General features: G+C 40.1%; 2 protein-coding genes across 6 annotated transcripts; one reads left to right on the top strand and one right to left on the bottom strand.

Annotated features, from left to right (window-relative positions):
- Positions 1–3,542: 3,542 nt before the first annotated feature.
- On the bottom strand, positions 3,543–11,036 carry LOC124280319 (C-type lectin lectoxin-Lio3-like). Its single transcript, XM_046716217.1, has 3 exons — positions 10,730–11,036; positions 5,106–5,282; positions 3,543–3,996 (listed from the first exon to the last, which is right to left on the bottom strand). Exons 1-3 carry the CDS (start codon positions 10,959–10,961, stop codon positions 3,740–3,742), a joined length of 666 nt encoding a protein of 221 aa, XP_046572173.1. The 5' UTR covers positions 10,962–11,036; the 3' UTR covers positions 3,543–3,739.
- A 25,617-nt stretch (positions 11,037–36,653) lies between these two features.
- On the top strand, positions 36,654–118,771 carry LOC124280353 (trichohyalin-like). 5 transcript variants are annotated; one of them, XR_006899661.1, is made up of 14 exons: positions 48,145–48,315; positions 95,170–95,232; positions 96,107–96,245; positions 96,539–96,632; positions 98,136–98,292; positions 99,660–99,756; positions 104,682–104,799; positions 105,826–105,861; positions 106,332–106,484; positions 107,898–108,355; positions 109,386–109,564; positions 112,350–112,436; positions 115,794–118,183; positions 118,333–118,771. XR_006899661.1 is itself a non-coding variant. In XM_046716260.1 (13 exons), exons 1-13 carry the CDS (start codon positions 36,691–36,693, stop codon positions 115,985–115,987), a joined length of 1,815 nt encoding a protein of 604 aa, XP_046572216.1. In that variant the 5' UTR covers positions 36,654–36,690; the 3' UTR covers positions 115,988–118,269. The 5 variants fall into 5 exon arrangements, 4 of the variants coding, with proteins under 4 accessions (XP_046572216.1, XP_046572215.1, XP_046572214.1 ...); XM_046716260.1 differs by lacking the exons at positions 48,145–48,315; positions 118,333–118,771 and adding an exon at positions 36,654–36,730 and having other exon boundaries at positions 115,794–118,269; XM_046716259.1 differs by lacking the exon at positions 118,333–118,771 and having other exon boundaries at positions 99,660–99,744; positions 115,794–118,269.
- Positions 118,772–144,179: the final 25,408 nt, after the last annotated feature.

Here is a 144,179-nt window from a genome sequence, read left to right as displayed (position 1 = left end):
GACATGTAACTGTGTAGGGTAGGGGTAGGAGACATGTGACTGTGTAGGGTGGCGGTGGGAGACATGTGACTGTGTAGGATGGGGTGGTAGACATGTGACTTTGTAGTGTGTTGGTGGGAGACATGTGATTGTGTAGGGTGGGGGTGGGAGACATGTGACTGTTTAGGGTAGGGGCAGGAGACATGTGACTGTGAAGTGTGGGGGTGGGAAACATGTGATTGTGAAGAGTGGTGGTGGGAGACATCTAACTGTGTAGGGTGGGGTGGGAGACATGTGACTGTGTAGGGTGGAGGTGGGAGACATGTGACTGTGTAGGGTGGGGTGGTAGACATGTAACTGTGTTGGGTGGGGGTGGGAAACATGTGACTGTGTAGGGTCGGGGTGGGAAACATGTGACTGTGTAGGGTGGGGGTGAGATACATGTGACATGGAGGTAGAAGATGTGTTATCTTTAACAGTTATATCTTCGGAAGTCAATTTATTCTATGTATCATAACTACCCGACAAAAAGCACAAAGGCAAGAATTTATGGCTGTCAGCTTCTGTATTTTGCTAAATAAATAAACAAGTTGCCTTTGTGTGAATCAATTCTGAATGCCTTTCAAAGATTCCATTACTAAAGGACTCGAAAGTTTCTGCTTGTAAGATATCATAATGATGATCATTTGCTAAAATATATATTAACGTAATTATTAGCAGTCGTTCACCAAACAATAATAAATGTATATTTCTCTTTAACAATCGCAAACAGGATATTATTTTCATGAAAAGGCACTTAAAATAATATTTTATTTCAACTGTTAAAAGTCCCAAAATAGACACACACAAATAATCTGAAACTGAAGAATTCGAGGAGAATGCAAACATGATTTCGTGTACCGGATATCTTCCATTTCTTGCTGCCATTAACCTGGTGAAATTTAAAATGAATACGCATTAATAAAGTATAAAGAAAGATAAAGTTTAATTTCAACTGTACAGTGAAATAATCGAAGCACGGTGTTTAAAATTAAAGTTTATTAGGTTGTTTTTTTAACATATTGTTTTGAAACTCGCAGCTCCTTATAATATTATCTTAAAATGTCGGAAAGCGCCCGTAAAAACTCGAAACCATGCCCGCAAGATCCTTAGAGAAAACACTCAGTTGGAAACGAGAGCCGTTATGTTAACACGTGTCATTGAATTTTTCACCGTACATGGCCCTATTCGTATTAAAAAATTAAATTGGGCAACACAATGAATGTTCGTTATCATATCAAAATGACGATAATATGTATTGACGATCTTTTAAAGAATCCCAAAAAGCCATAGCAAGTACTTGGCGTCCGTCACTGCGAGATAATGTTAATTCATTATTTAACTGTTGGGTTGTTGTTTAACGCCGCACTCAACAATATTCCAGCCGTATGGCGGCAGTCATGAGTATCGATCTACGCAATTGGGATACTATGACATGTGTCAACCAAGTCAGCAAGCCTGACCACCCGATCCCTTAATTAGTAAGCCTCTTATGACATGTATGCCTTGCTGAAGATCAACCCGGATCTTCCTGGGCAGATCAATGGTAAATATGAAGGGGTCGTTACCACACGTAAGGAGACAGCTGTTTGCATAAGGCAGCAAAGGCAACTACGCTAGCAATAACTATTGGGTGCAGGGGTAGCCTAGTGGTTAAAGCGTTCGCTCGCCACGCCTAAGCCCTAAGTTCGATTCACCAAACGGGTACGATGTGTGAAGCCCGTTTCTGGTGTCCGTGATACTGTGATATTGCTGGAATATTGTAAAAGCGGTGTAAAACCATACTCACTCACCCCCTGCAATACCTATACAATTTGGACGTTTGGATGGACATCGACAGATATGTAGTCAATTTATATTCAAACATGGCCCTGAACGCTGAGGAGGTAAACAATCGAGTGGTACTGGTTTGAAGCCCAACTGAAAATTTTCATTTTCGCTCAGATTCTGTATAGCGTCACCAGGGAAGAACTGAGTCACAGTTGGTCTTCAGCAACCCATGCTTGTCGTAAGAGGCGATCATGTTTGTAGATCGATGCTCATGATGTTGATCACAGAATTGCTGGGCCATTTTATAATACAATAGAAGCCATGTGTAACACTCAGTATAACTACAATGACCTTGGAATAGTTTCTGAACAATGTCTTCAAAGTAACTTAATAGGTTCAACAAGTGAAATGACAAGTCAGATGCTCTAGCTGGATGAATCGGCGAATAACACTCAAGAAAAAATGTTAAATTTTGTTTTATTCAAACACAAGAGAATAAGTGCAATATACTGGAAAACACAGGATGCGTTGGGCATCATTAGTTACACACAGTTGCTGAAATGAAGTAACCGAAAATGTACAGTGGGCTATTCTGCAACCTATCGATTCCAAGATGGAGCTGACAAAAAGTCATAGCCTTGGTACCAATACAAGGAAAGAGGTTCATTTCTTGGATTAAGGAGTGCCGACGGTCTAGGTAATTGTCAGCAAGTTGCTTTAAGGGAAGCTGACAAAATAATTGCCCGATTGTACTTCGAAATTCGTAGTGGAGCTGTTGGAATTTTGAGAGTTCACTCGTGGAAGGTTGAAGTCGTGGAAAGTAGGTCCGGAACAACAATGAACTCCATTACAACGAACACGATTATAACAAACTGACGGATATAACGAACTGTTTTCTTTGGAGTTTTTGTCTATTCAAGTCGAAATCTTGTTCTGTATACTTCGTTATAACTGTAGTTCAGTGTAAGAAACCTTAGGTGTTTCACATCTCTCCTTAATTTCTAGTTCATCCGGGTAAAAGAAGGATTTTGGTTGTTTGATGACTATTGAACAGATCATTAAGACATCTGAAGTTTCAAATCCCTTGTTTTGCCAAACCAAGAAGAAATTCCTCTTCAAATGCTCACTTCGTGTCCATGCTTATGCCTACGTCTTGCCATAATGTCATATCCCCAAACTCTACATCAGAGTTGTATCGGAAGAATTTCAACTGCAGATGACTTCCATATGACATTGTCCTGAACCTCTGGAGATGGATATGTAAAGCTATGTTCACGACGTTGCCGCCCACAGAAAATGAAGTATACTGTTCGGGGTAGCGGTGTACAAAGTCGAAACTCTTTCTAAAAATAACTTGTTTTCCTGAGGTTGCAAAACGTAGTAGTTTTTATTTGAGTATCCACGAGGCATAATTAACTTTTCTCAAATACGTTTTCTTGACAGAATCGATAATATTTTTTTCAGAAGATACGTATTTCATCTTTTCAATTTTTATCACCTTGTTGCGTATCTAGTGGACTGAGGGACACACAGACAGGAATATACTGTAATATGTATTACAACATCACTCGAGTGAGTGAGTGAGTTTAGTTTTACGCTACACTCAGCAATATTCCAGCTATATGGCGGTGGTCTGTAAATAATCGAGTCTGGACCAGACAATTCAGTGATGAGCATGAGCATCGATCTGCGCAATTGGGAACCGATGACATGTGTCAACCAAGTCAGCGAGCCTGACCACCCGATGCCGTCAGTCGTCTCTTACGACAAGCATGGGTTACTGAATATCCATATTCTAACCCGGACCTTCACGGGTAACAACATCACTCGCGCACAGTTTGCTCACAATAATTAAAATGAAACAATAAGACTGCTCCTTCAGAGGAAGGTGGCACACAAACATGAACGTAAACATGAAGTAGAGATACATCCTTGATAGAGTATGTGTGTTTCAGCACATACCAATCTGAATCACCTCCTTCAGATTAACCTGACACACGAACATGGGAACAGCGTTATCATAGTGACAGAAGTAATCGTGCCATCCATTTACGTTATCCGCACCCGCACGTACCAGAATACACTGTTGAACAGGGCCTGAATCTGGTTGAGTCACGTCCCAGTAGGTTGTGTTGATGAGAGTTCCATCTGACCATGTCCACTTTCCAGTAACACTGTCTTCCAAACCATTTACCCATACGAAAGCAGCTGTGAACACAAACGCAGTAAGTATTTAATTAACTTAACAAGGGGTGACCATGAGTGACACATTAAACATTTTATATATATACATAAAATATGAGTCCAGGTATTTCTTCTTGTCAAATCTCCTTTATATCTGCACAAGATCTTTCGCAGTTCTACGGCTCTTCAGGTGTGCAATGATGAAAACAGCTATATCAACAACTCAAGGCTTTATTGTATACATACTGTGGAGGTAAAATCAACCACAGTAGAATACTTTTATAACGAACACGGATATAACGAACTGACGGCTATAGCGAACTGTTTTAAAAGTCCCGATAAACCTTATATTATCATATAAAAAAGTCAATAGCGAACTACGGACATAACGAACTAATTTCAGTGGTCCCTTGGAGTTCGTTATGCTCTATTTTCCAAGATTTTAAAGAGCATCAAAAGACTCATGCTCAGAAGTTGTTCCATCCAGGTTACAACATTCAAATCCTCAGTAGTGTTTTCAAAAAGTTTTATAGTAGACACGTGGAGGACAGTCCAAAATTTGATGCATCAGTGACAAAAATTATGTCTGATGCAACTCCCTAGTTTGACTTGTACTTGATTTACCGCTGTTACATTGCTGAGTGTTTTGTTTGTTTGTTTGTTTGTTTGTTTGTTTGTTTGTTTGTTTTTGTTTGTTTGTTTGACGCCAAACTCATCAATATTCCAGCTATATGGGGTCAGTCTGTAAATACTCGAGTCTGGACCAGACAATCCAGTCATCAACAGCATGAGCATGGATCTAAGCAATTTTGTTTGGAAGTAGAGAACCAAATCCCTGATTTATTCAGTTCATCTACACGCACTACAAATATTTGCCTTTAACAGTATTGTTTTTAAAAGACAAGAGTTATACAGGTAGAATATTGCTGAATGTGGCGTCAAACAACAAACAAACAAACACAATAAGGTGTTAATAGTAAAGTAATTGCATTGATGTTTCAAATATACGTCTTTCTGTTTCAAGTAAGTTGACATACTACACATGCATATCCGTACAGGTCTTTACAAACTTCAAATATCAGGTTAGAATTATACTTTTAAGAGGGTAATTCTATTGCCCAGTAGCAACCTACAATAAGAATCGGAAATCTTGTTCATAAATGCATTGATGCCAAGACTGTCCACTTTGATGAGATATCCGCCGTCTTGATTGCATGTATGGTTGGCTTGGAACCAGGATTTTGTTGAGGTGTAGATCTTGTAGCAGAGACCTAGGCTTCGGTACCACGTGTAGCCCTTGTCGCAGTCATCTGAGGGAAAAATATGCTCTCATGGTCATATAAATAAAGTCATCGGAGGAAGAACAATAGGTTGTCATGGTAATATAAATAAAGTCATCTGAGGAAGAACAATAGGTTGTTATGGTAATATAAATAAAGTCATCGGAGGAAGGACAATAGGTTGTTATGGTAATATAAATAAAGTCATCTGAGGAAGAACAATAGGTTGTTATGGTAATATAAATAAAGTCATCGGAGGAAGGACAATAGGTTGTCATGGTAATATAAATAAAGTCATCGGAGGGAACAATAGGTTGTCGTGGTAATATAAATAAAGTCATCTGAGGAAGAACAATAGGTTGTTATGGTAATATAGATAAAGTCATCGGAGGAAGGACAATAGGTTGTCATGGTAATATAGATAAAGTCATCGGAGGAAGGACAATAGGTTGTCATGTAAACATACAAACAAACGAGGTCAACAGATCTGTGTTATAAAGAAATCACGCATCAAGTGAGGTGATGTGTAACTTCACAATCTCTTGACTGAGTATACTAGATGAAAGCCACCCTAAGACGTGCCAATCATGTTTATACTAATTATTTGCATCAAAGAATTGTATTGGCTTTCATCAGGATGGTGAACCCTTTCTGCCACGAGTGTAGGAGTGTAGGAGCTTTAGAATGTTGCAGTTAGATGTTCTATTATTCGATTTTACACCTGGTTATAGTTGGGGTCTCTCATTTCCACTTCATGTTCATCATTGACATACACTGAGACTGGCTTATGTTGGTTTGTAAACAATGGTTTTACAATTTATTGATCATTTAGGTAAGCCTATTCTGATTCAGACAATGTATGGTAAGCCATGTTGTCTTACCATAAACTTGATATCATTTGCCTTGTTTTAAGACAGGGAATCAGTTTCAACTTCAGCATAATCAAAAGCGGCATCTTAAGCTTTGGAAACAAAGGTCCCCATAACCATATAGCACTTTTTGCTTAGAGATTCTCACTTTCAATGTGAGTGAATGATTGCGAACATAAAACATACTACCTCTAATATACCTTCTTATTTCATATTCAATTCTACCCATCGTCCCTCATCTAATATCTAACATCTGATATCATTGTCTGACCGATACTCCTTTGTAAGTTCCACATACATCATCCACTGCCTGCCTATGGGATACTAGTATCCACTTTCATCATTTATCTTTGCGATCCCTGAGCCCCACCTAGAAGGAAACACCTCCAAAATACACCCACAAGCTCTCTGCCAGTTCCGCAAGGTAGATGACACTTTTGTCATCCAATTTTTTTATATCCTAAGTACCAACATTTAAAGCATCTAAAGCCATGGGAAAACTGCCATCAACCTGGAACCAAATGCACCATTAAGGCCACGGGAAAACTACCACCAACCTGGAACCAAAGGCACCATTAAAGCCACGGGAAAACCATCATCAACCTGGAAGAAAAGGCACCATTAAAGCCACGGGAAAACCACCATCAGCCTGGAAGAAAAGGCACCATTAAAGCCACGGGAAAACCACCATCAGCCTGGAAGAAAAGGCACCATTAAAGCCACGGAAAACCACCATCAGCCTGGAAGAAAAGGCACCATTAAAGCCACGGGAAAACCACCATCAGCCTGGAAGAAAAGGCACCATTAAAGCCACGGGAAAACCACCATCAGCCTGGAAGAAAAGGCACCATTAAAGCCACGGGAAAACCACCATCAGCCTGGAACCAAAGGCACCATTAAAGCCACGGGAAAACCACCATCAGCCTGGAAGAAAAGGCACCATTAAAGCCACGGGAAAACCACCATCAGCCTGGAATCAAAGGCACCATTAAAGCCACGGGAAAACTACCACCAACCTGGAATCAAAGGCACCATTAAAGCCACGGGAAAACCACCATCAGCCTGGAAGAAAAGGCACCATTAAAGCCACGGAAAACCACCATCAACCTGGAATCAAAGGCACCATTAAAGCCACGGGAAAACCACCATCAACCTGGAAGAAAAGGCACCATTAAAGCCACGGGAAAACCACCATCAACCTGGAAACCAAAGGCACCATTAAAGCCACGGAAAACCACCATCAACCTGGAATCAAAGGCACCATTAAAGCCACGGGAAAACCACCATCAACCTGGAAGAAAAGGCACCATTAAAGCCACGGGAAAACCACCATCAACCTGGAATCAAAGGCACCATTAAAGCCACGGGAAAACCACCATCAGCCTGGAAGAAAAGGCACCATTAAAGCCATGGGAAAGCCATCATCAGCCTGGAAGAAAAGGCACCATTAAAGCCACGGGAAAACCACCATCAGCCTGGAAGAAAAGGCACCATTAAAGCCATGGGAAAACCACCATCAGCCTGGAAGAAAAGGCACCATTAAAGCCACGGGAAAACCATCATCAACCTGCAACCAAAGGCACCATTAAAGCCACGGGAAAACCACCATCAACCTGGAACCAAAGGCACCATTAAAGCCACGGGAAAACCACCATCAACCTGGAACCAAAGGCACCATTAAAGCCACGCGAAAACCACCATCAGCCTGGAACCAAAGGCACCATTAAAGCCACGGAAAACCACCATCAACCTGGAACCAAAGGCACCATTAAAGCCACGGGAAAACCACCATCAACCTGGAACCAAAGGCACCATTAAAGCCACGGAAAACTACCATCAGCCTGGAACCAAAGGCACTATTAAAGCCACGGGAAAACCACCATCAACCTGGAACCAAAGGCACCATTAAAGCCACGGGAAAACCACCATCAACCTGGACGCAAAGGGACAAGTATGCCACAATCATCCAAATCACGCAGCCTGACTACACACATCCTCGATAATCTCCAGGATAGACGTTCCGATAAATCTCCACTGGTCACTCGTTCTAACTCAACATGCACATTTACCCTATTGCGTTGTCGCATGGTTGTAATTGCAAATATATTGTACTTCTTCAAATACGTTAGTGGGTATTCTGTGTTACTGTACCATTACAATTTCCATAATACATAAAAAATATATTCTTACGGTATGTATAACATCCCATTATATACTACCCATCAAAAGTTTAGACTCACTAGTGTAAATGTAGCCACTTACTTCAGTCAACTGTACTAAACTACATTTTGCAAAATATTCCATTCTCTTTAAAGGTACTGTTTACACATGAACTGATGTATTGTAAAACAAATTCGTAACGTTGAAAAGATTATTGTCATGAGTTCAAGAAATGATGAAAATCAGTGATAATTGGCAAATTCTTAACAAAACTTTACACCAAAACGCAGCTGTTCACATGCAGGATATTTGCACGTGCTTTTTAGCAATGTGATGCATGATCCTCCTGCAGTTCATCAGCATAAAGTTTGCAGTTGGTTTCCCCAAGTTTGTTGAGAAATTTATTTTCGATGTAACCATATATATATACATAACAGATAGTGTGTGCTTTAAGTGAGGCTAAACTTTTGATGGGCAGTATAGTTAAACGTTGCATATCGCCAGCGACGGCGTATATATTTGTTGCATCAAAAATAACACTAGTGATATCTTTTCATGCATCACGTGGAAGATATCATGCTGAATTTTTTGTGAGGTAGTCATTTAACTTAATATTTCAGGGTATTGGTCAGATTTTAATGAAATTCCACTATCGCCAATTCTTTTGTATTTAACGTTATGCTCCAAAAGAAAGAAAACAACATCAAAAGAGAAAAAATACACCCAGTAACTTTACGAAAAAATCGTTCATGAAAGACACTGAACATCAAATTCATTTGTTGTAATAATGTTAAACTATTAATTTGTTAAACTATTAAAAGACAATGTTGGTAAGATACAAAATGTACCAGAAGATGAGTACATGTGTTAATATATATGCAGCGGTAAGAACTACTAGATACCAGGGTCTATTTTACGTATACGACGTTATAAGACCTCTATACATAACCTGTAGCCTTTTGTACATCTATATGATCATCTGGTAAGGAATATGCAGTACCTAAGTGTCCTTTTCCCGACGTCTCCTATATTCGCACTGTATCATTTGTAAGTAACTTGCGTTTCCCCGTCTCATATTAATGACTAATGTATTTTACGTTACGCATTCTACGTTACGATATTTTACGTTACAGTTACGTTATATAGCTATTTAACATCACATAATCTGCATACGCCACTAACAAATTGTTGACGCCATGAAAACATGTTGCGTCCTTCATGCTGATGTCAATGTGCGTGCTGCTCATGATCTGAAGCTCTGACGGGTTAAATCATCGGTATGTAAGTACTGAACTTTTAACCTTATGATTCTTGTATATGTGTTCAAGTCAAACTATTAAACGTCTAGCAATGCATGTAATCAAGATATTCTAATGAGATGTATCATGTATATTCATGCTCTGTAATGAAAATCATACTAAAATTACCATACATACCATCCCATGGCATTCGTAACGTAAAATACAGTTGCTGTAACGTAAAATACATTTAGATTGTGCAGGCTTTAAACGAACATAGATGCCTAAGTATATAATCCAACGTTTGTTGCCAAAGGTTTGTTAAAGATATGTAATTAATTTATTTGTATTTGCAGCGTTCTGATAGTGAGAAAAAAATGCAGCTGTTATGTTTCACAGTATATTACGTTACAGCTGTATTAGATGTTTATTACCTTACAGTGATACATTTAATAACCGCTATGGAACAAATAGATATATTTCCGCATAACGTCGCATACCTCATACGTTGTGTATAAATATAGAAATGCCCTCGTAAGGCATTCAATATTACTTTAGATGAACTAGAGAATCTATTTGGAAATTCTTGTTTGAAGTTTCACCAATTGTCAATTTTATGGACAAATTCTATATAACACCTCATTAATCTTTTGATTTATTTGTGTTGAAATTAACTTTAGTTTGTTAAAGGATTTTAGCAACAATTAAAACATGTTGTACTATAGTTTTACATATATCTAACATAATATTATTTTGTGTGACGTAAAACACACTAGAAAATACCCCCACTGAAAGTAATTGCCCTTTTTTAACAAACCATAAGACATTGTATCCTATGATTCTGTACATAGGTCAAGTAATTAATACTTGTCGCTGTCATATCGAATATATTGTGTTCAGATGAAAAGAAATTCCGATTTCCATGATGACAAATGTGCACGCTCACAGAGAATGAGTGTGGATACCCTGGATGCATTTACAGCTCAGCCCGATAATATTATTACTTCCCTTTGATGTTTTTTATCCAAGCAAGTACCAACTCACAAAGCTTCTATCATAACCAACATTTTACTTATTTTATCTAACCGATTAAACATCGTAACACAATTGTTGCAGAGGTATAATGAATTCTGGCAGATGCCTCATACTATAAATATATAGAAAGGGTTTCGTCGCTTATATTTACATTCAAAAAGAGTCGTTAACACACCTTCTTTCCATTCAAGATACTGCATGTTGGTGTGTGTGCTCGTCAAGTCACGTTCTAGGAACACCTCGGCAGACAGCTGGCACTTCTTGGTGCTACCATCATAGAAGACAGAGGAACAGTTCCCTTGATGATAACATCTTGACACACAGTCTACCCTTGACGAGACAGGGACACCGGGTGGCAGGGAGGCCAGATACATCCCTTGGAGTACAACGACCATCGTTAAACCCATTATCGAAGTGTCTTTCTTCACGACTGAAAGCAATGTGCAGATCCATTTGGTGTAGACATCATCTGTATGAGCATTCTTAAAGATTCAAACAACGTATCCACTTTGTTACGAAAGTACCATGTGACCACGTTTCACACTAAACATAAAGAGTGAAAGACTCACCCACGCATAAATAATTTGCCACAATCAAAAGAACTTTTCTACGTCACAGCGCACAGTTTGTAATGCTTAATTGGTTTTAATTGTCCTCGTATAATTGATTTTCGGACGCTTCAGAACATCGCTTGCTCTGTAGATTACCGCATGAACAATTGTAAACCGTGTCACTAACTTATTCAAGACGTTTTCTTAACCAAATCCAATCATCGAAGTATTTGCAGGGATTGTGTGACGCTAATCGCACCTTTATCGCCTCTAAATATGTAACGGTGGGGATGAGAAACGTGTAAGTGTGAAGTGGTGGGGATGAGAGACGTCTAAATATGTAGTAGGTGGGGATGAGAGACGTCTAAATATGTGGTAGGTGGGGAGAAGAGACGTCTAAATATGTAGTAGGTGTGATGAGAGACGTCTAAATATGTGGTAGGTGGGGATGAGAGACGTCTAAATATGTAGTAGGTGAGAATGAGAGACGTCTGAATATGTAGTGGGTGGGGATGAGTGACGTCTAAATATGTAGTAGGTGAGGATGAGTGACGTCTAAATATGTAGTAGCGTGGGGATGACTGACGTCTAAATATGTAGTAGCGTGGGATGAGTGACGTCTAAATATGTAGAGGTGGGGATAAAAGACGACTAAATATGTACTAGGTGGGGATGAGTGACGTCTAAATATGTAGAAGGTGGGGATGAGTGACGTCTGAATATGTAGTAAGTGGGGATGAGAGACGTTTAAATATGTAGTAGGTGGGGATGAGAGACGCCTAAATATGTAGTAGGTGGGGATCAGTGACGTCTAAATGTGTAGTGGTGGGGATAAGAGACGACTAAATATGTAGAAGGTGGGGATGAGTGACGTCTAAATATGTGGTAGGTGAGGATGAGAGACGTCTAAATATGTAGTAGGTGGGGATGAGCGACGTCTATATATGTAGTAGGTGGGGATGAGAGACGTCTCAATATGTAGTAGGTGGGGATAAGAGACGCCTAAATATGTAGTAACGTGGGGATGAATGACGTCTAAATATGTAGTAAGTGAGGATGAGAGACGTCTAAATATGTGGAAAGTGGGGATGAGTGACGTCTAAATATGTAGTAGGTGGGGATGAGAGACGTCTAAATATGTAGTAGCGTGGGGATGAGTGACGTCTAAATATGTAGTTGGTGGGGATGAGAGACGTCTAAATATGTGGTAGGTGGGGATGAGAGACGTATAAATATGTAGTACGTGGGGATGAGAGACGTCTAAATATGTAGTAGCGTGGGGATGAGAGACGTATAAATATGTAGTAGGTGGGGATGAGTGACGTCTAAATATGTAGTAAGTGAGTATGGGAGACGTATACATATGTGGTAGGTGGGGATGAGTGAGGTCTAAATATGTAGTATTTGAGGATCAGTGACGTCTAAATATGTGGTAGTTTGGGATGAGCGACGTGTAAATAAGTAGTTTTGGGGATGAGAGACGTCTAAATATGTGGTAGGTGGGGATAAGTGACGCCTAAATATGTAGTGGTGGGGATGAGAGACGACTAAATATGTAGTAGCTGGGGATAAGAGACGACTAAATATGTAGTAACATGGGGATGAATGACGTCTAAATATGTAGTAAGTGAGGATGAGTGACGTCTAAATATGTGGTAAGTGGGGATGAGTGACGTCTAAATATGTAGTAGGTGGGGATGAGAGACGTCTAAATATGTAGTAGGTGGGGATGAGAGACGTCTAAATATGTAGTAGCTGGGGATGAGCGACGTCTATATATGTAGTAGGTGGGGATGAGAGACGTCTAAATATGTAGTAGCTGGGGATAAGAGACGACTAAATATGTAGTAACATGGGGATGAATGACGTCTAAATATGTAGTAAGTGAGGATGAGTGACGTCTAAATATGTGGTAAGTGGGGATGAGTGACGTCTAAATATGTAGTGATGGGGATGAGAGACGTCTAAATATGTAGTAAGTGGGGATGAGTGACGTCTAAATATGTAGTAGGTGGGGATGAGCGACGTCTATATATGTAGTAGGTGGGGATGAGAGACGTCTAAATATGTAGTAACGTGGGGATGAATGACGTCTAAATATGTAGTAAGTGAGGATGAGTGACGTCTAAATATGTGGTAAGTGGGGATGAGTGACGTCTAAATATGTGGTAAGTGGGGATGAGTGACGTCTAAATATGTAGTAGGTGGGGATGAGAGACGTCTAAATATGTAGTAGCGTGGGGATTAGTGACGTCTAAATATGTAGTTGGTGGGGATGAGTGACGTCTAAATATGTAGTAGGTGAGAATGAGTGACGTCTGAATATGTAGTGGGTGGGGATGAGTGACGTCTAAATATGTAGTAGGTGGGGATGAGAGACGTCTAAATATGTGGTAGGTGGGGATGAGAGACGTCTATATACGTGGTAGGTGGGAATGAGTCACGTCTAAATATGTAGCAAGTGAGGATGAGTAACGTCTAAATATGTAGTGGTGGGGATAAGAGACGACTAGATATGTAGTAGGTGGGGATTAGTGACGACTAAATATGTAGTGGTGGGGATGAGAGACGACTAAATATGTAGTGGTGGGGATGAGTGACGTCTAAATATGTAGTGGTGGGGATGAGAGACGTCTAAATATGTAGTGGTGGGGATGAGAGACGTCTAAATATGTAGTGGTGGGGATGAGAGACGTCTAAATATGTAGTGGTGGGGATGAGTGACGTCTAAATATGTGGTAGGTGGGGATGAGTGACGTCTAAATATGTGGTAGGTGGGGATGAGTGACGTCTAAATATGTGGTAGGTGAGGATGAGAGACGTCTAAATATGTGGTAGGTGGGGATAAGTGACGTCTAAATATGTAGTGGTGGGGATGAGAGACGTCTAAATATGTAGTATTGGGGATGAGTGACGTCTAAATATGTAGTAGTGTGGGATGAGTGACGTCTAAATATGTAGTGGTGGGGATAAGAGACGACTAAATATGTAGTAGGTGGGGATGAGTGACGTCTAAATATGTAGTGGTGGGGATGAGAGACGTCTAAATATGTAGTAGGTGGGGATGAGTGACGTCTAAATATGTGGTGGGTGGGGATGAGTGACGTCTAAATATGTAGTAGGTGAGGATGAGAGACGTCTAAATATGTGGTAAGTGGGGATGAGTGACGTCTAAATATGTAGTGGTGGGGATAAGAGACGTCTAAATATGTAGTAGGTGGGGATGAGAGACGTCTAAATATGTAGTGGTGGGGATGAGGGACGTCTAAATATGTAGTGGTGGGGATGAGGGACGTCTAAATATGTAGTAGGTGGGGATGAGTGACGTCTAAATATGTGGTAGGTGGGGATGAGAGACGTCTAAATATGTAGTAGGTGGGGATGAGTGACGTCTAAATATGTAGTGGGTGGGGATGAGAGACGTCTAAATATGTAGTTGGTGGGGATGAGAGACGTCTAAATATGTAGTGGTGGGGATAAGTGACGTCTAAATATGTAGTGGTGGGGATGAGAGACGTCTAAATGTGTAGTGGTGGGGATAAGAGACGTCTAAATATGTAGTGGTGGGGATGAGTGACGTCTAAATGTGTAGTAGGTGGGGATGAGAGACGTCTAAATATGTGGTATTGGGGATGAGTGACGTCTAAATATGTAGTAGCGTGGGATGAGTGACGTCTAAATATGTAGTGGTGCTGATAAGATACGACTAAATATGTAGTAGGTGGGGATGAGTGACGTCTAAATATGTAGTAGGTGGGGATGAGTGACGTCTAAATATGTAGTAGGTGGGGATGAGTGACGTCTAAATATGTGGTGGGTGGGGATGAGTGACGTCTAAATATGTAGTAGGTGGGGATGAGAGACGTCTAAATATGTAGTAGTGGGGATGAGTGACGTCTAAATATGTAGTGGTGGGGATGAGAGACGTCTAAATATGTAGTGGTGGGGATGAGTGACGTCTAAATATGTAGTGGTGGGGATGAGAGACGTCTAAATATGTAGTGGTGGGGATGAGAGACGTCTAAATGTGTAGTGGTGGGGATGAGAGACGTCTAAATATGTAGTGGTGGGATGAGAGACGTCTAAATATGTAGTGGTGGGATGAGTGACGTCTAAATATGTGGTGGGTGGGATGAGTGACGTCTAAATATGTAGTAGGTGAGGATGAGAGACGTCTAAATATGTGGTAAGTGGGGATGAGTGACGTCTAAATATGTAGTGGTGGGGATAAGAGACGACTAGATATGTAGTAGGTGGGGATTAGTGACGACTAAATATGTAGTGGTGGGGAAAGGTGACGACTAAATATGTGGTAGGTGGGGATGAGTGACGTCTAAATATGTGGTAGGTGGGGATGAGTGACGTCTAAATATGTGGTAGGTGGGGATGAGAGACGTCTAAATATGTGGTAGGTGGGGATGAGTGACGTCTAAATATGTGGTGGGTGGGGATGAGTGACGTCTAAAGATGTAGTTGGTGAGGATGAGAGACGTCTAAATATGTGGTAGGTGGGGATAAGTGACGTCTAAATATGTAGTGGTGGGGATGAGAGACGTCTAAATATGTGGTAGGTGGGGATTAGTGACGTCTAAATATGTAGTAGGTGAGGATGAGTGACGTTTAAATGTGTAGTAGGTGGGGATGAGAGACGTCTAAATATGTGGTAGGTGGGGATAAGTGACGTCTAAATATGTAGTGGTGGGGATGAGAGACGTCTAAATATGTGGTAGGTGGGGATTAGTGACGTCTAAATAAGTAGTAGGTGAGGATGAGTGACGTTTAAATGTGTAGTAGGTGGGGATGAGAGACGTCTAAATATGTGGTAGGTGGGGATAAGTGACGTCTAAATATGTAGTGATGGGGATGACGTCTAAATATGTAGTAGGTGAGGATGAGAGACGTCTAAATATGTAGAAGGTGGGGATGAGTGACGTCTAAATATGTAGTAGGTGGGGATGAGAGACGTCTAAATATGTAGTAGGTGGGGATGAGTGACGTCTAAATATGTAGTAGCGTGGGATGAGTGACGTCTAAATATGTAGTGGTGCTGATAAGAGACGACTAAATATGTAGTAGGTGGGGATGGGAGACGACTAAATATGTAGTAGCGTGGGATGAGTGACGTCTAAATATGTAGTGGTGCTGATAAGAGACGACTAAATATGTAGTGGTGGGGATAAGAGACGACTAAATATGTAGTAGGTGGGGATAAGTGACGTCTAAATATGTAGTAGGTGGGGATGAGTGACGTCTAAATATGTAGTAGGTGAGGATTAGTGACGTTTAAATATGTTGTGGTGGGGATAAGAGACGACTAAATATGTAGTAGGTGGGGATGAGTGACGTCTAAATATGTAGTAGGTGAGGATAAGGGACGTCTAAATATGTAGTGGTGGGGATAAGAGACGCCTAAAATATGTAGAAGGTGGGGGTAAGTGACTTCTAAATATGTAGTAAGTGAGGATAAGAGACGTCTAAATATGTAGTAGGTGGGGATGAGTGACGTCTAAAAATGTAGTAGGTGAGGATCAGTGACGTCTTAATATGTAGTAGGTGGGGATGAGTGACGTAACAATATGTAGTAGGAGAGGGTTTGTGATGTCTAAATATGTAGTGGTGGGGATAAGAGACGCCTAAATATGCAGAAGGTGGGGATGAGTGACGTCTCAGTGTGCAGTAGTGTGGGTTGAGTGACGTCTAAATATGTAGTGGTGCTGATAAGAGACGTCTAAATATGTAGTAGGTGGGGATAAGAGACGACTAAATATGTAGTAGCGTGGGATGAGTGACGTCTAAATATGTAGTGGTGCTGATAAGAGACGACTAAATATGTAGTGGTGGGGATAAGAGACGACTAAATATGTAGTAGGTGGGGATTAGTGACGTCTAAATATGTAGTAGGTGGGGATGAGTGACGTCTGAATATGTAGTAGGTGAGGATTAGTGACGTTTAAATATGTTGTGGTGGGGATGAGTGACGTCTAAATATGTAGTAGGTGGGGATGAGTGACGTCTAAATATGTAGTAGGTGAGGATTAGTGACGTTTAAATATGTTGTGGTGGGGATAAGAGACGCCTAAATATGTAGAAGGTGGGGGTGAGTGACTTCTAAATATGTAGTAAGTGAGGATAAGAGACGTCTAAATATGTAGTAGGTGGGGATGAGTGACGTCTAAAAATGTAGTAGGTGAGGATCAGTGACGTCTAAATATGTAGTAGGTGGGGATGAGTGACGTAAAAATATGTAGTAGGAGAGGGTTTGTGATGTCTAAATATGTAGTGGTGGGGATAAGAGACGCCTAAATATGCAGAAGGTGGGGATGAGTGACGTCTCAGTGTGTAGTAGTGTGGGTTGAGTAACGTCTAAATATGTAGTGGTGGGGATAAGAGACGCCTAAATATGTAGTAGGTGAGGATAAGAGACGTCTAAATATGTAGTGGTGGGGATAAGAGACTCCTAAATATGTAGAAGGTGGGGATGAGTGACGTCTCAGTATGTAGTAGTGTGGGTTGAGTGACGTCTAAATATGTAGTAGGTGGGGATGAGAGACGTCTAAATATGTAGTAGGTGAGGATTAGTGACCTCTAAATATGTAGTAGGTGAGGATAAGAGACGTCTAAATATGTAGTGGTGGGGATAAGAGACTCCTAAATATGTAGAAGATGGGGATGAGTGACGTCTCAATATGTAGTAGTGTGGGTTGAGTGACGTCTAAATATGTAGTAGGTAGGGATGAGAGACGTCTAAATATGTATTAGCGCAGGATGATTGATGTCTAAATATGTAGAAGCGTGGGGATGAGTGACGTCTAAATATATAGTAGTGTGGGATAAGTGACGTCTAAATATGTAGTGGTGGGGATAAGAGATGTCTAAATATGTAGAGGTGGGGATGAGTGACGTCTAAATATGTAGTAGTGTGGGATAAGTGACGTCTAAATATGTAGTAGTGGGGATAAGAGACGCCTAAATATGTAGTAGGTGGGGATGAGTGACGTCTTAATATGTAGTAGTGTGGGATAAGTGACGTCTAAATATGTAGAGGTGGGGATGAGAGACGTCCAAATATGTAGTGGTGGGGATGAGTGACGTCTAAATATATAGTAGTGTTGGATGAGTGACGTCTAAATAAGTAGTAGGTTGGGATAAGAGACGTCTAAATATGTAATGGTGGGGATAAGAGACGTCTAAATATGTAGTAGCTGTGGATAAGAAACGTCTAAATATGTAGCGGTGGGGGTGAGAGACATCATAATATGTAGTAGTGTGAGATGAGTGACGTCTAACTAGGTAGTGGGAAGGAATGTTAAGAGGACATAAATCTGGTAAAAACGATTGTAGTTAAGAGTTTTATGTTTACGACCAGTATGAAATTCATTATCTGAATACAAGTACCTGTACAAGTATTCTGCATACCCAGAATAAAATGTAAACACAGTTTTAAAATTAAAGATGTGTACAGAACTCCGTCATGCCAAAATTCACTCACCTTGACTATGTACCGAAAGCCCCTGGTCTCATCAGAGCCGGGGCGGTGGGGTAGCTGAGTGGTTAAAGCGTTGGCTCGTCACGCCGAAGACCCGGGTTCGATTCCCCACATGGGTACAATGTGTTAAGCCCATTTCTGGTGTCCCCCGCCGTGATATTGCTGGAATATTGCTAAAAGCGGCGTAAAACTAAACTCAGTCAGTCAGTCAGTCTCATCAGAGCCACGAATAAAGATCGTATGATCGTCAAAGATTACACGTAATGATATGTATGTGTGAAAACGTTCGGACATCTGTTTAAGATTTTGTTCGTAACGATCTATGCAAATCGTCAGCCCTTCAGATTATAGATTATGTATTACAGAAATACAGAAGCTCTTTCATTCTTACTTCTTGCATGAACTAAGCAATTTGAACAGGCGATTGATCAAACGTTGCACGTTCTGTATTTCTCCACATTCTAAACACACATTTTTTACCTTTGGGAGGTCATGTTGATAAATTCCCTTCTGTGTATTCCCGCACATCTACACTACTGAATCATTGATACTGAAGCAGCGGGTGCCTGCCACACCAATTATGCACCAGAATCGGTTAAGTGGTACGAATCCTATTTTACCATGTGGCCGCCACACTGGAAATGACCCCAATATCCACCTGTCAAGGCTTACAGTTTGGTTTATCTTTTCAATTTTCAAATTTAGAGTGAGTGTGAGAGATGGGTTCTACGCCGCTTTTAGCAATATTCCAGCAATATCACGGCGGGGGACACCAGAAATGGGCTTCACACATTGTACCCATGTGGGGAATCGAACCCGGGTCTTCCAGGTGACGAGCGAACATTTAACCACCAGGCTACCCCACCGCCCCTTTTAAAGATAAGATATCTAAAGGAACAGATTAGATACATTTTCGAAACTGTCAAAGGTCAAATGGTCAAAGCTACGATACATGGTCATGTATGTATTTATCCCCTCTTCATGTTCCATTTATGCTTGACAACGGTACAAGAATCTGTATCGAAACGTCGCACTCACGAATAAAAGAAGTTTTTTATCCATAAAGTTTGTTCTATATCAATCACTCTTATCCTTAAATGTAGGTTGCTGAGTTTGATCAAAGCTGACATCACGTACATCGGCTACATGACCACACTATAAAGAACGCACAGAAATGTCTCCAATGCACTTTGTATTTCTAGTTCATAAATACTTCATCTGGTCTGTCTTTCTTCCAACGTATGCATGGTCTATCCCGAAATGCAACTTTAGAACACAGCTTGCTAACCCTTTTCGCGAACACAGTGGGTCGTAACTGACTTATAGCGATCCATTCAACTGATTTAAACATCTATTGTGCCCTTTACATCAAAAGAAATTTGTCTCTGAGGATAATCAATCTTGGGTTTTCTATTTACTAACGTTTTACATTTCTAACGCTTTTCATGTTCTAGGTAAAACAACAGAATTGATCAAAGCGTGAGAAATAACCAAACTGATGAATTGCCTTAAACGAATAGCCCCTTGAGACGTCCTTAAAGTCTGTGACATTGGCTGATTGAGTCAATACAGTCAATAATAGTCCGACTGAATAACACTACAAATACAGGTATTGCTTTCAAATGGCAGAGGTAATCTTTTCCACGCGGGACACGTCTTGCAATGTTGTAATGACTATTTCATCACTTCTTCTTCAAGGGGTTTCACGGTTGTGTATTTCCGTCGTTTAGAGCACATGCAACTAAGTTGAAGAAGTCGCTGGCTTTTCACATTAATATATAGTGTCAACCTCTCTCAGTACGGTTGATCAACTGTTTAGTAAATTCGCTAACTGCCTATTACTGTAAGAACCGGAGATCACAAAAAGACTATTGATCCAAAATATCCATTACATCAATGCATCATGTGGCACTTGCAAGTTCGTACACCATTATACATCCAGGATGCATAAAAAGACTATTGATCCAAATGTCATTGCATCCTGTGGGAACATGTTTATGCACCACTATTCATCCAGATGCCATAAAAAGGCAACTGATCCAAAAATTCCAGTGGGCACAATGTCATTGCATCCATTGGGACTTACATGTTTATACCATTATACATATGTACATAATTATTACCTGAAAGTGGAATATTTTGTTAACCAATGTTGTAATTGTTTTACATTGCGGCTGTTAAAATAAGGTTGAAATGGACCAATGTTGTTGCAATTTTACCATAATAAAATATCATACTACTATTCTGAGTGGGGCGGTGGGATAGTCTAGTGGTTGAAGCTTTTGCTCGTCACGCCGAAAACACAGGTTCCCATTTCTGGTGTTTCCTGCCGTGATATTGCTGGAATATTGCTAAACGCGGCTTAAAACTAAATTCACTCACTATTCTAGGTGTACTGCCATTCATTTTGAACTGAGACTTCTGTTCTGCCACTTCAATTACTTTGTACTGTAGATATTGATATCTAGTTAATTGTATGATACACTTCTAAAGTGTACAACACTTGTGTTGGTTCACAGAATTATTTGGCATCAAGGGCCGGTGGGGTAGCCTAGTGGTTAAAACGTTCGCTCGTAAGGTCGAAGACCCGGGTTCGATTCCCCAAATGGGTACAATGTGTGAAGGCCATTTCTGGTGTCTCCCGTCGTGATATTGCTGGGATATTGCTAAAAGTGGCGTAAAACCGTACTAACTCAGTCACTCACTATTTTGCATCTAGATTTCTGGTTTAAGAAATGGTCTTAGCTGGAAACTCGACACAAACAATCTTCACTCACAGTGTGTGTTTTAAACATTTACGTTCTAGAGCAGAAAAGGAACATAGCACCCACTTTGACTTCAAAGGTCTGGTTTCTTTCTGAATGATAGGAGTGTGGAGTGTGGGATGTGGTGTGTTGGAAACAGGTGACTTGGTGTAACAGCCTGTAACACCCACAAGCTCAGTGATACCATACCTCTTCTCTGTTGAAGATAATATATGTTGCATTGTGAGCTCTTCCAGTCACGGTTCACTTGCTCAAACAGGTAAGACATTATGGTGCTGGCATCATGGAAAAGGAAACACATTCGCCTCTACCAACATTTGACTTGGCGCTAGAACCGGAAGACATGTTGATTCCTCCTTTGTACTTGTTGGGTTCTTGGGAGGAGTGTTATAAGGTAGAAGTAGAATTCCTAAAACATTAGAGTGAGTGAATGAGTTTAGTTTTACGCCGCTTTTAGCAATATTCCAGCAATATCATGGCAGGCACACCAGAATTGGGCTTCACACATTGTACCCATATGGGGAATCGAACCTTCGGCGTCACGGGCGAACGCTTTAACCACTGGGCTACCCCAGCTTCTTTGCAACTAGTCCGGCCGTATCTATTTGGGAACCAAAAGACTTTAAAATAAGGTACTTGTTGGTCCCTGCCTGGCGCTCGGCATTAATGGGTACACCAAAGAACGGTGGGCTCGGCTTGTACAAGCAGCCTCACTTACACACACATGCACGTAAAAATATTCTTAAGTGCGACGTTAAACCCAATTTCACCTCACCTCACCTCACCTCACCTCACCTCACCTCGCCTCACCTTATTTGGGAACCTCTGCGTGTTACATAACTGTACGGGATCAGGCTTACCTACAGATACCCGCATTTACCTATTATTGCAGTTACAGAAATTACAGTACTGGATTCAAAAGTCCACAATAAAAAGCCCACGAGAGAGATATGGCTTGTTCCTGCAAATGTACCAGAAACTTAAATCCAAGATCAGACATATTCCTTAATAATTCATTCCATGATCCATCGGTCATAGGGTACAGGAGTACATCAATTTCCGAAATCGACGTCGAATATTTAGTAAACAGATCACTTCGCGAGTGTATGCAGGGGTTCAAAAATCCCATCGCCCGACGCCCGGACAAGTCAGTTTTCATTTCGGGCAATCAAATAATGGTATCTTACTTGTCCGTGGGCGACTAGATAATTTCCACTTATGGTTTCAAACTGCAAATAAACTTTGATTTAATTTCGTATCTGCTCAAAACGTAGCTATTAGATTTCACAATGATAATAAAGTAGAGTTATCTTTCTTTGCTATTTATCACTTTTCAATAAATAGTCCAGTAAACATTAACATCAAATACGATGTTGATTTCTTCTTTCATAATCATAATTATGTCATAAAATCAGGGCAAGTGGATAATTAGTCAGGACAAGTTACTTTCTTAAAGTCACTTGCCCTGTGGCAAATGGCTTTATAAAAAAAACTTGAACCCCTGGTATGGTATGGGTGCAATGGGTCCTGGGCGTGGCAGATCAGTCAGTGAGTGTAATTTTACGCCCCTTTTAGCAATACCCCTTCCATATCACATGTTGAGCTTACAAGCTTGTATTTCAATTAAATGTTGATCGAAGAATCATGACTTCATCATGAAACTTTAATACGCATAAAAAACTCCCTTTTCTATGTCAGTAATAACAACAGCAAGAATATTTGCTGAACAAGAACATCACATTGATTAGACGAGTTTGATGTAGTCTTCATAATTCATCAATGTCTGCACACTTGTCTGACAATGTTTGAAGGTTAATGTATGGCTTCGACTGGGATCCGATCAAGGGAGATCACCCACTGTATGTCTCATAAAAGAAGTGAATCTGTGAATATTTGATGTCACGTCAGCAATACTTCAGTCATATCGTGATGACTGATGACAAGGAACAAATGCTGGTGAGTGAGTTTAGTTTTGCGCCACTTTTAGCAATATTCCAGCAATATCACGTCAGGGAACGCCAGAAATGGGCTTCACACATTGTACCCATATGGGGAATCGAATGTGACGAGCGAACGCTTTAACCACTAGGCTACCCCACCACCCCCATATAGTGATGTGGATGAGGTTGAGGCGCTATAAAAGTACTCTGATTATATTATTATTATTAATGTGCCGTCATGGTCATAAAGCTCATACACACAGATGTCTGTGGATTCCTAGAGGGAAGATTGACGCGTTGTTGCATTTCAACATATTTCTGACGCATTTGGATGCGACAAGGGGACATAATGTGACTTTCATAATTTGAAACGTTGTTGAAACGATTGAATGAATATGTCAGCGTGGCCGCAGTCCTGGGAGATCCAGACATATGAAAAATCACTGTAAAATAGCAATATTCTAACCCTTGACCCACCCCACCCCACCCCCTTCTTTTTTCCACTATCATCATAGACCTTAAGCATTACATACCATGCCCTAGGGCATCTACTAGATTCCAAGCGTTTTATCGACACCAGTATTTGATACAGCGAGTAAAATGTCTGGCGCATATTGGTCATATGCCTGTCTCACTGAGTGTTCTACTTATACCTATATATCTCTTCAAGACATTTCCCTGTACTTTCCCTATTACCTTCCTTGGCATGAAGCCCCACCCACACTCCAATATTAGAACAATTCTTTAGTCAAAAATCTTTGTTCCAATATTAAACTGAATAGCTGGGTATTTTCTCAAAAGTTGCTGAATTGGGAAAAGGCCTTTGTTTGCAGGCTTTAGACCAACATAGTCTTAGTGAAAATATAATTCTAAGATATTTATAATAAGTTACTATACTTACTGCAGTTCAGATGCCCTATAATACCATTTTCGGATGGTTTCAGGCGCCCCCCATTTCTAAACACAATAATAAATTCACCTCATTTTCTACAATAGTTGTGAAGGGCATCAAGTTTTATCTGTAAACCAACGGTACTTGAGTCAGTTAATGATACATCATCAGCGAACTTTAATCTGATGATTTATCCAATACTTTCTGTTACAAATATACCTCGTAATTCGAATTGTTTGAATTCAGACAGCTCATTTTTTGAAAAAGATAAACAGTGCAGGACTAAGCATGCGTCTTTGTCGTACACAGAAGATGTGTCAAACACAGATGATCTCCTGTTCCCTGCTCTGACGCAGGCTTTCACCTGGCCATACATGCATTTGAATGTATCAAAGAATTTACCATGCACATCCCGTGTGTGCAATATATACTCAACAACAAAAGAAACGTCGCTTTGTAAAACCAAATGCAAAATTTTGTTCTTGAAAGGTGGTGTTTTTATTATGCTTGTACCGTTTTCTTAACATGTTTTTTTTTCAATCCAAATTGACAGTTATTACCAACATCAATTTGTTTTCTGATGAAAACGCATATCGTCCAAACGCACCGAAAAAGGCAGGCATGGTAAAAGGTTCCGTATGACATTCGTGAAAATGAAAATGCATGTGTATGTCGTGACAACCCTACCAATGAAAACGGGTCCCAAGCTCGCAAGAAACAATTTTGTTTTGACACAACCACAATGCCACGTCTTACGAGAGATCAGAGGAACCAAGTCGTGGGACGATTGCAAGTTGTCCAGACTGCACGGAGGGTAGCCATTCATTTTAGTGTTCATGTTAGGACAGCAGGAGTGGTATTAAGTCACTAAGGGCATTCAAGACCTTCAGTAACATCACAACGTCACGAATGACAAGCTGTGCGCAACCATCTGCAGGATCGCTTTCCCAGAGCGACGGAAACAGCACGCCACACCATTTCTGACTCAAAACAGACCCATCAGTGCCGATACAGTGCGCCGACGTTTGCGCGGAAGAAACCTCTGCTGTCACAGATCATATCGTAGTGCTGTCCTCACCGCTCATCACCGCCAAAACCGACCACAATGGGCGACTCAGGATCGAGGTTATGGACAATGGAGAACTGTGCTGTTATGTCATGAAAGCCGATATTGTGTTTCTACAGTCGATGGCAGAGTGAGGGTATGGCGTGGGCGTGGTGAAATGTTTTCCAATGAGTGTATTGTTGAAAGAGACTCGTGGGGTGGTCCAACCATCATAGTGTGGAGTGCAATCGGTCTGAACAATTAGTTGACACCGTGGTGTTCCAGAATCTTGGTCCAGGATGGGGAAATGACATGACAGCTGCTCGCTATATTGATTAAATCATAAGACCCCGCGTTGTACCACATTTCGGACGTTACAGAAATCACATCTTCCAGCAAGACAACGGTCGTGCCCACACTGACAGAGCAACATTGGACTTCCTAAGACAACATGGCATCCAAACCCTACAATACCATGCCCTCAGTCCGAATTTAAGTCCAGTAGAACACCTTTGGGACGAGATTCAAAGAAGACTGAATGGCCTCCAACAAAGGCCGACAACTGCAGCTGGACTCGATCAGGCATTTCGCAGAGTATGGACCCAGGTGCGTATGACCTTCATCGACCGGCTAATTCATTCCATGTACAGACGATGCAATGATTTCATCGATGTCCATAGAGGCCACACACAATACTGACTTTGGGGTATCTTAATGGTACCAGTTTTTGGTGATTTGTTTGTGTGAACTCTAAATGTGATTCCCGAAAATGTGTTAACCGTAATTGTCAAGTTTTAACCCAGTCCTCCTATTTGATTGTTAATTAGAATGAATTAAAGTGTGTGCTTTAAGAAACCCTTATCAGTGCGACCTTTCCTTTGTGGTTCAGTATATATACTAGGCGCCATTAATAAAGGGTTAAAGTCAAAGGTTACAGAGGTACATATAGTATGTACAGGAAGCCACAGAGTTGTTTTTACAAACTATACATACTATATATACCTCTGTAACTATTGACTGTCATTCACCTGATGAAGGGGCAAGAATTAGAATAGAAACACCGTGTGTAAATAATAAAGAAGTTGCACATCCATATCAAGTGTGTTGTATTACCCTACCAACTTCTAAATGCCTATCAAACACCTCCCTTACGGTAGTATCAAATTTAGTATTGTCATTGGTAATGTTTGGGTTCAATAAGTTGAATTCCAAGGTGATGTGACAGGAGGGGCTACTATTATGTGATGTGACAGGAGGGGCTACTATTATGTGACAGTCTGTTCATCCCATTCCAAAATGTTTTACAATCCCTGTCGGTTTTGGCACCATTTATATCCTGCTTTATTTATGGTGGGAGTGGGAGACATGTGACTGTGTTGGGTGGAGTGGGAGACTTGTGACTGTGTTGAGTGGGGGTGAGAGACTTGTGACTGTATAGGGTGGGGTGGGAGACATGTGACTGTGTTGAGTGGGGTGTGAGACACATGTGACTGTGTGGGGGTGGGAGACATATGGTGAGGGTGTGGGAGACATGTGACTGTGTATGAGTGGGGATGAGAGACATGTGTCTGTATTGGGTGAGACATGTGACTGTGTATGGTGGGGATGGGAGACATGTGACTGTGTAGGGTTGGAGTGGGTTTGTGACTGTGTGTAGGGTGGGAGTGGGAGACATGTGACTGTGTAGGGTGGGGATGGGAGACATGTGACTGTGGGGATGGGGTGAGACTGTATTGGGTGAGACATGTGACTGTGTATGGTGGGGATGGGAGACATGTGACTGTGTAGGGTGGGAGTGGGAGAAAGATAGTACAAATGCATGATCACCGTCTCCCGAAAATTTCCTACAATATGCTTCTACATCTAGACACTAACGGCAAAGAAACTTGGGCTTCCCATATAAGGAACCTTCTTTGTTCTAAAGGTTTTGGTATCGTCTGGTTAAACCAAGGCGTAGGTAATGTCAATGTTTTCCTGAACCAGTTTAGAGATCGCTGTATATGTATTTTTCAACAAGAATGGCACTCGAGGTTAGAAGAAAGCTCCCGTTTTGATTGTTACAGACAGTTTAAGTCCCTTTTAGAACCAGAAATATATTTATCCCTCGTGACTACAAAGAATCTGAGACTGCTACTTGTAAAATTTAGATTGGGGCTATTAGATTTAAAAGTAAATGAAGGAAGAAGACTGTCCATTGATAGAAATTATAGATCATGTCCATTTTGTAAAAAAGGCATTGAAGACGAATGACATTTTCTTGTAGAATGTCCAGCCTATGATAAAATCCGTTCTGATTTTCTCTCAACTGTATTACAATCAGAAGTAATAATGCAGCATTTTACAAAATTGTTTCCTCATGCGATGTATCCATTTTAAAAAGATTATCACTGTATATCCATCATGCTATTATGTTAAGAAAACAATTGTTATCCTCCTAAATAAGAACTTTCTTTGTAACCGATGTATACGGGCCGGTGGCCTTACATACAAATAAACATATTTTGACTTTTTTGACTTTGACATGTGACTGTGTAGAATGGGGGTGAGAGACATGTGACTGTGTAGGGTGGGAGTGGGAGACATGTGACTGTGTTGGGTGGAGTGGGAGACATGTGACTGTGTAGGGTGGGGGTGGGAGACATGTGACTGTGTAGGGTGGGGTGGGAGACATATGACTGTGTAGGGTGGGAGTGGGAGACATGTGACTGTGTAGGGTGGGAGTGGGAGACATGTGACTGTGTAGAATGGGGCGTGAGAGACATGTGACTGTGTAGGGTGGGAGTGGGAGACATGTGACTGTGTAGGGTGGGAGTGGGAGACATGTGACTGTGTAGGGTGGGAGTGGGAGACATGTGACTGTGTAGGGTGGGGATGGGAGACATGTGTCTGTGTGTAGGGTGGGGGTGAGAGACATGTGACTGTGTATGGGGGGGAGGTGAGACATGTGACTGTGTAGGGTGGGGGTGGGAGACATGTGACTGTGTAGGGTGGGGATGGGAGACATGTGACTGTGTAGGGTGGGGATGGGAGACATGTGACTGTGTAGGGTGGGGATGGGAGACATGTGACTGTGTAGGGTGGGGATGGGAGAGACATGTGACTGTGTAGGGTGGGATTGGGAGACATGTGTCTGTGTAGGGTGGGAGTGGGAGACATGTGACTGTGTAGGGTGGGGAGTGGGAGACATGTGACTGTGTAGGGTGGGAGTGGGAGACATGTGACTGTGTAGGGTGGGAGTGGGAGACGTGACTGTGACTGTGTAGGGTAGGGGTGAGAGACATGTTACTGTGTAGGGTGGGAGTGGGAGACATGTGTCTGTGTAGGGTGGGGATGGGAGACATGTGACTGTGTAGGGTGGGAGTGGGAGACATGTGACTGTGTAGGGTTGGAGTGGGAGACATGTGACTGTGTAGGGTGGGAGTGGGAGACATGTGTCTGTGTAGGGTGGGGGAGGGAGACATGTGACTGTGTAGGGTGGGAGTGGGAGACACGTGACTTCGTAGGGTGGGAGTGGGAGACATGTGACTGTGTAGGGTGAGGGTAGAAGATGTGTTAGCTGTCTTAGGTGATCATTTTTCATCTATACATGTCTTTCTATCTTTAACGGTTATATCTACGGAAGTCAATTTATTCCATTTATCCTAACTACCCGGAAAAAAACATAAAGGCAAGAATTCATGACTGTCAATTTATGTATTTTGCTAAATAAATAAAGAAGTTGCCGTTATGTATATCACTTCTAAATGCCTTTCAAAGACTCCATTACAAAAGGAATCGAAAGTTTCTACTTGTTAAACATTATACCTTTTAAAACAATTATAATGATGATGATTTGTTAAAAACATATTTTAACGTAATATTTAGCAGCTGTTGTATATTTCTATTTAACAATCGCAAACAGGATATTGTTTTCATGAATAGGCAATTAAAATAATATTTTAATTCAGCTGTTATAAGTCCCAAAATAGATACACAAAAATAATCTGAAACTGAAGAATTCGAGGAGAATGCAAACATGATTTTATTCCTGGACATGCCGAATAGTGATTCGAGCCCCTCTGGAATGATTTCTCATTGGCTTGTGAACATCAGAACTAGCGTATAAGTTTGGGAGTGTGGGTTCGAAACCCGGATGGGACTCAATCCAACAAAAAACAGAATCTGTACTTTACTGAGAACGTGTAATCCCAAATATATCATGTGATACATTTGACTGACATTGCGCATTCATATTTCTGTGTAATTTCAACAGTAATAAACAATACTGAAACACTCGAAAATGGCTGCATTTAAAATACTTTAACCTGTTTTTAACGATACTGATAATGATGACGATTTCTGGAAAACATGTGCTAACGTAATTATTACCACCTGTTCACCTTATATTTCCAAATGAATATTTTTAAAGAATTGCAATGGAATTGTTTTCCTGAAAAGGCCATGAAAATAACTTTTTCAGCTGTAATAAGTTCTAAAATAAAGACACAAGCTTGACTTTAAAATACATCTGAAACAAAAAATTCGCGGAGAGCCCTGTCATGATTTAGTGTACAGGATGTCTCCCAGTTGTCTGAACTTACAATAGTCCAAGAGATAAGGTCCATTTATTTACCCCGAGAGGTCCAAAATGTTTGAACATTGGTTCCTGTCTGAATTTTAAAAATATGTAAGTCTTACAGTCAAAACTTGTCCATTTTTTGCTAGAGGGCGCTGAAGTCATGACTCGGCATTTTTTTCATCCAATACCCCACTACTGGAAATGTTGATTTCTTTTACATGAAATACAAAGAAAGGGTGACATATTATATATCATATGAAAGCCAACACATTTGGCTTTATCAAATTCATAATATTAAGTACATCTTTGTACTCACTACTGTGTCAGTTCATGTATACAGAAAAGAAAAAAAATACATAAAAAATGGTAAACCCCACATCTTTCGTTTTTCACTACATATACAAATAAAACACTGAAGAGTATGTTTTTCTCATATTGGATTGACAAATATACAGCCACTCATTTGAAAAAAGAATTATAACTATCTATCAATTTTTAATGGATCTACACCATGTTTTGTGAGGTAGGTGTCAAATTTGAATTCGAAAAGGGAGATAACTCTTGTCTATTTCATTCTGAGATCCCACTGATTTTTTCCCTTAACACATAGCTGGGGCAAACGTTTCATTCAATTGTACTTCTACTACTTCTACTACTTAAAGTAATAGTTGGCAAACAACATTTAACACTAATAAAGATGTTACACAAGTGATTGCAACCAGTTAGAATGATATTTACATAGTTGCTTCATGTCAGCCATGCTTCACGTGAGCACACATGTAATGTTGTATAGTCATGGTCACTTGTCTCATGGAAAGCATTACCTACTAGTAAGAGGATTCATCACTGCTCGAATCACTATCAGATCCAAAATCTGAGAAGTCTGAATCATCATCTTCGCCAACAGTTGATGTGGTAATACAGGAATCCATTTGGAATGATGTAGGCATTTGATTTCCGGTGAACCGACATGACACCAGATATTCGCCATTGACCAACATCCCACCATGTTTCTCGGGGCTGGATGAAACAGGATTGGAGATGTTAGCATTTCTCCAAATTGCTGATACATAATTCACTCTGGATAGTCTTCTCAAAAGGACATCTTTGGAAGGAGGAAAAGCACTTGGATCAAACCCTTTTATCTTGTCAAGTGAGCAGTTTTGGGGGGGATATTTATCTTTGAAGACACTGTACCGAGCTTCTTCACATCAGGGATAGCATCTTTCTCATACATTGTACAGACAATGTGTTCAAATCTAAAAAAACAGTTTCTTCTGTAACAACAAGTAACCTAGCCTGGTTCCCGGAGTCTGCTGCGCAGGCGCTTCACACTGAACATTCGTGACCAACTAGTGTTATTCCGGGACAAGTCTTCTTGGAGTTTACGGAAAGGGGCGAGTGGTGACGAATGCACAATGAATTATACATTCGTCACCACCCGCCCCTTTCCGTAAACTCCAAGAGGACTTGTCCCGGAAAACATGATAATAAGTCATAAATGGCGTCAATGATGTTGCTTCTGCAATTTGTGCTGGAAGGTTTAAATCACTTTACATTTGTTTGGAGAACTTCAGTTATAATGCGATATAGATTATAAGCTCATTAATATTTCTCCGCGATCACATGCTATATTCCCGTTCATAAACAAATAAACATCATAATGGACAGGAATAAACCCAAGCTATCTTAACTGGTACAACATCATAATCTGGGAATTTTTCTTTTCTCTTGGATTTTCGTTTGTTTGTTGTTTAACGCCGCACTCAACAATATTCCAGCTACATGGCGGCGATCTGTATATAATCAAGTCTGGACCAGACAATCCAGTGATGAACATCATGAACCTCGACCAAGTCAGCTAGCCTTAGAGGCCTGTTACGACAAGCATGGGTTACTGAAGACCAAGTCTAACCTGGACCTTCACGTGCATTTCTCTTGGTTGAACATGAATACGAAATTCATTCAGGTTTATTTATGGACGTATTCATTAACACAATAATATGTAGCTGAGGTTATTTGGGTTGGGACTACCGTCCGGTTCAAGCTAGTGCCACGTATATTTAACGTGCACACGCGTGTATGTGCGTGATTGTGTGTTATGTGCGTTGACTACTTACGGTATTGTAGTGCTTGCAACCAACGATACCGTGAAACAAATGAATGGGTCGCGGTAAAATAGTGACAACCCACATATCATGGTTTTTCCAGATAATTATGTTTAGTGGTTTCCAAGGTCCAGTATTACTATGTGAGCATGAGTTATCTCCCCTAACTTGGCAAGGTACAGAGTTGCATCATGCCTATATTTAGGATAAGGCACATGCATGTGGTGCCCTTTTGGCAAGACCATGACAAGCCACAAAATCATGGCAGGTCACATACCTGTCAACTCTCACGCATTTGGCGTGAGTCTCACGCTTTATTGACAAATATCACGCTCTCACGCCTCCAAATAATAATCTCACGCATATCTGGTAGCCAAAAATAATTTCAAAATTAATACGCATTTTCGTTCGTTTTTGCGTAAAGTTGAACATTGAAAGAACGCCTGAATGAACGAAGTACTAAAACGATGTTTATGCGAATGATTCGGTTTATTATTATTTATTAGCATGCATCTTTTAGTGTCAAAATAATGCCACCAGAAGGCTCCAAATGCTCCTGAAAATCACTAAACTTCATTTTCGGGGGCGGGGGGCTTCGCCACCCAGAGACCCCACCACCACCACCACCAGGGCGTCGCCCTCGACATGACCCCGGCTGGACCCCGGCTTACTTTTTCAGTCTCACTCCAAACCATCTTTAGGGGTTATCTGATGAAGATGTTTTGAGAGAATTCTCCGACCAGAGCGAAGATGATGACTGAACCCATGTTCCCAACAATGAAGAAACTTCTCAGGGATCTGATTCTGACATTACTTGACATTTAAGTGTTAAAAAATATTACTTTTTCGCTCTTTTATTATTTCGTGTGGGTTATCATGTACTTGCCAAACTGATCATTTCATGAATTTGATATTCCACTATCCACCCAATTTGGAAAGCCTTTCATATAAAGTCTTCTATTATGACTAAAAAGATGATATGCACTTAGAAACACATGACTTAAAGTTTGTATGCTCTGGATAGCACCAAAGCTGAGATACACAACAAAAGATGGGTTATCACATTTTTGGTACAAATACAATTCGACATTTTGAGGGATGTCATTTTAAACCCACATCCATCTGTGAAGTGATCTCAGTCTTTTTGATTATTTTATTTTTCTTTTTGATTACAAAACTAACTAACCCGCAATAAACATGTAGCAAGCACTTTGTAGGATATTTGATCTCACGCATCGAGTGTGGCATGTGCACTTTGTGCACAATGAACGTTTTCACTTTTTGCATGCTTCTAGACACCTGGTGTTGAAAATTGGAGATTGGTTGATTATTCTCTAGCCTCTGAATGTTGAGGAAACATGTTAATTTTAACCTAACTTGCGTCTATACGCCGTGGCCGTGGCTATGAGACTGGAATGGCCCAAAATGTCGTGGCCAGACATTTTGATGTCCATCGAAACACGATCTCATCTCTATGGAACGTTTTCAACATAATGGGAACATGGGAGGAACGGTGTGAAATAACGTCAGCAAGACAACCACATTCGCCTGACCCATCTAAGGAATCGATTCCAGACTGCCAGTTTGACTGCTCGGACCATTCCTGCCGTACGTCCAATCAGTTCCTATCCGGAACCAACTGAGGAAGCACAACACTCTGCCCCGACAGCCTGCAATACGTCCAGTTTTTCTCAAACGTCACCGACAGACACGTCTTGCCCGGTGCAGAGAGCATCTACGGTACAGCAGACAAGATTGAGATGGTGTTTTGTTCACTAACGAGTCGAGATTTCATCTGGGCAGCTCAGAGGTCAGTGCAAGGGTGTACAGACGGCGAGGTGAATGGTATGCTGACTCGTGCGTTGTTCAACGTCGGCAGTTTGGTTGCGAAAGCGTTATGGTATGGGAAGACATCACATCTCATGCTCGGACACAATTTGACTGACTGACTGACTGACTGAGTTTAGTTTTACGCCGCTTTTAGCAATATTCCATCAACATCACGGCGGGGGACACCAGAAATGGGCTTCACACATTGTACCCATATGGGGATTCGAACCCGGGTCTTCGGCGTGACGAGCGAACGCTTTAACCACTAGGCTACCCCACCGCCCCCACAATTTGACATTGTCAATGGCAATCTGACAGGTCTGCGATACAGGGATTAGATCATTAGGCCCCCTAATGTGCTGCCGTTCATTCAAGGACAGAAATGTAACTTCACGCTTCAGCAAAATAATGCCCGTCCACACATGTCGCTCGTGTTCTGACATATTTCCTGAGACAGCAGAACATTCCGCTACTTCTCTGGCCAGCTGTTTCTCCGGACCTGTCCCCTATCGAGGAATGAAATGGAGCGACGTTTACGTCAAGCCCAGAATCAGCCATTAATGTAAGGTGAATTGGCACAAGCGTTGGTTCAGACATGGAACATTCCCCAAGCTTTCTTCAATCGCTTAGTGTCGTCTGCCAGCCTGCATCAACGCCAATGGTAGACACCCACGATACCGAATTTGTGAACTAACTTTTGTTTGACACCACATCTCTTCAAGGGCGTGTCATTATGCCTAGTGCCAAATCATACAGATTTCGGTCTTATCCTGTCATCAGTTAAACAGTAATTAAGGAAAACACCACAAATCATGTTATTATCCTTGTGCATTAAAAACATCAAATAATGCACAGTTACTTACTTCCACTAGTATATATATATATATAAACATACATATATATTTTCCTTTAGAATGACAGAGTCGTCCATTTCCTTATTAGTGTAAATCTGATGTGGGTTAACACAAATACAAATATCGATCTTTGAGCAAGAGTATGACAAACTCGTTTTGGCATGAAAGTGGTAACCAACATAAAATGTTTACAGTAGGTATCTTCAAGCACATAAAAACACATTTTCCTGTAAACAAACCAAACTGTGTCTTTTTGGCTTGCTGCCAGAAATATAAATGATTACAAAATAGTTTCATTTTATTTCAAAAGTAACACAAATATATTTTCATGAATGACCAAACTTTCAAAAGCGATTATCTCGAAAGTAGCTATAGGTTTGTGTGGTTTATCACTATCTTCTCTCGACCCATTCAAATATACCCAATATAGCCCATGAAAGTCTAGAATATGTGGTAAGCCTAGATTTCTACAGCTTGAAGAAAGTCTCTGGGCTCTGGGGTCCGTTTTTATCAAATTTTATGAATATTTAGGAACTGTTTTTTTTTCTTCTTTATGTTCATTTCAGTGACATTATCTACGTAACTTGGATACCCACTAGTGTTGGGAATTGGTTAAAATCTCATAATTGATGATTTGTTCATTACCACCGATCAATCATCGAATTAATTGGCTAGCATCATTTATGAAATTTGTTAATGCACAAAAAAAATAAGGAAAAAAACATGTAGTTATTTTTGGGTGTTTTGGCTAAATTTCACATCTTTAAAGGATGACTAGTATGTTAGGAACATAAATTTCTTGGTGTGTTAAAGATAAATTAATCATGACTTGGAACGAGCTTGTAATGCTTATGAAATGTAACAGACAAAACCAACCATGTGAACAATATTGTTGATGAAAACAAGTGTTCCTGAATTGTTTGTGTTCTCTTATGAAAAAACATGATCGATTGCTTGGTCGTTTAGTCACTGCGACCAATCTTCGATTATTTCAATTAATCGGACCACCACTGATACCCACCCAGATACCGTGCACTGGCTGCTAGTCTACCAGTCCTTTTCTTAACCCTTTAATGCCGAACTACAGGGAGGGAAACAACAACTAGACTAGAACTACGAACCTTACGGCCTCACGCTCCATCCGCTAATTCAGAGAATAGTCTTGGTCGATGAAGTGTGAGTGAGTGGCTTTACTTTACACCGCTTTCAGCATTATTTCAGCAATATTACGACGCGGTCGCCAGAAATGGGCTTCACACATCGTAACCATGTGGGGAATCGAACCCGGGTGACGAGCAAACGCTTTAACCACTAGGCTTACCCTTCATGTATGTGGAAACAGAACCGTATTCCATATAGATATAAGGGAGACAACTCGTCAAGTACTGGCAACCCCATTCGTCACCACTCGTCCCTTTCCGAACTGTTCGGCTTGTCCTGGAATAACGCGAGTGTGTCACGAATGTGGTAACCTAAGGGCCCGAAAAGGCTTTTCAAAGCCCTAAATGTTTTGATGTTAAGTAAAGTTAAAAGAAATTGATTTCAGTCAGGGGCGTATCTGAGCCAATTATTATATGTAGGCAAAACATTAAGAATGCAATTATTATACGTACATATTCATGCTTTCAGCATGTTGAAATAAATTCACCTGTAACATTTTTCTTTCAAATTTATCATTTCCTTTTTTTAACATTGTATTTTACAATATTATGTGTAGGCAATTGCCTCTTTGCCTATATGGCAGCTACGCCCCTGTCAGTTGATACCGCATGTCACACTGAACTTTAAATGCATCAGTGTCATTTTATGTCAAGTGGTAAGTAGCAGACTCTGAGTGCGACGCACCCATATGTCGGTGTGAGAAAAGTATTAATTCCAAGTAATACTTTCGTTCGTGTGCTTTTGTGCTTCTTCGTCAACAGTCCTCACAAGCCGTGATAGGTTAGGGTCGGGGACGTTGTTTTATTGTGACGTCACTATATCGGTTGCCCTGTGCTGTTTGATAAGGCTCGTGATAAAACAGGCACGGCCTTTTACGACCCGCGTCATGTGACAACAGATTGTCCAAGGTCAGTCGGGCTGGATACTGTGTTTCCGTGTATTGGATATGACAGATTGCCATGACGATGGGTCTCAAACAGGAAAAGGTTGGTCATATTATTGTAGTGTATACTGCTGGACAGATTCTCGCTGTTCTTTTCTTGTCCAATACTGACGAAGGAATGATGTTTTTAACAGAAAAAAAAATTCAATCGTGTATTTAGGGTAAGTGCTGAACTCTTTTGCAACATGTGATTTTGTAACATGTGAATATGCACTTACTACAACCAGGGAGAATAGAAGACGATTAGATTGCATTGGCGGATCCAGAGGGGGGTTCAGGGGGTCCGAACCCACCCACGGCGGATCCAGAGGGGGGTTCAGGGGTTCGAACCCACCCACCCCCTTTTGAAAATGACACAAGACCACATTGAATATTTATTTTTTTTGCGTTGGCGGAGCCAATAGGGGGTTCGAAACCCCTGACACCCCCCCACCCCACCCCCAATTCCTGGATCCGCCCATGGATTGTAAATTATCCCCACTACAACCAATAGGCTCTTCGCGAAATTCGTCACAGACAAAGATTATTTTATACAAAAATGTAAAAAAAAAAATATATTTATTTGCAAAACAAATCCAAATGGAACAGAGAACATTTCATTTCTTGAGCTGAGGCAATCTAGACTTGAGTAGGACTCGTATTTAATTTATTCTCTTGGTCTGGGAGTCAGACAACCTCTCTGCATTCACACAGCGACGCTTGTGCTGCTCGGTTAGGCCTATTGTATATAAGTCTATGTCTGCATGTGTCTGTCAGTATAGCAGTATCGATTTATGTGGATGGGTCTTAGCTTACACTACAGATTCAGTGATTTGGCTATCAACGTTAGGTTGTTTGGGGTAAGGTCCGGTAAAATGGGGTCGCGTTCAAGACCATTGCACCGCATTGTGTCTGTGTGCGTGTGCGTGCGTGTGTGTGCGTGTGCTTGTCATGGCTAATGCAGGTTTAATAATACTGTCCACTGAGATACCATGCCCCAGTTAAAAATGATAACCGATGAAGGGGCGGTTGGGTAGCCTCCTGGTTAAAGCTTTCGCTCGTCACGCCGAAGACCCGGGTTCGATTCCCCCAATTGATACAATGTGTGAAGCCGATATCCGGTTTCCCCCGCTGTGAAATTGCTGGAATATTGCTAAAAGCGGCGTATAACTAAACTCACTCATTACGATTACATCAGCTCACCAACCCATGGTCTATGTCCGTACTGCTGAGCTCAAGGCATAGTGACAACAAGTACTAGTAAACAATGTTCCCTACTTACGTTCCAAGCTATGCTAATACCGTATCTGAATCCGTGGAATGTCCCGAAATGGTAAATGTCTGAGTGATTGGGTGGTCAGGCTCGGTGACATGGTTGACACATTTCATCGGATTGTCTGGTTCATACCCGCCATATACCTGGAATATTGCTGAGTTCGGCGTAAAACTAAACTCACTCAGTCACTCTGGTCCGTACGCGTTTACTTCCAGACCGCCGCCATATTGCTGGAATATTGCTGGGTTCGCTGTTAAACAAACAAACAAACCGAAGGCTCGGGTTCGATTTCGCACATTGGTACAATTTCTGGTGTCTCTCGTCATGATATTGCTGGGGGCGGTGGGGTAGCCTAGTGGTTAAAGCGTTGGCTCGTCACGCCGAAGACCCGGGTTCGAATCCCCACATGGGTACAATGTGTGAAGCCCATTTCTGGTGTCCCCCGCCGTGATGTTGCTGGAATATAGCTAAAAGCGGCGTAAACCATAACTCACTCACTCAGAAGTTATCATGTCGCTCAAACAACGTATAATACGTAGTTAAACTCAAACAAAATACAATACAAAAACGCCCACCCCATCAATTCGGTTCACTTTCCACATCCAGCTGACTCACCTTGAGATAACTGAAAGCACACCCATTCATTCAATGCGGCTTTAAACCCAAATCACTCACTCACTTGGCGCCGAATTATTCGAAAGTAAGAATAGGTCCACATGGAGACAGTAGGCCCGATAGCGTCGCTGAAAGGAGCGCAGCTTCGACGCATGCCTTTCTGTAAACACGTATTTCTTGCATTGGGCAGCGCACGTAAAACCCGGGCCAAACTGCAATCCGACACGCACGTAACACAATAAACAATGTTCATGCACGAAGTTCCTGAGCATCTGTAGTTCTGATTCTCGAAGAGATTTTGCTGGACTGGTTCTCGAGTAATTTCAAAAGATGTATGTGTAATACGTGAGTGAGTTTTACGCCGCTTTTAGCAATGTCACGGCGGGGGACACCAGAATTAGGCTTCACACATTGTACCCACGTGGGGAATCGAACCTGGGTCTTCGGTGTGACGAGCAACCGCTTTAACCACTTGGCTACCCCACCGCCCCTTTTATGGAATTCCATCTAATATCTAATTGCAAATTATTGAAGTTAAAACATAGCTTTCAGTTTAATATTGTATTCTGTCTCGATTAATTATTGTTTGAACCCGAAGCACTTTGCAAACATGGTTATTGAATGACAATACCTTTCATATAAAACTAGTATATGTTTAGGGACTTTAGTATTTGATTAAGTGCTCATTTAAACATTTGTTTGAATTTGACCGTTCTTCAACATTTGGCTTTCGGTGATTTTTGTGATTATTTTAATGTTGCATAAAGATGTATGGCAAAGTAACCATCAATACTCCTTAGCCAAGCTTGTGTGCAAGTTTACCAGCTGTATACGAGCAAGCGAATGATTGAAGCGAACATAAAATATATATAAACCATTGTTGACTTATTGCCTACATGAACTCACTGTGATTTTGCAATGAGAGAGACACGTGCACACGTTCGAGCGCGCACGCACGCACACGCACACACACACACACTGGATGCTCAAACTCAACTGTCTTTCCCTTCACTAACAGTCATTCAGGAACTGTAAATGCCGTGTTGGCATGTTTACAGATCGGGTGTTCAGACTTGATCGCAGTAACAGGTCATCGTAACCCGATGTGATCATTGCTGCTAGCTTAATATTAATCACTGGTTTGTCTGGTCCACACTCGATTATCTGCCGGATATTGTCTTACATTCCGGTTCCTGTACATCTTTGATAGTCGTAGGAAAACCTTATCCCGATGGTTCTCATGCTGTCAACCACAGGTTTGTTTAGCCCAAATGCGACCGTCTAAAGATTTTCTAACATCGCTAGAAGCTTAATAATACTCCAAACTGTGAAGAAAACAAATTCTTATTATAGGTAGTGCATTTTGCATGCATTCTGATATGTAACACTCATCATTTTGGTGTAACCCACATAGGCGGATCCAGAGGGGGGTGCAGGGGTGCGCGCACCCCCCACCCCACCCCCTGTGCCCTGAAAGTTTATTAAATGACCATTGAAACTCGGTTGAAAATGAAGTGTGCACCCCTCCTTTTCTCAAAAGTGTGTAGTGCTAAAAGGCTTTGAAACCTGGTCGGAGAGAACTGCGTCACACTGAAAATCCGAGTTCGATTCCCCACATGGGTGCAATGTGTGAAGCCCATTTCTGGTGTCCCCTTTCGTGATATTGGTGAAATAATGCTAAATGCGGCGTGAAACCATACTCACTCACTAATTCACACAGAGAGAACTAGGTTTCAAACCAAGCCATGCGTGTCTAAGGAACACAACTCTGCTAAGGAGTATTGTCTAAGGAACACAACTCTGCTAAGGAGTATTGTCTAAGGAACTCAACCCTGCTAAGGAGTATTGTCTAAGGAACACAACTCTGCTAAGGAGTATTGTCTAAGGAACACAACTCTGCTAAGGAGTATTGTCTAAGGAACACAACCCTGCTAAGGAGTATTGTCTAAGGAACACAACCCTGCTAAGGAGTATTGTCTAAGGAACACAACTCTGCTAAGTAGTATTGTCTAAGGAACACAACCCTGCTAAGGAGTATTGTCTAAGGAACACAACTCTGCTAAGGAGTATTGTCGGAACACAACCCTGCTAAGGAGTATTGTCTAAGGAACACAACCCTGCTAAGGAGTATTGTCTAAGGAACACAACCCCTGCTAAGGAGTATTGTCTAAGGAACACAACCCTGCTAAGTAGTATTGTCTAAGGAACACAACCCTGCTAAGGAGTATTGTCTAAGGAACACAACTCTGCTAAGGAGTATTGTCTAAGGAACACAACTCTGCTAAGGAGTATTGTCTAAGGAACACAACCCTGCTAAGGAGTATTGTCTAAGGAACACAACTCTGCTAAGGAGTATTGTCTAAGGAACACAACTCTGCTAAGGAGTATTGTCTAAGGAACACAACTCTGCTAAGGAGTATTGTCTAAGGAACACAACTCTGCTAAGGAGTATTGTCTAAGGAACACAACTCTGCTAAGGAGTATTGTCTAAGGAACACAACCCTGCTAAGGAGTATTGTCTAAGGAACACAACCCTGCTAAGGAGTATTGTCTAAGGAACACAACCCTGCTAAGGAGTATTGTCTAAGGAACACAACCCTGCTAAGGAGTATTGTCTAAGGAACACAACTCTGCTAAGGAGTATTGTCTAAGGAACACAACTCTGCTAAGGAGTATTGTCTAAGGAACACAACTCTGCTAAGGAGTATTGTCTAAGGAACACAACTCTGCATCGCGAATGGCAGTGCCTTAGACTACTTTGCCATTTCTTCAAATATGTCTTGTCATCTTATCCGAAATGCGTACATCGATGCTCATGCTGTTCATCACTGGGTTGTCTGGTCAAGACTCGATTATTTACAGACCACCACCACATAAATAGAGGAACGCCTAGAATATTGCCGAGTGCGGCGTTAAACTAAACTCACTCTACAATAACCTACGATTGTTTGACTCGAAATTACACCTTGTATCCATGACCTTTTTGTAACATACAATTTCTTTCAAACAACATTTTAAAAGCATTATTTTCCCCCAGCATTTTCTCAGGTTATTCAGAATATGAATAGGTCTGCCCTTTACATAATAACCACAGTTTATACATTTCTTTGTTATTTCTATAGTAGACTATTTCAGATCCAAATAGACCCAGCAGTGAATGTGCATTAGCCCACGGGGGAAGTATAGCTCATTTCCACCGGACAAAGTGTGGGTATACTGGTTGATACGGTTGGCTGAACACGTATGACACATGGATAAATATAGATTACCTCGTCACGCATCCTGTATATTCTTAGATGTGTCACCCCGATATATATACTCCAACAAAGACTCCATTAAAAACACACTTCAACACCGCTATGTGTGTCAGATGACTTGCACTCTTTTTCCCTGTTATATCAGGACGTCCTATTTATCAAATAAATGTTTTCGTGATCCGAACTTCATTACTTTTTTATTTGTTTGAGTCGCATTCTAGACGTTGGTGGTATAGAGATGACAAAACTTTATGGATGAAGTATAAAAAGCATGAAAACGGTATAAGAATCTATACCGAAACGTTTCCATTGAAAAAATAAAGAAGTTGATTATCCATAAAGTTTTGTCATCTCTTCATTATTATTTATCAATTCGAAATAATGAATTGTATCAAATAAATCGTGCCATTCATATTTCTTGTGAAGGTAATTATGTTTTGCAATGGTTTATTTTCTAAATTTGTACAGAAGGGAAATAGATATATTTCTAAGATATAAATCCAACGGTACTTTTATCTAGTCCAAAGAAAATGAAAAGAAATATTTTATTTGTGTCGTTTATTTATTATTTCTTTTATAGTTTAGATCAGCGATTAGAAAATAATTAAAACCGGTTCAAGAATATATTTATTTTCCTCTGAAGCTTTCCTTGTTCTCACTAGGACGGAAATAAGTGCAATCTTATTAGGATTCTGTGTCAAGAAACAATATCCGTCGTGTTGACTAAAATTTCTCACAGTTACATTCACACTGAGTCAGGGGGCTACACCGCTCTAATTTGGAACTTCCACATAGAGGAAATCAAGCTCTGTGCAAATCCACAGTGTATTTGTGCTACTATCCTAACAACGTATTACAGAAGAGGACTCTGTAAAGAGACTGCTGTTGAAATACACTTTTTGTGAGGAGGCATGTGTTATGTGGGTTCGTCTTTACAATAATACCTCTACATTTGACAAGCCAAGCATCGAACGGCAACGGAAGCCTTAGTTTAGTTGGCAGTTAGTTTAGTTTAGTTCAGCTCTAAACTGTGATTTTTTTTCAGTCAACCACCTGGTGTTACCGCGTCTTTGTTACTCGGTCTGTATGGACCCAACACAAGGTTGTTGAAATGGAATTAGAATATTTGTTCCTTGAAAACTTCAGCGATATCTCACATGTCGCTTTTAATTGCGTAATAACGTATTTGAGTTTTGGATAATTACATGCAGCTTCAGAAGGATACTATACATTACATAATTACATTTTGCCAGTGGTCATTATTATTTCAATGATATATAGTAAATGACCGCGAATAGCTCCAAAATTGTTGGCAATATTCACACACTCACTATGATAAATGCTAAAACGAAAACAACACAATGTTGAAATATATTATTCCTGATATAATAATGGTTTCTGGTACAATTTATTCCAGACACTGCATCAAAAGTACTCGTTTTATATTATTGCGTATTTATTATATTCTTAAGGATGAAATACAGTAAATATTGGAGATAATACTGTATTTTCACTGAGTATAATAACATGTTATTTCACTGAGTTGAATATCACTTTTGCCTGAAACTACAACTGGGTTGCGTAATAAAATGCAGACTTACTCGATGTCTCGATTATTTATAAACGATGATCAAAATATAATAAATAGAATATTTTGTTAATGTCAAATAATATTTCATTTAGTGATATCTGACAAAGTTGATATGTTATCTGACAACATTAACAAAATATCCTCTATATCTTAACTGAATCAACGATAAAATGAGCAAAAACGCGTACAGCTGACAGTTATTTCCGGCTGTGTTTACCAGAACATTCACACGTAGTCCTAATCCTTTCCTACAAAATCAATACCAAAGTAGACCGGAAATACATTTTAATATCGCGACTAGTAATATCTCTTTTTAATATTCCCCGTTGGTTCAAATAAATTCGGTGAATAGATACAGTGTTATATTTAATAATGCGCATAATACTCGGGTAATCTTATGCAATATGTAACATTTGATGTTTCCGCCTCTCAACTAACGGTTGAGAAAATGCATGTGTACCTATAAGCGAGGTTTGCCTGTATATACGAGGGGCGATTCAAACGTTCTCAGCCGAGATGTGAGGGACTACTTTGATAGACTGCTGTGATGAGTTGATTGCTGGTTATATTGACATGATCCCCAACGGCGTCGTCACTGTCAACGATGCTGGAGTGCCTGGATCCCTTTGGCGTAGAAGTATTCCTTCGCAAGCCCGCATGTATGTCTGAGACGCCGCTTTCAGGCACTTGGGTGAGGGCGTTTATTTTACGCCGCTTTTGGTAGCATTCCAGCAACATCGCGACAGGGAATGGTCTTCACATGTTGTGCCTGTATCCAGACTCGAACCGAAGCCTCGGAGGGAACGCTATAACCACTGGGCTACTGCACAGACCCTTCATGTAAGTGAGTGAGTGAGTTTAGTTTTAACGCCGCACTCAGCAATATCCCAGCTATATGGCGGCGGTCTGTAAATAATCGAGTCTGGACCAGACAATCCAGTGATCAACAGCATGAGCATCGATCTGCGCAATTGGGAACCGATGACATGTGTCAACCAAGTCAGCGAAACTGACCACCCGATCCCGTTAGTCGCCTCTTACGACAAGCATAGTCGCCTTTTATGGCAAGCACATGAGTTGCTGAAGACCTATTCTACCCGGATCTTTACGGGTAGACCCTTCATGTAGGTGGTGACAGGGCGGTAGATGATAAAACAGTTTTGACCTTGAAGTTAAACTGTAACAGGAAAATACTTGAAATTCACTGAATCTGATTAAAGGGACTGTTTCCCCGTGATGAGGATATACAACATGACCCTCCTGTTAAGATCATCACTGCGACGAACGCAGCGTCAGTTGGCTGCTAAGAACTACGGATTAATTACCGGATTCAAAATCAACACTTGTCTTTATCCAGCTATTTGTGTAAGTCGACATATATTAAGTATTTATATTGTCTGTTTTATTTACGTATTGATAATGTTGAATGTGAAAGTGTTTCTGTCGTAGTGGAGTACTACACTTCATAATATGTGAAGGCGACTTCTTGTAACTGATATTCTCTGTTAACAAACCTCCTCGTCTATTAGTTTAAGTTGTTTTTGTTTATTTAATGTCACATTCAGCAATATTCTAGCTACGCGACGGCGATCAGTAAATAATCGAATCTGTAGCAGACAATCCAGTGATTAACATCCCAAGCATCGGTCTACACTGTTTGGATTCAATTACATGCTTCAACCAAGTCAACAAACCCATCCGACAGATATCGTTTGTCTCTAACGACAAGAATGGGTTGTTGATGACTCTACGTCCAAGGTTTGAACCCGTGAAGGTCCGGGTTAGAATATTGATCTTCAGTAACCCATGCTTGTCGTAAGAGGAGACTAACGGGATCGGGTGGACAGGGTCGCTGACTTGGTTGACACCTGTCATCGTATCCCAATTGCGCAGATCAATGCTCCTGCTGTTGATCACTGGATTGTCTGGTCAAGACTCGATTATTTACAGACCGCCGCCCTATAGCTGGAATATTGCTGAGTGATATGTTTAACTAAACTCACTCACTCACTCACTCCAAGGTTTGAGGGTGTGAGTGAGTATGGTTTTGCGCCGCTTTTAGCGAAGGACAACAGAAATGGACTTCACACATTGCACCCATCTGGTGAATGGAACCCGGGTCTTCAAGCAAACACATTAACCAATAGCTACCCTAACGTATTAGGTATTTTAGTATAGGGTATTAGATGCAAGTGATTAACCGGTGATGATATAAGAATACGTCTTAGCACAGAATGGTCGGCCCTTTAACACTTACTTGTGCGTGGTGTGGTTGTGATGATGAGGATAGGTTTCACGTGACACGCAGAGGTGTATCTAGTTGTATGATATATATTTATTCAGTATTTCGGCCTTATAGCTTAGAACACATGCCACGTGGTGAACAATACAGCAATATTTCTATTTACATTTCAACAGAAATACATTTTTAAGAAAAATGACGAGTGCTCGTAAATTATCCTCATTATTTGTATTTAACATATGACACAACAGTTTCACTGAATATATTAGATAGGCTTGGGAGATATTTTAATCTCAGGTCATGATACTTTTTACAAATAAACAGGACGTGGAACTCGTCCTCTATAACGTTAAGATCACATTGCAAACAGAGTGATTTATATACATGTTTACTTTTGTTTCTACGTAGGTGATTAATATTAAAATCATGAAGAGATATTCTAAATTTACATAAGGTTCTTAGCAAAGGCCTATCCGAGGGACATCCACACTTTGTGATACCAAACGTGGATAAAACCTGTGTAAAATAGCAAATTTCTTAGATTTGACACCCGGTTTTGCTCTCCAGCATCATCTAATTTTTTTAGCATTATATAGCATTGGTATGGATATCCAAAAACATATAATATGAAGTATTTTAATCCAGTATTATATAACCCTTATCTGTGTTGAAACAAACATCATGTGGCGCCCTGTTTCGCCAAGTATAGCCTTATTGGATGCGAATTTGCCAACCTGTAAGAAACGTTTTAGATACTGTGTGTGAACGTTTCTATAACTTCAAAGTATCTTGTCCCCCCATATTTCAGACCCATACAGTAAAATTGGTGAAACTTTGCTATCAAATATTTTACAAGCCGCTAGAAAGGATATGCAACTATTTTTTCGAAATAATGTGAACAGAGGCATTATTATATTGCACGTGAAGCTTGAGCTGCTAGCGTTTGGCATGCTTTTGCCCAATTTAACGTTGATGAAAATAGAATACCTAGATACTTATAATATGGTATAATTTTTAGATTTATGTTGTTTAAAAACAAGCTTTCACGTTTAGCAACAATGCCTCCATTTCTGAATACAATAACATTGGCTTTATCTTAATTGATTTGAAATCCCCATCTTTCACAGAAAGATTGGATCACATTTAATTGCTTTTGTAACCCAAAAACAGTATAAGAGAACATTGTAACATTATCGGCAAACAAAAGTAGCATTATATTATAAATATTTTGTGTAACAAATATACCGTGATCACATTTATCATACATTTCAGTCACAAGCTCCTTTATGAAAAAGGTGAAAAGTATAGGACTAAGAACACATCCTTGTCGAACTTCTGCTGATGTGGTAAAGTTACTCGTTCTTTTTTAGTTTGGTCTCACACATGATTTAACTGAAGAATACATATTCTGAAGTATATTTAACATTTTCTCATGACAACCCTTTAGTGCCAATTTAAATAGTAACTTGTTTCTGTCTACATAGTCAAAGGCCTTCTTAAAGTCAATAAATACACAGTAAAACCGACCACGTTGTTTGCACAACTTGTAGATTGAATATATTGTCGGTGGTAGAGTAACTAGATCTAAAGCCAGCTTGGGCTTCGGATATTAAGTCGTTCAGTTCTATCCAAGCCCTCAAACGTTTTTCTAAGACTGTTGTAAATATTTTTCCCATAACGTTCAATATAGAAATCCCTCGGTAATTATTAGGGTCTGACTTATCTCCTGACTTATGGAGTGTAACAATCATACCTATATTCCAAGCTGTAGGGAAGTTTCCAGATTCAAATATCTTATTAAATAAAACATGAACATAATATATGAGCACGTCACTGGAACACTTCAGGTAGTCCATCTTCTCCTGGAGCTTTTCCGCTCTTTAGGTAATTTATAGCACCATCTATTTCTGCAATCGTAATTTCCCTGAAAGAAGCTCTTCAGTTTCAGGAAAATCTGAACAGGTGTCACTTGTATGAGGATTAATAAAGTCTTTCGGGTTCGAATCCAGTTTCACCCCGATTTTATCATTGCTCGTATGTTTCGAGTGGTAATCTTCTAAGACTTTCTTCACTTAGGGCTTTCCTCCATTAAGCCGACACGTCATGATATAACTGGAATACTGTTGTCAGCAGAGTTATTCACTCACTCACTCACTAGCTGTGAAGTACCTGGGATATTGAGTCGTTTTGTTCAACATTCATAAGATGTGTTTCACGTACCAAATCACACCAAGTTTTGTAGATTGACTGCCTTTCCTCATCGCGGCTCTCAGTTGCTTCGTTGCTTTGTATTAATGTCCTTGTTGCCAATGTTGGTCACTCGTTCATAAGATGCAAAACCAAAATTCAGAAACTAAAGTGACTTTTCGGCAGACAAAGCAAATGTACCACAATGACCAATAGTTATTACAACAGTTTCAACAGACGTTCGTCTACGCTGCGATTATGAATGACCGTCGTTAGGGAAGTAGCATTCCAGTCACTTCCTGTATTTTGCGCGAGATGGAAAGGCTGGATATACGATGACAACATGTTGATTCAATGGTGAACAAAATGATCGCAAACGGAGAGTGGATTTACTTGCTGATGAACTGACGACAGCCTGTTAACATGGCTGAGGCAAGACAGGGGTCGGACACGCTCCCTGAAAGGGGAAAAGTACAACAAGGTGAGATAGAAACCTCAACGGGCACCTGCCCTGGCCAAGGGGGTCTTTGTTTGTGTGTAGGCTGTCAGTGTCAACTGTAGTCCTTGGGGATTTAATAAAATCTTGAAATGTCAGTTCGTGTTAACGTTGTGTCATGAAATTTATCATGACCTTTTGGTGTAATGGTGAGTCGCCTGTGAACCGTATCACGGTAATCTGTTGTGTAAGCGGAGCAGGTGAACTGTGGATTTGCATCAGTGATTTTGGCAGTGGTCGCAGTAGTATCCGAACAACTGTCACATAGGTCATTCTCCTGTACATTTTTATACACCAGACAATGCTTTGTGACAGTTTAATACACAAGAATTTCAATTATATCAACCATGGACACATGTGCAATTAGTATTTGTGAGAAAGAACGTGGTTTTCAGGCTGTTATCATGTGATTATGTAATGACACTGGCACGTTCAGTTTTACAGTTATGTTTGTCAGCCACGTGTTAAATATGATCGGTATTATGGCACTTTAGGGCGTGATACCAGCAGGGACATTGTCTTCATGTCTAATGTAAAGTCAGTGATATCTGAAGTTTTTCATACCATGGGAAGAAAATCTCTTCTATTATTTCTTTGTGTTACATTATTACTCCTTTATGACAGGAAATAGTTCAAACATTTGGATAGATTCTGTAATTGTCAAGGGAATCAATATTGGATATAATATAACCAATGTAAACAAAAGTGCATAGTTTTACATTCTGTTCCAAATGTTTTGGTCTACTTGCCTGAAATGGTGCCTTGACATAATTGCCAGTGCTTTTCACTGTTCAGTGATAATAATATGGTCTTTGAAGGGCATTTAGAAGTGATACACTTAAAGGGAAGAATTCTTGCCGATAATAATAGGGACTATTTTTTATCAATATTTGCCACTGTTTCATGAAACTCAGGCTTCCTAGTGGCATTAGTTGAGTTGCAGGAAACTAACAAAAATTGTTCATATTTTTCACGCCAAGAAAGAACCAAGATTATTAATGGTCATCCAACTGTCCACAACAACACAAGCGCTCTATGAACAGCACACCCATGCAAATCGTATGTAATGGAAGATAGCTACAGTGCCATTATGTTATCATGCTAATCAATAGGCCAATTAGCAGGACTGGCGCTGTGTTGAAAGTTAATAAGATCAATTACAGTAAGTGGGGTTGGGGATTGTCATCTGATACCCACCAATTCACAAGTAGAGTTTATTACACAACTTGATTCTCCTGCTAGCTGGTTCCTGCTCATGAAGTGTTCATATATAAGCAGTCTGTGTTTTTCCCTTGCTCAGCAGTATTTATAGCCATTATATGGCAGTGTCCGCTTCATTACAAAATACAACAGCAGGTGAATGTCTCAGTGCTGGGAAATCTCTTCCTTATGTCTGCATCCTGGTGGTACTCTTCGCCCCACTGAAAATATAGGTTTCCGTTTTTCCCAGCCGATTCAAATCTTGAGTCACTGCACTGAAGCAATTATTTAAAGGTTTTTATATTGTTTCATCATATGATTTATCCCCATCCATATTTGTTTCATGTTAAATGCCACTTTTGAGTGAGTGAGTGAGTGAGTGAGTTAGAGTTTGTCACCAACAAACTCATGCTGTTGTTAGAGTGAGATTGTGCATTGTTAGAGTGCTTTTAGCAATATTCCAGCAATATCACGGCGGGGGACACCAGAAATGGGTTCACACATTGTACCCATGTAGGGAATCGAACCCGGGCCTTCGGCGTGACAAGCGAACGCTTTACCACCAGGCTACCCCACCACCCCTGCTGTTGTTGGAAGCGACCATGCAATGTCGAGAGGCGACTGATGGGATCTGATAGTAGTGGCAAGTACTTGTTTTGCCAAATAAGAAAACTTATTTATTTTAACTAATAAAGTGCTGGTCATGTTCAATGGACCCGTGCAAGACAACAACGTTCTAAATAGATGTGTCAGAATGTCTGTATGTTTGTTGTTTAATACCGCACTCAGCAATAATCCAGCAATGTGATGGCTGTCTGTAAATAATGGAGTCTGGACCAGACAATCCAGTGACTGTCATTATGACTGTCTACACAATTGGGATATACTGACATGTATCAACGAAGTCAGTGAGTCTGCGTCGGTCAGTTGTTTTCTGACAAACACAGTCACTTCTGAGTTCCTGAAAGTCTCTCATACCTGAAGTTACATATTTAGTAAAACATTACATTCTCATCCTCTTCAAGCTCTAGCTGTTTACAGACTTCAGGGTTCTTCATGCTGTGGGGTTCCTTTACTATATTTAACCTATTTTGACTTTGTCACTGGGTGTATGTTTATCTCACATATGGATGATGCTTTTTGATCTTGTATGTGCATATGCTCAGAATATATTCAATCCTCTCAAGTTTAATTGAAGCAAGCTATCACTGGTCCAGAATTTAAGGTTACTTACAACTGTTTCTGTTGATATTGGGTTGTCTGGATTTGACTGGTAGTTCTGAATTTGTGTCTCACCTCAAACACATTAAACACCTTGAATATTATTGATTGACACTCAGTATATATATCAGAATAAAAAAACTGGGTGTGGTAGCCTAGTGGTTAAAGCATTTGCTCGTCATGCCGAAGACCCAGGTTCGATTCCCCACATGGGTACAATGTGTGAAGCCCATTTCTGGTGTTCCCTGCAGTGATATTACTGAAATATTGCTAAAAGCGGTGTAAAACTAAACTCACTCACTCTTTCCTGGAATCCCACTGTGCTATTGTATTGTAAAACTAAACTCACTCACTCATTCCTGGAGTCCCACTGTGATATTGCTGGAATATTGCTAAAAGCAGTGTAAAACTAAACTCACTCACTCATTCCTGGAGTCCCACTGTGATATTGCTGGAATATTCCTGGAGTCCCACTGTGATATTGCTGGAATATTGCCTGAAATCCTGTAGTAAAACTAAACTAAACTCACTCACTCATTCCTGGAGTCCCACTGTGATATTGCTGGAATATTGCTGAAAAAAGTGTAAAACTCATACTCATTCCTGGACTCACCTAGAGTGAGTGAGCTGGAGTTGCTGAAAGTAGTGTAAAACCATACTCACCTGCTTCACACACAGTACCCATGTTGGGAATCGAACCCGGGTCTTCGGCATGATGAAGGAACACTTGAACCACTGAGCTAACAACTACCGCGCGCACGCACGCACGCACACGCACACACCACCCACACACACACTTAGAATGTATGTACATACAATAAGTCTCCTTGTCTCACATAATTAAATTGCTATGGAAGTTGGTATGGAATATCTGCTTCTTGGCTCTGTTTATGATAGTTATATATTTAAGACATGTAGAAACATCCAACCCAACTTCCGTTTATGCCGACACTTTTCACCTCAAATATTCTTGGTGACAAACGCTGTGGTTTCCGCACAGCGAGATGACATTCCTATCTCCTTACTCAGCTGTTGGTAATTACAAACAGTTAACTTATGCTCTGAAAATAACATTAATAGTATAATGTTTGATCAATCAAAATGAATAAATCATGTTCTGCTATATTTGATCATGTGTATATTTGGCTAAAAATGGAAAATGTCCCATGGTAGTGTTTAACTTTAATGTTTGCAGAATGAGTAGGTTGGGTAATTTGAACCACGCCACTTTCATTTTCAAACCCTGACCTATTTTTTCAAATTTGATATGAACAACATTGTAGAAAGTTGCTTGTACCTGGTGGGTGTTGGACTTGATCCAGAGGCAGGGGAGGGAGGGGTCACATTTCCTGCAAGTGCTTAAATTTGTATCCTCAAAATTGTTACAAATGACTAGATGTACTAAAATGTGAAAGAACATAGTATATAAAACAATGCCATGACTTTCTTAATTGGTGATATATTTTCAGTACAATTAAATGATTAATGAACAAGAATTTTTTATCCACAAAGATCTCACTTCCCTTTCCAAAACCCTCATCTCCATTTAGATGATACAGTCTGATGTTAATATAAGGAGCTCCTATAATATATTGATTCGAATACCAAGAAATGAAACAATATCTTGAAAAGTGAATTATTTATGTTACAATCATGGTCATATCAGGGCATTGTGACGTGGTATTATCCGCATTATATTCCACAAGTGTAAATATTTTGAGATTCACTGTCAATTAACTAGTCAACTAGTTAACTAGTTGTGTTTTTCACATGTTTATAAATGTTTTTAAAGATCTGCATCTGACTGCGTTTCAGAAACTGTGGGAGCATCCACTAATTGACTTTAATTTTTGGGGCGGTTGGCTGGAATTTGGTTTCAGATCAGCTGTTTATTTCATGTTCAGGATCTCAGTTATTTTTTCTCCAATATAAACAGGTGCTCCATTATATTTTGTTGTTATTTGGGTTTTTTTAATGAATTTAAATAACTAATTGTTTTCTTTGGACATATCAATATTGTCTTCTGTAAATTATAGCAGGTGGGTGGTGGGGTAGCCTAGTGGTTAAAGTGTTCATCCCGCGGCAAAGACAAGGGTTTGATTCCCCACATAGGTAGAATATGTAAAGCCCATTTCTGGTGTCCCCTGCCATGATATTGCTGAAATATTCTCGCTCACTCACTCACTCACTTATAGCAGGTGACCTGACAGTAGATCAGACGTCAGAAGAAAAGGGCATTATTTTCCCCCTACGTAAAACACATGGAATGTTGTTTGGGTTTTTTCAGTAAAACAGGGGCTTGATTATCTTTTGAAAAAAATCCAGACTGTAAATGGAATGGCTGGTCCTTAACACCATTAACAGACAATCTGTAACAGCAGACACCAGTTGTGTATGTTAGACAGGGAGCAACTATTTTTTCATGACCCCCGAGACCTGAACTCTGTTGTCCTGAGGAGTTGGGAAGCTTTTTGAACTGTTGCCAGTGTTTTGTGTACGTTTGTGTTTGCTCCAAGCCTTGCCCCACGTTGTGTTGGTTGCAGGAAGTGTATGTTATAATAGTGCTGGTTCTCACAAGAAGAATTTGTATTCTACTTAACTTAACCATGTAAGTGGCGGCTATGTGTGTTAATCATCAGTCTTTTTAGATCGGAAGAGCATATGGTTTAATTGCGTACATTAATTTTTTTGTCTTTTTTAACATTATTCTGTTATTGTTTATTTTTATTCTTGAGAACTTTCTACTTTACTTGAGAAAGGTTTCACAAAGTCACAATGTCATAAAACATTTGGATGATTACTTGTTGCCATGGGGACAGACTTAAAGTATGAATCCTTATTTCACCTCATTTAAATCCTTATGGCCTCCTTGTCTGAGGGACCCGTGAAGATCCGGGTTAGGTTTTGTCTTCAGCAACCCATGCTTGTCATAAGAGGTGACTGCCGGGGTCTGGTGGTCAGTCCTGCTGACTTCGTTGACACATGTCATCATGTCCCAGTTACGTAGATCGATGCTCATGATGTTGATCACTGGATTGTCTGGTCCAGACTTGATTATTTACTGACTGTCGCCATATAGCTGGAATATTGCTGAGTGCGGCTTTAACAACAAACCAACCAACCAACCAACATGAATTCAAATCATCATTATTGATAACTAGGATAGAATATTCATGATTTTTTCAAAAAGGGAGAATTTTGTCTTGAATTCGGGTGCCACTCATCAGCAGGAGATATGAGAACATTCATATATAATTGTCACTCTATTCGATAAACAAGATGTTGTAATTTATTCATTATGCTTTGTTATTGAATCACCAACTTCAAGAATGCTGATCAGACAGTTACTAATATCTTCAAACAGTTTCTTACATAGTTTTTTGTCAGTAATGTGATCACTGGCCATTGACATTCAGGGTTCGAAATACCTCATATATGAGTGTGCCATGGCACGGTAAATACAGAAATGGCACGGTTAAAAATGTTCTGGTGCCCTTTTGACACGCCTAATTTTTTAAGAGACATAACTCACATTTAGTCATTAAATCCCCATAACAATTTTTTTTTTTTTTCAAATTGAATAATACCATACATATTTGAATGCTCATAAACGCATTTCTTTACAATAAATTTTAAATGATCATCATCGTCATTTATTCTAAAGAACTAAAATATTTGTCTGGTGCCCTAAGGCACACTTAGAAAAAAAAGTATTTCTATCACTGACATTAATTAACACTGTCAACATGGTCAAAACATATAAAAGAATATATGTTGTAAATGTTTCACTGAATATACTGAATAATGCATCAACAGTCATTGTATAATATACTGTATTTCCTCTAATAAGCGCCGGGTCTCTTATAAACGCTGGGGGTAAATCAGCGGTTTTAGAAATAAGCGCCAGGCCTCTAATAGATCCAGAAATCGATTTATTAAGGCATGGTCCCTTTAGTCATAACTTCCTGTCCTCCACATGGCACAGGTTGATGGATATTATGTAATCAGAGCAGCAATAAGCACTGGTCTCCAATAAGCACTAGGTCTCCAATAAGCACTGGGTCTCCAATAAGCGCTGGGTCTCCAATTAGCGCCGGTCTCAAATAAGCACCGTGTCTGGAAGTCTGTTGAAAAATTACACGACCGGGTGCTTATTAGAGGAAATACGGTACCCATTATTCCTGACATGTATCTTAGTGGATTTCTTACTGCCCGAGTAGATATTAAATGTGTATGTTGGTGAGAGCGAGGTAAAACAGACGTTAGTAGAGGAAAAGACCAAACTGCACTGGACGACCTCACTGTTACAAGCTGTCATCCTGCCTGAAATTCCTGTGATATGAAACACTCTTCCTGCCAACTAATTTCAGCATAAAAAATGCTGCTGAGGCTAAAACCTGTAATTCTTTTTAATGTGAAAGTGAAACATGACCCATTTAACGTGTGTAATGTAAGGGTGTGGATTAAGAAATGAAGAACGCCAGCACAACAATGTATGGGCTCTGTCCTTTGCAAGACACATTTTTGACACATGACAAACTGGATAAGTTATCCAGAACTGGAGCTTCATACAACATTCACATGTTGTAACACAGTTTCATGCATTTGGTGGGTTTCTTCATCATGAACCCCGATGGCTCCATCCTTGCTCTTTATTTCTCTCACTCACTCACTCACTCAGAGAACTGTGACACACATAGCAATTGTCAGATGGCATCTCCCCTGGAGCCCATTCTCTCAGTGTGTGTCATGTGCCAGCAGTAACTGTCACCGACCCTAGCCTACTAGTAGCTAACAGGACAGGGAATCCTGACCTGGCCCGACCTGATGCGTTGACAAGGCAAACATTTGGTATTCACCTTCATTCTTCAAAGCCAGTGGAACATTTTCATGCATTTGGTGGGTTTCTTCATCATGAACCCCGGTGACTCCATCCTTGCTCTTTATTTCTCACTCACTCGCTCACTCACTCACTCACTCACTCAGAACTGTGACACACATAGCAATTGTCAGATGGCGTCTCCCCTGAAGCCCCTTCTCTCAGTGTGTGTCATGTGCCAGCAGTAACTGTCACCGACCCTAGCCTACTAGTAGCTACCAGGACAGGAATCCTGACCTGGCCCGACCTGATGCGTTGACAAGGCAAACATTTGGTATTCACCTTCATTCTTCAAAGCCAGTGGAACATTTTCATGCATTTGTGGGTTTCTTCATCATGAACCCCCGGAGAGCGGAAGGTCGCAGGTTCGATCCCCGACCGCGTCATACCAATTGACGTTAAAATATGGTACTTGTTGGTGCCTGCCTGGCGCTCGGCATTAATGGGTACAACAAGGGCTGGTCGGCTCGGAGTCAGTATAATGTGTCTGAGTGGGGTATTCATGCTTCACTGCGGCATGGTATCTCAGTGGGCTAGCACTATAAAACCAGCTTCAGTCTGGGCTAGTACAAGCAGCCGCACATACACATACACACGCATGCACGTCGTCATATGAGCGAAATATTCTCAAGTACGACGTTAAACCCAATTTCACCTCACCTCACCTAGTACGCCTGAATCTGATTATTGTCGGTTCAAGGCTAGAATTTACATCTGATAATGATGTTTGGTTTGTCAGCACTATAATCCTCAAAAAAAAGTATACACATACACATACACGCACATGCACGTCGTCATATGAGCGAAATATTCTCAAGTACGACGTTAAACCCAATTTCACCTCCACTCACTCACTCACTCTGAAGTACCTGGGATATTGAGTTGATTTATTCAACATTACTTGTGATAGGTGGTCCTTTCTGACACACTGTTCTGTGTATTGTGTTAATACTTTAAATATACTTTCATCGAATACGTAATTTTCAAATTTCTCTGAGAAGGAGGAACAATTTAGTGGTGAGGGTTCCCCACATGGTGCAATATGAAACCCTATACATGTGTCTCCATCTGTGAAGTAGTTGTAATAACAATGTAGAGGTATGTATCATATTTAATTTGTTCAACATTAATCATGTACGTCAAAGGAGGTCCTTGTCCCAACTCTATGTAAACGCTTAAGGCTTCAAGGGGTTATTAGATTAAAACAGTGTAGTTGTCAGATATGATTTATTCTCACCACATTTGCACGGGCATTCTCAAAGTCAGTGTGACACGTACTCGCCTGTAGGAATCTGTACGTGTCATGTGTTACATGCGTATTAAACACAAGCCCCTTCATCTGGTGTACAGTCACATTACTGCAAGCCGAGCACAAAAACACACTTCGTACCAAATTAATGAAACTTGGCAAAGTGCCGGAGGACAAACGGAGGAGGCACGTTGAACTTGGAATTTAATTTCCTTTGAAATCTGATCCTGCTGAAGAAATAGGAGCATTTCATAATTTAATTTCTGTCATTATGCAAGGATGTAGTCTCGTACTTTGATGTCATAACTTAGGTTCAGGGTCAAGGGGGCCGTAAATCGATGTGCAGACATGCATCCCATTACAGTCCAGGGTGTGACTGGAACATAGGATTGTGTTTCAAATCTTGTTCACCTGTTAAATGGTTTGTCAGCACCTTGTCCATGTTGTAAACCTTTAGAATCACTTTGAATTTTCATCAAGCTGACATGCTTTCATATTTAGTTTACACATATTCATTTCCTTTGAAATCGGATTGGTAAACAAGCCTTATGTAAAAATCCATTCAGGTAATAAGTTTTATATTGGATAGTGTGGGAAAAAATTTCCAATATGCACAGATGAAGTGTATGAAGTCAATATTTTGAAGTCATTTTGTTTGAATTCTGATGCTTTGATAATTTGCACTGTTCAATGCAATGTTTAACCAAACTCATTCAGATCTGAAATGGACCCGTGAAGGTCCGGGTTAGAATGTGCCTTCAGTAACCCATGCTTGTCGTAAGAGGCGACTAACGGATCGGGTGGACAGGCTCGCTGACTTGGTTGACACTTGTCATCGGTTCCCAGTTGTGCAGATCAATGCTCATGCTGTTGATCACTGGATTGTCTGGTCCAGACTCGATTATTTACAGACCACCGCCATATAGCTGGAATATTGCTGAGTGCGGCGTAAAACTAAACTCACTCACTCACTCACACTCAGTCAAACTTTAAACATTCGTAATCTTTGGAGTATTGTTTTAGTTGCAGTATACTGTGATACATGAATCTACATTGTAATACATATTCCTGTATATTTTGAGATGATTGTGAATACAGATCCTGTTTTGTGCATACTGAAGGAAACATTACGATATCCAAGTCAGCGTTCAATGGTGTCGCTGCCATGAGTGAATACTTCCGTCATTGCTTCTGCCATTGTTTCCTCAGTTTGGAAGGAAAACACAAGGAAATGAACTACTTTACAGATTTCAGGTTACACAGTACAAATAATACCAAAACCACAGAGAAAGTATGAGTGAGTGAGTGATTTTGGTTTTATGGCACTTATAGCAATATTCCACCGATATCACCAGAAATGGGCTTCACACATTACCCATGTGGGGAATCGAACCTGGGTCTTCCGTTTGATGGGCAAGCTCTTTAACCATTACTCTACTCCATCACCTCAAATATCATTTGAAAAGCGTAAGGCAGTATACTAGTTAAAGAACTGGAAATATCACACAGTCATCAAAATGATATATCATATAATTTTAGGAACCAAACTAACGTATGATTCATTTATTAAATCTGTCACTTTTAACAATGTCTGAAAACACTTAATTAAACAAATTGAATAAACGGAAGAATAAAATCAACAACAGTACTCATAAAAGTTGGCAAACGTGCATTACAACTTACTATTTCCATCTTATTTGTGCGATCTTGTAATGTAATTCAAGTGACATCTCGGCTTTCATCGCCGCGAACTTAGCTCTCGGACACGATGTTTAATGCTAAAATATATGCATGAAACCTTTTTGTCACAGGTCATAACCTAGCACGATACGACCACTAAGTTCCATAATATACGTATATGTGGTGTTATTTTGCGTAACATGTTCAGAATAGCATGATTTTGCCCAAACCTTTTCGTCTGAATCTAAAAGTTTTCGTTTACGAGGATGGTATCCATTGCTGTCTTATGATTGGCTGCCTTAGGTCACGTGCCTTATTTTGACCAATCACGATCCTCATAGCAGACTGGCAGAAAAGTGTCATTAGAAACCAATTTTTATCCAATAAAATCGCTTCTTACAACTGCGAAAATACTCTTGGCAAGGTTGCAGTGATATTGTTGATTTTCAGAGCATTTGAACGATACCCGCCATCAAACGAATTGCCTCACATGTTATTCGTACGAAGCTTCCAGAACGGAAGTATTTCCCACTGTTGTATCACGTTACCGAGCGGAAAGCCACTGGTATCGGGAAACAGACGACCATGCATATTATTTGAGAAATTTGTTTATAATAGTTTTCCGATTACGTAAAAATGAAAATATAAAAGAAAAAGGTCAGGGGATATTATGACATGTTACAAATGGAAAAAATTGCCGCATTTTTTTGCTCCCTTCGAGGTTTAACTGGACATTATGAATGTGTAAGCTTGCATTTTCATTAAATATTAACTTATTTACGTTGTAGTTGTATTATTTGAATAATATGATAAAATAAATTTCATATTTATAAACAGTAGGATTAGACCTTTCAAATGGTGTATGATATGTAGTAGCAATAATGTTTTGCAAGCTGATTTTTTCCTTGATGAACATAGGCTTCATCTATGACCTCAGAGTATCTGGGAACTTGGTGTCATGGTAGTAAATGCCTCTAGTTGACTGACGTCACGATATGGCTGCAATATTGCCGATGTGACATTAAATAATAACTCACTCACTCACTCTGGTTGACTGGTGTTGAAAGAGTTAAATACATATGACAGTGTCCTATTTGTCTTTCTTTTCTTGTGAACGATCATGAATAGTTAAATCTCATAAGATTTGAAAAAATCTCATGTTTTTAGTCCCATGAGAGATTTTATCTCATATCTTTTCTGAGCCAGGTTTATCCCTGCTTCAGCATTATTCTGCATGAAAAATTCCAGTGTGAAATAATTGTGCGACATAATTTCTGATCATTACCTCTTCTGCTCATGCTATTTGTGCCATTCAGCTTTCAGACGATTTATGACACATCTGAGTGAATAACTTGGACGGCTTTGCTGTGTCAAAGCAAATCACCGATTTGAAAGTACCATATGGTCGGCCTATTTTGGTTGTAAATGCTAAGAAACACATAGCAAGGATTATAGAATGTTGTGCCCCTTTACCCTGGTAGCCTCAGACCAGTTTCTTTTGTCACTTCCCTTGAATGAATCATATATGCAAATATTGACAGTAGACATTTTCTTGAAAGATCCCCTTTGTATATTACCTTGTCCATGAAAGTAGGCCATGTTTGGTGGATGTCAGGATGAGGCCTTGTAAGACCAAATTAACTCATCCTGGTGAGAATGACTCGACTGTCTGGTACCAGGAATTTTACACTCCAACATTGACAGAGGCAGGGAAAAGAGACAACCCTGTGGAATTCCTAGCTTTCGTCTGGCAGTTGTGCTTCAGTCTTGCCCATGTTGATCCTAATTACATTTTGTAGAGTTAAGGTCGCAATGATTTGTAAAACAAGTGTGAAAGTGCTCCAGTCTCACTGGGTGAAAAAATGTGGTATTTATGGTTTGCTGGTGGTGTGGTTAAATTCGATTTGTATGGATTTAGCTGTGAACTAGTTGCTTTTAATAGTTTGGCATTTTTTTAAACATTTTTTCTATGAATACTCAATGCCACTTCGAAAGTGGTCACATGCAACATATGATATATTTGGGATTACATTTTCTCAGTGAAGTACAGATTCTATGACTATATTTGTTGGATCCAAACTGGGCTTGAGTCCCACTCAGCCACCACGGCCTCCACAAAATGGAAGTTTGACAACTGGTAGTTTGCCAAGGTATTGTAGGTACACTTGGCAATTTTTCTGATATTTTTTTTCCATTGTAGGTACGCTTGGCAATTTTTCTGATATTTTTTTTCCATTGTGTTCATGACTTTGTTGGGGATATCAATGACCTTTTCATGCCTGTAGATGTATCTGATCCAAACATGTCAAAGATAGAATAAAATAAAACTTAATTTAAAATTTAATTTTTCTAGTCTTTTCGATTGCTGCTTTTGACTCCAGTTGATTGAATAAGTAAACTGAAAAATATTAACAATTATTGTCTTAGCGCCCAAATGTCCGTTTCCTATTACATGCTTTTTAAAAATAGGGTAGGTGGGCCGGTTTTATCTTATTTTATTTTTTTATTTTTTTTATTTCTTAGTGGCACCAGGTGGGCACCTGAGGTCTTCAAGAGTACCATATCATGTAGTGACAATGTCTTATGATGAAACATTGAACGATTTCTACATCAAATCATTATTTATTTGGAGATTTGGGCAGTGAGGACCCATTATTCCAATTCAAACAATCCATTTAGCCCTACATACACTGAAAAATAAGAAAAAATATTACTCGATTTGGATGAAAATGAGTTGAAATGCACTTCAGTCATGATTTTGACTTGGTTAAAAAGAGATTTAGGGTCGGGTGGGTTAGGATAGGGTCAGTCGGGTTACCGGAAACGGACATATTTCTTTGGGGCTTTAGATAGGATCAGCATTTCAAACTAACATATTGGTGTCAGTTCCACAGAAAGAATCACATTGAATAACAGCAGATGATCTGATTAGATGGATTTGTGGACGTTAATGAGATTAATTGAAAGCTTTGGCAGCTTTGGTCATCTTTTGGAATGTTTATTGCCATGGCTGTTTTGACACCATTGTTAAGGTGTTATATTTGAGATTAATTCTGGATTTGTTTGAGATTGTCCGGTAGAGTAACTGATTGTACAATCAGGTTTAACTGTGACAAATGTGAGGTCAGCGTGCCGCTGTTATACATTCTTGGAATTCTTGCTTAATATGTACCAAGATGGATTAATGTCAGTTCAGTGCCAACCACTGATATTTGTCAGTGATTAGGGTCATGATTTGGACATGATTGGCTTGTGATGGCAGCTTTGCCATGGCTCTGCAATAAGCTTGTCAATTTACTGGATGTATCGCTTGGAGTCAGACGCTTCGTGACAGCATCTGATCTTAGTGTTGGAATATGTCGATGTCGCCCCCAGGTTTGTTCAGTTCTGTGCCAGAGTGTTTGAGTGAATTTAGTTTTACACCACACTCAGCAATATTCCAGCTATATGGCGGAGGTCTGTAAATAATCGAGTCTGGACCAGACAATCCAGTGATCAACATCATGAACATCGATCTGCGCAATTGGGAACCGATGACTTATGTCAACCAAGTCAGCGAGCCTGACCACCCGATCCCGTTAGACGCCTCTTACGAGTGGCAAGCATGGGTTGCTGAAGACCTATTCTACCCCGGATCTTCACGGGTAAAAGAACAGCGTAATTAACCTCTGTTGCTCTTCAACTTAGGATCCTCTGACCAATCTTTGTTTTTGTTGCCAAAAAATCAATTAACTTCAATAATGCTCTAGTTTACTCCCTCATGCTTATTATAAATTTAGGTCTGTCATATTCTCGGCTTTTGTGACATTTCTAATCACCAATTTCTTAAATGATTAAAAAGTCGAAATACTGAAATAGACATGAATGGTATTTTGAGCTAAGGACACATGACTTATCATTGATACATATATCAGTCTTTTTGTATTCTGCAATGTAATTCCTTTTGAGAAGTAACTTGTGATTGATGATAGTGGGTAGCCTAGTGGTTAAAGTGTTCACTCGCCAAAGGCACAGTTTTGTTTCCCCACATGGGTACAATGTGTGAGGCGCTTTTCTGGTGTCCCCTCCCTTGATATTGCAGGAATATTGTGCATAAACCTTAGTATATTTAGGAACGCCCTGAACCATAGCTTCGGCAGTTTACCTCAGACATATATCAGCTGGAATCGGTTGTAAGAGACAGCATTGGAGAGCTGGTGCTATTGTAAAATCAAAAGTATGTATTTTAAGAAAGAATGTTTTCCCAGTAAATATGCACAGAGTAACACAAACAAAGGCAGTGGCGCGTTCACTTCCTGGTGAGATGGGAGATGCGAAACTGTCTGACTGATAGTTGAATATGAATGTGTGATTGTTGCCAAAAGCTGCAGAATTTTCTGACAATCCTGAGTGAAATAGAAAGAGAACTTTCCCTACTTGGTCAATATATCGTCTCAGAAATGAAAGTATTTTGTGATTTTTGTGTGTTTAATTGTCTCGTAACATAGAGTAAGGGAACCCATAGAATGTCTTTAAGAAACTGAAGCAATCGAGACTCGCTAAAGTTTTGTAGATATGCTGGACAATTATTTCTGATCTGTGTCAAGTCTATTAGTCTCTCTCATAGAAGTACATTGGAAGCTACAATGTTCATATTTTATATCAACCTCTTCAAATTGTGAGTGAGTTTAGTTTTACGCCGCACTCAGCAATATTCCAGCTATATGGCGGCGCTCTTCAAATTGTGAAGGGTGAACATGTGAGATAGACCGACATAAAGTTACCCATGAACATCTGTGAATTGTTCTTCAGCAACCCATGCTTGCCCTAAGATGTGCCTAACAGGATCGGGTGGTCAGGCTCGCTGACTTGGTTGTCATTGCATCCCGATTACATAGATGATGCTCATGCTGTTGATCACTGGATTGTCTTGTCCATGCTTATTAACAGACTGCTGCCATATGGCTGGAATTTTGATGAGTGCAGCGTTAAACAACAAATAAACCAAACAAAAAACTTATATTATTAATAAAGAAGTTGTATATCCATAGAACTCTTCCCATTGTTCAAGGGGCGGTGGGGTAGCCTAGTGGTTAAAGCGTTGGCTCGTCACGCTGAAGACCCGGGTTCGAATCCCCACATGGGCACAATGTGTGAAGCCCATTTCTGGTGTCCCCCGCCGTGATATTGCTGGAATATTGCTAAAAGCGGCATAAAACCATACTCAGTCAGTCAGTCCCATTGTTCAAAACTGGCACAAAGTCCAAGAAATAAAAATGTTTACAAATGTAAATTCTCAACAATTTAAGTAAAATCCAATAGAGCCTCAAGCTCGACTGCAATACTTTTAGGCAGCCTAGATTAGCCAGATCATATTGGATAAATTTGTCAGTTTATTCTCTTGTGCTTTGGATAAATTTGTCAGTTTATTCTCTTGTGTTTTGGAGATGTGTGAGAGACTAAACGTTTACATGACAGAGGCTTGTTCCGTGTGTTCTGTTACACAGGTACTTTGTTGATAAACAAGGAGCCACAAACAAACTGATGGAAATTAAACAGTTTTATTGATTCAAAATTAATGTTCTCTGAATAATCTACAAATAAAGTTATGACAAAAGTTTTAAAAAATCATGGTAAATGTTCCCGTATTTAAATAATGATGCCGAAGGATGCCTGCTATGCCTGACTGAGGGTGACATGACTTCAAACATGTAATACAACATTCATGTGGAATGACTTTAAGGATTGGAGGAAATAGTTTTTGTAATTGTTGCTGCATGACCTTGAATATGTCGACAGCATCTTCTTCCAAATGATGCAGGAGAAGTCACAAGTGGTGAATCACACTGAAAGGAAAGGTGTTCAGAGGTTTTGATATGAAGGAAAATATTTTGAAGAAAAAATACAGTTCATCAAGTAAATGGGTGATTTTGTGGCAGTATTATCTTCAATCTTGGCAATATTTTGAAAAGTATTTTGTAAACATTCAAATATTAATATTGATATGTGAAGACACCTTGCTGAATTGTGTGTTCTGATTTCTTAAAAGTAAATGTTGAGGATCCCAGAATACCTTCTGTGGATTTGGCAGACAAAATGTTATGAGAAATTAATGGGTTTTTTTGATAATCTTGTTGCAGGCATGGGGTAGTCGTTCTGAGTTTTTAAAAGATTTGTCCTCCAAAATACAGGAAACAAATAATTTGTCCAATTGAACTAACTCACTCAGAGAACACACATAGCAATTGTAAGATGGCATCTCCCTTGAAGCCCATTCTCAGCGTGTGTGAGGTGCCAGCAGTAACTGTGACCGACCCTAGCCTACTAGTAGCTACCAGGACAGGGAATCCTGACCTGGCCTCGACCTGATGCGTTGACGGGGTAAATATTTGGTATTTACCTTCATTCTTCAAAGCCAGTGGAACCTGTATGTATCCCTGGCCAAGTCACTGGTTTCAGAGTGATGGAGGTTGTTGGTTGGTGCCCCTCCACAGGCTGAAGAGTGATGGGGGCTAGCGGGCACTCCCTTGATCACAGGCTACAGAGGGATGGAGGACTGGTCAACCACTGGGTGATGGAGGTTGTGGCAGGTGCCCCTCCACAGGCTGAAGAGTGATGGGGGCTAGGCGGGCACTCCCTTGATCACAGGCTACAGAGAGAAGGAGGACTGGTCAACCACTGGGTGATGGAGGCTGTGGCAGGTGCCCCTCCACAGGCTGAAGAGTGATGGGGGCTAGGCGGGCACTCCCTTGACCACAGGCTACAGAGAGAAGGAGGACTGGTCAACCACTGGGTGATGGAGGCTATGGCAGGTGCTCCTCCACAGGCTGAAGAGTGATGGTGGCTAGACGGGCATTCCTTGATCACAGGCTACAGATTGATGGTGGTTGTTGGCAGGTGCCCCTCCACAGGCTACAGAGTGATGGTATAATGACCATTGCCCCTCAATCACAGGCTACACAGTGATGATGGCTTTGACAAATCTTCCCTTAAAGAGAGTGATGGAGTTGTTGGCCGGTGCCCCTCCACAGGCTACAGATTGATGGAGATAGTTGTTGTATTGCCCATCCATCACAGGCTACAGAGTGATGGAGATAGTTGCTGTATTGCCTATCCATCACCATCCTCAATAATCTCCAGGGTATATGTTACGATCACTCTCCACTATACCCTGGATGCATCCATCCAATAATTATATTACCTCCCTGTGCTGGCTCCGCATTCTCACAGTAGCCAATCAGCTAAGCCGCCATTACATCCGAAGCTTGCCAGTGTCAACAAAGATAATGGTCGCAGTCTCAAAGGTTTGTTCGCAGTGCTACTCAGATTTTGGGGAAAATCGTAATGACAAATTGACAGATCTGAAAAAATATATGAAAGAATTCCTTCTACCTCTTTCAGAGTACCTCTGCATCAATTGTGTTGCTAAGTTTAAACGGTTAGATAGTTTAAGAGGGGAAAGTGAGTTGTAATTGGTTAGCTAAACTTCCCAGCATTGACACCTGATTGGATGAAAAGCCAGGCAAGGGAGGTAATAAAATCCGTGGATGCATCCAGGGTATAGTGGAGAGTGATCGTAACGTATACCCTGGAGATTATCGAGGATGATCCATCACAGGCTACAGGGTGATGGCAGTTGTTTGTGGTGCCTCACTTGCATCACCAGCCAAAATGGAAGGAGGCTTTTGACAGGTGAACCTCTATCACAGGCTACAGTGGAATATAATCTGTTGGCATGTTCCCCTATTGCATGGGGCACTGGCTATAGTAGGATGGAATGTGGGCAGGTGCCCCCTCCTGCATGGGGCACATGCTGCAGTGGGGTGGAATCTGTTAGAAGGTGCTCACTCCTGTTGGCAAGTGTCCCCTCCATGGGCAATAGACAGATGGTTCAGGGACTGTGGTTATAGCAATTCTTTCTTATCTCAGTTTATGTTCTACTGAGATAGTTGCTGTATTGCCTCTCCATCACAGGCTAAAGGGTGATGGCAGTTGTTTGTGGTGCCTCGCTTGCATCACCAGCCAAAAAATGGAATGGAGGCTGTTGACAGGTGCCCTTCGATCACAGGCTACAGTGAAATAGAATCTGTTGGCATGTTCCCCTATTGCATGGGGCACAGTCTACAGTAGAGTGGAATCTATTGGCAGGTGCCCTCTCCTCCTATTGGCACATGTTCCCCTCCATAGGCAACAGACAGATGTTCATAGCAATTTTTAGTCCAGCCTTTTCATCTCAGTTAATATTCTAAAAATATGAATGTTATCATGCAGGTTCTTATGTCTTTACTGTTCAGGGAAGTATGGAGGGAAGTATTTTCATGCGTTTCCAAAGCTGTTATTGAGACAGTCATGTGCACAGTATGCATACAAGTTACGAATATTGTCAAAGTTTGTGTCTTCAAACATGATTTTATTGATGATGATTAATTTTCTGCTATGTTCTGTGAAAAGTGTGGTTTTGTTTTGTGTGTGTGTAAAATATGCCTTATTTCAAGCTATATAAATGACGACAAAGAAGCAGAGTGTAAAATCTTTCGTACACATTTGACTTGAGAGAGTCTCTATTGAGGAAACATCACCTTCACAGCTTGCCTGACTGACCTTCTTTTATCTACCCCCAACAGCTGAAGAGTCAAAGAAAAGATTGATTTATGGTCTCCTAAATTCTGTTTATTGTCTGTGGTTTTATCTGCCTGGAATAGCGATGACCATCTGTGTTACACAGGTAGTAATGGTGAAGCATATGGATCTTGTATGGCCTGTGTCAGTGTTTGAGACAGGTCAGATCCCAATGAGCTCAGTCATTGTCAGGACTGGTTTGATGCTAAGGAGCTCAGTGTCAAGATAGGTTAGCCACAGTTGGCCCAGTCACTGTCAAGATATGTTTGATCCCAATCAGCTTGGTCAGTGTCAAGATGTGTTAGATCTCAGTCAGCTTGGTCAGTGTCAAGATGTGTTAGAACCCAGTCAGCTTGGTCAGTGTCAAGATGTGTTAGATCCCAGTCAGCTTGGTCAGTGTTAAGATGTGTTAGATCTCAGTCAGTTTGGTCAGTGTCACGATGTGTTAGATCCCAGCCAGCTTGGTCAGTGTCAAGATGTGTTAGATCTCAGTCAGCTTGGTCAGTGTCAAGATGTGTTAGAACCCAGTCAGCTTGGTCAGTGTCAAGATGTGTTAGATCTCAGTCAGCTTGGTCTGTGTCAAGATATGTTAGATCCCAGCCAGCTTGGTCAGTGTCAAGATGTGTTAGATCTCAGTCAGCTTGGTCAGTGTCAAGATGTGTTAGAACCCAGTCAGCTTGGTCAGTGTCAAGATGTGTTAGATCTCAGTCAGCTTGGTCTGTGTCAAGATATGTTAGATCCCAGTCAGCTTGGTCAGTGTCAGGTTTATCAGTGTCAAGATAGATTACACCCCAGCCCTCAGCTCAGTCTCTCTCAAGATAGATTAGACCCCTATCAACTGAGTCAGTGTCAAGATATGATTAGACTCCAATCAGCTCAGTCCATGTCAAGATAGGCACCTCAGGCATCTCAGTTGATGTCAAGATAGATTAAACCCCAATCAGCTCAGTCCATGTCAAGATAGGCATCTCAGTTGATGTCAAGATTGGTTAGATTCTAATCAGCTCAGTTGATGTCAAAATAGGTTAGGTCCCAAACATCTCAGCCTGTGTTAAGATAGGTTTTTCCCCTGTCAGCTCAGTCAATATTTGAGATAACTTATATGTGGATAAGATTGTATTTGTTGTATAATGTAAGTGAGAAATGTTTGTTTAGATGACAAGGCCTCTTACAGACTTATAGATTGCACTTGATTAATGTTTACTCACTACAATGAAAATATTGTGAGATTTTTTGGTTATATTCTCTTTTAATAACTTATCAGAACGAGAGCAGGGACATTCTTAAGAAATCAAGACTTGAAGACGTGTTGTAGACTTTAGAAATTCATGGATGTTTTGTTTCAGGGTCTGTATGAGTGATGTAATCCCAACTTTCACATTCATATCAATAAGGAATCTGCATAAATGAGATTATTTGACAGTGAGGGGATTAAATCATCTTTTAGGATTTTTAAGAGTGAGTGAGTTTAGTTTTACGCCACACACAGCAATATTCCAGTTATTTGGCGGCGTCTGTAAATGATCATGTCTGGATCAGACAATCCAGTGATCAAAAGTATGAGCATTGATCTTCGCAATTGGGATTGCAAGGAGACGTAGGACATACTTTGGACTAGTACAAGCAGACGTAGGGCATACTTTGGACAAGTACAAGCAGACGTAGGGCATACTTTGGACTAGTACAAGCAGACGTAGGGCATACTTTGGACAAGTACAAGCAGACATAGGGCATACTTTGGACTAGTACAACTTAGTACAAGCAGACGTAGGGCATACTTTGGACAAGTACAAGCAGACGTAGGGCATACTTTGGACAAGTACAAGCAGACGTAGGGCATACTTTGGACTAGTACAAGCAGACGTAGGGCATACTTTGGACTAGTACAAGCAGCCGAGTGTACCCAGAAGTGCATGCACATCCCAATATGACAATAGTATTTCATGCCCCATTAAACCCATTTCACCTTACTTGACCTCAGAAATCAGTTGTATGGGATCATTTTCTCCATGTTGTGCCTCGATGCATGTCTGCGCACAATCTTCAGCTACAGCTGGGTATGTTTTTGAAATCTGGCAACCAGGCAGATCAGTGACCTACAACAAACACAAACATTTGCCTGAATGAATTTATGATTCTGTAAAATAAAAATCAACATTTCACATGACTGTCATCACAAGTGCAGATTGTGACCTGGCGATTATGTTTGGTTAGGTTCAGAACATCCTGCATTCTGTGAACCTTGCTGCCCCAGACCCCTTCAGGGTATGCATATATAATCATGGTGTATATCTCAATTTTACGATACAACACTTTTGTGTTTTATCAATCTGTGATAATCTAGTGGTACGAGGCCCGTGATGTATTATATCGATTTACAACCCCGTATCACGATAACAAATTTTATATCAGTTTGGAAACGTGAAAAATAACAGTCCTACAACCAGTTTACACACATTCTGATGGGCGGTGGGGTAGTCAAGTGATTAAAATGTTTGCTCGTCACACCGAAGACCTGGGTTCGATTCCCCACACAGGTACAATGTGTGAAGCCCATTTCTGGTACCCCCTGCTGTGATGTTGCTTGAGTATTGCTAAAAGTGGCATAAAACTAAACTCCCTCACTCACTCCCTCATTCTGTGGTATGTATCCTCATAAGTTATAAATAGCACAATGCTCACATCGTCCTTAAGCCTATACATCTGCCCTATATGTCAGTTTGAACATGGGTGTTCAGAGTCCAGTAAATTTTGGTTCAGCTAAACTCAGTAACTCCTCTAAGAATTATTGTGCCAGAGCTATGAACCAATTAAAACCAAGTACAGACTACTCGTCTCAAAACTTTCGCACATAGTGAAGCATCTCATCAATCTCTGACATTTAAGATGCAAATAATTCAGGCTAGTGAACTTCTTGCGAAAAGACTACTACAGTACTGCTGAAATAGAAGTACTGTATCACGCGCATTATATCAGAATACGTCTCATATCGCCCCTGCATATACACCTACACATGATACACAGGCCACGTACTGACATTACAAGGCTTTCATTCACTTGACTTAATCATATTAATTGGTCTGTTATTTTAACTAATGGCTGCAGTCGTATTTGGGCTCATTTGTCGTATTGTCTTATGCCTTGGAGAATGAAGTGCCGGCAATTCGGTACAAGACGCATTGGTTAATTTCATAACTCAACCCTGGTGTGAGATATTCCAGAAGTGATTCATTCAGAAATATGATAGTTTTGTAATGACAAACACACATGTGAATTATGAGCGTGACCAAGATGATTCTGTGTTAATTGCCAAAGCATCCTCAGCTTCAGATGCATGGGATAGACCAGCTGTTCTCATTCCTGCCATGGTGATTCATGGGACGGCTTTAGTCCTGTCAAGGGAGATAACTTGACGCTGATGTTTGAATGATAGTTTGTGGGGATAGGTGACTTAGAAATAAATACAAATTTTCAGGATTATTATTTTCAGCATACTTGATGCAGCATAATGTTTTTGTAAATGGATTGGGTGAATAGTCACGATATTGGTCATTGTATCCTGATTGCAAGGATCGATGTTCATGATGCCAGTCACTGGATTGCTTGGTCCGGATATGAGGTATTTGTAGACTGCTGTCATGTAGCTGTAATATTGCTGAATGCAGCGAAAGTGGAAACAAGCCACATCAACATGATATATGTATGAAGAAGATAGAGTGATATACAATTGATACGGGTAAACAGAAAATAGCAGAAAAAGGATATTTGTGTAATTGAAGAACAAATAAGTAAAACTCAATCAGGTTTATAATGAATAATTAGTAAAAATAAATAATAAAAGAAAATATATTTAAATGATGAAATTAAAACTCTAGATATCTGTGAAGATTTGGTCTTCAGTAACCCATGCTTGTCGTAAGAGGCAACTAACGGGATCAGGTGGTCAGGCTCGCTGACTTGGTTGACACATGTCATCGTATCCCAATTGCGTAGATTGATGCTCATTCTGTTGGATCACTGGATTGTCTGGTCCAGACTTCACAGCCTGACGCCGTATAGCTGGAATATTGCTGAGTGCGGCATTAAACAACCAACCAAACAAACAAACAATTAGACCATAGATAAAGGGATGAATGGTATATGACAAATGGACAGTGGGATAGAGCTATCTACCGACTCATATAATCATATGATATATTTGTATAAATATGTAGATGAAAGTATGATAAGATAACATTAGATATTTATTGCATAACTTTCCATGAAGAAACAGCAGCAGTTTTCTTACTAATGATACAAATATATATACAGTAAGTACAAGACACATACCTTACAGATACAACAGATGTACATTCTAACAATGCCATTTTAAAAGGTGTGTGGCATACTCATAATGACTAATATGAGAATTATGGTAATGTTGTACATAAAAGAAATGTAATTAAGGTACACAGTTCTTTGAAATTGTTTCTGGATAGCTGTTGGTAAAAGGTATTTAGATTTCGAAATAAGCTTAAATAATGCATGAAATTTGCATGAAATGCATAAAATGCAAACAAAATTACCAGTATCCAATTAATGTGGAGTTGTTTGCAAACAGTTATTCATGAACAACTTCAAAACCTCAGTATCTAAAAAAAACACTGTGAAAATCCCAAAATGTAGGCTTTGTTTTGTACATGAATACTGTGACAAGCTGTTTTGACTGATAGAATGCCAGCATTACCTATTAATAAACCCTACTACTGTGAGCGATGCACAAAGGGCTGTGCCTTGCTTGTTGTAAGTGAGACTTGCATCAATCATGTGTGATGCACATGGGCTGCACATAAACAGAAGAAAAAATAGAAATTACCTATAATATCGTGAATAGAATAAGTTTAAAAATGATTGAAATGTAGGCTGGACCCAAATGGTAAAAATGTCATCGAATGCTAAAAGAAACGTATCAATGCTCAATAGCACTTGAGTGAATACTTGATGGCTTAAAAACATTACTGGAGCAAAGGGTATTTGTCAAAAAAGAGAAAACATGGTGTGCGATCAAGCTGGCGCATTCAGGTTAATCTGCTTCCTGTGGTGCTACCCACAACCTTTAGCACCCTGCTTGATATATAGTCGGGGGCAGGGGTTGGGGGTGGTCACAAGTAGGAAATAAACTGCATTACATGAAGGGCAGTCTGGGGGATCCATTGTAATTATGTTGTTAGCAAATCAGGGAGATGGCACACAAGCCGTTACCTTTGACAAGACAGATAATCTAAGCCAGACTGGAACATGAAGGGGGTGAGGAAGTATGTTGGGGAGGGAGTACCAACAGGGGGATGTACGAGCGGTTCTGTATGGGCTTGTGGTCGGTGCAGGTAACTGTTCTGATGAGAGCCTCCTGTGAAGACAGCATCTTCAGTTTCTTGTGGATGATGATCGTGTCAAGAGTTGGATAGTTGTCTCGTGGATGTCTGTTTGTTGTGCAAAGATGGATACTGCTGGATAGTTCTAGTTTGTGATTCGAAAGGAATATTATGTTCATTTTGGGTAACAGTGTCGAAGACTGTGGCTGTTTAATTCAAATTTGGAATATAAAGTATTCCTGATATTTTCTGAGAGTCAGTTTGAGAAGAAAACACAACCATTTGAAATGGGACAGGGTGTCCGCCATCAGATACTTCTAATTCGGATTGGATTCGTGATTGGAAAAGAATTGTATGTTCGGGTTAACTGTGAGATGGAATGTGGAAAGAATTTTGTCCATTTGGAATAGAAAACATAGTTAATATTCTCTGAGAGTCTATCTTAGAAGCAAACCTTTAACGCTGGGGACAGAAGCCATGGTGTCATTTGTGGGATAGTCTTGTTCAGGACTGGAACGTAATCTTGTTTGTTTTGGATAAGTATCACCCACTGTGGACAGATTTTTTCCAATTTGGAATAAAATAACGTCATGGATATTTTCTGAAAGTCAATATGAGAAAGAGATTCTGATGTTGGAGACAAGAGACAGTCTGTCAGTGATGGCTGTAAATTTGGACGCCTGATCCAATGTATGAATTATGCAATATTTGTATGTGAATGAATCTTGACATTGCAGTTTCTGTATCTTCATGAACAGTGTCCAAATGTTACCAAGTCAGATGTAACAGATACCATGGACATTGATTATGTGAAAGCTATATTCAATCTGGACAATAGTAAGGAAGAAAGTGGACCTGTTACGATTTGTTGAAGAAATCTCTGACATTTGTGTAAGAAGTGAAATGGAATACTAATGAGGATTTTGAAGAAATTTGTTCAAAGTCGGGACGACTGTTTAGACTCATATCACATCAGTTTGTATCGGTACTCTGATGAAAGAAGTGAACATTAACTCAAGCACTGACATGTTTTGTCACAGTGGTCAAATCTTTTGACAGGAATAATGTGTTGCCCTCCCACTTAAAAGATTAGTTATTAATTAAGTGGTCATCTTTATACTTCATTACTGGTATCAGTTTGGTCAGTTTAGCAAGGGTACTTGATTGAATATTAATGTTGAGTCACTTGCATAGTGGGTTGAAGTAAGTGGATATTTTACAGCTTTACTCAACTTCTATGTGTTGTTCAGCTTGAACAGAAATATGGACATGAGCCAAGAGCTTGCCTATTGAATTGAGTGAAAATTAAGTGGGCCTTCAGTTCATTCAACTTAAATAAATTGTTTAACATGAAACATGTGAATTTATGCCATTAATGAGTCGGCTGAACTTGGGGGAAAGTTATATGAAAGTTTTAGTTCATTGAACTCCAAAATATTTTTTGAAGATAATAAATTGGAACTTAGAACTAAACTTATGGTCTGAGGAATAGGTTCTTTGTGATTCTGTTCTTGAAGAGTGAGGTTTAACGTTATTTTGAACCATTTTGTCAGGTATATGTGGAGAACTTTTAATCCCGGTCTGTTAGTCATTGTTTGTGTGTCGACCTTCAGCTGGACATCAACGCTGTGGAATAAAGAAATGGCACACTATGCTGGGATATAAGTGAAGAACTGTTCGAAGCAGCGTCCAATCAAATGTATCGTTTAGCATCAGGAATACTGCCTAAAGAAGGTGTGGAATCAAACAAGCAGTTGGCAGTAGGAACTCTTGTCATTTCGTCGTATATTTGACATATAACCAGAAGACTGTGTGGGTGTTTTTTTAACTCGGAAATATATCGGAAATACTGTGCAAGGCAATGCTGAACTCATTCACTTGTCAAGAGGATGAAATGTGTCTCCATAAAATCAAGCACCTGTGAAAGAGAGACATACACACTTTGCACAAAACCGATGTCAAATTCTTGAAAATAGACCTAACTCTTGAGAGAGTTATGGACAAGATGGTTCTTTGAAAGTAAAAAGGGATTGCTTCTTGAAAAGATCTGGTGTTGACAACTAAGTGTGAAGTGAAGTAGTTGTGCAACCATCTGTATCTCACTGCCCCTGTATCCATCCCCAAAAAGGATCTATACATAATGAAAACAGTTTGTGATGATGTATTGTGACGTTGAGATAGATCAGCTTGCAGTTGTGGCCGTGTCAACTTGGATTTCTAAACTAGAATAACAGGTTTTCAACACTTGTTGTTCACCAGACACACTATTTGAAGTTGGAGCGCCATGCTGTTTTCCTGTATCCTTTCTTTGATGTCTCAAACACTGAAGTGTTCCTATTAATCATATGCATGGTGTTTGTTTGCTGTGTAACATGCTTTTGTGATTCTGAATCTTGAAAAATTACAGTATTCCGGACACACGGGAGAAATGTCAGCAACTGCTGCATTGTCCATACTAGTGGTGTTCCGATGATCGAAAATAATCGAAAAATCGATCGAAAGAAGGATTAAAAATAATTATCGATTTTAAAAACATATTTTCGATTAATCGGAATTTTGTTGTTTTAGTATAACACACCTGAATGAAGTAAACTAACCATTAAAATTGATGAACATTCACGAACAAACATGCGCTCAACAGTGTAAAGCTATGCGCATTGTATTCATAGACTCAGGATACTCATGAATGATGGTATATAATATTATATTTAATGATATAGAATAAAATAATCAAGCAATGAAAAGATGACAGTAAGCATTGTAAAAATTTAACCACTTTTATTGTTTAATTACAATTCCAGTGTCTTTTACGTGCATTTCATTGCATGACAGTATTAGTTATTAAAAACATTAATTAGAAATTGCCTTGGGGAAACGCTTAAAATTGGTGATGACATTAAAATGTATATATTTCCTATTATAATTGATAATCGTCTCCACGGGCAGAGATTCTAGCCTCCAATAGTTAAAGCTGCAATCATCTTCACACTCAAGGAAACTCCGAAAGTGTTCAATCCCCACATGGGTACAATGTGTGAAGCCAATTTCTGGTGTCCCCTGCCGTGATGTTGCCACTAGGATATTGCTAAAAGCGCGTGAAACCAAACTTAGTCAGGCAGATAATCGCTTCACCACAAGTCCTCCTCATTAGTTTTCACAAAATGTACATCGATAGTCGATTGCTTCCGATTCCCAACACCAGTCCATACTTCAACCCTCGAGACAAATCTGTGTTAGAATTAGTCAGGAACTTAGCTTGTTTTAAGGTGACTCATGAGGTACGAATAATGACTATCAGGCTTTACTGACATGGTTGATGCATGTCTTTATATTCCAGTTGTGTCATTTGATGCTGAGGTCAACCAATGGTATGGGGGTTATTACATATAATCAGAGTAGTCTAGTGGTTAAAGCGCTGGCTCATCACAATTATAATTGATAATCGTTCAAGACCCGGTTCAATCCCCACATGGGTACAATGAGTGAAGCCCATTTCTGGTGTCCCCAGTTGCAGTGATATTGCTGGAATATTGCTAAAGGCGGCGTAAAACCAAACTCACTCAGTCAGTCAACCAATGGTTTGACTGGTCCACGTGTGATTATTTACAAATAGCTGAAATATTGCTGAGAGTATAGTTATACAAAAACAAAAAGCAGTTGTCCATTAGTACTTTAGGAAATTAGTATCTACAAGAGCATGGATTGCTGATCAATGATGCAATTAATCAGCAATTTCTGAAGTGCTCGTTCGGCAATAATCTATTCTTTGACAGCATTCCTATTGATCTTCATTTGATTGTTGAACTGAAAAGTACCAATGACCTTTTTCTGCTATTGGCTATCAGAGTTGCCTCCCTTAGGCTTGCCAGAGCACTGTGATTGTGGATTTGAATCAAATATTCACCCAGGGTGTAAAGTTTGTATGTCAGCACCACATTTGTTGAATCGTGTACCTCACCAAAGGCTTTCCCTCCTTGTAGGTTACATGCCATATAACAAGAGCAATAGTGTTTCAGGAATCATCAAAAGCTGACACATTTACTCTCTACCCATTCAATCATTAGAGCAAATTTTGCTTATTCAGAAGCCACTGATCAGTGCAACTGATCTGATGAGTTGACTACCAGGAAAAAATCGCTTATATTGGTTTGTATTACAAGGGGGTAAGCGCAGTAGTTGGAACAGTGAAACAAATGCACGTACGGTACGCTGCCAAAATTATGAGCATCAACTTAGACCAACCCTCCTTGTTCTCGGTGTTTCATTTAATGTGCATACCCCCTTGTAATACAAACCAATAATACCGATTTGAAACTATGAATGTTTGTTAAACAACTTTTATCCTAAGTTGAATAACATTCTGAGATTTAAATGTTCAATTGGCAAGGTAAAATTACGAGGATTCTCAATCTTAATTTCACTTTATTTGATTAAACTTTTTTGTTTGAAGTGAATTTCATCGGTACGTTTTCACTGCAAACAGACTATAAAAGCTCATGACACCAATGAATGACAATATATCAGCACACAACGGGTGTGTGGTCGAAACAAGCCCCTCAAGTTAGGGGTCATCTCAAATTTTTATGTATTTTTTTAAGAATCTTTAATCCTCGCAAAGACATGAGGGCCTGTGGACAATACCTGTTGATTGACTGTTTTGTGTGAATTTAAAAATCTTCCTAATTAGAACCACCCTTTCTTGGGTATCCACATATGTGCTTGGGCGCTAAATATGTTGAATGTGGTAACTGGAATTGTACTGAGTGTGTAACATTACACAATAAACATACAAATCTACCTACCCTATGTTTAGTCCACATTTTGGCAAGACATTAGATTTCCAGGCTTTTAAGGGACCGTTCATAATTTATGGCTGGGGGTGGGGTTTTGATGATGATTGTAAGGGGTGGGGGTCAGCAATTTTGTTCATAAACAAAAATATGTTTAAAATTATGCTTAGAAATTATGGGAAGGGGAGGGAGGTTATTGATTTTGTACATGACATGCAAGGGGGTCACTTATTTTGTACATACATTTTATTTTTTTGGGGGGGTGAGGGGGGGTTGTCACATTCACATTGTACATGCTTCTCCATAAAAATCATCATCACTCCACACCACCACCACACCACCCACCCCACACACACCTTGCCATAAATTATTAACAGTCCCTAAGAACAAGAATGATTCAATTTTGTTTGATAAATTTTGATTCACCTTACCTTGAAGAAACAGGCAAGACGTAAGTGTTCTTTACTCTGACCTTTTTTATCCCTTGTGAAGGGAGTGTTGGAAAAGTCAATATTACTGTAGGCTTTCTACTCCTGAAAGTTAATTGTCAACTCGGCTGTAGTTTGTCTGCTCTCCGTCAGTAAACAGGATTTATTTAAATACCTGTCTGTCAGAACAAAGAATCCTAACTGTAAATGATCAGCTGGGTTAAACATCATTACCTCAAGTTGATGATAATGTTTAAACAAAACAGTTCCCCATTTCAAATATTTGATCACCACATGTCGGTATCAGCTTAATTTTAGATTTAGATTTTTAAACTTTGACCATCTTGACTTGATTTCTATTTTGAGTACTCGATTGTTTCATGAATTTTTTTTTTAAGTGTTTTGAAGCTTATTGGATGAATTTGATTATTTTACAATGATTATTTGTAAGAATTTGATTTTGTTTCCCTTTTAACTAGTTATGTTGTGATTAATGTCATTAATAAGGAACTGAAATAGTGTTGAAGTTAATAACATGTGAATAAAGAGATTTAGTTCATTTTATTTTAGTAGGATGGCCATGATCAGGATGTTGGGTCTTCACTGCAAAAGATTTTCAACCCCAAATATTCATGATTGCTTAGTAACTTTGTTCACTATACCTAAAAGAAATACCCTTACAAAGTGCTGATAGGACTGTGTGTCATGTTACCCAGATGTCATGGATGGTGCTCATTCTATCGACCACAGGTTGTTTGACTCTGACTGTCTGTTGTGGTATGACTAGTGTTTCGAAGTTTGCTGCCCTTGTAGTTTTTGGTATATACTGTTTAACAGAAGAACCCTTGACTTTCAGCCCTAATGTTTCATTCTGATCGAATTAAAGCTCCTTTTGGCATGAAATTATCTTCTAATAAAAGCTGAAGTGTCTTTTTCTTTTTTTTTCTGTTGATGTAGCACTAAGCTACATATCAGCTGTATGATGGTGGTGTGTATATATTCAAATCAGGACCAAACAATCCAGTGATCAACAGCATGAGCATCAATCTACAAAGAAGGATTGAATCTTGTGTGTAACCATGATAACGGGTATTCCAAACTATGTGCAATTTGGCAGGCATATTTAGAAAACAATGCATCCCCTTAGTGTCTTTATGTAGAGCGGTGGGGTAACCTAATAGTAAAAGTGTCGACTCGTCATGCCGAGGACCGGGGTCAATTCTTAACATGGGTACAGTGTGTCGTCAATTCTTAACACAGGTACAATGTGTGAAGCCCATTTCTGGTGTTCCCTGCTGCAATATCGATGGAATATTGCTAAAAGCAGTGTAAAACCTTACTCACTCACTCACATCGTGTCCCTATTTCTGTAAATTGTGAGGAAATTGTATAATTAATTCACATTTGGCATATTCCCCTATTTTTATTATCCCACGCCGTGCGTTTATATGTGCGTGTTTGAACAACTAAACAGCAAGATATCAAGAGAGGTTGACTGGTCATGTTTTTGTTGACATTTAACTTCATCTTAAACTTTCATTACTTTATAAGTTTGATTTGATAATTTGCAGCGGGGGATTATGTCACCTTAGTGACAATGCTTGTTTTCATTAGCTGCAGGCGTGGGTTGTAGGATGTGAGTCTAAACTGGTCTGGAGAGATAGCTGTGTATGCTTGTTTCCTTCAGTACGAGGGATAGATTAAGTAAGGTTGAAGCTGTTGAAATACGATAATTTAAGGAGGTACTTCACAGAGTTACAATTGTGATGGTTGTCCGATTTGGCGAAGATGAAAACATTGTTTTGTCGGGAAGATAGATAATGTTTAAGTTCAGTCACAGCTCTCATTATAATACAAGGCAACCGTGCAAGGGAGTTTGTCAAAATATGATGCTTCTTTCTGACAACAAAACTCAATCATCTTGAGCATGATGAGAGAGCAGATTACATAATCGTGTGAGACGCATGGAAGAAGGCGCAGCCTGAAGACTCCATTTCTTAAGATTAAGAGGTGAATATAATCTCTACCCCAGGCATCTGTAGCTGTACTTGTCACGCTTATTGCAGACATGAGAACCACGGTAACCCCAGTTATTATATTTTTTATAGGTGTACACGAGAGACAGTGAAACAATATATTTTAGTTCCATGTTTTACATCCAAAATGCAGCTGTTCTCTGGGTGCCTTGAGAGAGCAAAATGTAGGTTTCTTCTATCTCTCTCTCTCTCTCTCTCTCTCTCTCTCTCTGTCTCTCTCTGTCTCTCTCTCTATCTTAATCTCTACTCTCTCTCTCTCTCTCTCTCACTTGTGGACATGGATAATGTGACAAAACCATTTTGTGAAAACCATGTGAACCATTTACCCTGTGTTTGTTGCTGGATATCCTAGCCTAGTCGTTTGTGGTACAATTAGTCTGTCTCACAGTCCCAGGTGACCACATTATTTTCCTGGAGTACAGCTAAGACTAAAACTTCACTCACTCACTTGTGAGTTCATGATAACAATATCAACTAAGCTCAAGCTCCAGATTTCCCCAGGGAGTCTGAATCTCATGGTCTCCCTAGGAGTTCATTTATCAACTTCAAATGGGATTGTTTGTTACTATGAAAATTATATATAAAACAGAGACTCAGCCTTGAGTTCATGATAACAATATCAACTAAGCTCAAGCTCCATTTCTGGTGATCCCTGTCGTGATGTTGCTGGAGTATTGCTAAGAGCGGCATAAAACTAAACTCACTCACTCACTTGTGAGTTCATGATAACAATATCAACTAAGCTCAAGGTCCGAAATTCGATCAGACTGGCAATGCCGACATGAATATGATCGTTATTAGGTTTGGCTACAGTATATACACAAGGCTCCCAAATTAGCCAAGCTTATTATCCTGTCTCCTGGGAAGGTGATGTATAACATGGACATCAAACACAGAGCTGCTGGCTCTAATAATGAGGACCTGGTAGGTCTCAGTGCTGGGACTCCCATCTGTGTCAAGGCATACTGGAGACAGGTGGAGTTGATTGTGGCTGGAGGTAGTCAGTCATTCCTGACATTGTCGGCTGTCAGTTACCGTTGATGTCTGTTTGCAAGAATTGGATGTGATAGGAGGTGTTTCATGGGATGAGTGAGTGAATAAGGTTTTACGCTGATTTTAGAAATATTCCAGCATTATCATGATGTGTGTGTGTGTGTGTTGTGTTTTATTTATTACCCACGGGTTACATGTGTTAAATTGACAAAATAGTGTTCTTTTGTTATTTTTATGGTTTCAATCCGAAACCGGTTTCATAAAGAGGTTGCGGAAGAGTTTTGTACTGTAGTACACTATTTGCATGACGTCACACTGTAATGACGTCACTACTTTGGTAACCGACGTCACGATGCATGTCAGTTGTCATCGCCTCGTACAGCCTCCTACAGTAAACTACTCCGTAGCACCCGTTTCTTGGTTTGCAGTTGCTTCACTCGGCTAACATCACTGGTGGAAACATTGTGTTTATGTTTTTCGACAGATATAATGTCTCAGTTCGACTCACAATTAAGCAGCGACACGGCAACGTTCGCAATGTTTACATTCCCACAATGCATATAAGTTGTAGAATGAATGAAATCACGTGTATGCTATGAATGAAAACATAGTTACGTCAGAATGTGACCTAATTGAGAGGTCATCGGTTATCCAATCAAATCGTTAGAATCAGAGGTCAAGTCGTTACGACACAGGTCAATGCGATACGACACTCGTGTGACGTACGAGATTAGTATGCAACTACCCATACGTTGACCACGTGGATAATATATTAGCTTCTTGTTCCGCAGGGGCGGTGGGGTAGCCTAGTGGTTAAAGCGTTGGCTCGTCACGCCAAAGACCCGTGTTCGATTCTCCACATGGGTAAAATGTGTGAGTCCCATTTCAGGTGTCCCCGGCCGTGATATTGCTGAAATATTGCTAAAAGCGGTGTAAAACTAAACTCACCCAACTAAACTCACCATAATGAAACATGCAACTTTATGGATAAGATCTTCTTGTTTGTGTTACATAGACCTTGCACCGTTGTCAAGCTAAAAGTGTCTACAGTCTACTTCAGTGATGTCTGACCATTCTCAGTTTGCAATTCCCAGCTACAGAACTCTGCCATCTGAACTAAGAAAACCAGATCCAAAGACCTTTTCAAGTCTCTCCTAAAACCCACCTCTTCCGCTCAGCGTTCCACTTTCAAGTTTGTGCGTATATATGTGCATGGATTTGGGTTTAACTTAGGCATAGCGTTAGTGAGCACCTGTTGATGGATACTTGGCGTTTTAGAAATCAATTATTATTATTAGTCTTGTGATCAGAGGTATATATGCATAATATGTAGTGACAAGCAGCAAACTGGCAATAATGGCAGGTGATTGATAACAAATAGCCTGAATGAGGCCAGGTGGAAAGCAAGAAAAACAAATAGCACTTTTCGTAAAGCTAATATACATGAAGGATGAAATTGTTAACAGCTGATTGGATGTTGGTTGGACAGTTGATTGATAGAATCTGTCACTTGAGTAAATCATCATAAGCTGATGGTATACACTTGTAAGTCCATTCCAGACAGTTGGTACCAGTTATGTTTCCACCCCTAACACACCCCACGCCCACCAGGACTAATAGATACCCTAACACCCCACGCCAACCAGGACTAATAGATACCCTAACACCCCACGCCCACCAGGACTAATAGATACCCTCACACCCCACGCCCACCAGGACTAATAGATACCCTAACACCCCACGCCCACCAGGACTAATAGATACCCTAACACCCTACGCCCACCAGGACTAATAGATACCCTAACACCCTACGCCCACCAGGACTAATAGATACCCTAACACCCCACGCCCACCAGGACTAATAGATACCCTAACACCCCACGCCCACCAGGACTAATAGATACCCTAACACCCCACGCCCACCAGAACTAATAGATACCCTAACACCCTACGCCCACCAGGACTAATAGATACCCTAACACCCTACGCCCACCAGGACTAATAGATACCCTAACACCCCACGCCCACCAGAACTAATAGATACCCTAACACCCCACGCCCACCAGAACTAATAGATACCCTAACACCCCACGCCCACCAGAACTAATAGATACCCTAACACCCCACGCCAACCAGAACTAATAGATAGTAGGGGTGGGTATTGCAGAGAATTTTCATATTGCGATATATTGCGATGCCAAAGCATATATTGCGATATGTATTGCAATGTATTGCATGAAGTATTTTTAAACAAAAAAATACTTATAATCGAGTTAATGCTTGATTTATAGAGCAAATACACAACAAAATCACTATGCTTGATTCAGCTTTAATAACAATTTTTAAACATGACAAAATAAAAATGTAAATAATATTTGGCACGAATGAAACAAGGAAATATCCGAAGATTTCTGAGTGTTATGAAGTTTTCCGAATGCAAGTCAAAATACCAGTTTTCGATCAGCGTATTGCAATACGTATCGTTTTCAGGTCTGAACCAGTAAATACTGGTAAACCGGTTATATTGCGCAGCCATAATAGATAGTCCTGTAGAGACACAAATTGATAGGGTGTGTAATAGAGGAAATATGGTAATGTCTCACCCAAGTTATGCTGTGATCACTGGAATGAATGCTCACGTTTTCAGTCACTGGTTTGCCTGGCCCTGGTGGTATTATTTACCAGCCATGTGATAAAGATGTATTATATAGTATAGTGTTATATTATGGTGAGTGAATTTAGTTTTATGCCATTTTTAGCAATATTCCGGCAATATCACGGCGGGGGACACAAGAAATGGACTTCACAAATTGTACCCATGTGGGGAATCGAACCCAGGTCTTCAGCGTGATGAGCAGACACTTTAACCACTTCTACCCCACTGCCCCTTATGTTATGGCAGCAGGGGTGGAAATAACTTTAACATTGCAAGTGTACTCACAGTGGCACATGTAAAATCACTTGCCCTGATCATTTTTCCACTATACCGGCCGTTTTCTGGTTGATTTCTTAAATAAACAACATAATTAACATTGGAATATCAACTGGACACCGGTACAGTGTGATATACAAATTTGCTTGCCCGACAGAAAAAACACACTGGACTTTGGCGTCGGGCAGTGGGTTATTTCCACCCCTGCTGGCATAAAACAATAAGCACTCACCAAATTTTATCTGTGTAAAATTTTAAGTTCAGTTAACATGGGTATTCTTCCAGCTGTTTTGCCATAAACAATGAAGGCTATTGTAGGCTGAAGGCTTGTGTTGTCAGCAGTATTTGTGATGGGTTTTACAGTTTATTACCGGACAGCTGAGTCAGCCCAGATTATGAAGCCGACAAAAAAACACATCTGATATTGTATAGGGCAGGCCGAAGCATCTGGTGGTGTTGACTTTCCACTAACATCTGCTGCAAGCTGTCAGTTCTGAAGCTACTTGAGGCAGACTAATTTGTTTACAATATGTCGTGGATGTTCAGTGAAGTTGTCTCCCTTTACTAGCTTAGTTATTTGAATTTTGGTGTGGTCACATGCTGGACAAAAAAAGATATGGCTTGAATATTTTTGTGTATATTGCATCAAATTTCATGTTCACTATGAAAGATGTGTCCCAAACAATAATGATCCCTAACAATTTTGGTTCAGTTTAGTTTTGTTTTGTATTAAATGAGAACTTTTGACGACCACATGGTCCATGATATGTGAGTTAAAAGGTCTTCACAACAAAAAATGTGTCATCACAATAGTCATGAGTCCTTACTTTTTTGTTGAGTATAATTTGTTTTGTATGAAATAAGAACTAGTATTCACTTGGTTCACAATCTGTGAGTTAAATGAGGACAATACAAGCTGGTGTGATAACACTTATAATGCTCTACAGTGATGTTTACGTGAGGCAAAGACAAGCGTTGGGAATCGGAAACCAAATCCACTATCGATTATCGGAGGATTGTGGTGAACGATTATCGATTATAATCGAAATATATACATTTTTAATGTAATCACCAATTTTAAGGGTGTTTCCCAGGGTTTTTTCTAATTAATGGGGTTTTTTTTATAAAACAAGCAAATATGATTAATTTCTTACTTTCTTAATGCTCTCATGCAATGAAATGCACGCATGCAAGAAAGACACTGGAATTGTAATTAAACAATAAAAATGGTTAAAATTTTACAGTGTGCATAGCTTTACGCTGTTGAGTGCATGTTTGTTCGTGAATATTCGTCAAATTTGATGGTTAGTTTACTTCATTCAAGGGTGTTATACAAAAACAACAAAATTCCAATTAATCGAAAATGTTTGTTACAATTGATAATCATTTTTAATCCTTCTTTTGATCGATTTTCGATTATTTTCGATCATCGGTACATCACTAGCAAAGACCATGATGATAAACAATGTGGCACAAATCACAGTAACTGGTTGATACCATGTCCACGTTGTAACTTCAGCCATGGCAAAGTTTTCACTGTTTCCTTAGTAACATATTCACTATTGCTCTCATAAAGTGCTGATAATAGTGAGTTACAACATGGTTTTCAGCCACTTTTAGCAATATTTCAGCAATATCCCGGTGGGGACACCAGGGCCTAGATTTTCGAAGCTCTCTTAGCACTAGGATAGTCGTACCGGTAAGTGCCATACATTAACATTAACTTACGACTATCTTAGCTCTAAGAGAGCTTCGAAAATCTAGGCCCAGAAATGGGCTTCATACATTATGCCAACGTGGGGAATCAAACTGGGTATTTGGCGTGACAAGCGAATGATTTAACCTCCGCCCAGTGGTGATAATAAAGTGATTCTTATATTTGTGTATGTATCCTGACTTGATGGAATTGTCAGAATAGAAACTTTAGTAATCTTTCTCTGATTTGGACAGGGCAATGGACTAGCCAAGGGCTCAAAGTATTTGCTTGTTATGCCGGAGCCAGGGGTCCAAATCCAGATGTGTGCAAAGTGACATAAACCCAACTCACTCACTGTTTGCGACATTTGTCATGTATTGTCCTTCATGCTATCAACCACTGGTTTGCCTGCTCCGGATTTGGCATAAACTGACTGAGTAGTTTTACGCCGTTTTTAGCAATATTCCAGCAATATCACGGCGGGGGACACCAGAAATGGGCTTCACAAATTGTACCCATGTGGGGAATCAAACCTGGGCCTTCAGCTTGACAGGCAAACGCTTTAACCCCTAGGCTACCCCACCACCCCTGGCATAAAACAGCATTCCTTCAGTAACAGTGTTTTGGTGTTGATGAGTTTTTTTGTTCCCTTGTGTCGTTAACTTTCTGTGATGTATCTTTGACATAATCATTTGTAAATACCGACCCTAAGCCTAGATGCTGCTTTGCCTTGTTTTGTCAGCCGGATGCATTGATGTTCGCATGCCTTGTTGTTCTCACGCCTTGTTGTCGATTAAGCACCATGCGTTTGTGTTGGTCTGTGGACATGGAATCCGCGGAATACTTGTGTGGTGCTGCTTTTAACATGACTTTTCAATGGTCCTTGAAAAATGCAGTATTTCCCTTAGCTTGCATTTTCAACGTTCAGTGAATTAAACCAGTTGCCAGGACACAAAGACATGGGCGAACGCCATCATCACCGCCGCTACCATTACGGCAGCTGTTCCCGATGTACGCGATTAAAAAACATGGCCGCTATGAAGACATACCGTACCGAAAGTAAATACCAGCATGCAATGTGTTGTGATACATGTAGTACATTCAATAGACACCTGTGTATCAAGTAAAACCTATATAGAAATCTAACATTGGCACTGAAACTTATATTAGGGTTCATATGTCCGCAATGAGGTAAACTGTCATTTTTTCAATTTCCTATTTTTAAATTGTTTTTCATGTTTGTATAGTTTTTGCATTATTGGGTTGTGGGGCTACACAAAAATATTGGTTATTTCCTGCAACAAATAGAAATGTATGAACTATCAGTTTCACTTCTGAGTGTTGAAGTCTATTTCTTCATAATTTTTTTAGCTCCTTTTTTCAGTTTGTGTATTGCAGTTGTGGTCATCATGGTCAACAGGTTTTGTTCATTTTTTATTGTATTTTTTTGTTTGTTTGATGTTTAAGAGGCAACTTATAGGATTGGGTGGTCAGGCTCGCTGACTCGGTTGACACATGTCATTGTATCCCAGTTGTGTAGACCGATACTCATGCTGTTGATCACTGATTATCTGGTCCAGACTTGATTATTTAGAGACCGCTTCCATTACGCTGTTATATTGCTGAGTGCGGCGTTAAACAACCAACCAACCAGCCATCCACATGGGCTTAACAAAATAATGAAAGTCACTTCAGGAATAACTTCTGGCTTTCCTTGTAACGAAGCAGACGTATGTGATGTAACTGAAATTCTGTTTGATTTGATGTCATGCCAGAAAATTAATTGAATATCAATTTCAAAAGATTTCATAAGATCTACTTAGAAATTGATTCACCTTCATGTGGAAACAAACTCAGTTTCTATACATTGACCTCGAGCATTAACCATTGGCCCATATATAGAAACCTTCACAGAACAAAATCACATCATTTCTAATGCTATTACTTCATATTTCATCCATCCAGATATTCTCTGGATTAACTTGATATAAATCGACTCACGCTGTCAATTATAGCAATCATGATGAGATAATGGACGCACCGTACAGCAATTTCCATTCCCAGCGATCTGTCTAGACAACCAGAAGCTGTGAGTTATTAAGCTAGGTGTTGAAACTGTTAGTGACACTGATATGGTTATCACAGATCAATACGATCGGTTGTGTTCCTAATACAGCTGCAGTGTACGAGACTTTCCTTTGAGTATATGTAAACATCGCTCATGCTCCCCATCAGACGATGAGTTGAGGGTCCTAATGAGGTAGATTGTCTTGCATAAACCAGCTAAAAATGTTTATGAGTCACATTTGTTTTTGGTCACACATTGTCTGCAAAAATCGTTTGTATGAATTATTGTTTAGACGTCAAGAGGTCTGAAAAACACAAATTTAGAAGAATCTGCTTGCATTTCTCTATGCTATGGCTAACTGAAAATGAAAGATGGCGAGTCATTGGAATGTTTGAAACTGGAACACCGTATGCATTTGTGGAGACATTATCAACAAAACACCCTCGTTGCAGACTGTACATGTCCCCGAAGTGTTTGTCCACCTGTAGTCACGCCACGCGATGATCGTTGGATTTGAACCTCCCATCAGCGCCAAAGATTCCAACCAAACACACTGACATCCCGAACAGTTCCTGGTGTCAACAGGTTAACGCCAATGACTATTCGCCGGGATCTGGCTGCATACAGGATACGTGCTAGTAGTCCTGCCAGATGACAAATTTTGACATTACATCACCAGTAGAATGGTCCAGGAATGATCTTCCAGCAGGACATTTAAGCCAGAGCTCATGTCGCCAGGGTGTTTCAGCACTTCATGGCACAGCACAATGTTAACATCCTTCACTGGCCCGCTAAATCCCCAGATCTGTCCCCTATCAAACACGCCTGGGACAAAATGGAGAGGAGATTGAGACGTTGACTAAATCCCCAGTCACGCTCTAGTAACTCCGCCATGTGCTTCCACAGATATGGCATGCCATTCCACAAGACTTCTTGTGACGTTTGATTGGCAGTATGAGGCGCAGGTGTCAAGCATGCATCAATGCTCATAGTGGACATACAGGTTGTTGACCGTGTGAATTCATTTTGACCATTTTCTCACTGTGACCTCATTAGCATGTCCGCCAGAAAAGTTTAAAATGTGCCATTTGCACTAATATTGTGAAATGATTTTCTTGCAATATGAAAAAAATAGTCTCATCATAAAAATATCAGTTGTTAATGCACATATCTATCTTCAAGTCAATCACAATAAGTTTTGTGTTTGAGTATATTCATTGAACCCAATACACATCTGTCACTTTGCTTAGTGTTTGGTTGTTTCTTTCACAGCCGGTTACTTGCATCCTTTCATCCATCAGCACACATGATCAATGATATTCCAGGCTCTAAAGAAATTATCAAAACATACAGTTCTCTACACTGTTACTTCACAGGATCCTCATATTGCCTGCAAGGACCCTTAAATCTAATATTTAGGGGTCCCAGGACGCCAATGTTTGTGAGTCGAGGTAAAACCCTGTATACTGTTTACAACTTTTGCAGTGTTCACGAATAATGTCTGACCCTCTGACAAATCCGGCAGATTCTGATAGAAGTCTACAACCGACCGGCCCCAGTGTCTGACTGTATATTTCACAATGACTTTGACTGAAGTTGTTATATGTGACATGTGACATTTGTTTGCTGTTTATAAATCTTATGTTTGTTAATAATTTCAATGTCAATTATAAGAAATGTTAAATCTGAAATGTGTGTTTAATTTTATTCTATGGGTCCTGTGAATTTTCAATGGGTCAGACAGACATCTGAAACTTACAGGACCCAATTTTTAATGCCCTGTTACTTTGAAACACCATTCGTGAACACTGCTTTTGACACCCACCATTCAGGATATTCTGAACTGGGATTAGTCTTTGTAAACTGATATTGAATATCGCAAAAATCGTACATTGTTGTGTAATGCACAGGCGGAAGGGTGAATGAGGGGAAGGGGGTAGGGATATTGTCACTGCAGGGATAAGTTTCTGTGATGGGTTTCAAAGCTGTCTGACCTTTGAATGTCATCGCAGGAACGTTAATGTCATGATGGGCTGAGACATGATGACATGATTGTCCCAACTCGGGGGAAACTGGTGGCAAATACAGCATGTATGAAATAAACAAATAAAACAATCATCAAACAGACACAGATATCCAGCAGCTTTTAAAAAGGTTAGTTTCATGTTGACTGAAATTTGGGAATGTGCTGATGTAATCTTAATTTGAATTTGTTTGGCGATGGAAATCAGAGGATGGAAGGGTTGGTTGATGAGGCGTTATTATTGGATGTATCACTGACTGACTGACTGAGTTTGGTTTTACGCCGCTTTTAGCAATATTTCAGCAATATCACGGCAGGGGGACACCAGAAATGGGCTTCACTCATTGTACCCATGTGGGGATTCGAACCCGGGTCTTCGGCGTGACGAGCCAACGCTTTAACCACTAGACTACCCCACCGCCCCTGGATGTATCAAGTAGAAGTACTTGGACAAAACTTTATTGGACTGATCACTTAGTATGGACATATCTTTTTGAAGATTTTCTGTGAATTTTGTTCAAGGATGGTTTATTTTGCCAAACTTATTTTATTTTATAGTTCACGAGGATAGTGCAACAGTGTTTTATTGGCAGGGGGGATAAAACAGTATGGATTATATTAGGGTGTTTGATTGGCAAGTGGCTTCTAACAATAAGGATTGTACAATAATGTTTGTACAATGGGCACATAACCAAAAGGATTGTACAACAGTATATGATCAACAAGGGGCACTTAACCCAAAGGATTGTGCAACAATGTATGATCAACAAGGGGCACTTATCCAAAAGGATTGTACAACAGTGTATAATCAGCAAGGGGCACCAAACCCAAAGGATTGTACAACAGTGTTTTATCAACAAGGGGCACTTAACCCTAAGGATCATACAACAGTGTATGATCAGCAAGGGGCACATAACCCAAAGGATCGTACAACAATGTATGATCAACAAGGGACACTTAAGCCTAAGGATTGTACAACAATGTATGATCAACAAGGGGCACTTAAGCCTAAGGATTGTACAACAATGTTTGATCAACAAGGGGCACTTAAGCCTAAGGATTGTACAACAGTGTATGATCAACAAGGGGCACATAGCCCAAAGGATCGTACAACAATGTTTTCCTAACAATGAGGATATAACAGTGTTTTATCAACAAGGGGCACTTTACCCTTGGGATTGAACAAGACTTTTGATCAGAAGAGTGCAAATAACCCATAGTATTGTTTACAGGTTTTTGATTGGCAATGAGCACCTAACACAAAGAATTGTTTAGAGAAAGCACACATCATAATGCATAATGTAAAGTGCAGTCTTCCCTTTAGTTATATCATAATCTCTGTAATTAAGAGTGTGTTGGCAGTTAAAAAGTTTAAACCAATTGTAATCTATTTTCTTTTGGCTTTGTTCAAGATAATTCTGTGAATCAACCTCAGCAAATCTCCTAGTCCCAGTTCTAGATGCAAGTTCACAGTAGAGGGTTTTGACTGTAACCCATTCATGTGTTGAATGTGAATTGGCGTAACATCGTGTGGAACTAGTTTGGCCTGTTTGTCCAGGACGTCTTGTGCGTGTATAAACACACAGTTATTGGGCCAACATGCTTGACTGGTCTACAGGATATATCCCTTTGTTTGTAGCTTAGTCTGGTCTCTACCTGTTCACTATCATTGGATAGTACTTTTGATGAATCATTGCTATTGTTAGGCTTACCTTTGTGTGTATGACGATAGTGTTATAGGGACTAATTCAGGACAGCCATCGTCCAAATATTTAAAAATTCAAAAACTATGTAGTCAAGACATGTGAGACTTTATTGTAATTAATTATATGACGCTAATCTGTATTCTATGTAATCCTTATCACTTCCGCATTGTACATTGACTTGTCAGGCAATTAATCACGGTATATGACATTTATAACCTTAACTGGTCATTCCCCTTGACAGTCGTGTCTGCCATCACATCAACTGGTCAAGGAAGTGCTATTGTTTTTCTGTCTGTCCATTGATGAGTCGTCGCCTGTCCATTGTTGTCAAAACTGTATATATACTTAGTATGCTCCCATCTAGACAGTGAAGGAGTACGAGTTCGGTATTTGGACTGTCTGTTGGGACGACCACGAGCAGGATAATGCCACTCGTAGGAAACGCCCTGGGGTTGAGCAGGTACTCCGCTCACCTCGCTCATGTCTTGTGTATTTGTTTGTCATGTACTAAAGACGTTTGAACTCAACTATGCCTTCGTCTTCATCAATGCACACTTCATCTTAATTATGAGCTAATTCCCCAGTTGACGTACACCACGCGTTAACAATAGGACGGGAAAACTACAAGAAGAAGGCTATGCAGAAAAACTTCATTTCTGTAAACTCTGTATTTATTGTACAGCTAGATATAAGATGGACCAAGGTCAGCAATGCCACGGCCATTCATCCATCACCTGACCTGCAGGTCACCGTGGTTACAAGATAACAATAGAGACAGGTCTAACTTCATTGTCAAGAGTAACAACACTTGTCATGCAGAGTTGTCTCCCTTTGCTGATAGCATTACTTGTGTATGGGTTCAATTCTCAGGTCCGAGTCATTACATGTGTTGCAGTTTGCTGTGCAGAGTTGTCCCCCTTGGGAATGCCTAAAACAGACTTGCAATACTTCAGGCTTTTATTCCACAGTATGCTGACATGACTAAAATACATCTCAAAGCAACGTTACAAACAGCTCACTTATCCTTAGCTTCATTGAGATTTGGGGAAAATAATTCTTTTGTTTCTTGATATTACAGCTCATTGTCAGGGCTAATTTTGACCAGCATAAGCCAACATCCCATTGATCCTGACATTCTGGAATAGTAGTTTCACTCACTCACTCACTCAATTGAAGAAGCCCTGTTAGAAAGAAGATATTCCCAAAGATATATATAGTTAAATAGCTCATGTTTGGTTGTTGTTTAACGCCTCACTCAGCAATATTCCAGCCATAAATAACTCCTGTGTTTTCATATAACTTTATTTTATAATCTCTCATGGGTCCCGATCCACAAAAAGCGTTCAAGCACTATGAGTTCGTATAACTGTACGATAACAAATATTGTAGTGCTTTGTGGTTCGGGCCAATGGCTTGTCGTTAAGCCTAATAGCCTTCCAGTTGTGGGTATTCTTTAACTCAGGTTATCATAGATATGGGAAATGTGCTTATTTATATTCAAACAACTGAAATTGATTTTAGCAGCATGTGCTTGCAGAGAAACAAGAGAGCACGACATTGTTTCCAACAGTTATACATAGTTTCTGTCAAGCATTGACATAAATCATTACTAATAGGTAACAGTCTTGCCTGTATTGAAAGGAAGGGTATATATGCCATTGTATAAAATATAATGTGTAGCACAGTCAGCGATAAAGCCTTGACCTTTTGTGCTGAAGTATTTGAATCTATAAGGTGTAAAATGGTCACTGCTTCACAAATCAGACCAGTGACAATAGTAACCAATGGTTGTTGCGAGAGATGATGGAAATAGGCACTGGGTGGCTGCCATGTGTGATGTGACTGATTGTGTGTTGTAGAAGAACTCTGTCATCTTCCCACCTTGTTCACCTTATTTGTGATTCAGTGGGATTATATATTGTATCACACACCCAGTTCATTTTACATGCAAAATGTATTATTACGCCTGAACTCTATTGTTACACACCAAGTCATGGGTTATGTCCCTTGTATGTTGCTGTGTGATAAATATATCAAATGCCAAGTGTATCCTTACACCTCAAGCCTATCGTTACACATCAAGTCTATCCTTACATCTCAAGCCTATCGTTACACCTCAAGCCTATCGTTACACCTCAAGCCTATTGTTACACCTCAAGCCTATCCTTACACCTCAAGCCTATCGTTACACCTCAAGCCTATCGTTACACATCAAGCCTATTGTTGCACCTCAAGCCTATCGTTACACCTCAAGCCTATCCTTACACATCAAGCCTATTGTTACACCTCAAGCCTATCCTTACACCTCAATCCTATCGTTACACCTCAAGCCTATCGTTACACATCAAGCCTATTGTTACACCTCAAGCCTATCGTTGCACCTCAAGCCTATCGTTACACATCAAGCCTATTGTTACACCTCAAGCCTATCCTTACACCTCAAGCCTATCCTTACACCTCAAGCCTATTGTTACACACCAAGTGCATTGTTGTTGTTACACACATAGAGTATTGTTGTTACACACATAGAGTATTGTCTCACCTCAGCCCTACTGTTACAGGGGGCGGTGGGTGTAGCCTAGTGGTTAAAGCGTTGGCTCATCACACTGAAGACCCGGGTTCGAATCCCCACATGGGTACAATGTGTGAAGCCCATTTCTGGTGTCCCCTGCCGTGATGTTGCTGGAATATTGCTAAAAGCAGCGTAATACCAAACTCAGTCAGTCAGCCTACTGTTACACCCAGTGTATTGTCACATCTAGATCCTATATTGTTACACCTCAACTTAATAGTTACACACCAAGTGTATTGTTTCGGCTGAGGCTTATATTGTTTCATGCCATGTGTATTGTTTTATCACATGTGATTCAGTGTGATAAATATCATGTATACTTGGCATGTGATATATATGATATCACACAGAGTGTATTATTACATCCCTCATGTGTATATTTGTATGTGTCATGCTATTGTTACACACCCCTCACACATACACTTGTATATCGTTAAGTCCCTCACACATACACTTGTATATTTCAGCGTATCGTTACATACCTCATGTGTATATTTGTATGTGTCATGCTCACACCCCTCACACATACACTTGTATATCGTTAAGTCCCTCACACATACACTTGTATATTTCAGTGTATCGTTACATCCCTCATGTGTATATTTGTATGTGTCATGCTATTGTTACACACCCCTCACACATACACTTGTATATCGTTAGGTCCCTCACACATACACTTGTATATCATTAAGTCCCTCACACATACACTTGTATATCATTAAGTCCCTCACACATACACTTGTATATCGTTATGCCCCTCACATGTACACTTGTATATCATTAAGTCCCTCACACATACACTTGTATATCGTTAAGTCCCTCACACATACACTTGTATATTTCAGCGTATCGTTACATACCTCATGTGTATATTTGTATGTGTCATGCTATTGTTACACACCCCTCACACATACACTTGTATATCGTTAAGTCCCTCACACATACACTTGTATATTTCAGCGTATCGTTACATCCCTCATGTGTATATTTGTATGTGTCATGCTATTGTTACACACCCCTCACACATACACTTGTATATCGTTAAGTCCCTCACACATACACTTGTATATTTCAGCGTATCGTTACATCCCTCATGTGTATATTTGTATGTGTCATTCTATTGTTACACACCCCTCACACATACACTTGTATATCATCAAGTCCCTCACACATACACTTGTATATCGTTAAGTCCCTCACACATACACTTGTATATCATTAAGTCCCTCACACATACACTTGTATATCATTAAGTCCCTCACACATACACTTGTATATCATTAAGTCCCTCACCCATACACTTGTATATCGTTAAGTCCCTCACACATACACTTGTATATCATTAAGTCCCTCACACATACACTTGTATATTTCAGTGTATTGTTACGCCCCTCACTTATACACTTGTATGTTTCAGTGTGCCGCCAGTGGCTGGTCCATGAGGACGGAGTCAAGGCATACCAGATGCAGAATGAGGAGTGTAAGTAGCTAGCTTCAAGCAGTTACTATGGCAACATATAATGCAAGAGTGAGTGAGTGAGTTTAGTTTTACGCCGCACTCAGCAATATTCCAGCTATATGGCGCCGGTCTGTAAATAATCGAGTCTGGACCAGACAATCCAGTGATCAACAGCCTTCACGGGTCTATAATGCAAGAATTAAACCAATGATGGTCATGAGTATTGGCTGGACAAAGTGGCTACAGAGGCTGTTAATGTCAACCATCCAAGGCCAATTGTTGAACCTTTATACAGAGTGCTAGTTTCACAACTTTGACCAAGCTAATTTAATGAGCAGTTGGACCCACACAGTAATGACAGTGCTTTCATTATCAACCACTGGTTTGTGTCAATAAATCAAACTCTCAATTCTCAAAGACCTGGTTTTGATTCCCCACATGAGTACAATGTGTGAAGCCCATTTCTGGTGTCCCCCACCATGATATTGCTGTAATATTGCTGAAAGTGGCATAAAACCTTTCCCACTCAATTACTTAATCTCCTTATTGTCGATAGCAATGCTGGATATCAGCATATACCATTGTTAAATGTCTTTTGGTGAGAAGTCAAACCTTCAACCTTCCTCTCTCAGGGCAAACTGTCTACTGCTCTACAGAACTGTCACCTCAGTGACAGAATGAGGTGTTGAGATGACAGTCTGTAGTTCACAATAACAAGCAGTAGGAGTGGTTGTTTGTCCATTACTCTCCAGGCACAATCACTGGATTGTCTGGTCCAGACTTGATTATTCACAGACCATCTTTATATTTTATATACGTTTGTGTTTTGGGGGTCTAGTTTTAGTAAGTTTGTGACTTGTAGTATGTCTCATGTGATATGGCTTGTCTTGCACAGTTGACTTCCACTATGGTTTGAATCGGAAGAACCGGCGGACGGTGAGAGAAGACATTCCAGTAGCCAAGGTTGTGCAGAGTGAGGAGGAGAAACAGATGCAAGAGGAGCGGTACCAGCAGCTGCAGGCTCTCAATGTCCAGTGAGTAGACAGGCTCTCAATGCCCAGTGAGTAGACAGGTCTCAGTGCTCAGTGAGTAGACAGGCTCTCGATGCTCAGTGAGTAGACAGGCTCTCAATGTTCAGTGAGTAGACAGGCTCTTGATGCTCAGTGAGTAGACAGACACTTGATGCTCAGTGAGTAGACAGGCTTTTGATGCTCAGTGAGTAGACAGGCTCTCAATACTTAGTGAATACACATGCTCTTAAAAACAGAAGTCAAAGAGTCATTATCCACCAGTATCTGAAAATGAATGTGAGGTTTTGTTGTTTCAGAGCGGAGGAGGATGAGAAGGTGGCACAGCGGATGAAGGTACAGCTGGAGGTGGAGGATCTTCAGAGACAAAAGATGCGTGAAGTTGAAGACCAGGTGAGCCTTTGACCCAACCATCTTTTTTTATCATCATCATCATCATCATCATCATCTTTATGAATGTATTAGGGGCGGTGGAGTAGCCTAGTGGTTAAAGCGTTCGCTCATCACACCGAAGACCCACGTTCAATTCCCCACATGGGTACAATGTGTGAAATCCATTTCTGGTGTCCCCCCTGCCGTAATATTGCTGGAGTATTGCTAAAAGCGGCGTAAAAATCACTCACTCACTATGAATGTAATAAAATGTGTTTACTGTCCAAAACTGTTCAGTGAAATGATTAGCAAAAATACCACTAGTTACTGCCAAAGCTCCACCTTTATTACTTCAATGTAAATTCTTGGATTTGGCTTCTCATTACATTAAAAATATTTGTTCAGAATTTCAACAGAAGTCCTCTTCACCATAAACTTACAATAATTAATTGTGGGAGTAATAGTATGTTACTTCCCTTGTCCTTTGTATGTGCACGGCAGTAAAACGTCCCTTAGCTTGTTCCTACATATGCTATTGACAACATGAAAAAACTATTCAGGCTGTAAATCTTTTTACACATTTGTACATTGTACCTTTTAAGTGGCAAGTGATCATATAATTCCAGTCTAGGTGAGCTGTAGGTGTGCCAATAAAGGGGTTATGTTGTCTTAGTGACTGTATGTTCGGAAAGAGGTAATGTGAGTGCCACAGACATGGAATAACGGGTTAGTCCACAAGTGGCGTGATATGCATTAGACATGTGAAACAAGTTCAGATCCTTCATGATGAGTGGTCGAGACCAGTTCAGTCAAACTTGTCAGCATCAAAGACCTATCCCTGCTATGGAGGCCTTGTTTTACCTTGATTTAGACAGTGATATATGGGTTACACCCCTGCACCTCTCAGTCCTGTCAGGGCATATAAGGGCTCACTGCTGAGGTGATGGCACCAGTTGATGGTAGGGTATGAAGAAGGGAGGGTTTGTTCAGATCTTAACAGATAGGGGTACTGCAGAAGGGTAAACGATTTCTTTTATTGGTAATTAAGATTCCTAGTTCAGGAAAATAATGTTTATCATGGTACACTTTTGAGTATGCTTTTGTGAATCCTAATTTTGATATTACAAAAAATCTAACTGTTATGAAAAAACAACCTTGTTTGATGTGAAATGTCCGTGACACCCAGACTGCTCTGTAAGATAGACTTCAGAATGGATTTAGGAAGCACTTATATGGAGCAATACTTGTTTATGCACTCTACTTTTGTGGTTAAGCATTTGCTTTTCACTCTAAAGCCACTCACTCACTCACTCACTCACTCACTCACTCACTCACTCACTCACTCACTCACTCACTCACTCACTCACTCACTCACTCACTCACTCACTCACTCACTCACTCACTCAAGCTTGTAGTACCTGGCATGTTGTAGGGTTAATTTGTTCAACATTAATTATGTAAGTCAAATCAGATCCTGATAAAGCATCAGCCTCTAGAAGTACAAACGGTATTCTTACATTGCAGGAAATAGCAAGACAGATTCAGGAGAAAGAGAAGAAGAAATACGAGAAGTATCTGGAGAAGAAGAAGGAGAAACAGCTTCAGAAACAGAGGGAGAAACTAGAGCGGCAGCTGGCACAGCATACAGAGGAGGCTCGGCTCGTCCTCGCTGCTGATGGGGGTGAGTGACAATAATTGAGGATATCCCAGAAACGGTTGTTTGTAGTGGCCCCCTGAATTTGGGGCAGGGGTAGACTTGCAGGTTGTTAATTCCTTAAAGGCTCCCGTCATTGTGCAGAGTTGTGTCCCTTTGGTGTGCCAGTATGCTATGAATATGATGTGATGTATAGAAGAGGGGGCAGTGGTTGCTTCATAGTCAAGAGGCATGATTTGCTGTTTAGAATCAAATCAATTTGGCTTGTCAGTATCTGATGAATACTAGGGCTGCGCCGATTTGATTTGATTCATCGAAAATCAAATCTGACACCTTAGTTTCGATTTTCGATAACCATTATCACTATTTGATTTGATTTTTTAAAACCTATTTAAATTACTTCCACACAGCCAGAACAAAATTTTGTCTCTAACTCGAGCAGTTTCAAGCACTGAAATAAGGCGAAACTAATCCAAGCTAATCATCCAGTGAGAATTGTTGTTAGAAGACATTGCCAAGTTGACGATGAATTTCACGCTAAAAAACGCGACTCTGAGAGTTAAGTGAAATGTGATATTTTTACTTGTATGAAAAATCGAATCCAGGGTCCAATATTGAAAATCGAATCGAGTTCTGGGTGAATTGTTGCAGCCCTATTGAATACGATCACACTAGATGGGGCTCTGGCTGGTTGCCCAAGGTGACCATTCGTTGTGCAGAGTTATATCCCTTAGTATGCCTGAGACCGCCTCCGTGGTGTAGTGGTTAGAGCATCCGCCCGGAGAGCGGAAGGTCGCGGGTTCGATCCCCGACTGCGTCATGCCAAAAGACGTTAATTTATGGTACTTGTTGGTCCCTGCCTGGCGCTAGGCATTCATGGGTACAACAAGGACTGGTCGGCTTGGAGTCGTATAATGTGTCTGAGTGGGATATTCATGCTTCACTGCGGCATGGTATCTCAGTGGGCTAGCACTATAAAACCAGCTTAAGTCTGGGCTAGTACAAGCAGCCACACATACACATACACGCGCATGCACGTCGTCATATGAGCGAAATATTCTCAAGTACGACGTTAAACCCAATTTCACCTCACCTCACCTAGTACGCCTATAATGCTCAACAAAATATTAAATGTCTAAAATATGCGTCACATAGCTGTGAATTATCTTGACCAGCATGGTGGTTGACTTTCGTCCGTGAGACTGCAGATTACATTTATCTTACGTAAAGGTCAGATACTGTTCCAAGAGCAAATAGCATAGAGCACTGCACTGCTAGTGAATATTTTTTACTGAGGAAATACATTCATTACATAATGATTGACTGATATTGAATTTGAGAGTCTATTAATTATTAATATTCCTGATTTGTCAGCTGATTGTGTCATGTTTCAGCGAGCCTGCAGCAACTTGGCTCAGCTGTTGAAGACATGAATCTGGGCAGTGGTCAAAGGGGGACAACTGCAAATGGACATTCTAGGTATAGAAGAAGGTAGTAGTGCTTTGCTCTTACTAACACTGACAGAGTTCTCTTGTGTTTTTTCTTGGGATGGGCAGGGATGGTTTATATCTGGTTCTGGTTTACTATCCATTTTGAATATTTGGGGTATATTTTTTTATTAATATGTTCAAGTATTGATGTTAAGATCTATATATAAACGGCAGAAAAATACAAAAACCAACCTGGTCCAAGGGAGATAATTCACAAGGAGTTATCTCCCTTTCATAACAAAATACCAGCTTATGAATGTTGCCATGATCTGTTAAATACTGATTGTAATTATCTGATTCTGCTGAAGCCCACTTTTTAACAAACTTAGAGTACTGGGAACCTTTTATGTCTCAGAATTTGAAAGGCTGATGATCAATCCAGGGACACAAAGACAAGTGTTGAACAGAATATAATCACTATAGAAAAGGCAAATACAAAGCTAAATTCGTTATTACGGGATATATTTTGTTTATATATTTTATTGGCTTTACTGAGAGGGGTATCAGTCTGGAAGTTCATTGTTAAGGTATGTATGTCATTTGTGCCACAGGGGGATTGTTTTAGTTTGTTATATTTAACAGAGAACTTCTGTCAGCATTTTTCTTGAGTTTCTTTAATATTTTAACACTGGATAGTGGACTCGCAGTGTTCCATCATAAAGTGATGTGACAAATAACAGATTTGGACTTCACAAATTTTAGTTTCATTTTGCTTTATAGTGTTCACTCCAGACATGGCGGACGTTGATACCTATGTTTACGTAGCTGTTAAGTCCCACTATTCAGTATTCATGTGTATATTGCCGGCTTTCATAAGAAAAATCAATACCATGTTCATCCATATTAGCGGACAGCAGAATCTGAAGACAGAGGTTGAACCTGTTCCAAAATTAGAATGAAACATTATCTAGTTCATGTTTTGCTACAGCTGTACATTATAAGTTGTTCACTGGTCACGAGGGGGCATGGATTGATGTACCCTCGACGTTTGAACAGAAACAAACATCGAGGGTACATCAACCCATAGGCCCCGAGGGACCAGTGAACAACGTATTTATCTTACAGAACACCTTAATGTTAATTTTGAATTTTTTTGAAGCATGGGTACAAATCTTTTTGTAGCCATCGCTAGATTTTGCTGGCAAGAAAAAACAGATTTAGAGTTATCTCTCTTCCATCGATTTGCATTCGCAAAACATCGGTAATTTCCGTACATCATACGTGATTCAACTTTATTCGAGATAAAGAATTACTACCACGAAGTACAGAATGAGTTGCCATTGACAGCAGGGTACATTGAAATGTTACTCGCTTGTAAGCGGGGTACATTGAAAACAATAGAAGAGCGCTCAGCCAATCAGAAAGCGAAATTAACAATTTTGAATTGGATGTCTTCTCAATGTGGATCAAAAAGTTCCATTTCCTCGTAATTTACCGAAATATGTAAAGTAAACAGACACAATCATTTTGCTAAATTTACCTGTCAGGGGCATATAGTTGGGAATCTAACATAAATCCTGGCCAAAGTACCACAAGCTTCTATTGTGAAATGATTTTCTTTGTCGGTCAGTTACAAAATCTTAGCAAGTATTACAAGATGTCATGTATCAAGTAGGCAAGAAATATGCATCATGAAACCCCTTCAATCCATCAGTGTCCACCATTAGTTTATCCTCTGAGAAAACAGCTCCATTTACCTTGTTCATCCGTGCAGGTCAGTGAACTTGTGTGTCGAGTCCCCAGTCTGGATGTACACTGCTTGTAGACGTAGAACTAGTCTTACTTCTTCAATGTTCATCTCATACTAATTTCTTGGCATGGATGAGGTCTAGGTCCTCACTATGTGCAGAGTTGTGCCCCTTTCTGAGCAGGATCTGCAGCTTGATCCTGATTGGGATCCTTGTTCATCTCACTCACTCTTGGGGTGTGTGGGGTAGCCTGATGGTTAAAGTGTCTGCTCACACTGAACACCCGGGTTCGATTCTCCACATGGGTACAATCTGTGAAGCTCATTTCTTGTGTATCCTGCTGTGATGTTGCTGGAATATTGTTAAAAGTGGCGTAAAATCATACTCACTCACTCACTCACTCACTCACTCACTGTCTCACTATTACTTTAAGGACATTTTGATCATGTTAAGAAATATCAAATGAGAAAAGTATGAGTATTCATTTGAAATATACTTATTTCAAAATTAGGCCAGACCAATTTTATTTCTTGTTTTAAGGATCCGCCGGTCGTATTTTTTCAAGAATAAGAAAAAAATATAAATTATTTTTCCCCGCTGAAAAAAGAAAATCCTCATGTTTCTATTGGCCAAAAATGAAAACTTACAAAAAAATTATTTTTTTATTGTTTTTTGGCGCATATACACTTCATTAATTGCCAAAAATAGAATGCTTTTAGTATTTAAAAGGAATATTACTTTGAATGGTGATTTTTATTTTTTATGATTTTTCCTCCTGCTTTTAGGTTTTCTAAGGACAAAAATCTGTAAAACAAGATATAAAATTGGTCTGCCCTTTAGTTATTTCTTAATGTTTTTAATACATTTTTCGAAATATTATTTCTTTATGAGGTTAATGCCTGTCAAAAACAACGAAAACTTATGAATGTAAATATTGAAACTTACAATATCAAAGCTATTGTAATGGTGGAGGGTCTTTCTTCAGCAAGAACTTTCATACAAGAATTTTCTTCTGACATGATTTTGCATGCTTTGGAGTTTTTAGTTCTTGAAAACTAAAACCCTTTGATTCCTCTAACCAATGTGATTGTTTTATTCTGATTAAATGTCTGATGATGAAGCGACTTAAATGTATCACATACTGATCATCCAGAATGATGGGCATATTTTCGTTATATCTCGAACCCTTGAAGATCCAGGTTAGTATTGATCTTCAGGCAACTAACAGGATTGGGTGGTCAGGCTCGCTGACTTGGTTGACAAAAACATGTCATCGTATCCCATTTGCGTAGAGCGATGCTAATGCTGTTGATCACTGGCTTGTCTGGTCCAGACTCTATTATTTACAGACTGTCGTCATATAGCTGGAATATTGCTGAGTGTGACATTAAACAACTAGCCAACCAACCACATACTGATCATCTAGAACCATGGGCATATTTTCGTTCTTTCTCGTTATCCCAACCTTTGGTAATATGAAGGTGTGGTGTGAGTAGAACAATGGACACGTCTTGGTTTCGAGGTTTTTATTGTGCTGATGTCTCCTTAAATGAAATCATGTAATGTCATTTTCTTATTTTAGATTTTTCTTCATATTATCTTCTGGCAAACACCTTAACAATTGTAACGCTTGCAGAAATACTTGTTAGTATCTGTAATTTGCAGCGTTTATTCAGTTTCCATGGTTATATAACATTTTCATTATTTTCAATCGCGCATTCAAGAAATGTGTCTGTCAGACATTTCATCATTAATGAACAACGGGGACTCTTCTATGGATATGCAACTTCTTTATTATTAACGGGGCGGTTGGGTAGCCTAGTGGTTAAAGCGTTGGCATGTCACGCTGAAGACCTGGGTTTGATTCCCCACATGGGTACAATGTGTGAAGCCAATTTCTGGTGTCACCTGCTGTTTTATTACTGGAATATTGCTAAAAGTGACGTAAAACCCAACTCACTCACTCTTAATTGTAAACATAAGCGACATTTCAGTGTGGCTACTAACACCGTTATCAAGCAAGTGACTGCCACGTCTCCATGAAGACGGCGGATAACTTTTTTGAGTAGCATCGAGAAACCATTAGCAAGCTGTAACCGTTATCACTTGCTTGATAACGGTGTTAGTAGTTGCACCAAAACGTCGTTCATATTGATAATAAAGAACTTGTTTATCCTTAGAACTCTGTCCATTGTTCATCACACCAACTTCGAAATGTCTCTCAAAGAAACTTAATTAATGTACCATTGACAGTTACCGCCTCCGTGGTGTAGTGGTTACAGCGTCCACCCGGAGAGCGGAAGGTGGCGGGTTCGATCCCCGACCGCGTCATACCAAAAGACGTTAACATATGGTACTTGTTGGTCCCTGCCTGGCGCTCGGCATTGATGGGTACAACAAGGACTGGTCGGCTCGGAGTCAGTATAATGTGTCTGAGTGGGGTATTCATGCTTCACTGCGGTATGGTATCTCAGTGAGCTAGCACTATAAAACCAGCTTCAGTCTGGGCTAGTACAAGCAGCCGCAAATACACATACACACGCATGCACATCGTCATATGAGCGACATATTCTCAAGCACGACGTTAAACCCAATTTCCCCTCACCTCACCTGTCCATTGTTCATCACACCAACCTCGAAATGTCACTCAAAGAAAATTCATTAATGTACCATTGACAGTTGGAAGAAAAACGTCTGCAATCATGAAATGCACAAATATTTTTACATTCAAAGATATATTTTGTTTTGAAAATGTTATAGACGTTGTGATCATTCAAATTCTGGCAGTCAGGCAGACGTCAGTACAGCTGACGAAGGCCCTGTGTTGGTAGTGGACGGTCTACAAGCTGTTTCCAATACTGGCAGTCAGGCAGACGTCAGGCAGGCGTAGGCGCCAGGCAGTAGGCGTCAGCTGACGAGGCCCTGTGTTGGTAGTGGACGGTCTACAAGCTGTTTCCAATACTGGCAGTCAGGCAGACGTCAGTACAGCTGACGTAGGCCCTGTGTTGGTAGTGGACGGTCTACAAGCTGTTTCCAATACTGGCAGTCAGGCAGACGTCAGTACAGCTGACGTAGGCCCTGTGTTGGTAGTGGACGGTCTAGAAGCTGTTTCCAATACTGGCAGTCAGGCAGACGTCAGTACAGCTGACGTAGGCCGTGTGTTGGTAGTGGACGGTCTACAAGCTGTTTCCAATACTGGCAGTCAGGCAGACGTCAAGACCAGACTGTTCTGTTTCAGGGTAACCCCTGCCGGTCACATCGAGGATGATGGCGACTTTAGCGACTTCTACACAGTCCCCAATGATGGGTCGGTCAATCCCGTTGAACATCGAGCAATACAAGAACTCCAAGATGAGGTGAGCTTTCTTCTCAGTCAGGATCATAAAGTAATGGAAGCAAGGGCATGTGACTCTCTCTCACTCTTTCAGTTTGTAAACCTATGGTAAATATGCCACAAAAGTCCAAATTTAGTCACTGTCCAGTTCGTCAGATCATCAGTGGCTTGAGTAAAGTGCTTTTCAGAGAGGCGGTTGGGGTAGCCCAATGGTTAACCCTTTTGCTTGTCACGCCAGAGACCCGACATGGGTACAATGTGTGAAGCCCATTTCCCCCGCTGTGATATTGCTGGAATATTGATAAAAGTAGTGTAAAACTAAAATCACTCACTTTTCTGATCAAGGCTGGTCCACTGACCCTTCTGGTATCTGACGATTCATTTGTACAGCCAGTGGACCACTTGACCAATAGATAACAGAAAATATATGACTACTGTCAGATAGATAATGGCATTAACAGAATTTCCCAAAACCTTCCTCATACATATCAGGCTACTCTAGCCATTGGCGATAATTTAATTGTTGGAAAAAATTTCAGATTAACAATTATCATTGTGATGAAGACTATATGTTATTATTTTGCAACCTAGTCATTACTTTGCCATGTTTCATCTAGTGCCGGCTGTTATATGGCTAAAATATTGTCAAGATGACATTAAATTTCAATTCAGTCATCGTCATTAAGTCCAGACACATGACTGACTGACTGAGTTTGGTTTTACGCCGCTTTTAGCAATATTCCAGCAACATCACGGCGGGGGACACCAGAAATGGGCTTCACACTTTGTGCCCATGTGGGGATTCGAACCCGGGTCTTCGGCGTGACGAGCCAACGCTTTAACCATTAGGCTACCCCACCGCCCCCCAGACACATGAAGTACTAGTACTTAACATTTGAAAGTGGCATAAAAGTCGGGGAAACAATAAAAATTTAAGAGAATGAGTTGGCTTTAAAGCTGCTTTGAACAGTATTCCAGTTGTGTTAACAGTTAATGAGAACATACCTGCAACCCTTGTAATGTGTTATTGTCTTTTTATTTCGACCAGGAACTTGCACGTCTACTACAGGACCAAGAACACAAGGTGCGATGTCATGCTGACAGAGTTATCTCCCTTGAGTACATGGACGGCCAACTTCTTTTGTGTTTGTTTGTCTGGTGGCAAACAGACCTCAGTCTTTAAATAATCATGTCTGGACCACACAATCCAGTGATGAATATTATAAGCATCATACCTTTCAGTTTGGATACAGTCACATGCAGGAACCAGGTCATAGAGCCTGACCCCAATCACAATGATCTCAATTGAAATTGCAAATGATTTCATGACATTTGATTGACTAACCAAACAGAAGACCACTTTACTGACATTAGACAAATAATTCTATCAAAAAGGGAAACTTTCAACTTTCCAGCTAATATTTTTCAAGAAACATGACAAATATGTCAATTTGTTTTCTGGAATTATCAATTTAATAAAATATTGCCTGGTCCCTCCTTCCATGATGTAAAAAATCTGTTCTTGAATATGTGAGGTTTGTTGTTAATTATCAGCGGACGAAAGCTGAGGTGGACCGAGGCAAGCTGCGTCAGATCGAGGTGCAGGACGAGCAGCTGGCCAGGGTCATCCAGGAACAGGAGAAACTCAAGGCCAGGAAGGTCAAACAGCGGCGGAAGCAACTACTTGAACAGCAGCGACAACAGCAGGTTGGTTATTGGAACTGAACATACACAGATTAGTGAGTGAGTAAGGAAGTTACGCCGCTTTTAGCAATATTCCAGCAATATCACTGCATGGGATACAAGAAAGGGCTTCGCACGTTGTACCCATATTGGGAATTGAACCTGGACCCCAGCATGATGAGAGAACACTTTGACCACTAGCACGAGGTTATCCCACCAACCCCTGAAATTAGTTTCTACTTTACAACGCACCAAAATATTGTGTATCATACAAGAAAGCCATGAATAGTGTGTTTGAAATCTGAAATTGATTTGCTGAATGTGTCTGGGTTGATGCATGGCATTCAGTCAGTTTTAGTTAGTCACTAAAGTACTGTTGGAAATAGAAAAACCTTTTTTCGCATTGATTTCTACAATTTATGTAGTTAATATGTGTAAGTGTGAAATATCTGTTGAACTAAGTTCGGCCTAACTACAGTCTCAATGGTAGGGAGATAGGAAACGTAGAAAAAAGGCTTTACTGAGGAGAGATCAGTGCTGAAATGAGAAATGCGGTTTTTTTCTAAGTCCAAAGCGACTTATTTGGAACAGGCCATGGCCTTTATGCAAGTTAGTGTGCTATGATATTATATTGCAAAGGACAATTTTTTAATGTCCATTTTGAAATTAAACTTAGCTTCATTATAAATGATAGCTGACATAAACAATAATAACATTAATACTGAAACTATGACGGATGTAGCTGCCATGGAGTCTCACTATCACTATAAACAGAAACAGGTAGGAGGGGTCGTCTCAAAAGCAAAACCAAGACGGGTGTTTCTGACGGAAGTTGGGGATAGGGGTTGATATTACCTAAGATTAGATATCAGTAGAGACATATTCAGTACACATGAAAAAGCATAAAAGATATTTGAGATGACCCCTTGTGTCTGTCGGCGGCACGTGCATTTCATGCCAAGTGAGTTGACGGTCCGTTGTCATACCTGGCTGAGCGACCTAATTGCCATCTATAGCCAGATCTATTGTTTTCAGCAGCTGTTCGTATATTTTCTAAGTTTTGCCCGATTTTACGAGTAAACATGCTTTTCTGGATATCTTATTACGCATCCCACTGAACGCTCATTTCTGGTGAACGCCCATTTCTGGTGTACTGTAATATTGCTTGAATATTGCTAAAAGTGGCGTAAAACCATTTTCACTCACTCACTTATGACAAGTGTAGGTTGCTCGGGTCCTATATACTTGCTGTACTTGTGAAGATCAGGTTAGAATTGATCATCAACAATCAATGTTTGTCAAGTGGCTACCAAAGACATATGGTGGCCAGGCTTGCAGGTTACCATCATATCGACCGCTGCTTTCAACAACAAACAAATATGAACTGATCACTGATCTGGAATTATAAAGAGAGAGACATGTATTGGTCTATTTCAGATGGCCCAGGAAGCTATGGCATCAGGAATGAACATGTCTGCGGCAGTAGAATCAATTTCCATGCAGGCAAATGGCGAATCCCCACCCGGACATCGGTACCGCCGAGACAGCTACACCCGCTCCATCTCCAACAGCAACACCCCAGCGCAGGAATCTCAATCTGTCCATCACCAAACCGTCACCAAGCAGATGTCTGCTCCTCCCAATCTCCCCCCACGGGAACCCCCCTCCTACCAGACCCATCAACGTATTCAGGAGGAGCGGAGTGCGGGAGGGAGATATCCCCCCTCGGGGGACATGCCGGTGGATCAAGCTCGGGACATGCAGCGCTGGTTGGACGGGATGTCGCCCCATCACGTGCCTTCTCACCACCGCGATCGGCGGGTGTCACAGGAGGAACATATGGCGCCATCACCCTCACCGCCAGGGAGTTACCATAGCGATGAGGATGGTAGCAGGTCAGTTGCGATGTGTCTTGGTTGTTAAGGAGCATGTTTCTTGTAAAGTCATCAGTTTTTCCCATTTCCCATGGTGTTGACTAACTTGCAGAATAGATTTTCAGTTCTTTACTGGTGACTTGAGAATAGACCTGAATAAATAATGTGATTCCCCTGACCCCATGGGTATTACATGACTGAATAGGCTCCCTGTATTTCATGCTTATCACCCCACAGGATTCAAGAACTGAATCGGTCCAATATATTCCCTACACCTCTCCACCTGTTCCAGGTGCTCATGCCTTATTATCCCCCCCAACACATTTTGCGGGGGTGGGGATTAAAATGCGCTCTGTCCGTGCGTCCATGCGTCCGTCCATGCACATTCGTCTTTTCCGGAGCAGAACTTCAAAACCGTTCACTATTTCTTCATCAAACCTGTCACATAGATAGATCTGGTTGTGTACTGGTGCCTTTTGGAAGTTTTGGAATTCTGTATAAAATTATTTTTTACGTTTCCATGGCAACAAGTTCAACTTTGACTGAATTTGGTGGTAGTGCTCTTTTCCAGAGCAGAACTTTAAAACCGTTAACTATTTCTTCACCAAGCTTGGCACATAGATAGGTCTGGTGGTCTACTGGTGCCTCTTGGTAGTTTTGGAATTCTGAATAAAATACTTTTTGTGTTTCCATGCCAGCAAGTTTAGCTTCGACTGAATTTGGTGGTAGTGCTCCTTTCTGGAACAGAACTTAAAAACCTTTCAATACTCTCCTTCCACTTTGCCATATACACACCAAAACATTTGACATAATCATAACTAGTAGACATATTCATGAAGAGTATTTTGCCATTGCGGGGGATATTGATGACTTTGTCTTCTTGTTACCTTATTACTTCCTTAGGATTCAAGAACGGAATGTATTTATTGTCCCCTCTGTGTACCCCTCATGGGATTCAGGGACAACATTGATCTCCAGTTTCCCTTTATGTTGAATGTGTTTTGAAAATGTTTGAATATTTAACTGACAAATTTGTCGTGCATATTTACAGATCATTTAGTCCAGATCGGTCCATGGGTTCGAGTCATGCTGTTAGCACGCCCGTACAGTTTAATATTGCTGCAGCCATTGACCCCACCTACAAGAGACGACAACAAGATATACATATTGCTGACCAGACCGAAGTCAAAACACAGATACCGCTTTCCAGATCACTGCCTTTGACTGATGGTAGGTATTAATCCACATTAAGATGAAATACTACATTGTAACAACTAGTCATACCTTTGTGAAAAGTTTGATGGCAAGTGACACTGTTATCTTAACAACTAACTTGTTCTTTCTACTGCTTTTTCTTTAGTTCTGAAATCTAATGTATTTTAAATAACTAGTTGTTGAGCAAACAGCCTAATGCCACCAATACCACCCAGCTTTGGTTGATTTTAGTTTGCCTCACATTTGGGTTTCTGTGGCACACCTGCTAGTTTTGATCATTAAATAACAGACTTGTATGACTGAATGGTATTTACCTGGGGATCTGGTCAGTTTTGTGGGGTTTTCCACATTTTTTCTTCTATATTTAGTATCAGTAATTAATAAACAATATTGTAAATATTTAGTCTGAATTCAGATTTCCTAAGCAGATTTATTAGTGAATTATTAAAGATAAACATACTGTGTTGGAAAATCAGAGGTATATAACGTGGTTACCTGCCACTGAATGACTTTAATCAACCAATCAGAATCCAGTATTTACTTAAGTCATGGTAGATTGACAAATATCAAAGAAAACCCTTTTTGAGTATGTCAGTAAATTATTGTCAAATTCCCAGAATTGTCATGCAAAAATCTGCTTGGGCAGCTTTGTTTAATCAATCATTGATCAAATATGTTTCATCCAGAATACATTTCAACAAATTAATTTGTTAGCCCTTCAGTGTTTTAAGTCTATACAAGTCTGATATTTAATCTTACAGTCACATAAATTCATTTATGAACAATTTTAGTTGCTTTCAATTAACACTTGTGTTTAATACATTTCATCACGTTTCAAATCATCATCATGTTAAGTTTGAGATGCCCATGCTTACATAGTTGTGTCCCTTTGTTGTGCCAGGATCCACTCCTCAGGGGTTAGTGTCCCAGTCAGAAATCATACGAGGTGATTCTGGAAGTATGGAAATGTTTCATATGCTAAAAGATTAAACCACCATTTCATTTTTCTCTCCATTTTGGTTTGAGGGCAGAGATGCCAGAATACTGTGATTATGGATCCAAATCATTCTTCGTATATTGCTTGTGGAGTGAGTGAGCTGTGTTTTTACACGCTTTTAGCAATATTCCTGAAATATCATGGCAAGGGACACAAGAAATGGGCATGCGGTGAAATATGTGTGAATCAAATATCCACAAATGTGAGAATATATGCACCCATGTAAAGGAGGTCAGCATTCAGGAACCTATGATGCAGTTGGGTAGCCTAGTGATTAATGCTTTTGCTTGTCACACCAAAGACCCGGGTTTGATTCCTCACATGTGAGAAGCCCATTTTTGGTATCCCCCACTGTGATATTGCTGGAATATTCTTAAAGCAGCTTAAAACTAAACTCACTCACTCATCCACTCCTTGCAGTTGGGATTCCATCATAGCATAGGTGCCCTAAAACCTGTTTGAGGTGACTTTGTGGATGGAGTGGTCTGGCACAACAACGTGGTTGACGACTGGTAACCATACCCTGTAAGCATGGGTTGTTGCTCATAATGTCAGTCACTGGTTTGTCTGGTCCAGAATATTAAAGGCTGCTGTTACACAGCGGGAGGTGCGATGTTTAGGGACACTTACACTTTCCTGAGTTATGTGAGCTACAGACCCTTTATCTGTTTTATAGGGGTGAAGTGGTAGTAGAACCACAGTATTTTGCCCTCGGTTCATTATACCATAATGCAATCCAAAAATTCACTATTTTTATGGTTCGGTATACCATAATGCAATCCCAAAATTGCTATTTTCGGTTTTCATACCGTCATTTCTATTTTGTTAATCAAAATAACATGGATTGTGGAAATGTTTTTTCAGTGTTATTAAACAATGTAAGGTTTGCATCTTCTTGTCAATTCTCTGCATTATGATCATATCTCATATACCGAACCGAAGGGCTTGTACATACCACAGATTAATACGCACTGTACCTGACCAAGCTTGGTAAGAGCATACCGTTTCACCCCTACTGTTTTAACATGTTAACATATTCACAGATTACATTCACCACTCCAGGGCTCCGCTAGTGTTCAGTTTATGTTAGCGGGACTCATCCAATCTGACCAAGCTTTTGTTAAGTCCATGCCTTGAAACCATTTTTGCAGAGTCTCTTCTCCTCATCAATATTTTCTTCTCACAGCTGACCGACCCTCAGTTCTTTCTCCAAGTGTCTCTGACTATTAGAAACTGAAACATTTACTATTGAAAAAGAAAGATGTTAAACAAATTTGTATCCATTTTGCTCCAAATCCCTGGTGAAGAAAATTGTCCCTGTCATCTGCCATGACATCATGGTAATGGGTTTGAATCCCATATTCACTGGTGTATCAGCACCATACCTGTACTCCTCGGTTTCATATGTCTTACAGGGCAGTGCAGTAGCCTAGTGGATAAAGTGCTCATCACACCGAATAGATGGGTACAGTGTGTGAAGCCCATTTCTGGTGTCTCCTGCCGTGATAATGCTGGAATATTGTTAAAAGCAGCGTAAAACTAAACTCACTCACTCACTGATGTGTCTAACACTTACATCAGCTTTAGCTTTCCTCCTTAAATAATCTGACTTACCTTGATACAACTCATTGCTGCTCACAGCAGTGTAATACAACACTCATCATTTCCTTCCACCTCTCTGTAGACTCCCTTTTAAAGGTAACAATTAAGCGCTAGTTTGAGCCCTGTGAGTGTGTGATTGCACTAACCACGTATGCCATCAGCTTGACTAACTAGAGGTGATTGCTGCACTTGCACCCACAGATGTGGACCTTGAGTGGGATCCTGGACTCCGTGGGAGTCTCCGTCGCCTCAAGGGACACTGGAACCCAATGATGGGACACTATCAAGGTAGTAAGGGCGATGTGATTGGCCTTGTATTGTTGTAGGGGAAGGGACACTATCAAGGTAGTACGGGCGATGTGATTGGCCTTGTATTGTTGTAGGGGAAGGACACTATCAAGGTAGTATGGGCAATGTGATTGGCCTTGTATTGTTGTAGGGGAAAGGACACTATCAAGGTAGTAATGCAGGCAATGTGATTGGCCTTGTATTGTTGTAGGGGGGAAAGGACACTATCAAGGTAGTACGGGCAATGTGATTGGCCTTGTATTGTTGTAGGGGAAAGGACACTATCAAGGTAGTACGGGCGATGTGATTGGCCTTGTATTGTTGTAGGGGAAGGGACACTATCAAGGTAGTATGGGCGATGTGATTGGCCTTGTATTGTTGTAGGGGAAAGGACACTATCAAGGTAGTACGGGCGATGTGATTGGCCTTGTATTGTTGTAGGGGAAGGGACACTATCAAGGTAGTACGGGCAATGTGATTGGCCTTGTATTGTTGTAGGGGAAGGGACACTATCAAGGTAGTACGGGCAATGTGATTGGCCTTGTATTGTTGTAGGGGAAGGGATGTGGTCAACCCTGCAGGGGCAATGACCAGTGTTTGCAGCCTTCCTTGTGTTGTGAAGGAAGACCGCAACTAGGATGGAAGATGGGGTGTATTGATGTGAGGGTGGGGACCCAGCATAAGAGTCGCAGTAATCGTTGGTAGGGTTGTGATCCTGTAAATGTGGTACGGGTGGGGACACTGGGTGGGGACATTGTCCAGGTGGTAAGCGTGGGGACACTGTCAAGGTGGTAAGGGTGGGGACATTATCCAGGTGGTAAGGGTGGGGACACTGTCAAGGTGGTAAGGGTGGGGACACTGTCAAGGTGGTAAGGGTGGGGACATTGTCCAGGTGGTAAGGGTGTGGACACTGTCCAGATGGTAAGGGTGGGGACACTGTCAAAGTGGTAAGGGTGGGGACATTGTCCAGGTGGTAAGGGTGTGGACACTGTCCAGATGGTAAGGGTGGGGACACTGTCAAAGTGGTAAGGGTGGGGACATTGTCCAGGTGGTAAGGGTGTGGACACTGTCCAGATGGTAAGGGTGGGGACACTGTCAAGGTGGTAAGGGTGGGGACACTGTCAAGGTGGTAAGGGTGGGGACACTGTCAAGGTGGTAAGGGTGGGGACACTGTCCGGGTGGTAAGGGTGGGGACACTGTCAAGGTGGTAAGGGTGGGGACACTGTCCAGGTGGTAAGATTTGGGACACTGTCTGGGTGGTAAGGGTGGGGACACTGTCAAGGTGGTAAGGGCGGGGACACTGTCAAGGTGGTAAGGGTGGGGAAACTATCTAACTGCTCCATGTGTGTGCCCATGTGTTTCAGCATTGAATGACATACTCACATAGAGTGAGATGAAGCTTTTGCTTTTCCTGCTGTTCTTTCATGTATCTCGTTTCAGGACAAATAGCCTTTCAGTGGAGACTGAAACTATTATTGTAACTGTTTTAATGTATTTATTGAATAATCTCTAACCTAATAACCAACAGCTATCTGACATATTTCTTTTAAATTTCATGATCGCGTTGTGTAATATAATAATGAATTTGCACACTGTGTGTAAGCATTAGTTTCAGATGTATTGGTTTGTCTTGGTTGGTGTTTAACGCCACACTCAGCAATATTCCAGCTATATGGCAGTGGTCTGTAAATAATCGGGTCTGGACCAGACAATCTAGTGATCAACATCATGAGTGTCAACTAACTCATTTGGGAGTAGAAAAGTATAACGCCTCCCTCTTGAATTCCAAATTTGTTTGGTTGCCAAGCTTTTCAAAATTGGAAAGAGTTCTACAGAGTGATTTTACTGAAAATGACTGGAATTTTTTTTGACATTATTGCAAATATATGTTCGCAAAGCATAGACTTGAAATGGTTGCAATATAGAATTATCCACAATATTCTCCCAACAAGACAATTACTGATTGAACTCAGTACGGTTACAACTGGAATTTACAAATAAAATCGTTATATTGGGATTGAAAGGAAAGAACAATAATCCTATTAATGAAATCATTTCAGTAGTCAAACACCATATCTATAGATGCAGCATAAATTGTTTCAGACCAAAGTTAGAATATTTAAAAAATGAAATTGTCCTTCACTATGATATGTCAAGATATGTTTACCTATCAACAGGAACTGACCAAATATTTTTTTCAGTATTGGTCAACTTTACATTTATTACTGGAAAGTAATCCTGCCAATTGTACTTTTTCAGCCAGTTATACATATACCATTGTATCATTATGAAACTATACATGTTTGCTTGGAAAAAAAAATATGGAAAATAAAAAAAAATATTAAAAAATAAAGAAAGCAGTATGCCTGACCACCTGATCCCGTTTGTCGCCTCTTACCAGAAGCATAGGTTACAGAAGACCAATTCTTCACAAGTAGTCACAGATGTAATATGCAAGACAAAACTTTAACATTAAGGCATCAAGGCGCAGGTTGGTCGTAAGAGGCAACTAACGGGATCGGGTGAACAGGCTTGCTGACTTGGTGACACATCGTATCCCAGTTGCATAGATTGATGTTCATGCTGTTGATCACTGGCTTTTCTGGTCCAGACTCGAATACAGACTGCTGCCTCATATGACATATTTTATATTTGGGATTACACTTTCTCAGTAATAGTTGTTTGTTTATTTGGTATTTTTCAGTGAAATTTTTTTTCAAACAAACTATTGGTACTTTTATAAGTTACTTGTTGTCCCTGCCTGGCGCTCAGCATTAATGGGTACAACAAGGACTGGTCGTCTCGGAGTCAGTATAATGTGTCTGAGTGGGGTATTCATACTTCACTACGGCATGGTATCTCAGTTGGCTAGCACTATAAAACCAGCATCAGTTTGGGCTAGTACAAGCAGCCGCACATACACATACACACACACACTGCACGTCGTCATATAAGCGAAATATTCTCAAGCACAACATTAAACCCAATTCCACCACCAATGCCTCAGTAACAACTTCTAGGTTTTGACCACGTTGTGAAGATCCAGGAATTGGTCTTCAGCACCCCAGATATAAGAGTCAACTTACGGGATTGGGTAGTCAGACTCGGTAACATGGTTGATCCATTACGTTGTGTCACTCTGAGTAGGTCGATGCTGAGGGGGTCAGTTACTGATTGTCTGGTCTGAGTGCAGAGTTAAACATTATCAACTTTAAAAGTACTGTATATCTAGACTTACAAGGCCATGTAGCAATGCCTGACTTTACGACAGATCCATAAAGCAAAAGTTAAAATGTGAATTAAACCAGCAAAGTGTTTGTCATTAGATGTAGTGATTTACCTGGTGACATGTTGCAGAGTCTACAGGCACAGTGAGCACCTTGAGTCGCATGGAGGAAGAACCCGGTCCGGAAGGGCCTGTCATAAATCCATGGCAACCGGTTCAAGGTCAGAAGAGGTCAACTTTGGACAAGTCCCGGAAGGCCAAGCGGCAAAGTCAAGAGGCAAGACCAAGCAAGAAGGAATCGAAAGGAAGCTGTAAGCAGCAGTAACTCATATATATGATTCAAACTGATGACTCAATGTTTGCATAAAGAGATGAGATTAGTATTGGCTGAAGAGGACCAATGAAGGAGGAGGAGAAGAATTGTTTGAACCTTTGACAAACCATTAGCCTGAATGTGTTGAAGACATATTGACTTTTAAACGATGTGCACACTCGATCATTAGCCTGGACCAGCTGACTTTCAATTAATGTGCATCTCTAACCAATTGCCTGAAAGGGGTTGGGGTAGCCAAGTGGTTAAAGCGTTCGCTTGTCACACCCGGGTTCGATTTCCCACATGGACACAATGTGTGACACCATTTCTGGTGTCTCCAGCCGTGAGCATTGCTGGAATATTGCCAAAAGCAGCGTAAAACTAAACTGACTCACTAACCATTAGCCTTAAGACCAGCTAACTTTTAACCAGGAAGCGTAGTATAGTACATGGTGCTGGGTCTATGTGTTTGCTACTGGTGAAGTCTGTGTATGTTGGTGATGTTCTTCAGTCAGGGTATTTCTCCCTTGTTACCACTTCCTCCATTGTAATAGACAGAGTTCTGGTTCTGGAACTATGCATTCACAACAATAGGTTGCCTTGGTTACACTCAAACAAATGCTCACTGAGGCGCCAGACAAGCGTGCCTCCATTTTTGGTGCGTGAAGATCTGATAACATCTGATATTTATTTGATAATTTAAACTGTATATTAGCCTCTATGTATTTGTAATGTATCCTTGCTAGTAGGTAAATTGTATATCGTTTTAGATAGTTATTATATCAGGAATATCAAATTACATAAAAATAGTGGCATGTTTAAATTGAAATATGTATGCAATAATAGATTGTGAAAACAACCGTGTGAACCTTCTAGGTTGTAATCTTTTAGTTTTATAGGAACAGAATGGACAGCTGAGAGCATGGGATTTTTCCAAATAAAGATGGGAGGTGGGGCAACCTAGTGGTTAAAGCTTTCCCTTGTCACGCTGAATTTTCAGATTCAATTCCCTACATGGGTACAATTTGTGAAGCCCATTTCTGGTGTCCGCCGCTGTGATATTGCTGGAGTATTGCTAAAAGCAACGTCAAACCAAACTCACTAGGTAAAGGCTTCCATTACATTAACTGGACTAGAAAAAACAAAGGTAGATGAGAGGAATTCAGGTTGGCAACTTGAGTTTATTGAGAGATGTAACGTTACATAATTGTCACATGTAAACTGGGGTTTACAAGGAATTGTAACATACAGTTTTCCTGTCTCATTATGACAGATGTTTTATTCCATGATACCTTTCTCCATGGATGACTTTCTAATCAGGAAGTTGATGTTAATGCCTCTATCTTGTGACAGAATCCTATCAAAATCTTCCTATTGAGAAAAGTATCCTGTCTAAACCTTACTACTGGAGAAAATCATCCCCTTTAAACCTTTCCAGAAGGACTTCAGTCTAAATATGGAAGATTTATGTAGACATAAGAGCCATGGTTGTAATTCACAACACATATTTTGTATCTTTGTTTTGGGGAAGAAATATTTGAATACTATGGCCTTGACAGTTATTAGCATCAGGAGGTCTGCCTTGAATACACCTCAGTTATCTGCCCTTGTTGCTTGGCACCAGTACACACATTTGGGTTATGTCCCCTTGTTGCTTGGCACCATTACAGAAGGTTGTGACTTGCTCATTAGTTTAGAATATGTCAACTATATTCTCACTTGTTGTTGAAAGGGTAAAATGGTCTTTAAGGCCATCCAAGCCTGTTTGTTGTGAAGACAGTGTTGATTTACCAACCTGCTGTTAACAACCGCGCCTATTCATGTTGTTATTTTTCCAATTATCGGCCTGATTTTAAACAGCTGTCGTGCTGCAAGGAAACCAAAAGCGTGACCAGTTCTTGCTGAATTTAGGAAAATTATATGTGGACGATTTTCTCCTGTTTTTAGGAAAATGTTCAGGATTTTCTTGGATGAAATTGTCTTTGTTAGTCTGTGGATCTTGTCTTCGATCATTGTGCCATTGAAACATACCCAGTGGTAGCTCTTATGGTTGAGACTGTATTTATATACTCAAATTTATTTATTTTATCCAAACATCGTTATAAACATCCTCTAAATTTTCAGGGCTATAGTTTGGGTGAACCAGCACTAACTCCTTGATCTAATCCCAGGACTATCACGGATTTGTGATTGGAAGTGGATCCAGGGGTTAGTGTGGATCCAGGGTGGTGTGCATCCAGGGCTTGGTGTGGATTAGGGTGGTGGATCCAGGGGTTGGTGTGCATCCAGGGGTTGGTGTGGATCCAGATCCATCCAGGCTTGGGGGCTGGCTAATCCAGGGGTTGGTGTGGATCCAGGTTGGTGTGGCTACTAGGGTTGGTGTGGATCCAGGGGTTGGTGTGGATCCAAGGGTTTTGGATACCTGGAGATACTGAGGATGCATTATAACGTGATGAAGGTGAACATTAATAACTAATGTATTGTCTTATGGGCAAAGAAGTGTTATAATAATGGTAGATAAATCATGGGTGGCCCAGTCATCAAACACACTGCAATTTGCTCCGGAGATTTCTGTCTCTTGAGCATGCTATAGACATATGATCGGGGCTTCGAATCTCAGATTTGTCTTGAGTTTTCCCTTGGTATTTACACCAAACACTTCTGATCGGTTTGCCTTGGTTGCAGTCATACATAACAACCTTAGCGCTACGACTGTCGTAAGTCAATGTTTAGACATGAGAGATACGATGTCTGTGCTAAGGGGGCGGTGGGGTAGCCTAGTGGTTAAAGCGTTGGCTCATCACGCAGAAGACCTGAGTTCGAATCCCCACATGGGTACTATGTGTGAAGCCCATTTCTGGTGTCCCCCGCCGTGATGTTGCTGGAATATTGCTAAAAGCGGCGTAAAACCAAACTCAGTCAGTCAGTCTGTGCTAAGATCGCTTTGTACAACGGCAACCATGGACTATTATAGAAATGAAATACTGTTCAAATCAGCTTCAAACTCACCTCACTGTTAGATCTAGGCAAAGCCCAGAAAACTATTACTGCTTCCTGAATGGGTTGAGTACAATAAACTGACAGTAAGGCGCTATAATGTTAGATCTGTCTCAATGTGCAATATCATTCACAAGAGGTTTCTCTTTACTGGTAACATATCATACTTACTTTGATATTATGATGTCATCCTTTTCACATTATTCCTTCTTGTTAATGATGATGTGAAAGTGATTTCATTTTGACTGAATACTAGCGATCTCTTGTTTCAGTACTTCTTTAGCAGTTAAAATTCTGATAAAAATAAATTCTGTCTAAATTGTCCCTTTTCCAAACATGATGTAGTTTGCATAAGAAGGAGTAGAGTTTTTAAAGTTTGTAGAATTAGGAGAAAACATTAATCCTTAGGTTTCTTCCAAAGGGTTTTTGAATTTTTTGGTTCGTGTAAGAAATGTAAATACTTGACTAACATTTGATAATGTTGCGATAGCAAATATTTTCTATACCTGAACTGCCCAGTGTAATCATTGATGGTTTCTTCAGAAACAGTGTTGTTTTATTTGAAAATATTTATGAGATAAAATGTGTTTTGTACATATTTTTACACCTATTTTCACTTGTATGCAACTTCTGTACATATGTCTCACTGACAAATGCCACGCTCAAGATCACACTGAGAAGCTGAGCATGTATATATGTAAATGTGTTTATAAACATGGTGTGATTCTTAGCCTGCCTGGTATGAGACCAGGCTGACTTTACATTAAGTCGTGCTTGTTCAAATTCTCTGTCTATTGGTGTCTTTAGTTCACACATACTCGTCCAAAACGAGTGTCCATGAAAGAATGATATTTGTTCCAAATGATGTCTCCATGTTCCATTCTAGAGGTTCCGGTGCAAATTATCACAACCACATCCATTTTTTGAAAATTCACAGTGCACACAGTTGACAGTGCACTGAAATTGTGTGGTAATTTTACTTTTTAAATATGTTATGTAGATGTATTGTGATGTTTCAGTTGAAATGGGCATTTCTTAATTCAAAACATCCTAGAAATAATTCACAAAATTGGATGTACTGTTAGAGATGCAATAAAACCCAACTCACTTTAGGATAACATTATGCAACCTTTTGATACAAACGTCAACTGTCAACATGGATTTTTTGCTGAAGGAGAGCTCCAGTGCCTCTGTGCTATTGATCAGTCACACAGTAGTTGAGTGATGGAAACAGTGAACTTGTATGCTGCCAACTCTCAGATAGCCTTATGAAGCTTACAGTGGGGACCTTATTTGAATGTACAAGCAACATCTCAGTATGGGTATTAAAGAAATGTATATTTTTTCAGAAATATCAGTATGTTAAGGCGAAACCATGTAACTTCAGATATATATTGTAACTCTAACTAAATACATATTTTGTCTAGTTTTGTGAGATAGGTATGAACGTTTTATCAATGAAGGCTTTATCAAAGAGAGTATTTTGAACAGATGCAACAATTACTCAAATTGAGGCAAGTTGTATGACACTAACAACTGTCATTCAGGAATGATTGGAGGAACAAGTGGCCAGTCATATAAGTTGTACAACCTTCGATCGTTTGTTTAAATCCAGGTTTGCCTGCACCATATCCATATCAACATGAGGCATCACAATTGGCTTTCACAATTAACCACACACCTGGGTATGCTTGAAGTACATGTGATGTTTAAAGCACAGTGGCCAAATCACACGGGATAGTTGAGGCATGTCATTTTGTATCTGTCAAAATAAGAGACATGTGTTTTTGGTGAAACAGCATTTCTAAGAATTGTTAGTTGATACTGATTATTGTGGTTGGAAACCTCTGATCTATCAGGTAGAATTTTCAAAATTCATGATATTTTTGGAACACAGTTTGAATGTATTATGCCACTCAACATATATTAAGGAATTTCTGTACATAAAGAAATGACAGATCCCTATATAGTTGAGTAGTATTTGTGACAAGATTGATTCTTATCGAGACAAATCGTTTCATTTCTCTGGTCAGGCAAGCGGTGGGGTAGCCTAGTAGTTAAAGCGTTTGCCGGGATCGATTCCTCACATGGGTTCAATGTTTGAAGTCTGGTGTCAACCCGCCATGATATTGGCACGAAGCTAAACTCACTCTCTGGTCAGGTACGGAGAACAATTTGCATGCAACCAGAATTTGTTGTTTCATATTTTCATGACACCAAATGTAAAATATTACATTTAATAGATCTTTGTTATGAATTACTTTTTACATGGTATTCATTTTGGATTTGAAAAAAAAACCAACCATCCTGAGATATGGATAAGTCATTATTGACACCTAACGCTTGACCTGTTACCATGGATACATGGATGACAGCATCTATGTGATTGTCTCCCTTTCCTTGCCAAATCCAGCATGATTAGACTGTATAAACTAAAAGGGTCCCAATGTTTGTTCAATAAACTTGTCTCAGTATTTGTCTTAAATATGCATTATGAACAAAGCAATGAATTTAAGATTGTTAATGTTATTTGTTACCAATGTCTGTTACTGTTTTGTTGACATTGTAATCAACCAAGAAGCAATGTGAAATATACAGGTATGATTCAATAATGAATTATTAAAACACCTGGAACTGTGGAATTCAAGTTCAGTTGCCAAGGTGTCCGGTTTTGCCAGATTAGAAATGATCAAATTGAATGGATGATTTCATTTTGATGTTGTGGGATTATAATATTTAGACAAAAAGTTTATTGACTCTTGCCTTTAGATATACTTTATAAGAAATTGAGGTAATATGTTATTCTTAAAATCTTAAGTTTTATGTAAATCTGTTAATGCTTCTTTTTAGTGTACTGTCAATACTCATACTCCAACGAAATACCTTGCAATGTGAAGCACTGAAAATGTTCTGTCTTGTTGGATCCATGCAGAATGACCTGTCACAGTCAAAAATCTGTGTTTGATCTGCCATTCTCTTGTCTGCTAAATATGCTTGACGTTTTAGTTCAGTCCAGCAATAAAATATATCTATATCACATCATATGTTACACTGTGCAGGAGGCCTGACCTTGACCTTCATCCATTTCCAGCTTTGGGGACTACATTGAAGGTGGCCCAGTGGTTAAAGGTGCAACTCTTGTAATGGTTTGAATCTTGTTCCGTAGTACTGACTCTTTTGGTTAAAATCCTCTCTCATGGGTGTCACCAGATAATTAACTTACTTATGACTTACTTTCCACTTTTTCTTTCATCTTGGATTTAAAAATATGTCACTATAGTCTGTTTGCAGTGAAAATGTACCGATGAATTTCACTTTAAGCAAAAAAGTTAATCACATAAAGTGAAATGAAGATTGCTAATCCTGATAATTTTACCTTGTCAATTGAACATTTAAATCTCAGAATTTTATTCAACTTAGGATAAAAGTTCTTTAACAAACGATCATAGATTCAAATCGCTATTATTGGTTTGTATTACAAGGGGGTAAGCGGAGTAGTTGGAACAGTGAAACAAATGCATGTGCGGTATGTGATGAATGTGAACTTAAACCAACCCTTCTTGTTCTCGGTGTTTCATTTAATGTGCATACCCCCTTTGTAATACAAACCAATAATAGCGATTTGAAACTATGATCGTTTGTTAAACAACTTTTATCCTAGTTGAATAAAATTCTGAGATTTAAATGTTCAATTGGCAAGGTAAAGTTATGAGGATTCACAATATTAATTCCACTTTATTCTAGGTATTTTTTTGTTTAAAGTGGAATTTTCAGTGCAAACAGACTATAGCGTGTTATGAAAACAGAAGTGGTAGCAAACATTTGGTATTTTGTTCCAATGTCGTGGACTGTCCCCAGCATTTAGGGGCGGTGTGGGAGCCTAGTTGCTAAAGCGTTTGCTCTTCACGCCGACGGCCTGGGTTCCCTACGTGGGTACAATGTGTGAAGCCCATTTCTGGTGTCCCCAGCCGTGATATTACTGGAATATTGCTAAAAGCGCCATAAAACTAAACTCACTCACCAGCATTTGTTCCTTGTCATCAGTCATCACGATATGACTGAAGTATTGCTGATGTGACGTTAAATATTCACAAATTCACCTCTTGTTATGAGACATACATTGGGTGATCTCCCTTGATCGGATCCCAGTCAAAGCCACCCATTAACCTTCAAACATCGTCAGACAAATGTGCAGACATTGATGAATTATGAAGACGACATCAAACTCGTGTTATCAATGTGATGTTCTTGTTCAGCAAATATTCTTGCTGTTGTTATTACTGACATAGAAAAGGGAGTTTTTTATGCATATTAAAGTTTCTTGATGAAGTCATGATTCTTCAATGAATATTTAATTGAACTACAAGCTTGTAAGCTCCCCATGTGATATGCAGGGGGTACTGGGATTTAGAAATAAAAGTTTTTAAAAAATATTACCGGTATGTTCATGACACACTCATATCCTGGATTTTTTTTGTTAAAATTACAATGTTTAGCAGGTCCTTTCACATAATATTTTGTTGAAACTGTGAATGATTAACATTGGTTTCCGACAAAAATGCACACCCCTTTATCACAAATGAGTTTGATGAAAGTGTAACCTTTAGATAAGCTGACACCTTTTTTTATCTTCAAAATTTGGCTTATCTGTGGTGAAATACGCCACTCACAAATTAATCTTGCCCAGAATCAACTTCCTGGACCCCTGATATGCTACTTAACTTGAAACTGTTAATATTGCTTATATATTGGCTAATACTAACCTTAAAACTATCCATACTTCTCAGTGTACAAAATATTGATATTGATTAGTTTCACAGAGTATATCACCTGTGGTTGGCACTGTATATATGTACATGTTTGTGTGTTAGTGTTGGGCTACTAGCTTCACTTTCCTAGAGGTATCAGTTGATGTGCATAATAATTTCTAGTTGCTTCAGGTAAAGTTTTCATTTTTGAAACCGTGCTTGTGATTGGCATTGAGATATTTTATTCTAATTACTTTTACAAGAATGATAAGTTTTGTCATTAAAATTTCACCTAAGTAGAAACGGCTTAACATGTAAAGGAATTGTAGATTCCAAGAATTAGGTTTTGACATCCTATTTGTTGATTGATGTAAAACCTCGCATATCGTTTTTGTTTTACATCATGAAGCTGTATGTATAAACATAAAAAAGTATTAAGAGTTACTTCTTTGCATGCAAAAAAATATAACTTGAGTCTTGATAAAAAGTTGACAAAAGATTCCTACAAAGGAGAAAGAAACTGTGACTTTCATATTTTCTTTTATATCAAGTTAATAAACTATATTGTCTTTCCAGATAATAGGAATTGAATATGGAGACAGATAAAATACTTTTTCTTAAGGGGTGATGGGTAGGTTAGCGGTTAAAGCATTTGGTTAGCAGACCCAGGTTCTATTCCCCACATGGGTACAGTGTGTGAAGCCCATTTCTGGTGGTCTGATATTGGTGGAATATTGCTGATAGTGCTATGAAACCTAGCTCACTCACTTTCTCTTAAAAGTTACCAAAGTAGATTCTATAGCGAAGTTTGTCCTAGTTTTGTGTCTGGAGCTGAGGTTGGTTTAAGTTTAAGTGCAGGTGTCCTGATTTCATCTTGTTTTTTGTGTACTGTGTAACTGGGGGGATACATATCTTCAACAGTGTAGGGGGTGAGGGTAGGGAAGGGGTGGGAATGTGAGTGAACACTTAACGCAAAGAGAAGTCATATTCATTAGATATTTATGGGAACCTTTGTATGATTTAGGTTGTTGTATTGGCTGGGTTGTTAGAGGGGCTGTGGGGAAGCCAAATGGTTAAAGCGTTCGCTCGTCATGCCAAAGACCAGGTTCAATTCCCCACATGGGTACAATGTGTGAAGCTCATTTCTGATGTCCCCTGCCGTGATATTGCTGGAATATTGCTAAAAGCGGTGTTAAACTAAACTCAGTCACTAATTGTTAAAGTTAGACCAGGAATAATTGGATTTGAAATATGAAAATGCAAGCATGGCCACTATCTTTGAACCATTACCTTGATCGGGGGGGGGGGGGGTTTAAGGTGGGCTTACATTGGTGAACCTTCAGCTGTGCAAGACATGGACAGTCCTTTAGCTAGACCAGGATGAACTGGCAAATAGCTGGACCTGGTACATTAGGTCATGGATTTTTCGGCCATGTTGATTGGACCATTAGGCAGGTATGATTCATGATCAATTTACCATTAGCTGGGAAAGATGTGATGGGTAATTCCCTAGGCTTGGATCAATGGACCCACCGTTGGACCTTGATTGATTGCTAATTTGTTAAAGATGAAACATACAACTTTATGGATGACAACTTCTTGTTTATTGGATAGAGTGCCATTTCGATGTAGTTTTATTGCATCGTTATCAAAATGAAAATCTGCATGGAAACGTAGCTCTATGCAATAAACAAGAAGTTGTCATCCATAAAGTTAAATATTTCATTTTTTAGTCACCAACTTCTAGAATGCCGATCAAACAACTAAATATGACTCGATAGGCCATTAGGTGAACAGTGGTGGATGGACCATCACCTGACTTGGGTCCGTATAAGTTGTTACAAGGGCCTGGCGGCTGGAAGTACCAGTAACTAAATCATGATTAAATGAGCAGAAATGGTTTCTTTAGGTTACCTGGACTGGTATGATAGGCCAATAACGCCTGTAACGACCAAGAGCAAAACCTTTACGAATGTTTGATGATGGGGAATTATTACCGTGTATGGCTTCATGACTGTTATACCACATGGACGTGTGTCAAAATACTTTTACCATTGGCTGGATGTTTGAAACAGCCCCCAGAGCGATCTACCAGGGACACTAATCAGAGAATTATATCATTATATCATTTTATTCATCTTCAAATTGACAGAGAAGGGAAGTAGTTTATTGAATTGTTACTTTTTGATAGATCAGTGTTTGTTAGTCTGTATACGTTGCCTCCTTGATGCTTGTTAGGAGTTGATGATAGACGATGTGTAGTCAGCAATAGTTCCCAGGTCTCACGATACATTTGCCAAATATTTCACTGTACATTTCAGCCCCAATACACGTCACCTTTGATACTTTGGTCATATTGAAATACAAATTTGTGTAATTTATTTTGAAAGAAATATATTAAAATATATATGAAACATTGTGTTGTGTCTTCATTTGGGACGTGGTGTAGTAGCTAAAGCGTTCTTCACGCAGAAGACCCGGGTTTGATTCCCCACGTAAGTACAGTGTGTAAAGCCCACTTCTTCTTTGACCTTTGCTTTTTTCTCACACATTAAGTTGACACGTGATATATAATTGCAAAAATGTTCCAAGTCGTGTTCAACCATACTCCCCCATCTCCTGGTGATGAGTTTCTGTTCTTGAGACCAAGTTTCTACAGGCCGGTGGAGCTGCATGTCTAAAGGCATGGGACTTTCGCTTAGATATTCGGATGAATTCGCTGGAAGAGACTCGAGTGAGTGCAGAATAAACGACAACTTCATGCCACTCAGGCTGTTCAAGGAGCCAATTTAATGGATATTTCCTTGATCGTTGCCCACAATATCAATCACTGGATTGTGTGGCCCAAACTCGATTGCTTACAAGGCCGCCACCAGATCGTTTGGATATTGCTGAGTACGATGTTAAACACCAATACATTTACATACATTTTAGTTATGTGTCCTGCATAGTCCTATAAGGCTGGAATCATAGTGGGAAGCACTTAAGCGTGCTGATTGGCGCCAACAAATACCAAATAAGGAATTATCGTTAGAGATATACCATGTACGACCATTTCTGGTCCCCCATGTGATTTTGATGGAATATTGCTAAAAGCGGCTTACTACATATGTTAGACGTCTCTCATCCCCACCTACTACATATTTAGACGTCTCTCATCCCCACCTACTACATATTTAGACGTCTCTCATCCCCACCCACTACATATTTAGACGATGACACCCACTCATCAAGACGTCTCTCACCCCCACCTACTACATATCTAGACGTCTCTCATCCCCACCCACTACATATTTAGACGTCTCTCATCCCCACCTACTACATATCTAGACGTCTCTCATCCCCACCCACTACATATCTAGACGTCTCTCATCCCCACCTACTACATATTTAGACGTCTCTCATCCCCACCTACTACATATCTAGACGTCTCTCATCCCCACCTACTACATATCTAGACGTCTCTCATCCCCACCCACTACATATCTAGACGTCTCTCATCCCCACCTACTACATATCTAGACGTCTCTCATCCCCACCTACTACATATTTAGACGTCTCTCATCCCCACCTACTACATATTAAGACGTCTCTCATCCCCACCCACTACATATCTAGACGTCTCTCATCCCCACCCACTACATATCTAGACGTCTCTCATCCCCACCTACTACATATTATAGACGTCTCTCATCCCCACCCACTACATATTTAGACTAGACGTCTCTCATCCCCACCTACTACATATTAAGACGTCTCTCATCCCCACCCACTACATATTCTCATCCCCACCCACTACATATTTAGACGTCTCTCATCCCCACCTACTACATATCTAGACGTCTCTCATCCCCACCCACTACATATCTAGACGTCTCTCATCCCCACCCACTACATATCTAGACGTCTCTCATCCCCACCCACTACATATCTAGACGTCTCTCATCCCCACCCACTACATATCTAGACGTCTCTCATCCCCACCCACTACATATACGTCTATATATCATCCCCACACTACATACATATCTCTATAGACGTCTCTCATCCCCACCTACTACATATCTAGACGTCTCTCATCCCCACCCACTACATATCTAGACGTCTCTCATCCCCACCCACTACATATCTAGACGTCTCTCATCCCACCCACTCATATACTACTACATATTTAGACGATCGTCTCTCATCCCCACCCACTACATATCTCTAGACGTCTCTCATCCCCACCTACTACATATTTAGACGTCTCTCATCCCCACCTACTACATATCTAGACGTCTCTCATCCCCACCCACTACATATATATAGACGTCTCTCATCCCCACCTACTACATATATCTAGACGTCTCTCATCCCCACCCACTACATATTTAGACGTCTCTCATCCCCACCTACTACATATATTAAGACGTCTCTCATCCCCACCCACTACATATATTAGACGTCTCTCATCCCCACCTACTACATATCTAGACGTCTCTCATCCCCACCTACTACATATCCTAGACGTCTCCTCATCCCCACCCACTACATATATCTAGACGTCTCTCATCCCCACCTACTACATATCTAGACGTCTCTCATCCCCACCCACTACATATCTAGACGTCTCTCATCCCCACCTACTACATATATCTAGACGTCTCTCATCCCCACCTACTACATATCTAGACGTCTCTCATCCCCACCTACTACATATTTAGACGTCTCTCATCCCCACCCACTACATCCCCACCCACTTATATTTAGACGTCTCTCATCCCCACCTACTACATATCTAAGACGTCTCTCATCCCCACCTCTCTCATCCCCACCCACTACATATTAAGACGTATCTTATCCCCACCCACTACATATTAGATGTCTCTCATCCCCACCCACTACATATTAAGACGTATCCCCACCCACTCATCCCCACCCACTACATATTAAGGAGAAATCATTGGTGCATGATGAGAGGCGATAAAATGATTATAAAAGGCCTTAATGTTGATGGTGTCCTCTTAATCATGTGACAATGACAGATAGATCATCTATGTTTCCTCAAATATTCAAGATTATTAGCAAGAATAATATATTACTTATAACTGCTGTTATTATCTTGCAGTTGCCCTCAATGTCAGCATTCTACACACTAATAACTTGCCATCTTGAAACAACTGTCAGTTGAGAAGACCCCATTTGTGCGTATCAACAACGAAGTTACTTAGTTTGCCATGCTATCGAGCTGTAACAGCAATTTACTGAAACTATTTGAGTAAATAACGGGTACAGATATTGCACGTGACGCTGGTCCTTGATCATGGTCATACCTAAATGGATGTGGTATGGTCCTTACAACAATTGTCATCTCATTCTGTAACTTGATCCCCGTGAAGGTCCGGGTTAGAATGAACCTTCAGTAACCCATGCTTGTCGTAAGAGGCGACTAACGGGATCGGGTGGTCAGGCTCTCTGGCTTAGTTGACACATGTCATCGGTTCCCAATTGCGCAGATCGATGCTCATGCTGTTGATCACTGGATTGTCTGGTCCAGACTCGATTATTTACATATAGCTGGAATATTGCTGAGTGCGGCGTAAAACTAAACTCACTCACTCTTTAACTTGACTGATGAACTCGCGTGTGCTGTTAATATCACCATTATACTATATCACCTATACCACGGAATAGGAGAGCTCGTTGATCCATGCACGCCTACCGAGATATTAAACCAAGGTAATTTTGGACAACTACCTAAGAAGTGCGTTTAGGCAGTCGGAATCTATTACGCATTCTGTATTCGATAGATACACTTAGGAGATAAACCTAGTGTGTTTGAAAATCAGAGACATGCTTTACTGAAGTGATGGCGACGAAATATTTCAATTGAAACCTCACGCTACGCGTTCGGTTCCAATTGAAATTTAGTCGCCATCAATTCAGTAAAGCATGTCTCTGATTTTCAAACACACTAGGTTTATCTCCATTCTCAGTATTTTTCTTGATTCATGGTAGAATTAGGAGATAAACCTGGTGTGTTTGAAAATCAGAGATTATGCTTTACTGAAGTGATGGCGACGAAATATTTCAATTGAAACCTCACGCTACGCGACTAAATATTTCAATTGAAACCTCACGCTACGCGTTCGGTTCCAATTGAAATTTAGTCGCCATCAATTCAGTAAAGCATGTCTCTGATTTTCAAACACACTAGGTTTATCTCCTAATTCTACCATGAATCAAGAAAATACTAGATTCTGATTGGTTGTTCAGAAAAATCAGACGGCATCAATTGTGGATTGACGCTCATCTGATTGTAAGGCCGCTTCACCGCGCATTAACAAATCTTATTGTGAGAACTACTGCCGTTTGACCACAATGATGGCGGATCATAACAACAACTCCATGGATTTTGACGCTGATTTTCGAATTTTCCACATAGGTAATTTGAAATTTTTGGATTAAAAATGCGTTTGATTTCATTGCGCTTCACTGCGAACGTATAGAACACTGCCGCACTACTTCAGCTTGACCACCAACATGACTAATATCAACACAACAGACGTGATGGAAATGCTGATAAAACATTTATTTAAACTCGAAAAATACAATTATATGATTTTCCCCCACAATTATGAGGGAACCTCACTATCATATTACCTTCTATTATAAAAATAGTCAAACTCCATTACAATACACAGCGCCAAACATAAACAAAACAATATCTAACATATAAATCAGAAAGCCGTGTAAAAATACATCCCTAAAATATGCAGCAAAACATTAGTAAACATTTACCTACCTGGTAAATGGTATATTTAATTCCGTTGAGAATGGGAAATTTGCAAGATAGATCTAACGGTCTGGCGAAACACCACATTTATGCCACTCATAGTCATACTCCATCATATCCCGTTGCATCGTTCACAAAATAATTCTGCCCTCTGCCAGCTTCCCCGCAAGGTTGTCACTGTTATGTTCATATTCTTTGAAGATGCTTCAGTCGCCATCAATTCAGTAAAGCATGTCTCTGATTTTTAAACACACTAGGGTTATCTCCATTCTACCATGAACCATTTAAAATCGTTGTTGCAGGAACACCTCGGCAGAAAGCTGACACTTGTTGGTGCTGCCATCATAGAAGACAGATGAGCAGTTCCTCTGAAGGTGACATTTAGACACACAGTCTCCTCTTGACGATATGGGGACACCGGGTGGTTGGGAGGCCAGTTGTATCCCATGGAGCACAAGAACCATCGTTAAACCCATTATCAAAGTGGCAGATTCACGATCCGTAGCGATATGTAGATTCCTCTAACACACAGTCGTCATATATATGAGTATATATTCAGGATCTTAACATGTGATCACATGATACTTGTTGTCAAGGAATTGTTTTGAAGGAACACTGAACACCTAGAATTCCCACCTAGAGGATACATGATCCTGCCGGTTAGGACTCAAGATGCAGCCCTAGTGACTGACTCGAGCCCCAGTTGTCATAAAGGAGAAATCATTGGTGCATGATGAGAGGCGATAAAATGATTATAAAAGGCCTTAATGTTGATGGTGTCCTCTTAATCATGTGACAATGACAGATAGATCATCTATGTTTCCTCAAATATTCAAGATTATTAGCAAGAATAATATATTACTTATAACTGCTGTTATTATCTTGCAGTTGCCCTCAATGTCAGCATTCTACACACTAATAACTTGCCATCTTGAAACAACTGTCAGTTGAGAAGACCCCATTTGTGCGTATCAACAACGAAGTTACTTAGTTTTGCCATGCTATCGAGCTGTAACAGCAATTTACTGAAACTATTTGAGTAAATAACGGGTACAGATATTGCACGTGACGCTGGTCCTGATCATGGTCATACCTAAATGGATGTGGTATGGTCCTTACAACAATTGTCATCTCATTCTGTAACTTGATCCCCGTGAAGGTCCGGGTTAGAATGAACCTTCAGTAACCCATGCTTGTCGTAAGAGGCGACTAACGGGATCGGGTGGTCAGGCTCTCTCTGGCTTAGTTGACACATGTCATCGGTTCCCAATTGCGCAGATCGATGCTCATGCTGTTGATCACTGGATTGTCTGGTCCAGACTCGATTATTTACATATAGCTGGAATATTGCTGGAGTGCGGCGTAAAACCAAACTCACTCACTCTTTAACTTGACTGGATGAACTCGCGTGTGCTGTTAATATCACCATTATACTATATCACCCATACCACGGAATAGGAGAGCTCGTTGACCCATGCACGCCTACCGAGATATTAAACCAAGGTAATTTTGGACAACTACCTAAGAAGTGCGTTTAGGCAGTCGGAATCTATTACGCATTCTGTATTCGATAGATACACTTAGAGATAAACCTAGTGTGTTTGAAAATCAGAGATTATGCTTTACTGAAGTGATGGCGACGAAATATTTCCAATTGAAACCCTCACGCTACGCGTTCGGTTCCACTGAAATTTAGTCGCCATCAATTCAGTAAAGCATGTCTCCTGATTTCTCAAACACACCAGGTTTATCTCCCAATTCTCTAGTATTTTCTTGATTCATGGTAGAATTAGGAGATAAAACCTAGTGTGTTTGAAAATCAGAGACATGCTTTACTGAAGTGATGGCGACGAAATATTTCAATTGAAACCTCACGCTACGCGATTTCCAACTGAAATATTTCAATTGAAACCTCACGCTACGCGTTCGGTTCCAATTGAAATTTAGTCGCCATCAATTCAGTAAAGCATGTCTCTGATTTTCAAACACACTAGGTTTATCTCCTAATTCTCTAGTATTTTCTTGATTCATGGTAGAATTAGAGATAAACCTAGTGTGTTTGAAAAATCAGAGACATGCTTTACTGAAGTGATGGCGACGAAATATTTCAATTGAAACTCGACGCTACGCGACTAAATATTTCAATTGAAACCTCACGCTACGCGTTCGGTTCCAAATTGAAATTTAGTCGCCATCAATTCAGTAAAGCATGTCTCTGATTTTCAAACACACACTAGGTTTATCTCCTAATTCTACCATGAATCAAAATACTAGATTCTGGTTTGGTTGTTCAGAAAAATCAGACGGCATCAATTGTGGATTGACGCTCATCTGATTGTAAGGCCGCTTCACCGCGCATTAACAAAATCTTATTGTGAGAACTACTGCCGCTTTGACCACAATGATGGCGGATCATAACAACAACTCCATGGATTTTGACGCTGATTTTCGAATTTTCCACATAGGTAATTTGAAATTTTGGATTAAAAATGCGTTTGATTTCATTGCGCTTCACTGCGAACGTATAGAACACTGCCGCACTACTTCAGCTTGACCACCAACATGACTAATATCAACACAACAGACGATGGAAATGCTGATAAAACATTTATTTAAACTCGAAAAATACAATTATATGATTTTCCCCCACAATTATGAGGGAACCTCACTATCATATTACCTTCTATTATAAAAAAATAGTCAAACTCCATTACAATACACAGCGCCAAAGCATAAACAAAAACAATATCTAACATATAATAAATCAAGCCGTGCAAAAATACATCCCTAAAATATGCAGCAAAACATTAGTAAACATTTACCTACCTGGTAAATGGTATATTTAATTCCGTTGAGAATGGGAAATTTGCAAGATAGATCTAACGGTCTGGCGAAACACCACATTTATGCCACTCATAGTCATACTCCATCATATCCCGTTGCATCGTTCACAAAATAATTCTGCCCCTCTGCCAGCTTCCCGCAAGGTTGTCACTGTTATGTTCATATTCTTTGGAAGATGCTTCAGTCGCCATCAATTCAGTAAAGCATGTCTCTGATTTTTAAACACACTAGGGTTATCTCCATTCTACCATGAACCATTTAAAATCGTTGTTGCAGGAACACCTCGGCAGAAAGCTGACACTTGTTGGTGCTGCCATCATAGAAGACAGATGAGCAGTTCCTCTGAAGGTGACATTTAGACACACAGTCTCCTCTTGACGATATGGGGACACCGGGTGGTTGGGAGGCCAGTTGTATCCCATGGAGCACAAGAACCATCGTTAAACCCATTATCAAAGTGGCAGATTCACGATCCGTAGCGATATGTAGATTCCTCCTAACACACAGTCGTCATATATGAGTATATATTCAGGATCTTAACATGTGATCACATGATACTTGTTTGTCAAGGAATTGTTTTGAAGGAACACTGAACACCTAAATTCCCACCTAGAGGATACATGATCCTGCCGGTTAGGACTCAAGATGCAGCCCTAGTGACTGACTCGAGCCCCAGTTGTCATAAAGGAGAAATCATTGGTGCATGATGAGAGGCGATAAAATGATTATAAAAGGCCTTAATGTTGATGGTGTCCTCTTAATCATGTGACAATGACAGATAGATCATCTATGTTTCCTCAAATATTCAAGATTATTAGCAAGAATAATATATTACTTATAACTGCTGTTATTATCTTGCAGTTGCCCTCAATGTCAGCATTCTACACACTAATAACTTGCCATCTTGAAACAACTGTCAGTTGAGAAGACCCCATTTGTGCGTATCAACAACGAAGTTACTTAGTTTGCCATGCTATCGAGCTGTAACAGCAATTTACTGAAACTATTTGAGTAAATAACGGGTACAGATATTGCACGTGACGCTGGTCCTTGATCATGGTCATACCTAAATGGATGTGGTATGGTCCTTACAACAATTGTCATCTCATTCTGTAACTTGATCCCCGTGAAGGTCCGGGTTAGAATGAACCTTCAGTAACCCATGCTTGTCGTAAGAGGCGACTAACGGGATCGGGTGGTCAGGCTCTCTGCTTAGATTGACACATGTCATCGGTTCCCAATTGCGCAGATCGATGCTCATGCTGTTGATCACTGGATTGTCTGGTCCAGACTCGATTATTTACATATAGCTGGAATATTGCTGAGTGCGGCGTAAAACTAAACTCACTCACTCTTTAACTTGACTGATGAACTCGCGTGTGCTGTTAATATCACCATTATACTATATCACCTATACCACGGAATAGGAGAGCTCGTTGACCCATGCACGCCTACCGAGATATTAAACCAAGGTAATTTTGGACAACTACCTAAGAAGTGCGTTTAGGCAGTCGGAATCTATTACGCATTCTGTATTCGATAGATACACTTAGGAATAAACCTAGTGTGTTTGAAAATCAGAGACATGCTTTACTGAAGTGATGGCGACGAAATATTTCAATTGAAACCCTCACGCTACGCGTTCGGTTCCAATTGAAATTTAGTCGCCATCAATTCAGTAAAGCATGTCTCTGATTTTCAAACACACTAGGTTTATCTCCCACCTCTAGTATTTCTTGATTCATGGTAGAATTAGAGATAACGCTTGTAGGTTTGAAAATCAGAGCATGCTTTACCGAAGTGATGGCGACGAAATATTTCAATTGAAACCTCACGCTACGCGACGAAATATTATTCGAAACCTCACGCTACGCGTTCGGTTCCAATTGAAATTTAGTCGCCATCAATTCAGTAAAGCATGTCTCTGATTTTCAAACACACTAGGTTTATCTCCTAATTATTTCTTGATTCATGTATTTTAGAGATTCAACCTAGTGTGTTTGAAAATCAGATATGCTTTACTGAAGTGATGGCGACGAAATATTTCAATTGAAACCTCGACGCTACGCGACTAACATATTTCAATTGAAACCTCACGCTACGCGTTCGGTTCCAAATTGAAATTTAGTCGCCATCAATTCAGTAAAGCATGTCCTCTGATTTTCAAACACACTAGGTTTATCTCCTAATTCTACCATGAATCAAGAAAATACTAGATTCTGATTGGTTGTTCAGAAAAATCAGACGGCATCAATTGTGGATTGACGCTCATCTGATTGTAAGGCCGCTTCACCGCGCATTAACAAATCTTATTGTGAGAACTACTGCCGTTTGACCACAATGATGGCGGATCATAACAACAACTCCATGGATTTTGACGCTGATTTTCGAATTTTCCACATAGGTAATTTGAAATTTTTGGATTAAAAATGCGTTTGATTTCATTGCGCTTCACTGCGAACGTATAGAACACTGCCGCACTACTTCAGCTTGACCACCAACATGACTAATATCAACACAACAGACGTGATGGAAATGCTGATAAAACATTTATTTAAACTCGAAAAATACAATTATATGATTTTCCCCCCACAATTATGAGGGAACCTCACTATCATATTACCTTCTATTATAAAAATATTCAAACTCCATTACAATACACAGCGCCAAACATAAACAAAACAATATCTAACATATAAATCAGAAAGCCGTGTAAAAATACATCCCTAAAATATGCAGCAAAACATTAGTAAACATTTACCTACCTGGTAAATGGTATATTTAATTCCGTTTAGAATGGGAAATTTGCAAGATAGATCTAACGGTCTGGCGAAACACCACATTTATGCCACTCATAGTCATACTCCATCATATCCCGTTGCATCGTTCACAAAATAATTCTGCCCTCTGCCAGCTTCCCCGCAAGGTTGTCACTGTTATGTTCATATTCTTTGAAGATGCTTCAGTCGCCATCAATTCAGTAAAGCATGTCTCTGATTTTCAAACACACTAGGGTTATCTCCATTCTACCATGAACCATTTAAAATCGAACTTCCTCGCTCTGCGGAAGACACTGCGTAATCCGGCATGGGACGAGAGGCGAATTGAACTCGTCTGTGAAGGGAGAGGTTTCAATTGAAATATTTAGTCGCCATCACTTCAGTAAAGCATGTCTCTGATTTTCAAACACACTAGGTTTATCTCCTAAGTGTATCTATCGAATACAGAATGCGTAATAGATTCCGATTGCCTAAACGCACTTCTTAGGTAGTTGTCCAAAATTACCTTGGTTTATTATCTCGGTAGGCGTGCATGGATCAACGAGCTCTCCTATTCCGTGGTATAGGTGATATAGTATAATGGTGATATTAACAGCACACGCGAGTTCATCAGTCAAGTTAAAGAGTGAGTGAGTTTAGTTTTACGCCGCACTCAGCAATATTCCAGCTATATGTAAATAATCGAGTCTGGACCAGACAATCCAGTGATCAACAGCATGAGCATCGATCTGCGCAATTGGGAACCGATGACATGTGTCAACTAAGCCAGAGAGCCTGACCATCCGATCCCGTTAGTCGCCTCTTACGACAAGCATGGGTTACTGAAGGTTCATTCTAACCCGGACCTTCACGGGGATCAAGTTAAAGAATGAGATGACAATTGTTGTAAGGACCATACCACATACATTTAGGTATGACCATGATCAAGGACCAGCGTCACGTGCAATATCTGTACCCGTTATTTACTCAAATAGTTTCAGTAAGTTGCTGTTACAGCTCGATAGCATGGCAAACTAAGTAACTTCGTTGTTGATACGCACAAATGGGGTCTTCTCAACTGACAGTTGCTCCAAGATGGCAAGTTATTAGTGTGTAGAATGCTGACATTGAGGGCAACTGCAATATAATAACAGCAGTTATAAGTAATATATTATTCTTGCTAATAATCTTGAATATTTGAGGAAACATAGATGATCTATCTGGCATTGTCACATGTCTCACATCACCATCCAACACATTGTCACATGTCTCACATCACCATCCAACACATAGTCATATGTTTCTAATCCCGTCCTTACACAAAGTCACATGTCTCCAATCTCCTTCTTACACAAAGTCACATATCTATAATACCCCTTTTCCGTCAAGAGTCTCACCATCCCTGTCAAGCATATCAGCATGTCTCCTCATTCCAACATGAAGTCACATGCCCAACATGCCCATTCTACACGAAGTCACTTCCACCCCCATCTTGTATAGCCACATGTCTCCCACCCCCCAGTCCAACACATAGTCACTTCGATTCCCCTCCTACAAAACTCAAATCCCCTCCTTAGACAAAGGCACATTCCTAGTCCTTTTGAACCCTTTACCTTCATCTTGTAAGGGGGCGGCGGGGTAGTCTAGTGGTTAAAGCGTTGGCTCGTCACGCCGAGGATCCGGGTTCGATTCACCACATGGGCACAATGTGTTAAGCCCATTTCTGGTGTCCCCCGCCGTGATATTGCTGGAATATTGCTAAAAAGCGGCGTAAAACTAAACTCAGTCAGTCAATCGGTCATCTTGTAAGGATAACAACGTGATAATATCCCTTCAAAGATTTCATAGATTTCTGTGTGTAGGAAGTCATTTTTTCACGATGACAGATTATTATTCTTCCACAGATGACTGCGACAAGGGCTAAACGTGGTACCGAAGCCTCGGCCTTTGCTACAAGATCTACACCTCAACGAAAACCTGGCTCCAAGCCAACCACACATGCTATCAAGACGGTGGACATCTCATCAAAGTGGAACAGTGCTGGCATCAATGCACTGATGAACAAGATATCCGATTCTCATTGTAGGTTGCTATTGGAAATAAAATCATCCTCTTAATAGTATAATTCTAACTTGACATCAGAAGTTGGTAAAGACATTGACAAACATGGTATACATCCACATTCATACAAACACCAGAGCTACAGATAACTGTTTGGGCCATTGAGTTATGTACTCACTTGTGTTCATCTCAATTGGCTATCCTAATTTTCATTTAAGTAACAAAATAAATTGTACTCACCTCACTCAAACTCAATTGGGTATTTTGCCATTTTCCATTAATTTTAAAAATACAATACAAGTTTAAATGTTAGTGTTTGTTATTAATACTTGATCTGTAATATGAGAAACGATAAGAAAGACTGCAAATTGATAAGTTCATGTCCTGAAATAGAACCTCTCAATATACCTCAGTTATTTTATCTATCTATCAGTACGCTAGCTAAAATTTGACATTTTTGTGTGTACGCATGTAAGATCACATTTATTGAGTATTTACAAACATTCAAGCAGGCTTGTACGCAATAGACTTAATAAGAATTGAGTTTTCACATAAATATTTCCTTAATGCTGTGGAAGGAAGCAGAGGCAATAAACCTATGTGGACAAGTGTATAATTTATTTTATTATTTGAGAATCCTTAACTGTAATATCACATTTGTAAAATTTATTCTAAATCCCATACCGATAGCCTGATTCCTTCCATCTAGTGTCAAGCGTGGCATTTTCTCAAAGTGACTGAGTTCCACAATTCCTTGTGCTTTTAAAGGGCCTGACTGCAGGTAATGCACGTACAAAACGTGTTTCGTGAATGTGATTGTGTTTACGAGAACTGTCAAAGGTTCAGTTTTAAGTATCAAAGTTATGTGAGAGGAATGCGCTGGTACTCGAACTCGAAATGGGTCAGAATAAATAGCCTTTTATCCCTACATCCTCTGTATAGCGGATAAAAATCTTCAATAGAACTTTTTGTTAGTTCCAGGACAACAAATACCAAATGCGTTTTTAATGACTTTCAGTATACATTGTTTTTGCAACTCATGGCTATTTATAATTGCATTAACTAAAAATGTCGGAAGCGCACACACTCGTCACCACTCGCCCTTTTCCATAACGTCCAGCGAGACTCGTCCCCATCTCGATGCTTGTTAATGATTGCGGTGCTTTGATAAAAATAATCCCGAATACTTAAATCGTTTATTGTATATTGTCATTGTTTAGAAAATCATAAAAATATATATATCATCATATTGAAAGTACAAAGAACGTAGCTAACAGAATTGTGTTGCCTCATGTGAAGTATTTAATAAGGATAATGCCATGGGCGGTGAGAGATTCATATACACGTACGTTTGTTTACATTCGACTCTCCTGTGAGTGTTTTCTCGGGCGATATGCGAGCATGGTTTGGAGATTCTACGTGCGCTTCCAAAATATTTAGTTAATGCAATTATAAATAGCCATGAGTTGCAAAAACAATATATAACTAATCAAATTTAAACTATGTTTACATGATGTTTCTAGGGTCCTCAGTATTTAGTCAGCTTATTTATCATAAATTCCACCTGGGGGTATGGCAGCAAGGTTACATGCAAGTTCAGACAACTGGTAGACACGGTGTACACTAATTCATGAGAGAACTCAAATCATCGTCATTATTATTATTATTTATTTAATAGGTTAAATCTTTTAATTTTTTAAAGCAGCAATTTTCGAGCTCGCTTGTAATGTATATAACTGTTGAAATTGAGTTGTCGTCCTTCGCCAATATCAAATCCTTCCAGAGGGGCACGAGTCGATATTCGGCTTTGTCCCGGAATAACACGAGTTGGTCACGAATGGGAAAGCTGCAAGTGGTGACGAATCACGTGCCCTCGTGTCTTTGCGAGGATTAATGATTAAAACAATATTGTTTTGAGATGATTTCGACTCGAAATGCTTCACAGTACAATACATCATAATGTATTATACTGTGAAGCATTTCGAGTGAAGTATTTAATACATCATAATGTATTATACTGTGAAGCATTTCGAGTCGGGGGTCATCTCACATTTTTGTATATATTTTATATAATCTTTAATCCTCGCAAAGACACGAGGGCCTGTGTGGCGAATTGGGTTGCCAGCACTTGATGGGTTATTTCCCTTATATCTAAACTTCCTCGACATCATTCCGTAATGACCTGTGTAGAGGTAAGGTTTGAGAATAGTAATAGCATTGTCAGAATTGAGATACTTATCGACACATTTTAACATAGACGTTGTGAGACTTGTTCTACGGTATACAAGTGAAAGATGACTTCGTATTTTGACATGATTCACGACAACTTAACTTAACTTAACTATTTCAGTTCCACTCCAAATACTACACTCGCATTTGTTATCTTGGACTTCAAAATGATGTGATGCAACCCGAATATTAGACTAACAACTAGTCTCTGAAATGAACATATTTTACTGAAAAAAGTTCATACTAAAAAAAAAATAATATAAATGAAAAGGAGCCCTGAGACTTTCTTCATTTTCATTTTTCTGAAGCTGAGGAAATCTAGACTTGCCACATTTTCTAGACTTGCGTGGGCTTTCTTGGATATATTTGCTTCAGGGTCTGTACGACAGACTACCCGAATATATACTGTTGTTCATAAATTAAATGAAAAATAATAATTAAAATAATTGACCTGAAAGAGGATTATACAGAATGGTTTTCAACTGTATATGAAAAAGTAAGATAGTAATTTGCCTAGCTGACTGACTGCCTGAGTTTGGTTTTACGACGCTTTTAGCAATATTCCAGCAATATCACGGCGGGGAACACCAGAAATGGGCTTAACACATTGTGCCCATGTGGGGAATCGAACCCGGGTCTTCGGCGTGACGAGCCAACGCTTTAACCACTAGGCTACCTCACCGCCCCTAATTTGCCTGGTAATTTCTCAGCGTGCCGTATGTCATATTTGCTTCTTAAATGTGTCAGGTTGGTTGAATGGGGACCATTTCATTCAGCACGCCCCTATTATTCAACTGGTGGTTCCCTTCATAATCAACTGGGGCGGTGGGGTAGCCTAGTGGTTAAAGCGTTGGCTCGTCACGCCGAAGGCCCGGGTTCGATTCCCCACATGGGCACAATGTGTGAAGCCCATTTCTGGTGTCCCCCGCCGTGATATTGCTGGAATATTGCTAAAAGCGGCGTAAAACTAAACTCAGTCAGTCATAATCAACTGTCAAATTGTATAATACATAATTATCCTTCAAAGGTTCCACCAAGGGGGGCGGTGAGGTAGCTTAGTGGTTAAAGCGTTCGCTCGTCACGCCGAAAACCCGGGTTCGATTCCCCACTTGGGTACAATGTGTGAAGCCCATTTCTAGTGTCCCCGCCGTAACTTTGCTGAAATATTGCTAAAAGCGGCGTAAAACTAAAGTCTCTCGCTCACACTTCGCTGAACAAGACTAATGGTCGACATAGCGGATAGAGCGAGAGGCGATGTTCGTAGTTCGAATGCTAAAAGGCGTTACAAGATTATCCAGAGGTGGTTACCATCCCTGACGTTCGGCATTAAGGGGTCTAAAGAAGGACTGGGCGACAGGGAGTCAGTGTATTGTATCTGAGTGGGTATCCAAGTTACGTAGACTAACATTTAGTCTCTGAAATGAACATGCAGTAGAAATCTATAGTTAGGGAGATATCAAAATACTATGAAATTACAAAATATATTGCTTACTCTACATGCAGTAACAGCGAGTTCTTTACCTTCTAGTGCAATATCTGTACCCGTTATTTACTCAAATAGTTTCAGTAAGTTGCTGTTACAGCTCGATAGCATGGCAAACTAAGTAACTTCGTTGTTGATACGCACAAATGGGGTCTTCTCAACTGACAGTTGCTCCAAGATGGCAAGTTATTAGTGTGTAGAATGCTGACATTGAGGGCAACTGCAATATAATAACAGCAGTTATAAGTAATATATTATTCTTGCTAATAATCTTGAATATTTGAGGAAACATAGATGATCTATCTGGCATTGTCACATGTCTCACATCACCATCCAACACATTGTCACATGTCTCACATCACCATCCAACACATAGTCATATGTTTCTAATCCCGATCCTTACACAAAGTCACATGTCTCCAATCTCCTTCTTACACAAAGTCACATATCTATAATACCCCTTTTCCGTCAAGAGTCTCACCATCCCTGTCAAGCATATCAGCATGTCTCCTCATTCCAACATGAAGTCACATGCCCAACATGCCCATTCTACACGAAGTCACTTCCACCCCCATCTTGTATAGCCACATGTCTCCCACCCCCAGTCCAACACATAGTCACTTCGATTCCCCTCCTACAAAACTCAAATCCCCTCCTTAGACAAAGGCACATTCCTAGTCCTTTTGAACCCTTTACCTTCATCTTGTAAGGGGGCGGCGGGGTAGTCTAGTGGTTAAAGCGTTGGCTCGTCACGCCGAGGATCCGGGTTCGATTCACCACATGGGCACAATGTGTTAAGCCCATTTCTGGTGTCCCCCCGCCGTGATATTGCTGGAATATTGCTAAAAGCGGCGTAAAACTAAACTCAGTCAGTCAATCGGTCATCTTGTAAGGATAACAACGTGATAATATCCCTTCAAAGATTTCATAGATTTCTGTGTGTAGGAAGTCATTTTTTTCACGATGACAGATTATTATTCTTCCACAGATGACTGCGACAAGGGCTAAACGTGGTACCGAAGCCTCGGCCTTTGCTACAAGATCTACACCTCAACGAAAACCTGGCTCCAAGCCAACCACACATGCTATCAAGACGGTGGACATCTCATCAAAGTGAACAGTGCTGGCATCAATGCACTGATGAACAAGATATCCGATTCTCATTGTAGGTTGCTATTGGAAATAAAATCATCCTCTTAATAGTATAATTCTAACTTGACATCAGAAGTTGGTAAAGACATTGACAAACATGGTATACATCCACATTCATACAAACACCAGAGCTACAGATAACTGTTTGGGCCATTGAGTTATGTACTCACTTGTGTTCATCTCAAATTGGCTATCCTAATTTTCATTTAAGTAACAAAATAAATTGTACTCACCTCACTCCAAACTCAATTGGGTATTTTGCCATTTTCCATTAATTTTAAAAATACAATACAAGTTTAAATGTTAGTGTTTGTTATTAATACTTGATCTGTAATATGAGAAACGATAAGAAAGACTGCAAATTGATAAGTTCATGTCCTGAAATAGAACCTCTCAATATACCTCAGTTATTTTATCTATCTATCAGTACGCTAGCTAAAATTTGACATTTTTGTGTGTACGCATGTAAGATCACATTTATTGAGTATTTACAAACATTCAAGCAGGCTTGTACGCAATAGACTTAATAAGAATTGAGTTTTCACATAAATATTTCCTTAATGCTGTGGAAGGAAGCAGAGGCAATAAACCTATGTGGACAAGTGTATAATTTATTTTATTATTTGAGAATCCTTAACTGTAATATCACATTTGTAAAATTTATTCTAAATCCCATACCGATAGCCTGATTCCTTCCATCTAGTGTCAAGCGTGGCATTTTCTCAAAGTGACTGAGTTCCACAATTCCTTGTGCTTTTAAAGGGCCTGACTGCAGGTAATGCACGTACAAAACGTGTTTCGTGAATGTGGTTGTGTTTACGAGAACTGTCAAAGGTTCAGTTTTAAGTATCAAAGTTATGTGGAGAGGAATGCGCTGGTACTCGAACTCGAAATGGGTCAGAATAAATAGCCTTTTATCCCTACATCCTCTGTATAGCGGATAAAAATCTTCAATAGAACTTTTTGTAAGTTCCAGGACAACAAATACCAAATGCGTTTTTAATGACTTTCAGTATACATTGTTTTTGCAACTCATGGCTATTTATAATTGCATTAACTAAAAATGTCGGAAGCGCACACACTCGTCACCACTCGCCCTTTTCCATAACGTCCAGCGAGACTCGTCCCCATCTCGATGCTTGTTAATGATTGC

This window comes from Haliotis rubra, unplaced genomic scaffold (genome assembly GCF_003918875.1).
Source record: "Haliotis rubra isolate DU_JTF1 unplaced genomic scaffold, ASM391887v1 Scf265, whole genome shotgun sequence".
Classification (NCBI taxonomy): Eukaryota; Metazoa; Mollusca; class Gastropoda; order Lepetellida; family Haliotidae; genus Haliotis; species Haliotis rubra.
The sequence above is the reverse complement of the archived record's forward strand: the minus strand, read 5'-3'. Positions and strand labels throughout refer to the sequence as shown.

Coding starts and splice junctions, on each gene's coding strand:
- LOC124280353 (XM_046716258.1), top strand. CDS start 48,258: ATGGCTGAGGCAAGACAGGGGTCGGACACGCTCCCTGAAAGGGGAAAA. Junction 48,316..95,169: donor AAGGGGAAAAGTACAACAAG/GTGAGATAGAAA, acceptor TGTATGTTTCAG/TGTGCCGCCAGTGGCTGGTC. Junction 95,233..96,106: donor CCAGATGCAGAATGAGGAGT/GTAAGTAGCTAG, acceptor TGTCTTGCACAG/TTGACTTCCACTATGGTTTG.
- LOC124280319 (XM_046716217.1), bottom strand. CDS start 10,961: ATGGGTTTAACGATGGTCGTTGTACTCCAAGGGATGTATCTGGCCTCC. Junction 5,283..10,729: donor GTATCTTGAATGGAAAGAAG/GTGTGTTAACGA, acceptor TTTTTCCCTCAG/ATGACTGCGACAAGGGCTAC. Junction 3,997..5,105: donor CAAGATTTCCGATTCTTATT/GTAGGTTGCTAC, acceptor TTGTGTTCACAG/CTGCTTTCGTATGGGTAAAT.